The following is a 127,612-nucleotide window of genomic DNA, read 5'->3' on the forward strand; positions in this document are numbered from 1 at the left end:
CTGTGTTTGAGTTTCTGGGATGGTGAAACCAGTGTTGAGCTTTTAGAAACTGCAGTATCAAATATGCACTGCTGAGCTGTGTTGTCAGCCCAACTATGAGCCATTGCTATGGAAGACACAGTATGCCAAGAATTTTAGCTGCAGGTCTAGGCCTGCATGCCTGACAGTACTTTTGCCCTCAGTTTGTAAGGAGAGGTGGTGGTGTAGGAATAAGGGTAAGGGCCTTTTTAGCTAATAGTTTTAGAGGATAGTAGGGTGGAGTGAGGCAGTATTTGGTGGTAAGAGAGGCAGAGGCTGCGGTCCAGTTCACTCCCCCTCTTGGATGTAACATAGGATTTAGGGAAGGGGCATCTTCGTTATAGTAGCTAAGTAAAGCGTGGTAGGGGTATTTGGTGGAGTGTATGGGAGATATCCCCTCATCTTCTAACTTTTTTTCTCCTCTTCCTCTCTTTCTCCCTCAGACAGCAACTCTGCGCCCGTACCTCAACGCTGTGCGTGCCACGCTGCAGGCCGCCCTCTGTCTGGAGAACTTCTCCTCTCAGGTGGTGGAGCGCCACAACAAGCCAGAGGTGGAGGTCCGGTGAGTCCCTGTGTGTCTGTCTGTGTGCGGGATAGTGTGTGTTTTCGGGTATTTGACCTTGCACGTGCATGTTATCCCCCTCAGGAGCAGTAAAGAGTTGCTGCTGCAGCCAGTCATCATCAGTCGTAATGACAAGGAGAAGGTTCTTATCGAGGGCTCCATCAACTCAGTCCGAGTCAGCATCGCTGTCAAGCAGGTCAGTGAGACTACTTATTCCAACGTGTTTAACTTGTCCTTCGGTGCAGTTGACATGCTTGATTTAGGTGACTTTCATGCTTTATTCATATTTAGGGATCTTTTTCTCCGTCATTGTCGTTAACCTAACAGAAGTGCAGAGACGTAAGCTCAGCTGTACCCTTTTCCCCCCTGTTATGTGAGGATGATTGTTTGCTGGTTTGTCATAGACATGAAATGTATACTGTGATTAGTTGTTTTTTACTACCTGGTGTATGATTGCTGGCTTTTAGAGCTGTAGCCTCTGATTGGTGGGTGCTAAGTCTGACTGCTGTGTGATTTGCTGTGTCCCTGAAGGCAGATGAGATTGAGAAGATCCTGTGCCATAAGTTCATGCGCTTCATGATGATGAGAGCAGAGAACTTCTTCATCCTGAGGAGGAAACCAGTGGAGGTGAGAAATGAGAGGGACTGGTGGTGCAACCAACAGTTTGAGTTGAAATATTAGGATAATGTTTGTTCCCCTCTTAGAGAACTCAAGCGGTCATATTTTCACACTTTCAAATAAAATATTTACATAGAAAACAATTGGCAGTGCAAAGAGCAAAACGGCCTCAGTGTTTACTCATCATTCCCCTCCTTTATCTCTCCCCCTCTCCTTCATTTGTCCGCAGGGCTATGACATCAGTTTCCTCATCACCAACTTCCACACAGAGCAGATGTACAAGCACAAGCTGGTGGACTTCGTCATCCATTTCATGGAAGAGATCGACAAGGAGATCAGTGAGATGAAGCTGTCTGTCAATGCCAGGGCCCGTATCGTCGCTGAGGAGTTCCTCAAAAACGTGAGTCCTGTCTGTCTCTTTTACTTTCTGTCTTTTCACCTAGAAGTTTTCATTTGACCTGACATCTATGTTTTTGACTTACGCAGTTCTAAGAAAATTCCCAAACATTCCTTACGCTGATCACAACTGTCAACATGGTTTCTTGGAGGGTGCGCATCACAGGACAGAGAGAGAAGGGGCAAAAGTGTGACCAGTCAATCGCAGTCGGAAAAAGTAAAGACTCGTCAGACCAATGGGGTGTGGCCCTTCATTAAGGTATCCCTGTGCTCAAAAATATTGATGTTTGTACATAATGAATATTCACAGCCTCATTTAATTTCTGCTTTTAGAACAAAGCTTTAAAATCAGGGTGGGTCCTTAAAATGAAACCCTAATCAATATTAATGAGCACAGGGAAATTCTGATTATTATTATTTTTTTGATAATGTAAACAGTTTATTTTACTTTTTTTTGAAATATAAATATTATATGCACACCATTGTTTTGCTATGTTTTTGTTACAACAAACATTCAAACCTGAGGAAAAATGAATTGGTGCACTTGTTTCTTGTCTTAATACACACAGAGCAGACCCTATCATTGATGGAAATTATTATGATGATAATAATAGTGCTGGCAGTGATGATGAATAAACCCCTTTATTGTTTGTTTGCATTTTGGTGTGTTATTTACAGAAAAAAGACATTACACTACATTATTTTATTAATGAATCATTAACTATTTACATAGGGGGGAATTCCTACATGGGACTTAATTATTTTTACCGCATTCTGACTTTGAACTTAAGCATGGGGAAATGCATTTGCATGTGCCAGCCAGGTATTCGTTTGGGATGGAGATTGCAGAAATGGAGGTGTGTTTACAGATATGCTTATTCTGACTTTGACTTGAATTCCACCACCTTTATTTGCGAGGAACAATGAAGGTTGAGTAACCTGTCAGTTCCAAGTGGAAAAACATAACTTTTTTTTCTGACAAATAACACCATTCTCCCAGCCCTGTAATTTACAAATTGATAAGGGCTAGGTAAATGACTTAATCTGGATAAGGGGATTGGAAATGTAAATGACAATTATTTTAGATCCATTTGACCTTATCACTGGAGTTGTGAAACCAGTCATTTGGCAGCAAACTGAAGCGTATCACCTTTTCCACAGTGAAGTTAATGAAATGCTGTTCTTATAACTTGCAGGGATGTAATTGAGACCCAACCTATAGGCTTCTGAAGCCATGCACACATATATAGCGTCATTTCTGATTTCTAGAATGTTTTAATTAAACGCCTGGACTTTCCACCAGTGGAGGCTGCTGAGAGGAGGACAGCTCATAATAATGGCTGTAATGGAATGGTATCGAAGACAAACGTGGTTTTTAAAACGTAACTACAAATATTCAAATGTATTTAAGTTAATACCTGCAGTCCAGTGGAGGCTGCTGAGGGGAGGTCTGCTCATAATGTGTTTGATGATACCTTGCCATTTATTCTGTTCCAGCCATAACCACGTGCCCGTCCTCCCCAATTAAGGTGCCACCAACCTCCTGTGCTGCAGTCAATTTGTGCAATAGATTAGGAAATAAAGCAGATTGCGTTCATTTCACATTATTTAACGTTATGAAGCTTACCATAGTTCCCCAGAACAGTTGAGCCAGTCATGTGTGGTATTCAATTCACTACTAGATGTTTGCCATCAGATATAACGGCTGATGTGCTTTAGAAGTAAAAACATATAATCTGAGTTATCTTTACAGCTGCCATTTTGGCCCCTATAATTGTTTCCCTTCTCTGTGTACCAATACTTTTCCTTCAGAAAAGCGTGCATCACAACTTCATTCATTTGCACAATTTCTCTTCTTTAGGATTGTGTTGGCGGATCGCATCCAATCTAAGGTGCATGCACCGCCACCTACTGTACTGGAGTGTGAGGCTATTCACTGTCTACCAACATTTAGGCTCCCGAGATGCGAAGCGGTCTAAGGCACTGCATCTCAGTGTAAGAGGCGTCATTACAGACCCTGGTTAGATTCCAGGCTGTATCACAAATGGCCGTGATTGGGAGTCCCATAGGGGTTTGGCTGTCATTGTAAACTATTAGCCCTCTAAACCCCCCCCCCCCCCCCATTCCACGATTTTACCCTACCAACAGTCTGGGAGGACAGAACACTATGGCTCAACACCCCTGCAACTGTTCTGCAGTAAAACCTTGCAATCCCAAGTATTTCTCTGCCGCTGCCACCACAACCTCTATTTTATGTGACTTTCGATCGAGTTCTGGAGTACAATTAACAAACATAGCTATATGAATGCCAAGAAACCTACCTTACTGAAGCACATATTCTTCCCATCACTCTCTATTAGTCTCTGCCTACTCACAGGATCCCTCACACAATTTATATTGTTTACTTTTGCTTGTAAATGTCCACACTCACAGAAAATGACATTCGGTAGCTACTAGCTATGCTTGTATAACTGAGCTGTATTTGCCTTTCTTTGCAATTAGTCTATGTTCGTCTTCCTTCGTTAGCATTTAGCTAACAGCGTATGTGATTTCTCTATTATTTGTGCTAATTTTGTTAGGATTTTGGTAATAGAGGCCCAATGGTCTTTTTTTGCTTTGTGCTATGCTGGTAATACGGTAAATCTCAGGATGGCAGAAGAACAGTATGACAATCTGGATATCGCCCAAGCCTACCTGGCGCACTGGTGTCATCACATTTCCATGATTATTAGGGCAGATTTATAGGACTACTGTTCAACCCCTATTGTACTTACCTTCCAATAGTTCATGGATTGAACAATTGCATATGCCAACTTTCAGGATGAATCAAACCACTTTTTGATTCACCAATATATTTAGTGCGTAAAGGCTCTCCATACCTGTTTTTTTATTATTCATAAATACTTTCCTAACCCTAAATAATATATTCTAACGAGTCTGTCGAGAAATTTTTATTTAAGGCTACACCAAAGGTCTGGCTTTAGTTAAATGTAATGAAAACCCTATTGAATGAAAATGGCACAAGAAATTCTGTTGGCCAGCAAGTGGGAGGATTTTCAGCTATTTTAAATGTATTCAGCGTGCAAGGGAACCACGCCTGCAAAGCCCTTAAGGTAAGTCTGAATACCAACTACAGAGGAGTGCGTAGGAAAGGCATACATTTCCTAAGTATGAATCGGGGCCATTTTTAAGTTCAAGGTCAGAATACCCATAGAGAGAAAAATGCATAAAAAAAGTAATTAAGTTCCATTAACACACACTTAATTTGGCTCGGAATCGGCCCCTGTGTGTGAAAGCTCTCCAAACCTGTTTTTTTATGTAGGTAGATTCATAAATACCTTCCTTAGCCTAAATAATATACAGTGCATTCGGAAAATATTCAGACCCCTTCCCTATTTCCATATTTTGTTACGTTACAGCCTTAGTCTAAAATGGATAAAACATTTAAAACTCCTCATCAATCTATACACAATAACCCATAATGACAAAGCGAAAACAGTTTAATTGTTTTTTTTTATTTGAGCAAATGTATATATATATATATATATATGTGTAAAAACAGGAATACCTTATTTAAATAAGTATTCAGACCCTTTGCTATGAGACTTAAAATTGAGCTCAGGTGCATCCTGTTTCCATTGATCATCCTTGAGATTTTTCTACAACTTGATTGGACATGTGGTAAATTCATTTGATTGGACATGATTTGGAAAGGCACACACCTACAGTGGGGCAAAAAAGTATTTAGTCAGCCACCAATTGTGCAAGTGCTCCCACTTAAAACGATGAGAGAGGCCTGCGATAGGTAAGCAGCTTGGTTTGAAGAAATCAACTGTGGGAGCAATTATTAGGAAATGGAAGACATACAAGACCACTGATAATCTCCCTCGATCTGGGGCTCCACACAAGATCTCACCCCGTGGGGTCAAAATGATCACAAGAACGGTGGGCAAAAATCCCAGAACCACATGGGGGGAACTAGTGAATGACCTGCAAAGAGCTGGGACCAAAGTAACAAAGCCTACCATCAGTAACACACTACGCCGCCAGGGACTCAAATCCTGCAGTGCCAGACGTGTCCCCCTGCTTAAGCCAGTACATGTCCAGGCCCGTCTGAAGTTTGCTAGAGAGCATTTGGATGATCCAGAAGAAGATTGGGAGAATGTCATATGGTCAGATGAAACCAAAATAGAACTTTTTGGTAAAAACTTTTGGAGGACAACTTTTGGAAAACTTTTAGAGGACAAAGAATGCTGAGTTGCATTCAAAGAACACCATACCTACTGTGAAGCATGGGGGTGGAAACATCATGCTTTGGGGCTGTTTTTCTGCAAAGGTACCAGGACGACTGATCCGTGTAAAGGAAAGAATGAATGGGGCCATGTATCGTGAGATTTTGAGTGAAAACCTCCTTCCATCAGCAAGGGCATTGAAGATGAAACGTGGCTGGGTCTTTCAGCATGACAATGATCCCAAACACACCGCCCGGGCAACGAAGGAGTGGCTTCGTAAGAAGCATTTCAAGGTCCTGGAGTGGCCTAGCCAGTCTCCAGATCTCAACCCCATAGAAAATCTTTGGAGGGAGTTGAAAGTCCGTGTTGCCCAGCAACAGCCCCAAAACATCACTGCTCTAGAGGAGATCTGCATGGAAGAATGGGCCAAAATACCAGCAACAGTGTGTGAAAACCTTGTGAAGACTTACAGAAAATGTTTGACCCTTTGTTGTCATTGCCAACAAAGGGTATATAACAAAGTATATATATATATATATAACAAAGTATTGAGATAAACTTTTGTTATTGACCAAATACTTATTTTCCACAATAATTTGCAAATAAATTCAAAAGAAATCCTACAATGTGATTTTCTGGATTTTTTTTCTCATTTTGTCTGTCACGTGCCATGTGTCATAGTTGAAGTGTACCTATGATGAAAATTACAGGCCTCTCATCTTTTTAAGTGGGAGAACTTGCACAATTGGTGGCTGACTAAATACTTTTTTGCCCCACTGTATGCATCAGCCTACTAATTATACAAATATGCCCTATTATATATTTTTTTAAATATCAAATTTGCTAGCCTATAGGCCTACTTGTAACTGTGTAAGCTGCATGTGCTGCACCAGAATCGCATGTTCTCTTCTGCTTTGTTATGGTTTGAATGATGTGCGTAATTCCAGTCCATATAATACCGTATTAAACAGTACAGTACAGTAATACAGTTCACACTCAAAGATTAGCCTACTGGAGCTAGTCTAATCTATTGACCCAATGGGTTGTATTGTAACTATTTTATTATAGTGCAAGTATATTCATGACGTCATCTAAAAGGTGATTGGGCAAGTTGGTCCGTGTGCATCAGTCTCCTGTGTTATGTTACTTGTTCTTTCATTAAAGTCAACCAAAGTGATATTCACCTCTGGATTCTTTACATAAAGCATAACACTACACCGAAGAGAGCATATAGCTTGCTACATCTATGGGCTCTTCTGTTTTTCTGTCGTGCGTAATATGCAGTAGCCTATATCACATGAATTGGATAACGGCACAATCATGTGAGCCTTTTTGGGCTTGAGCTCACTAAATGTAGGGTTCATAAAATGTATTTAATATGGTTCGTCAGATTCAGGTAGCACCAGGTTATAATTTTCATGCTGATCAAAGCTACAATCAAATCCAGAAATATTGATATGCTTTATAATGCTTTTGAATGACACTTCCGGTTTTGTAGGGAAATACCGGGTTACCCGGGAGGAAAGGGATTTATTCTCGGGATGAAACATTTGTAAAATACCAGGAAAATATTCAACCCTAATGTGTAGCACTTGTTGTTTATCAAGCTAACAATCTATTCTCGGTAAAGTTATCTAGGTAGCTAGCTACATACATAGAAATAGGATAGACTGACAATATTCGTTTTTTTAATGACACAAACGTTAGCTTGATCTACTAAAAACAACAATGTTAGCTAGCTAATTAACATATTTCATGGCCAAGATGTTCAAATGTTCATAGATGACCAGCAGGGTCAAATAACAATAATCAGTGGTTGTAGAGGGTGCAAGAGGAGTAAATGTCAGTTGGCTTTTAGCCAATCATTCAGAGTATCTATACCATTCCTGCTGTCTAGAGAGTTGAGAGAGATAACTTAAATTCACACAGGACACCAGATAACACAGGAGAAATACTCCAGATATAACAGACTGACCCTAGCCCCCGGACACAAACTACTGCAGCATAAATACTGGAGGCTGAGACAGGAGGGGTCAGGAGACACTATGGCCCCGTCCGATGATACCCCCGGACGGGGCCAAACAGGCAGGATATAACCCCACCCATTTTGCCAAAGCACAGCCCCCACACCACTAGAGGGATATCTTCAACCACCAACTTACTAACCTGAGATAAGGTTGAGTATAGCCCACGAAGATCTCACCCACGGCACAAACCGTGGGGGAGGGGGGGCGCCAACCTGGACAGGAAGATCACATCAGACTCAACCCACTCAAGTGGCGCACCCCTCCTAGGGACGGCATGGAAGAGCACCAGTAAGCCAGTGACTCAGCCCCTGTAATAGGGTTAGAGGCAGAGAATCCCAGTGGAGAGAGGGGAACCGGCCAAGCAGAGACAGCAAGGGCAGCTCATTGCTCCAGTGCCTTTCCGTTCACCTTCACACTCCTGTGCCAGACTACACTCAATCATAGGACCTGCTGAAGAGATGAGTCTTCAAAAAAGACTTAAAGGTCGAGACCGAGTCTGCATCTCTCACATGGATAGGTAGACCATTCCAAAAAATGTAGCTCTATAGGAGAAAACCCTGCCTCCAGCTGTTCTAGGGACAGTAAGGAGGCCTGTGTCTTGTGACCGTAGTGTACTTGTAGGTATTTTTGCCGGAAAGTAGAGCATTGCAGTAGTCTAACCTAGAAGTGGGGAAAAGCATGGCTAAATGTTTCTGCATCTTTTTAGGACAGAACGTTTCTGATTTTTGCAATGTTACGTAGATGGAAAAAAGCTGTTCTTGAAACAGTCTTGATATGTTCATCAAAATTGAGATCAGGGTCCAGAGTAACGCAGAGGTCCTTCACAGTTTTATTTGAGACGACTGTACAACCATCAAGATGGTCAAATTCAACAGAAGATCTCTTTGTTTCTTGTGACCAAGAACTAGCATCTCTGTTTTGTCTGAGTTTAAAAGAAGAACATTTGCCACCATCCACTTCCTTATGTCTGAAACACAGGCTTCTAGGGAGGGCAATTTTGGGGCTTCACCATGTTTCATCAAAATGTACAGCTGTGTGTTGTCCGCATATCAGTGAAAGTTAACATTATGTTTTTGAATGACATCACCAAGAGGTAAAATATGTCACAGGAAGGCCATAAAGATCATCAAGGACAGCAACCACCCGAGCCACTGCCTGTTCACCCCGCTATCATCCAGAAGGCGAGGTCAGTACAGGTGCATCAAAGCTGGGACCGAGAGACTGAAAAACAGCTTCTATCTCAAGGCCATCAGACTGTTAAACAGCCACCACTAACATTGAGTGGCTGCTGCCAACACACTGACTCAACTCCAGCCACTTTAATAATGGGAATTGATGGGAAATGATGTAAAATATATCACTAGCCACTTTAAACAATGCTACCTAATATAATGTTCCCTACATTATTCATCTCATATGTATATGTATATACTGTACTCTATATCATCTACTGCATCCTTATGTAATACATGTATCACTAGCCACTTTAACTATGCCACTTTGTTTACATACTCATCTCATATGTATATACTGCACTCAATACCATCTACTGCATCTTGCCTATGCCGCTCTGTACCATCACTCATTCATATATCTTTATGTACATATTCTTTATCCCCTTACACTTGTGTCTATAAGGTAGTAGTTTTGGAATTGTTAGCTAGATTACTTGTTGGTTATTACTACATTGTCGGAACTAGAAGCACAAGCATTTCGCTACACTCGCACTAACATCTGCTAACCATGTGTATGTGACAAATAAAATTTGATTTTGATTTGATTTGAATATATATTCCTACACTTAAATTACCCTTGCCTAACGATTGCATCTGAAGCTGGGCTTGCAGCACAGCTATCCTCGCCCTAAGGCAATCGTTCTCCTGTATATTAAGAGTACAGTGCCTGCAATTAGAAGTCATCATGTTAATGTTACTACTTAGCTTTGGATGGTGAAGGTTCTGACAAACCACGTCCAGATAAAGCGTCCGGGGTGAAAAAGTTGAATGAAAAAAGTAGATGGAAAAAATACAAATATAAAACGGCAATTAAAAAGTCAAAAACGTAAAGTTGGCAGGTAGCAAAGTAAGGTTAGCAAAAAAACTCACAGCAGCACGTAAACAATTATTAGACACTATTCAATCATCTCTTGTTTTGGAGTAAGATGGATGTCTAAACCCACTAACCATTTATGTAGGTGTTCTTTGTATGATATGAAATAAAGTGTTGAGTATAGTGTATTTTTTAGTCATTGAACATTCCCTGTTTGTCTGATTTATTTGGTTGTCAACCTCATTTTGTCTGATATTGCACAGATTTGCGGCAGAAGCTGATGTCCTTGAAAGGGGATACTTAGTCAGTTGCACAACTGAATGCATTCAACTGAAATGTGTCTTCCGCATTTAACCCAATCCCTCTGAATGAGAGAGGTGTGGGGGCTTCCACAGCGCCCGGCCAACAGTTGTTGTTGGGGGTTAACTGCCTTGCTCAAGGGTAGAATGGCAGATTTTTCCACCTTGCCGGTTCCGGGAATCAAACTATCGACCTTTCGGTTACTGGCCCAACACTCTTTGTGCAGGTGTATGTATTCCTGTATGGCTGACCTAAGATGCATCCTATCTCCTCACCTGTACTGTATAGCAACTGTATTGGAGGATAAGGTACAAGGTCCCTTACCTTTGACCTTCTCCAAATGGTTTTGATAAGGAGGCGATGAGAGGAATCGAGGAAGGATGAATTGAGAAAGAGCCTAGCACTCACCCCTCTGCTACACTCACTGACCTCCTCTGCATCAACCTCAGCAGCCAGCAGAGCACTGTATGAACGGCGTCAATCTAGCACCCACAGAATTAATTTTGAGGGTATTTAATTCTGCTACATTGACTCAGATCACACAGTCGGCGGCTGAGTTCTACTGTCTGTGGTGAAAGGGGTGTGACTAGCAGAGGTGAGATGCAGGTGAGTTGTAGTAGCCACTGTGATGTGATGTCATCCACCTGAGACTTGAAGTTTCTCTGTTTATCATGAATGTATCTACAGTGAACAAAAATATAAATGCAACAATTTCAAAGACTTCAAAGAGTTACAGTTCATATAAGGAAATCAGTCAATTGAAATAAATGCATTAGGCCCTGGAGTTCACATGACTGGGAATACAGATATGCATTTGTTGGTCACAGATATCTTTTAAAGAAAGTAGGATAGCAGATCAACAAACCAGTCAGTATCTGGTGTGATCACCATTTGCTTCATGCAGCGCAACATCTCTTTCACATAGAGTTGATCAGGCTGTTGATTGTGGCCTGTGGAATGTTGTCCCACTCGTCTTCAATGGCTGTGCAAAGTTGCTAGAACTGGAACCAGCTGTCGTACACGTCGATTCAGACCATTCCAAACATGCTCAATGGGTGACATTCCAAACATGCTCAATGGGTGACATGTCTGGTGAGTAGGCAGGCCATGACAATGCGCGCCAACTGGGACATTTTCAGCTTCCAGGAATTGTGTACAGATCCTTGCGAGATGTTGCCGCGCATTGTCATGCTGAAACACAAGGTGATGGCGGCCGATGATTGCCACAACAATGGTCAGCAATTGTGTTCGTTGTCTGTAGCTTATGGCTGCCCATACCATAACCCGACTGCCGCCGTGGGGCACTCTGTTCACAATAATGACATCAGGAAACTGCTCGCCCACATGACATCATACACACTGTCTGCCATCTGCCCGGAACAGTTGAAACCGTGATTCATCCGTGAAGAGCACACTTCTCCATCGTGCCAGTGGCCATCGAAGGTGAGCAATTGCCCATTGATTTCGGTTACGACGCCAAACTGCAGTCAGGTTAAGACCCCGGTGAGGACAACGAGCATGCAGATAAACTTCCCTGAGACGGTTTCTGACAGTTTGTGCATAAATCCTTCAGATGTGCAAACCCACAATTTCAATCAGCTATCCGGGTGGCTGGTCGCAGATGATCCTGAAGGTGAAGGTCCTGGGCTGGCATGGTTACGGTTGTGAGGCCGGTTGGACATACTGCCAAATTCTCTAAAACGACATTGGAGGCGGCTTATGGTAGAGCAATAAACATGAAATTCTCTGGAAATTCCTGCAGGCAGCATGACAATTGCACACTCCCTCAAAACTTGAGACATCTGTGGCATTGCGTTGTGACAAAACTGCATATTTTAGAGTGGCCTTTTATTATCCTCTGCACAAAGTGTACTTGTGTAATGATCATGCCGTTTAATCAGCTTCTTGATATGCCACACCTGTCAGGTGGATTGGCAAAGGAGAAATACTCACTAACAGGGATGTAAACAAATTGGTGTACAGAATTGAGATTTTTTTTGTTGTTGTTGCATATTTAACATTTCTGTGATCTTTTATTTCAACTGTTCAGTATATACAGTGCCTTCAGAAAGTATTCAGACCCCTTGACATTTTGTTACATCTGAATACTTTCCGAAGGCACTGTAGAACTTGTTTGTTCAGTTTGTTTTGGTTAGATCACAAAATACTAACTTGTCATTTTGTAATGGAATTATGGTGTGCTGCAGTCCCAGATGTGGGGAACCTCTTGGATGTGCGTGCATATAAAATGTGTTATTGTTTTGACAGTTGAAGAAGTCTATAGAAATGTGGGTACAATTTTGTGGACAAACTACAAATCGCACGTTTTAAAACCTCTTACAGGTCGGACCCTTTTTCCCCCGCCTAAAATGACCCAAATCTAACTGCCTGTAACTCAGGACCTGACGCAAGGATATGCATATTCTTGATACTATTTGAAAGGAAACACTTTGAAGTTGTTGGAAATTAGAATTTAATATAGGAGAATATAACACATTAGATCTGGTAAAAGATAATACAAAACAAAAAAAACATACCTTTTCAAAAAAAAAAAGTTTGTTCCATCATCTTTGAAATGCAAGCAAAAGGCCATACATTAACATAGGAGCCTAGGTGTAATTTAGAATTTGTCCACAAGATGGCAGCAGGTGTGTGCAAAGTTTCAGACTGATCCAGTGAAGAATTACCTGACTACACAACATTTTGCATCAAGTCTGCCAGGAGTTTGCCCAAATTAGTCAATTTATACATTTAGAAGTACATAACTATAGAGAACATACAAAATGCTATGGTAATAATAGCTTCCCCACAGAAAAGACACATCTAGATGGCAGGGCGGGGTGGGTGTGGAGCCAGAGACAGAAGTGGGGTCAAACCGTAGAACTCAGCTCCAACATTTTTTTTCAAACAAAACTACATTACATTTTATCTCTTGGACCCTCAGGATGACAAATCAGAGCAAGATTATTGAATGTAAGTACATTATTTAGCCTCAGAGGTGAATGTATAAAACCAGTTGCTGTGCACTATCATCAAACAATAGCATGGTATTATAAATATAAAAAACTTTAACAAGGCACCCCTATTACAGTTTTTGACAGTTGCTTCCACATGGTTTCTGAAACTATGGCTCCTTTTCTCTAGACTCTACACATAAAACCCCAAAACACACACAACATGCAAAACGTCACATCTCTCAAAACAAACACTTAATTCCAAACAATTTGAACTCTTCTCAAAATTGTGTTTTTGCAACAAAACTATACACACAAACCATAAAATCCGCTCTTATACACACCAACTACACACAGATTTGAAAAATGTAAAAACACTACCATCTTGTGTATTTTGCATGTTCAATGTGCAGTGGAGTCCACGGCAGTTCATCATAGCACTCACACGTACATGTGCACAAATATATACAGTTATATATAAATGTTGTGGATCTTAATGTTTTTCCTCATAATCCTGGACTATCGGACCACCATTTTATTACGTTTGCAATTGCAACAAATAATCTGCTCAGACCCCAACCAAGGAACATCAAAAGTCGTGCTATAAATTCACAGACTATACAAAGATTCCTTGATGTCCTTCCAGATTCCCTCTGTCTACCCAAGGACGCCAGAGGACAAAAATCAGTTAACCACCTAACTGAGGAACTCAATTTAACCTTGCGCAATACCCTAGATGCAGTTGCACCCTAAAAACTAAAAACATTTCTCATAAGAAACTAGCTCCCTGGTACACAGAAAATACCCGAGCTCTGAAGCAAGCTTCCAGAAAATTGGAACGGAAATGGCGCCACACCAAACTGGAAGTCTTCCGACTAGCTTGGAAAGACAGTACTGTGCAGTACCGAAGAGCCCTTACTGCTGCTCGATCATCCTATTTTTCTAACTTAATTGAGGAAAATAAGAACAATCCGAAATTCCTTTTTGATACTGTCGCAAAGCTAACTAACAAGCAGCATTCCCCAAGAGAGGATGACTTTCACTTTAGCAGTGATAAATTCATGAACTTCTTTGAGGAAAAGATTATGATTATTAGAAAGCAAATTACGGACTCCTCTTTAAATCTGCGTATTCCTTCAAAGCTCAGTTGTCCTGAGTCTGCACAACTCTCCCAGGACCTAGGATCAAGAGAGACGCTCAAGTGTTTTAGTAATATATCTCTTGACACAATGATGAAAATAATCATGGCCTCTAAACCTTCAAGCTGCATACTGGACCCTATTCCAACTAAACTACTGAAAGAGCTGCTTCCTGTGCTTGGCCCTCCTATGTTGAACATAATAAACGGCTCTCTATCCACCGGATGTGTACCAAACTCACTAAAAGTGGCAGTAATAAAGCCTCTCTTGAAAAAGCCAAACCTTGATCCAGAAAATATAAAAAACTATCGGCCTATATCGAATCTTCCATTCCTCTCAAAAATGTTAGAAAAGGCTGTTGCGCAGCAACTTACTGCCTTCCTGAAGACAAACAATGTATACGAAATGCTTCAGTCTGGTTTTAGACCCCATCATAGCACTGAGACGGCACTTGTGAAGGTGGTAAATTACATTTTAATGGCATCGGACCGAGGCTCTGCATCTGTCCTCGTGCTCCTAGACCTTAGTGCTGCTTTTGATACCATCGATCACCACATTCTTTTGGAGAGATTGGAAACCCAAATTGGTCTACACGGACAAGTTCTGGCCTAGTTTAGATCTTATCTGTCGGAAAGATATCAGTTTGTCTCTGTGAATGGTTTGTCCTCTGACAAATCAACTGTAAATGTCGGTGTTCCTCAAGGTTCCGTTTTAGGACCACTATTGTTTTCACTATATATTTTACCTCTTGGGGATGTTATTCGAAAACATAATGTTAACTTTCACTGCTATGCGGATGACACACAGCTGTACATTTCAATGAAACATGGTGAAGCCCCAAAATTGCCCTTGCTAGAAGCATGTGTTTCAGACAAGGAAGTGGATGGCTGCAAACTTTCTACTTTTAAACTCGGACAAAACATAGATGCTTGTTCTAGGTCCCAAGAAACAAAGAGATCTTCTGTTGAATCTGACAATTAATCTTAATGGTTGTACAGTCGTCTCAAATAAAACTGTGAAGGACCTCGGCATTACTCTGGACCCTGATCTCTCGTTTGAAGAACATATCAAGACCATTTCAAGGACAGCTTTTTTCCATCTACGTAACATTGCAAAAATCAGAAACTTTCTGTCCAAAAATGATGCAGAAAAATTAATCCATGCTTTTGTCACTTCTAGATTAGACTACTGCAATGCTCTACTTTCCGGCTACCCGGATAAAGCACTAAATAAACTTCAGTTGGTGCTAAATACGGCTGCTAGAATCCTGACTAGAACCCAAAAATTTGATCATATTACTCCAGTGCTAGCCTCTCTACACTGGCTTCCTGTCAAAGCAAGGGCTGATTTCAAGGTTTTACTGCTAACCTACAAAGCATTACATGGGCTTGCTCCTACCTATCTCTCTGATTTGGTCCTGCCGTACATACCTACACGTACGCTACGGTCACAAGACGCAGGCCTCCTAATTGTCCCTAGAATTTCTAAGCAAACAGCTGGAGGCAGGGCTTTCTCCTATAGAGCTCAATTTTTATGGAACGGTCTGCCTACCCATGTCAGAGACGCAAACTCGGTCTCAACCTTTAAGTTACTGAAGACTCATCTCTTCAGTGGGTAATATGATTGAGTGTAGTCTGGCCCAGGAGTGGGAAGGTGAACGGAAAGGCTCTGGAGCAACGAACCGCCCTTGCTGTCTCTGCCTGGCCGGTTCCCCTCTTTCCACTGGGATTCTCTGCCTCTAACCCTATTACAGGGGCTGAGTCACTGGCTTACTGGGGCTCTCTCATGCCGTCCCTGGAAGGGGTGCGTCACCTGAGTGGGTTGATTCACTGATGTGGTCATCCTGTCTGGGTTGGCGCCTCCCCTTGGGTTGTGCCATGGCAGAGATCTTTGTGGGCTATACTCGAACCCTGTCTCAGGATGGTTAGTTGGTGGTTGAAGATATCCCTCTAGTGGTGTGGGGGCTGTGCTTTGGCAAAGTGGGTGGGGCTATATCCTTCCTGTTTGGCCCTGTCCTCGGATGGGTCCACAGTGTCTCCTGACCCCTCCTTTCTCAGCCTCCAGTATTTATGGTGCAGTAGTTTATGTGTCGGGGGGCTAGGGTCAGTTTGTTATATCTGGAGTACATCTCCTGTCCTATTCGGTGTCCTGTGTGAATCTAAGTGTGCGTTCTCTAATTCTCTCCTTCTCTCTTTCTTTCTCTCTCTCGGAGGACCTGAGCCCTAGGACCATGCCCCAGGATTACCTGACATGATGACTCCTTGCTGTCCCCAGTCCACCTGGCCGTGCTGCTGCTCCAGTTTCAACTGTTCTGCCTTATTATTATACGACCATGCTGGTCATTTATGAACATTTGAACATCTTGGCCATGTTCTGTTATAATCTCCACCCGGCACAGCCAGAAGAGGACTGGCCACCCCACATATGCTTTCTCTAATTCTCTTTTTTTCTCTCAGAGGACCTGAGCCCTAGGACCATGCCCCAGGACTACCTGACATGATGACTCCTTGCTGTCCCCAGTCCATCTGACCGTGCTGCTGCTCCAGTTTCAACTGTTCTGCCTTATTATTATACGACCATGCTGGTCATTTATGAACATTTGAAACATCTTGGCCATGTTCTGTTATAATCTCCACCCGGCACAGCCAGAAGAGGACTGGCCACCCCACATAGCCTGGTTCCTCTCTAGGTTTCTTCCTAGGTTTTGGCCTTTCTAGGGAGTTTTTCCTAGCCACCGTGCTTCTACACCTGCATTGCTTGCTGTTTGGGGTTTTAGGCTGGGTTTCTGTACAGCACTTTGAGATATCAGCTGATGTACGAAGGGCTATATAAATAAATTTGATTTGATGTATGAATATTCAGTATATATTTACGCTATAAACAGAAATGCAAGGGGGGAAAAATACAATTGATTTATTTCTCAAAACGTATTTTCATCCATATTTCAGGATGAACAGTAACAGACAAAACAAATACAGCACAAGATAAACAAATAGGCTTGTTACTATAAAGAAAAAAACAATTAGGGTGCATCCTGTCTCCTATTTGGGTCTGGCCACAGCACCTCATCAACATCACAAGCGATGTTCTCTCTGGCTAAACAGCGGGGGAAGTAGCGTCTGGAGTGGCGTATCCAGCCCTGGCATGCCCCCTCGTTTATGTCACCACAGGCCTCCTCTTTGTCCTCGTCCCCCTCTTACGCTCTCCAAAATTTGCCTCCATTGTTGTCCAAACCAAGAAAGCCAACCTGAAGTCTATTTATAGCGCTCAATCTCTGATTTCTAAGTGAAGAAATTAGCTATAAGTGTTTTCACTCGTGAGTCCTGGGTGTAGGTAATCGGCAAATGAGTGTGGAATTTTGAATGGCAGTGTTTTCCAAAGAAACACAGGATCTGTTAGTTTTGAAATATGTCTAATGTAGAGAACTGTGTTTAGTAAAAAGTGTTTTAAAATTGCAAACTGAGTGTAAAGCAGATAACGTACTTGCAGTTTTGCAGACTTGGTCTGAAGATTAGGTACATGAGTTTATGGTTTCACTGAGTGTGCCTCAAGTACCACTTTTAATGTGTAAGCGATTGTAAAAAAACAAACTAATTGCATTCCAGGTGACTACCACATGAAGCTGGTTGAGAGAATGCCAAGAGTATGCAAAGCTGTCAAGGCCAAGGGTGGCTACTTTAAAATTCAGTTGAAGCCGGCAGTTTACATACATACACCAGCTAATTTTCAGTTTCCCCCCTCTCCACTCGGACAAATTCCAGACCGTTCTAGTACGTGTTGCTTGAGAACATGCCCTTTGCTAAGAAGCTAGAATTATATATATTTTTTTACCATTTTAATTGAAAACAATCACAGTGAGGTACTTAATTGTTACGCAATTTGTTTTGATATTGAGATAAAAACAGCTGCTTTGGTCCTGTTTAAAAAACAGCTTTCTGTTTGAATGTTATGTATAATACAAATGATACATCTCAAGCCCAAAACATGGCAGCATCCTCTGAGGGGATAGCAAGCATTTTTGAAACCGTCTGTTTAAGATACAAGTTTGAGGTGGGGTTTTTGAAGTCTTTTTCTCACTTATGCTTTGGCCACAAATACAAGTATAGGATGAATCAAAAACACTATTTGGGTAGTGTTTTAAGTTAAGAGTTAAGATGTGCTATTAAAAGTGAGACTTTCACTGGACAGTTAAGGCCAAGGCTTGAGTAAGGACTCTATAAATATGGCTCTGACTATAACTACATGAAACACTTCAAAGAGACATTTCTTTTAGAAGGCTACAGCAAGAGATTTAACAAAAAATTCCATTTGGATGATGTAGATATTTACATTGAATGCATCATATTCTTGGCACGTTGACAAACAAGTCAAAATGAACAAACAAGACATGGTGAACCTGCGGAAAACGATAAACAACCAGTGAGCGATTTATTGACATTCACAGCATTACTGACACCTGATTATTATGGTGATCATTACTTGTGTTTACACAGATATTAGTAGTCATTTCAATTGATTTGTCATGACACTACAGATGCTAAACTACAGCAGCATTTTAGACATTGAGCAATAGAGCCAAACACATTCTAGATATAGCAGATCACTGATGCAACATGAAAAAAAAGTCAATCAGTTTAGATTTTAACTAGATGACGATGACCTTGATTGAAAAAAATAGATGTGCAAAACCACCTTTATGTCTGATTTTATACCAGACATATATATATTTAAAAAAATATTACCTACAATTTATGTCCCCACCTAGAGTCTGATTCCAAATATCACATCTTCTGCAGCGGGTAAACGCAATAGTTGGTTTAATAGGAAATTCACAAAATAAAAAAACTGCTTTAAAAAACAACTTGTTAACAGACAAATGGTTGGACAAAAACTAAAACACTAAGAACAAGGAGTATTACATTTAGCTTCCACAGGCTGGTAATTCTGATCTTTACCAAATGATTGGCAAAAGAGTTGATCTGATTGGTTAAAAGGCCAATTAGTGGACAAAGTTCAGAACTGGGCTGCCTGTGTAAAAGCAGCCAGTGTCAAGACACTTTACAATTTGATTAAAAGCCATATGTCATGTATATAAAAAAGGTTTCACATCAGATTGTTCATAATACACTCACTCACACACATACAAAACACACTCACAGGCACACATACCCCGATAGTGGGGTGAATCACCATTGAACTGGATTCCAGTTCTCCAGACGTTTAGACAGGCAGCCTAATTCTGATATTTTTTTCACAAAATTGTTTTTGATCAATCAGATCAGCTCTGAGAAATATCTGATATGATTGGTCAAAAGACCAATTTGTGGAAAAAAGATCAGGATTGGGATGCCTGTCTAAACACAGCCAATTTTGCACAGAAGGAAAGACACAGATCAGGTGAAGAACCAAGATTAAACAAGTATGTTTTTTTTAAAGAACCTTAAAAAGTGGAAATCAGCAGTAGCTAATTACATTTTTGGACTTATAAATGAATGATTGTTGAAGAATAAAATGTATAAATGCCTCCATCAGAACCCAAAATATAAGCTTTTACTCCAATGTTTGTAACCAAAGTAAATGTAAACAAACACTATATAGCCTCAAAACATGGTTAAAAGTCAATGTTGATATCATGGATGGTCATCCCAATTTCAGAATAGTTACATTTCTCCAGCCCATCCCTCAGCTTTTTACCGAAACCGGGGATCACTCTTCGTTATTGTTTCCTCTGCTGATTGCCACTTTAGATAGAAATATGTCAAATGAAAGATTCGGATGCACTATTTTCAAATCCCGCTGCAATGATTTTTTTTAAATAGCAATTTGCATTGATTTCTGATTGAGTAGATGAAGTAGCCTTGGTGAGTGATGGCACTTTGGAGTCTAGGGCCTAGATTCAATCAGATCAAGCATTAACCAGTGGTAGCAAACACCTGCATAGCTGGTGTTTAGGAGGTGCTGGAAGTGGAACTGCTTTAGAGCTGTCTAATCTGAGCGGCTGCTCGTGCGGTTATTGTCACCAAACCACACCCGTCCCACTCACATTAGAAGTACATAAAGAGAAAGTCAAGGCTATATAGAAATAATAACACTCAAATTGAACATCATTAACCTAAATAATGAGGATTCATATCAGCCTAATCGAGGTGTATATTACAACACATTCCCGTGTTTGAACTTGTAACAAGGCTGCATGGAATTATTACTAATGCGACTCGTCACATAAAATGGAAATGTCCGCAATAGGTATCACGCCGAGAGTCGCTTCCTGATTAGACAGCTCTAACGCCGTTACACCTACGACATTCCATGAATAAAAGCAATGAAACTGCTATGCAGTTGTCAGTTATCGCAGGTGAAGGAAGAACTGATTGAATCTAAACTTTTTGCGCCGTCACTCATCACTGGTGGGCGGGGACTGTGAACAGGGCTTCTTCCGGCATCCGTGAAATGTCTACATTCTGTACAATGAAAAGAGAGAGAAAGCAGTCAGTACTAGGACACATAAGGTTAGTTTAATTGAACCTTTTTCCTCTCTGTTTAGCTGTGTTCACATTGACAGTTTGAAGTGACTCAAATCCTACTTATTTGCATATCCGATTCGAAATCGGTACTTTTTCCTGCAGTCTGAACAGCCAAAAAGTACATAAGATCGGATACCTAGGTGGTTTGACGTCGGTTACAATTCGATTTCTGGCCATGCAACTTCTGTCTGAGCGGTCAAATCAGATTTATGCCCTCAAGTGGTTTATTATTAGTCATATTTATTTTTTTATTTTTTATTTAACTAGGCAAGTCCACTAAGAACACATTTTTATATATCTTGTTGCTTGTGTGTGGTAGCAAACTAGCTTCTTAATTGTGTACATAAAAATGAGCGAATGTGCTAGAAAGTTAAACAGCTACCTAGCTAGTTGAGTGCTGTGGCTAGCCAAAAAGGACTGGTTTTGAAAGTTGGATCATCTTATCTTGAGGCTTTAAAAGTGTTGTTACACTATGATTTTGAACATTCAAAGCAAACATCCATGGCAGGCATCGTTGTCACCGTAGCTACATAACGCCTCAGTGATAGGAAGCACGAGCACCACTACCAATCAGCCTACACACCAGTCATTACTATGACTACTGTAGCCTTGTCAGCAAATGAATGGTGTCTAAACACACAAATCCGATTTGGTAACGTGTAACTTGCTGTTTGGACAGTCAGTAGTCCAAAATGTATTTGAAAAACAAAAAAACGTATTTGAGCATTAAGGCCTGCAGTGTGATCTAGGCTTTTGAGAGTGCAAGCCCAGAAAGAGTGCTTCTGTCTGGGGTACCTACCTCTGGCCTGTCCCTATGGGTGTTCACAGCTTCCACATTCAACCAGACAGACTCTACTTTACATCCTACATGGACAGGATGGGAGACAAAACAAAACAAAACATGTTCCTTCGTCAGACCACTAGAGAGCAGCAGCAGTACACTGGGTCTAATACACAGATCAACACTACTAAGGTACATAAAATATAGGTGCAGTGTAAGGGACCCAGGTGTTCCAAATCAAATGGATAAATACATGTAATTGGAGTAAATATGCATGGAATATAAAAATAAATAATATTTATAAAAATATAAAACACTAAAGCACACAATGCCACGTTTTGTATCACAGCGTAATGATACAACTGTGTGGGGGGGGGGGGGGGGGGGACATACACAAAAATGCTATTTCAGAATGTGTGGGAAGGGGGGGGGGAGGGGGTCAGGTCCCCAGTGAAAGTTGCACCCCTGGAATAAAAACATCTCATTGAAACCACTATGCTGTGTTTATTAATACTTTCATGCAGTTATTGATAATAGTGTACTCACCATACGCCACAGGGGTCAGCTTCAATACAGTGTGCAAAGGGCACTTCAGGTAAGGCAGCTCCTCTGAAGAACAAAAACAGAACAATGTTGTAAAAGCCTAAATAGATTCAATTGAGTTGAGTTAGAGCTACTAAAATCATATACCAATGCTTATCTGATCATGACTGATGAACAGCACATGCAGAACACTCACTCTCCTATATGCTCAGTTTGTTATCGAATAGTAGGAATTAAACCGTAATACTGGGGTTTGTTGGGTATTTTAAGAGATATATGGTACCTGCACTCTTATCCAGGAAGTAAGCGAGCAGGCAGCGCATGACAGCCTGGTGACAGATGACCAGGACGTTCTCCTGCCTCTCCAGCTCCATGATGACTGGCTCCAACCGCTGCACCAGGTCCTCATAGGACTGAGGGGACAAGTAGAGGCCTGTTAACACACACACTTTGTCAGTCAGTGTTGGTGATGTGATGGACTCACCTCTCCTTTAGGGTAGCGGTAGCGGTATTTGTCCTGGTCTCTCAGTGAAAACTCCACAGGGAAATGTACCTGGATCTCCTCATACGTCATCTCTTCACACACACCCTAGGAGAGGGAAACAAAGTAAAACAAGCTGTTTAACAGCAGGGTTAGGATACATGGGAAGTGGGAACCAGCAATCCCATTGGCTGACTCAGAGCATAATCGTAGATACACTATGAAAGAATAAATACAAACAAAATACCAAGTCTAAACACATGCAACAAAAAACTAAAAGGTTGTTTAACAGCAGGCTTAGGAGACATCACATTGAAATTAAAAGGACACATTAAATTAATATTTTAGGCCAAAATTGCATACACACACAAGACTTACAGCATCAATCTCGTTGAGAGCCTTCCACTGCTCATAGGGGACAGCCACGGCCTCGGCTGTCTGAATGGTTCTCTTCATCTGACTGGTCCACACCTTCAGATTCTTAATGTTTTGCTCCTGGATAAACTTCCCCAGACACTTTGCAAACTGACCAACAGAAAAGGGAGAGAAAGATTGTTGCATATACATTTTTATTACGAAAAGACAGATGGCAAATCAACAAACCTCCTTGCCCCTGCCAGACAGGCCTGAGTCTCCTCCGATGCGTCCTTTGACATTGAGGTCACTCTCTCCATGGCGACACAGGTAGATGGAGCGTGGTGTGATGTGGATATTCATTAGGTAGTAGACAATGCGGCTCTGGATGTGGTCCAGCACCCTGTTCACCAGGTATCTCTGGCCCACGTCCATGATCTTAATGTAGGACAGATCCCTGGGGTGGGGGATGGAGTAGGAGTGACTATCAGATCTATTAGCAGTGTGAGGTTATGACTGCTGACCTTGTCCATGTGTATTCTGAGTATGTGTTTGCATTCTCACTTGTCCAGTATCTTGTCAAAACGTATTCTGAAACCACTAGTGTGTGTGTGCGCGTGCTCACCTGTCTAGAACCTCATCCAGTGGCTGGTAAGAGTTCTCGTAGCACTTGATTCTCTTCATGAAGTCCTCGATGACCTGCTCTGTATTACAGTCTATGTAGTCAGGACTACCCAGCTTCACTTGCTGCACAGACACATGAAATACAGACAGTAAGAGGAAATACAGACAGTAAGAAGAAATACATACAGTAAGAGGAAATACAGACAGTAAGAGGAAATACAGACAGTAAGAAGAAATACAGACAGTAAGAGGAAATACAGACAGTAAGAGGAAATACAGACAGTAAGAAGAAATACAGACAGTAAGAGGAAATACAGACAGTAAGAAGAAATACAGACAGTAAGAGGAAATACAGACAGTAAGAGGAAATACAGACAGTAAGAGGAAATACAGACAGTAAGAAGAAATACAGACAGTAAGAGGAAATACAGACAGTAAGAAGAAATACAGACAGTAAGAGGAAATGAATGGAGAGAAAAAGAGGAAAAACATCTTGCGTGTCTGAATGTTTGCCAGGGCATATAAACAGAAAGATAGTACAAATTATTCATCAGGAATATCAATTATTAAAGCAGAAGTCTTGAATTTTATGAGCAAGTAAGCTTAATAATGTCTGATCTTTTATACAACCAGTGACACACGAACAGTGCTGAAAGATAGCAGAGATGTCACGCACCACTATGTTCTCTGCAATGACATCAGGGTCTTCACACACAGACTCCACAAAGAACACCTGGGAGGTTGAAAATGAAGATTCAGTATAAAATACATTACAATGAAATATACTGTACACTATAAGAAAAGGTAGTGAAGCCAAAGAATAAACAATAACTACAGATACTAACGCCTGGCCCTGTGGTTCCATACCTTAAAGCCATTCTGCTCTGCAAACCTGGTGATGGTCCATCTCCTCTCCCTGGTGGTGTTAGTGGCATCAAACACCTGAGGTAAGAAACATCAACTCCAGTCAGTCACAACATCCTCATTGCATTCAGGTTAGGAGTCCCGGCAGCATCAAGCACATACATGAACATGTATAGGAGGTGCTGCACTTACCCAAACAAGTCTTGTAGACTGAAGAGCAATAGTGGGAACAAGGGTGCACACTCCAAAACACAAGTTATTCTCTGCATCGTAGGCTAGATTAATTACATACCTGTATATTGAATTTAACATTCAAGACAGCCCTGGCATTTGAATACATGTACCGAATGTACATAAATACATTCAGTAAAAGCAAGAAACCAAGCAAGAAATAACTATTGGCGTGTGCACCCTTTTCCCACTATTTAGCAACATCCTCATTCACACTGTGATCATGAACCAAACAAGTCACCGTGGGCCTGATCTGCTCTACTCACCGCCACCTGGCCTCCCTCCACAGTCAGGTACTGGCACACATCATTCAGCGCCGTCAGTGCACACTGCCTATGGGTGGACACGTACACAACAGAATCAGAAAGATGGCAAGAAACTACTTCAAGAGACAATGTAGGTACAGATCTATGATAATTAACTGAATTGAAACTTGGCTAAAATAAAGCAACTGGGTCAAAATGTATTTTGTGGATATTAATGTAAATAGATACTCCCCCCCCCATTCAACAATATCAGCCTAGTAGAGCCCAACAAAGAGCCTATTCCCTGTAACTTTGGCCTGTAATGAGGGATAAGTGAATAGAGTGTTGGGTTAGGCCTAACTTGTCCCATGCATTTCAATCCATCAGCCCTTCTCCAGCCTCACCTCCTGATCTTCAGCCCCTCTTCATTGTCTGGATGGAAAAACTCAAAAGACTTGTAGATCTTCACACACTCCCTCCTGTACTGACCCACGTTGAACTCTAAACAACACATAGATACTTTTAGTCAAGATGAACATGTTTATAGGGTAAACCCTATTCCCTGTGTGTATGTGTCTATGTGTGTGTGAGACCGAGAGAAAAAGCTTGACCTAGTACCTTTGGTTGGCACACCAATCCAGTTGAGATAGCGGGTCAGCTTCTTGGAGATGTAGGTCTTCCCTCTCGCTGGGAGGCCCACCGTCACAATGAGGGTGGGACAGTTGGTCATACATACTGAGAGAGAAAGAGGAGATACAGAAAAATAGGAAGAGAGAGACAGAAAGTTGAATGAACACAGACATTGTGAATATCAGTGGAAGGTACAGTCTATTGTTGAATCAAGTGGGACCTTGCCCTATTAACGCAGAAACGAATCGAACAACTCAAGACGTTAATTAATGCGTAGACTGGATGGAGTAGCTTTGGGTGATCATTTGAGTGAAGGTAAAGCAGACACAAACAGATACATGCATTCACAATGAGAATTGAAACCCCTAGCATATCTGAGCCAACTGAGGAACAATGAGAATGTAGAATGGAGAGAGGAGAAGTAGGCATGAATTGTGTTGTTGACAGAGGGAATCTAGGAATAAAAATAAATGAATAAATTGCTCCCATACCAGAGAGCAAGTCAAACAGACTATGGCTTTGCAAAGGCTGGTGAAGCTGTGAGACACATATTTGCAGATGTAATTATACCTGACGCTAAGAGGGGTCCACAGGCTGCACACAGGCATACTATCCGATGAGCCTAGAACAACCAACTTACAGTGATCAACTACAGAACAGCCTTATTGAAACCATCAACAAAAGTTCAAAAAGAGTGACACAGCATAAAATGCTGACCAACTGCTTGCTCCTAGTGCTGAGGGCAAAAAAAGCATCTAATGACGTACTTAGCATTTCCTACGAGTGGTCTGAGGCAGGCATTAGATTACGAGCTCCTACGAATGTTGAAACGATGAACCTAGCCTTAAGATGCTTTTGGTAAACCGGGTCTGGTTTGACAAAGTCATCCTGTGGCCCTCTTCTAAACAGAGGGAAAAGTAGGCAACTGTACTACAAACTCTGGCTGCTAACAGGCTATCCCTTCTCATTGGTAAACAAGCAATTGTAATCCCCTCCACTGGCCCTATGAAATCACACCAAGCCTGGCATGGTTCTGTGTTCTAGTATTTTTCCAATTACTGTGCCAAATATACAACGAGCCAAAGTGGGCACAACCACCTCTGAAATCTTCAGCGGTTGCACCTGAGAGAGAGAGAGTCGAGCTCAGCACAAGGGAGCATCTGGAATAGGTCAGAGGGAGAACAGTGTTGTTTTTAGTGTGAGAACACAGAACAAGTCAAACCTAAAATATTACAGATTCCAAGCAGTGGCTGACTGAACCCTTGGTTGACTCAGTGAAAAGTAGACAGAGTTCCACAGGAGGTGAGACAAACCAAGACTGCAGAGTAATCATCTGCTGCCTACCTACCACACAAATAACACTGCCCTCCACACAAACAAAATCTCTCTTCTGCAACACAGTTATGCAGCAGTATACCACCCTGAATCCCATTGCTGGCTTGCCTTTGAAGCTACGCTTGGTCAGTCCTTGGATGGGAGATCAGATGCTGCTGAAAGTGGTGTTGGAAGTCCTTTAGGGAGCACTCTTCCCTCTGATCAAAGGAGATCCCAATGCCCCAGGGTAGTGACAGGGACACTGCCCCACGTAAGTTGCCGTCTTTCGGATGGGACGTTAAACAGGTTTCCTGACTTCCTGTGGTCACTAAAGATCCCATGACACTTATAGGAAAAGTAGGGGTGTTAACCCAGGTGTCCTGGCTGAATTCCCAATCTGGCCCTCATACCATCATGGCCACCATCCCAGCTTCCAATTGGCTCATTCATCCCCTCTTCCCCCCTGTAACTCTACCCCAGGTCATGGCTGTAAAAGAGAATATGTTCTTAGTCAATTTACCAGGTAAAATAAAGTTGAATTAAAGAAATATGCCCTCTAAGGAAATGTTCTTCATAAAACTGTCTGGGGAAATCCCTGTTGGGACCCGAACCCACAGTGAAGGGACATATGGAAGTTCTGTAGTGAATCAGTAAGTTATCCCCAACTGTTTGTTTTGGACTTTTGAAGATGCCGCGCAACAATAACAGTGGCTCATATTGATCGTTTACCAGTCCCTTCTCAATGCTGCTGGGCCATAGACCGGTGGACCAAACAAACAAATACACAAACAGGCGCTCCTGTGCGGTCCTTTCCATAAGTTCAATGTCGCCTTCACGGTGCATATATTTGCTCAAATGATGTTTAGAGCGCGGCTGAACTCACAGAATTTGCCTGGGCTTTTCTGCTGCTCATTAAGAAAAACGAGATTTGCGTCTTGAAGTTGTCAGTTGTAACACTGACAAAGATGAGGACAGACAGTGGAGAGCAACCTGGACGTCTCGGCCAGCGGAGCCCTTGAGTGGATGTTAAACTGGATGTGGAATGAGCTAGACGGCACAGAGTTTTTAATACGCGTCCGGACACCATCTTGTAGAGCAAAGAGAGCGAGCAGTCTGTCGCAGCCAAGGGGAAGCTTTGGCTGAGTGGAGGACGCTGCTAACTTGTACAACACATTTCTTCTACTACAGCTCATCTCACAGGCTCTTTGTGCTAAATATACAAAGAGTACAAAACATTAGGATCACCTTCCTAATATTGAGTTGCCCTCAGAACAGCCTCAAATCATCGGGGTATGGAATCTACAAAGTGTTGACAGCATTTCAGCGAGTTGGCTGGATGTCCTTTGGGTGGTGGATCATTCTTGATCCACACAGGAAACGGTTGAGTGTGAAAAACCCAGCAGCGTTGCAGTTCTTGACACACTCAAACCAGTGCGGGTGGCACCTACTAGCATACCCAATTCAAAAGGCACTTACATTTTTGTCTTGCCCATTCACCCTTTGAATGGCACACATACACAATCCATGTCTAAATTGTCTCAAGGTTTAACAACCCTTCTTTAACCTGTCTACTCCCTTTCATATACACTGACTGAAGTGGATTTAACAAGTGACATCAAGAGATCATAGACTGCCCGGGTGAAAGCTATGTCATGGAAAGAGCAGTTTTGTATACTCACAGTGCATTGGTTCAATATCACCTTCTCACGATAAAAAGCCATCACAATTTTTCCATCCTTACTTTCTATGCTACAATACTGTATTGATTGTTGCTATTAAAAATGGACACTTCAGCTATTTATATTTTCCTGTTGAGAAACAATACCCCATGTATAAATCCAGCAATGTACAGTCGTGGCTAAAAGTTGAGAATGACACAAATATTAATTTCCACCAAGTTTGCTGCTTCAGTGTCTTTAGATATTTTTGTCAGATGTTACTATGGAATATTAATTATACTTCTCAAACATTTCATAAGTGTCAAAGGCTTTTATTGACAATTACATGAAGGTGATGCAAAGAGTCAATATTTGCAGTGTTGACCCTTCTTTTTCAAGACCTCTGCAATCTGCCCTGGCATGCTGTCAATTAACTCCTGGGCCACATCCTGACTGATGGCAGCCCATTCTTGCATAATCAATGCTTGGAGTTTGTCAGAATTTGTGGGTTTTTGTTTGTCCACCCGCCTCTTGAAGATTGACCACAAGTTCTCAATGGGATTAAGGTCTGGACCCAAAATATCAATGTTTTGTTCCCAGAGCTACTTAGTTATCACTTTTGCCTTATGGCAAGGTGCTCCATCATGCTGGAAAGGCATTGTTCGTCACCAAACTCTTCCTGGATGGTTGGGAGAAGTTGTTCTCGGAGGATGTGTTGGTACCATTCTTTATTCATGACTGTGTTCTTAGGCAAAATTGTGAGTGAGCCCACTCCCTTGGCTGAGAAGCAACCCCACACATGAATGGTCTTAGGATGCTTTACTGTTGGCATGACACATGACTGATATTAGCACTCACCTTGTCTTCTCCGGACAAGCGTTTTTCCAGATGCCCCAAAATGTCAGAAGGGGGATTCATCAGAGAAAATGACTTTACCCCAGTCCTCAGCAGTCCAATCCCTATACCTTTTGCAGAATATCAGTCTATCCCTGATGTTTTTCCTGGAGAGAAGTGGCTTCTTTGCTGCCCTTCTTGACACCAGGCCATCCTCCAAAAGTCTTCGCCTCACTGTGCGTGCAGATGCACTCACACCTGCCTGCTGCCATTGCTGAGCAAGCTCTGTACTGGTGGTGCCCTGATCCCGCAGCTGAATCAACTTTAGGAGACGTCCTGGCCCTTGCTGGACTTTCTTGGGTTCCCCAAAGCCTTCTTCACAACATTTAAACCTCTCTCCTTGAAGTTCATGATGATCCGATAAATGGTTGATTTAGGCGCAATCTTACTGGTAGCAATATCCTTGCCTGTGAAGCCCTTTTTGTGCAAAGCAATGATGACGGCACGTGTTTCCTTGCAGGTTACCATGGATGACAGAGGAAGAACAATGATTCCATTACTGAATTATTCTTTGTAAAAATATCAAACATTTAAATACCATTTTAAAAGGTAAAGTAAAAATCCAAACCAGTCATTGATTGCCGGCCCTAACGCCAAACCCTACGCTGGCAGTTATTGTTCTTTCCCCATGAGTCACTGTAGAAACAACATAGCCACTACCACTTCCTCAAAATAGTCAGAATTAATATAAGATAAATCAAGTAACCAAATGGACTTTTTTGCAGAGGTCTTAGTCACGCAACTTTATCTGGCTAAGGTGTTTGATGCTCTATTTCTCAAGTAAAGATGGACCATTTTTCATGGCCAAAGTCTAACTCCGCCTCTTTTTCAATTTTCAAACAGAAACGGAGGGTGCCTTTTGGTGGTTCTTCGAAGTGTCATTCTGGTCATACGCGCCAGAACCAACGTAGGTAGTTTGTTAACTAAGCTAGCCAGTAACTCCTCCAGTATGTGTTGACGTCATTTCACAGGATTTGTTGTTGGACAAAAGATGTAGAGAATCGGTAAGATATAGCAGTCTCAATTCTCACTTCAAATCAAAATCGCATTTGTCATGCACCAAATACAACAGTTCTAGACTACCGTGAAATGCTTGCTCACGAGCCCTTCCCAACAAGGCAGAGTTAAAAAATATGAATATAAATAAAAATAGTAACACGAGGAATACAATACACAAGAATTAAGCTACATACAGGGAGTACCAGTGCCAGACCAATGTGCAGGGGTAAGAGGTACTTGAGGTAGATGTACATAAGGCAGGGTAAAGTGACTAGACAACAGGATAGACATTAATAGAGTAAAAATAACTGAGTAGCAACAGTATATGATAAGTGTGTGTTGTGTTTTATGTAAGAGTGTCGGTGTGTGAATGAACACACACACACAACAGTTTGGGTGTCACTTAGAAATGTCCTTGTTTTTGAAAGAAAAGCTCATTTTTTGTCCATTAAAATAACATAAAATTGATAAGAAATACAGTGTAGTCAGTTAAAATGTTGTAAATGACTATTGTAGCTGGAAACAGCAGATTTTTTAAATGGAATATCTACATAGGCATACAGAGGCCCATTATCAGCAACCATCACTCCTGTGTTCGCTAATCCAAGTTTATAATTTTACAAAGCTAATTGACCATTAGAAAACCCTTTTGCAATTATGTTAGCACCGTTGAAAATGGTTGTGCTGATTAAAGAAGCAATGAAACTGGCCTTCTTTAGACTAGTTGAGTATCTGGAGCATCAGCATTTGTATCGGGTATCCTGGAAGGACATCGACCTCATCCCGTCAGTTGAGGATGCCTGGTCATTCTTTAAAAGTAACTTCCTCACCATTTTAGATAAGCATGCTCCGTTCAAAAAATGCAGAACTAAGAACAGATACAGCCCTTGGTTCACCCCAGACCTGACTGCCCTCGACCAGCACAACAACATCCTGTGGCGGACTGCAATAGCATCGAATAGTCCCCGTGATATGCAACTGTTCAGGGAAGTCCGGAACCAATACACGCAGTCAGTCAGGAAAGCGAAGGCCAGCTTCTTCAGGCAGAAGTTTGCATCCTGTAGCTCCAACTCCAAAAAGTTCTGGGACACCGTGAAGTCCATGGAGAACAAGAGCACCTCCTCCCAGCTGCCCACTGCACTGAGGCTAGGTAACACGGTCACCACTGATAAATCCATGATTATCGAAAACTTCAATAAGCATTTCTCAACGGCTGGCCATGCCTTCCGCCTGGCTACTTCAACCTCGGCCAACAGCTCCGCCCCCCCCCCCCGCAGCTCCTCGCCCAAGCCTCTCCAGGTTCTCCTTTAACCAAATCCAGATAGCAGATGTTCTGAAAGAGCTGCAAAACCTGGACCCGTACAAATCAGCTGGGCTTGACAATCTGGACCCTCTATTTCTGAAACTATCTGCCACCATTGTCGCAACCCCTATTACCAGCCTGTTCAACCTCTCTTTCATATCGTCTTGAGATCCCCAAGGATTGGAAAGCTGCCGCAGTCATCCCCCTCTTCAAAGGGGGAGACACCCTGGACCCAAACTGTTACAGACCTATATCCATCCTGCCCTGCCTATCTAAGGTCTTCGAAAGCCAAGTCAACAAACAGGTCACTGACCATCTCGAATCCCACCGCACCTTCTCCGCTGTGCAATCTGGTTTCCGAGCCGGTCACGGGTGCACCTCAGCCACACTCAAGGTACTCAACGATATCATAACCGCCATCGATAAAAGACAGTACTGTGCAGCCGTCTTCATCGACCTTGCCAAGGCTTTCGACTCTGTCAATCACCATATTCTTATCGGCAGACTCAGGAGCCTCGGTTTTTCGGATGACTGCCTTGCCTGGTTCACCAATTACTTTGCAGACAGAGTTCAGTGCGTCAAATCGGAGGGCATGCTGTCTGGTCCTCTGGCAGTCTCTATGGGGGTGCCACAGGGTTCAATTCTCGGGCCGACTCTTTTCTCTGTGTATATCAATGATGTTGCTCTTGCTGCGGGCGATTCCCTGATCCACCTCTACGCAGACGACACAATTCTATATACCTTCGGCCCGTCTTTGGACACTGTGCTATCTAACCTCCAAACAAGCTTCAATGCCATACAACACTCCTTCCGTGACCTCCAACTGCTCTTAAACGCTAGTAAAACCAAATGCATGCTTTTCAACCGGTCGCTGCCTGCACCCGCATGCCCGACTAGCATCACCGCCCTGGATGGTTCCGACCTAGAATATGTGGACGTCTATAAGTACCTAGGTGTCTGGCTAGACTGAAACTCTCCTTCCAGACTCATATCAAACATCTCCAATCGAAAATCAAATCAAGAGTCGGCTTTCTATTCCGCAACAAAGCCTCCTTCACTCACGCCGCCAAGCTTACCCTAGTAAAACTGACTATCCTACCGATCTTCGACTTTGGCGATGTCATCTACAAAATGGCTTCCAACACTCTACTCAGCAAACTGGATGCAGTCTATCACAGTGCCATCCGTTTCGTCACTAAAGCACCTTATACCACCCACCACTGCGACTTGTATGCTCTAGTCGGCTGGCCCTCGCTACATATTCGTCGCCAGACCCACTGGCTCCAGGTCATCTACAAGTCCATGCTAGGTAAAGCTCCGCCTTATCTCAGCTCACTGGTCACGATGGCAACACCCATCCGTAGCACGCGCTCCAGCAGGTGTATCTCACTGATCATCCCTAAAGCCAACACCTCATTTGGCCGCCTTTCGTTCCAGTACTCTGCTGCCTGTGACTGGAACGAATTGCAAAAATCGCTGAAGTTGGAGACTTTTATCTCCCTCACCTACTTCAAACATCAGCTATCTGAGCGGCTAACCGATCGCTGCAGCTGTACATAGTCTATTGGTAAATAGCCCACCTACCTCATCCCCATACTGTTTTTATTTATTTACTTTTCTGCTCTTTTGCACACCAATATCTCTACCTGTACATGACCATCTGATCATTCATCACTCCAGTGTTAATCTGCAAAATTGTAATTATTTGCCTACCTCCTCATGCCTTTTGCACACATTGTATATAGACTCCCCCTTTGGTTTCTACTGTGTTATTGACTTGTTAATTGTTTACTCCATGTGTAACTCTTTGTTGTCTGCTCACACTGCTATGCTTTATCTTGGCCAGGTCGCAGTTGCAAATGAGAACTTGTTCTCAACTAGCCTACCTGGTTAAATAAAGGTGAAATAAAAAAATAAAAAATAAAAAAAGGTTCAATTACAGGCTCAAAATGACCAGAAACAACAATCTTTCTTCTGAAACTCGTCAGTCTATTCTTGTTCTGAGAAATGAAGGCTATTCCACGAGAGAAATTGCCAAGAAACTGAAGATTTCATACAATGCTGTGTACTACTCCCTTCACAGAAAAGCGCAAACGGGCTCTAACCAGAATAGAAAGAAGAGTGGGAGGCCCCGGTGCACAACTGAGTGAGAGGACAAGTACATTAGTGTCTAGTTTGAGAAACAGATGCCTCAAGTCCTCAACTGGCAGCTTCATTAAACGGTACCCGCAAAACACCAGTCAACGTCAACAGTGAAGGGGTGACTCCGGGATGCTGGCCTTCTAGCAGAGTTACAAAGAAAAAGCCATACCTCAGACTGGCCAATAAAAAGAAAAGATTAAGATGGGCAAAAGAACACAGACACTGGACAGAGGAACTCTGTCTAGAAGGCCAGCATCCCATAGTTGCCTCTTACTGTTGAGACTGGTATTTTGCTGGTTTGCTGTATAACCCCCCCAAAAAAGTGTTAAACAAATCAAAAATATATTTCAGATTCTTCAAAGTAGCCACCCTTTGCCTTGATGACAGCTTTGCACATTCTCGGCATTCTCTCAAATAGCTTAATGAAGTAGTCACTTCGAATGCATTTCAATTAACAGGTGAGCCTTGTTAAAACTTCATTTGTGGAATTTCTTTCCTTCTTAATGCATTTGAGCCAATCAGTTGTGTTGTGACAAGGTAGGTGTGGTATACAGAAGACAGCCTATTTTGGTAAAAGACCAAGTCCATATTATGGCAAGAACCTCTCAAACAAGCAAAGACAAATGACAGTCCATCGTTATGTTAAGACAAGGTCAGTCAATATGGAAAATTTCAGTGCAGTCGCAAAAAACATCAAGCGCTATGATGAAACTGGCGCTCATGAGGACCGCCACAGGAAAGGAAGACCCAGAGTTACCTCTGCTGCAGAGTATAAGTTGATTAGAGTTACCAGCCTCAGATTGGAGCCCAAATAAATGCTTTACAGTGTTCAAGTAACAGACACATCTCAACATCAACTGTTCAGAGGAGACTGTGTGAAATCAGGCATTCATGGTTGGATTGCTGCAAGAAACCACTACTAAAAGGACACCAATAAGAAGAAGAGACTTTCTTGGGCCAAGAAACACAAGTATGGACATTTTTGGTTCTAACTGCTGTGTCTTTGTGAGACGCATAGTTGAATGGATGATCTCCGCATGTGTGTTTCCCACAGTGAAGCATGGAGGAGGTGTGATGGTGCTTTGCTGGTGACACCATCAGTGATTCATTTAGAATTCAAGGCACACTTAACCAGCATGGCTACCACAGCACTCTGCAGTTATACGCCATCCCATCTGGTTTGTGCTTAGTGGGACGATCATTTGTTTTTCAAAAGGACAATGATCCAACAGACCTCCAGGCTGTGTATTTGACCAAGAAGGAGCGTGATGAGTGCTGCATTAGATTACCTGGCCTCCACAATCACTCGACCTCAACCCAATTGAAATGGTTTGGGATGAGTTGGAGCGCAGAGTGAAGGAAAAGCAGCCAACAAGTGCGCAGCATAGGTGGAAACTCCTTCAAGACTGTTGGAAAAGCATTCCAGGTGAAGCTGGTTGAGACAATACCAAGTGTGCAAAGCTGTCATCAAGGCAAAGGGTGGCTACTTTAAAGAATCTAAAATCCAAAATATATTTTGATTTGTTTAACACTTTTTTTTGGTTGCTACATGATTCCATATGTGTTATCATAGTTTTCATGTCTTCACTATTATTTTACAATGTAGAAAATAGTAAAATAAAGAAAAACCCTTGAATGAGTAGATGTGCAAACTTTTGACTGGTACTGTAAATAAATCAGAGGCGCTGCGTAATGGGCAGGTTTGGCTCAGGTCCTGCTGCTATGAGTGGATAGAGTGTAATCGGCCATCAATCATGACAATTCGCCCTCGTAAATCATAGATGCACAGATGGATAGTCCGGCATCCCTGTGACACTAGCTAAACTGCTCTGAGACCCCCATCCGTGGGGGACTAGGCTACAGCCTAAACGCCTACCTACCCAAGATTCCCAACCAACGTGTCTCCAGTACATGTACTCTGTTAATTTGATTATGTTGACAGTTTGAGAAATTGCCTGAGCTGTGCTGAGAATTTCAAAAGAATGAATGCCAATGGTCTAATATTCTAGAACATTGCATACATACATGTTTGGTCTGAGTCCGCAGATACAGAGACGCTATAGTCTGGCATCCCATTGTGACATAGCTTCGTAGCGCTCTGAGACCACCATCCACGGGACTAACAGCCCTAATGCGCACCTAGCCAGAATTCCCAACCACTGCACTGCGTCCATTTGAACGTGTTTGACAGTTTTGATTGAGCCACGCAGATAATTCGAAAATCGAGATGTATGAAAGCCAATGGTCCAATATTGTAGAACACGCGTTTTGGACTTTAGTGGCACTTTAATGGGCAAGTGCATGATTGTAATCCAAACCAACCCTCATGTAAATTGTGACAACCTCAGTTACACACATCTCACAAAACTCTGTTTTGGAATAGACTGACTTTATGACCAAAGTTATCCTACTTACACGTTTTAGTCAATTTTGCCATTGGAATACGTGTTTGACTAATACCGATGCCACATATGCCATTTCCACTAGATATGTTGGTTTTAGCATTCAGTTTCCCTTTAAACATGTTTAGTTAAACAATAAAATAACCTTGTTTTACTCTACATCGGCATGGTTGGGTTGATCGGTTGTGCGATCACCGGCCAACGGGCGCGTTGTCATGTGCGTGTCATCTGCCTGGTCTAATTCAATTCTGAGCCCTTCCATACCCTTTCGATATCATAGGCCATTTCTCTAGCAATTCATATAGTCATAGCCTATGCGTAATTGCAATATTGGCATGAATAAACATTTGAAAATGGAAATACCCAAATAAAAATATTATATTAATTTAAGACGAAATCGAAATGATTCAATATTAGGCTAGTCCCTTGAAGAAAATCCTGACATTGTCATGCTGCGCAACGCCACTGTGTAGAACACCTGGGAATCTCGAACTTCGATGAAGTACAACATATCTACATTTGTTTAAAATATAAAGTATTTGGCCAAATCGAGCATACCCTTCCGCTGCGCCCATGCACTGTTGGCACAAGCCGGTGTTTCTCCAAGGCAACTTACCCCTTCTTTGTAAAATGTGTACAAAGAGCCCGTTTTTCCATGGCATCCATATTTTCTTCAGCGGGTTCTGAGTAAGCTCACGGGGTGATGTGGCCATTATATGGTATTCGTTGGAAGTCATCCTGGTCGCTGCACCTGTCCCGTTTTAAGCGACAGAAGCGATATTCTACTTAATGACAGCTAGTTTGAGCAACAGAGCTGCGAGGGAATGATATCATATTGGCTGAGGAACATAAAACCTATATCATTACCGTAATGTCACTACGCTGAGCGCATTAATTTGGTGTAGGCTACTTTTATTATCATTCAATAAAGTTGAGCAAAACGTTGTAATTTAGGCTATTTTCTGTTTATTTACGTTTCTATGAAGATGACCTGCCATTAACTCAGAGCATCTGTGTGTGAGGTCTGACTTTATTGTATGGGGCTTACTTGAAAAGGGATGCCAGTGTCAATGACTTCCCTGTTTTAGTCTACAGGCCCAGGCTTAAATGCAACATTAACATAATAACATGCCATGTTATATAGGAAGACCATTAATGCTCCAAATACTGTCAGAGTTAGGAGAAAATATACATAGCCCGTTTGATTTTTAAATGCTTCAAAATGCATTGTTCACGTTATAACAATATGGCTACTGCATGCTACAATTTAACAACCCAACTGTGCTTGTACCGTAATATCGTAGAACAGTGCCCCAAAAAGAGGGGCGCACTAAACTAAAGTAGGGGAAAGATAAGAAACGAGTCTTCCCCTTTTCGCATGCAACGCACATGGACAGAGAATGTTGATGTGAATTTAACCAATCACAGGTGAAAAGAGAAAATGCATCATCCAATGGTAAGGCCGACACATTGGTCAGGAGGGCGTGTTCACTGCATGGGATCTAACGATAAACAACACAACACATCATGCTAATTCATGGCATATAGTCACGTTAGTTAACAGCAGTCAGACAGCTACCTGGCCAAACGGGGTGATAAGCGGAAGTGTAAAGTAGCTAAGTAAAAATACTTTAAAGTACTACTTAAATCGTTTTTTGGGGTATCTGTACTTTACTTTAATTTGATTTAGGAATGTAGTGAAGTAAAAGTACGTGCTTCTTACTCCTTACATTTTCCCTGACACCTAAAAGTACTTGTTACATTTTAAATGCTTAGCAGGACAGGAAAATGGTTAAATTCTTGCACTTATCAAGAGAACATGCCTGCTCATCCCTACTGCCTCTGATCTGACAGACTCACCAAAGACAAATGCTTGTTTGTAAATGAGGTGTCAGTGTGCCCCTGGCTAGCAGTAACAATAGTGCCATCTGGTTTGTTTAATATAAGGAATTTGAAATGATTTATACTTTCACTTTTGATACTTAAGTATATTTTAGCAATTCAATTTGCTTTTGATACTTAAGTAAATGTAAAACTCCAGAGTGGCGCAGGGGTCTAAGGCACTGCATCTCAGTGCTAGAGGCATCACTACAGACATTGGTTCGATTCCAGGCTGTATCACAACCGGCTGTGATTGGGAGTCCCATAGGGCAGCGCACAACTGGCCCAGTGTCGTCCGGTTTAGGGTTTGGCCTGGGTAGCCGTCATTGTAAATAAAAATTTGTTATTAACTGACTTGTCTGGTTAAATAAAACTCAAATACTTTTAATCAAGTAGTATTTTACTGGGTGACTTTCACTTGAGTCATTTTTTTTATGAAGGTATCTTTTTCCACCACTGGTGATACGTTTCCCTACACAGAAAGTGTCATTGAAACAGAGTTGATTAAAAGTTAATTAAAATATGTTTATTATGCCACTAACAGTCAGTTTGAACTGTAGCAATAGGATAAACACAGCTTCTAACCAGTGTGTTGTTTTATTGTGCCTATATCGTAATATAATAGAACAGTACGCCCTCAACAGTGCATCTGACAACACATTGTGCTAAAAAGAGGGGCGCACTCGGCAAAATGAAGGGGAAAGATTAAGATAACGCACTAGTTTGAGAAAAATACGTCTTCCGCTGTTCACATGCAACGTACATGGACAGTGAATGTTCATGTGAATTTAACCAATCACAGGTGAAAACGGAAAATGCATCGTCCAATGATAGGGCTGACACATTGGTCGGGAGGGCGTGTTCACTGCATGGGGATTTGAAGATAAACGCAGTGGTCAAAGAGTGGGAGGTGTACAATTCATTCATGTTTAGCAATTGAACAAACTGTTCAGAACAAACTCCCTTCCTCTGCCTCAAAATAACCTGGATGAAAATAATCCAAGGTAAACATACCACACACAGTACATAACTGTATTTTGCAACAACACATCATACTGATTCATAGCATAGATTCACAGGTTAGTTACAGCAGTCTGACAGCTTTATCCACTATCTTCCTGGACAAACTGGGTGATTATGAGTTTCCCTAATCAGAAATTGTAATTGAATCAGAATCGATTAAAAGTGAATTAAAACACGTTTATTATGCCACTAACAGTCGGTCTGTGTTTTTAATTGTAGCAATAGGATAAAAAACTTAACCAATGTGTTGTTTTATTGGCCGAGCTGACAAAGTTCTTACTAATGGACAGAATATTGAATCATGTTGCAATATTGTAGCTACAGTTTTCCAAAATTGCCAGTACTCACTTTCAGAGTAGAGGGATCATAGCACCCCCTTGTGGCATTTCCTAGCGGAAAACTGTGGACTTTCTAAAAACACTGGGAGGGGCTGTGTACCCACTCAATCCCCCATTGACACCAAGTAACATAGTAATGGAGATAATACAATCATATCTATACACACACACACACACACACACACACACACACACACACACACACACACACACACACACACACACACACACAACCGGTCAAACGTTTTAGAACACCTACTCATTCAAGGGTTTTTATACGTTTACTATTATCTACATTGTAGAATAATAGTGAAGACATCAAAACTATGAAATAACACATATGGAATCATGTAGTAACCAAAAAAGTGTTAAACAAATCCAAATATATTTTATATTTAGCCACCCTTTTCTTTGATGACAGCTTTGCACACTCTTGTCATTCCCTCAACCAGCTTCATGAGGTTGTCACCTGGAATGCATAACAGGTGTGCCTTCTTAAAACTATATTTGTGGAATATCTTTCCTTAATGTGTTTGAGTCAGTTGTGTTGTGACAAGAACAGCTCAAATAAGCAAAGAGAAACTACAGACCATCATTACTCTAAGAAATTAAGGTCAATCAATACGGAACATTTCAAGAACTTTCAAAGTTTCTTCATGTGCAGTCGCAAAAACCATCAAGCGCTATGATGAAACTGGCTCTCATGAGGACTGCCACAGGAATGGAAGACCCAGAGTTACCTCTGCTGCAGAGGATAAGTTCATTAGAGTTACCAGCCTCAGATAAATGCTTCACAGAGTTCAAGTAACAGACACATCTCAACATCAACTGTTCAGAGGAGACTGTAATAGGCCTTCATGGTCGAATTGCTTGCAAAGAAACCACTACTAAAAGGACACCAATAATAAGAAGACACTTGCTTTGGACAAGAAACACGAGCAATGGACATTAGACCGGTGGAAATTTGTCCCTTGGTCTGATGAGTCCAACTTTGAGATTTTTGGTTCCAACTGCCATGTCTTTGTGAGACGCAGTGTAAGTGAACAGATGATCGCCGCATATATATATATATTTAACACCGTAAAGCATGTGGGGGGGGGGGGGGGGGGCTTTGCTGGTGACAGTCTGATCTATTTAGAATTCAAGACACACTTAACCAGCATGGCTACCACAGCATTCTGCAGCGATACACCATCCCATCTGGTTTGGGCTTAGTGGGACTATCATTTATTTTTCAACAGGACAATGACCCAACACACCTCCAGGCTGTGTAAGGGCTATTTTACCAAGATGGAGGGTGATGGAGTTCTGCATCAAATGACCTGGCCTTCACAATCCCCCGACCTCAACCAAATTGAGATGGTTTGGGATAAGTCAGACCGTAGAGTTAAGGAAAAGCAGCCAGCTAGTACTCAGCATATGTGGGAACTCCTTCAAGCCTGTTGGAAAAGCATTCCAGGTGCAGCTGGTTGTGAGAATGCCAAGAGTGTGCAAAGCTGTCATCGTGGCAAATGGTGGCTAAAATATATTTTGTTTAACCCTTTGATTTCTACATGATTCCATATGTTTTATTTCATAGTTTTGATGTCTTCACTATTATTCCACAATGTAGAAAATAGTAAAATTAAAGAAAAACCCTTACAGCCGTATTCTAAAATTTATGAAAGTTTTTTCCCTTCAAATCAACACACAATACTCCATAATGACAAAGCAAAAACAGGTTTTTAGAAATGTATATAACCCCTCCCCCCTGGAAATATCACACTTACATAACTATTCATACCCTTTACTCAGTACTTTGTTGAAGCACCTTTGGCAGCGATTACAGCCACAAATCTTCTTGGGTATGACGCTACAAGCTTGACACACCTGAATTTGGGGAGTTTTTCCCATTCTTCGCTGTAGATCTTCTCAAGCTCAGTCAAGTTGGATGGGGAGCGTCGCTGCACAGCTATTTTCAGGTCTCTCCAGAGATGTTTGGTCAGGTTGAAGTCCGGGCTCTGGCTGGGCCACTCAAGGACATTCAGAGACTTGTCCTGAAGCCACTCCTGCGTTGTCTTGGCTGTGTGCTTAGGGTCATTGTCCTGTTGGAAGGTGAACCTTCGCCCCTGTCTGAGGCCCTTAGGGCTCTGGAGCAGATTTTCATCAAGGATCTCTGTACTCCATTTATCTTTCCCTCGATCCTGACTAGTTTCCTAGTCCCTGCCAGTGAAAAACATTCCCACAGCATGATGCTGCCACCACGCTGCCAGGTTTCCTCCAGACGTGACGCTTGGCATTCAAGCCAAAGAGTTCAATCTTGGTTTCTTCAAACCAGAGAATCTTGTTTCTCATGGTCGGAGAATCCTTTAAGTGCATTTTGGCAAACTCCAAGCAGGCTGTCATGTGCCTTTTACTGAGGAGTGGCTTCCATCTGGCCACTCTACCATAAAGGCCTGATTGGTGGAGTGCTGCAGAGATGGTTATCCTTCTGGAAGGTTCTCCCATCTCCACAGAGGAACTCTGGAGGAACTCTGACTTTACCACAGGTGGACTCCAATTAAGTTGTAGAAACATCAACGGGTGATCAATGGAAACAGAATGCACCTGAGCTCAATTTAGAGTCTCACAGTAAAGGATCTGAATACCGTAATTTCCGGACTATAAGCCGCTACTTTATTCCCAATTTATGGATTTTTCCCGCTTTCACAAGATTCATGCCAAAAAACTTAGCACCGTCACATAATGTGACGTAAACCGAGCGCGCTCAAACTTCCCATCATTCTGATTACGGTAGTCATTTTGTCACCCTCATCATGGCAAAGACACGGAGAAATGCATATGATGCAGCATTCAAGTTGAAGGAGATCGATCTGGCTGTTGGAAAAGGAAATAGAGCTGCTGACAGCGTGGAGCATTGTCAAAAAAATCCACTATCATCAATGGGTTTCGAAAGGCTGGACTGCTGCGTGTTGAAGAGGGCAGCGATCCAACATCGGATGAAGCAATTCTGAGGCTATTCAACTCCGACACCGAAGGAGATGACTTCAGTGGTTTCAGTGCACAGGAGGAGGAAGATAGTGACCAATGACTTTCTTGGTAGGCTACTGTTTACTGCTATTTAAAAAAATTGTTACAAGCCGTGTTTCGTTTAAAAGCCAATTTATTTTTGTTACAAGCCGTGTTTCGTTTAAAAGCTGTGTAAAGTTAATTTATTTCAATGTACCGGTAGGCACCTGCGGCTTATAGACATGTGCGGCTTATTTATGTACAAAATACACTTAAAAAAAAATAAAAAAAATCGGTGGGTGCGGTTTATATTCAGGTGTGCTTAATAGTCCAGAAATGACGGTACTTACATAAATACGTACATTTTTAAAAATAAATTAGCAAACATTTCCAAAAACCTGTTTTTGCTTTGTCATTATGGGGTATTGTGTGTAGATTGATTAAATAAATAGAAATTATCAGCAATTTTAAAATAAGAGAAGGGGTCTGAATACTTTCCAAATGCACCGTACTCTAATAGACCTGCAGTAATCTGCTGCATCCAATGTCATTCAGAATAGGGATAGAACAGAGTCTCTTCATATTACTTTAACAAGTCCTAGGCACCTGGTTTTATAATATAATGTGTGTTGAAGAACGATAGTTTTTGAAACATTTTATTTTAACCTTTATTTAACTAGGCAAGTCAGTTAAGAACAAATTCTTATTTTCAATGACGGCCTAGGAACAGTGGGTTAACTGCCTTGTTCAGAGACAGAATGTCTGATTTTTACCTTGTCAGCTCGGGGATTCAATCTTGCAACCTTTTGGTTACAAGTCCATCGCTCTAACCACTAGGCTACCAGCCTCCCCAGTTACAGGAGTTGTAACTCCAGTTCTATGGGTGGAGCAGAGCCCCCGCTGCCTAGGCAGCAAATAGCATGAGAGAAAATTATGCACACACCTGCAGCCAATAGGAGTACAGGTGTCCCTATATAAAGGGGACTTTTCCCCTCAATCAGCCTTCCAAAAACTTATCTTCAGCGAGACTGAGGGTCGGCAGGGCCTTAAGTCCTATGGGGCTCCGCTCCACTCATAGAACTGGAGTTACAACTCCGGTAACTATCGTTCTATATTGTGGTGCTCCGCTTCATAGGGGAGCTCTGCTCCTAGTGGTTTATGTCGGAGCGAAACGGTCCAAAATGTACTCCCTGCCGAGCCTAACACTTCCCACTTAAAGAAAGGTTGGGCCCAACAATGGCAGCAACAGTAACACACTGTGAAAACAGACTGCGTCATAATGTACTGCGTCCTCGGTCTAATCCACCCTACGCAGTCTAAAAGGCATAGCCAATGACTAGTGGGCAGACAAACAGAATATGAGTCATACTAATCTGTACCACCAGATAGATGAGCTCAAAACTGTCAATACTAAAGATTGGTCTAATAGTACTGTAACACCAGTTACAGAAACTATTTCCCCTAATCCTTCCGCCCAAACACAGTCATAGACTTGTGAGCAGGATATAATACATGACTCTACTGTGCCACACCCCCAGCCAGGAGTCATGTCATGTAGTCATTCTAATAGGAAAAAGCAGACCTGATGGAAACCCTGTCCATTCGTTCTGCTTTTCCCACCTTAATTCTAGCCTTCACCTCAGCAAAGCTGAGTAGAGGCTGAACCAACTTAGAAGACATACTCACTGATTTCTCAGTGTAACCCACCACACTCAATCCATAGGCAAAGCCAATGATTCATAGCGCAGATAATAGAATATGGACTAGACATTCCCTACTGTACTGACAAAGTCAAACAGAGGTCATGTCGCACATGTCTCTCTTTGCCAAAAAGAACGGACCTAATGGGAACCCAGCCCAATAGTCCCGCATCTTTTCGGCCACACTGAGTACAGAACGAGCTAAAGAGTTAGTCGACATGTCCAACAGGTAGAATCAGATAAAAGGAGACAGTGACGACCACGACACCGCTGCACAAATATCCTCTACCCCAGTTCCTCTGAAAAGGGCCGTAGACGCCACTACTCCACGAGTGGAGTGGGCTCTTACGCCTTGAGGTATTGGTCGCCCTGCTGCCTCATAAGCCGTCTCAATGCCTTCACAAAGCCAATGACACAGTCAATGTGAAAGTGGTCTACCCAGTGTACTAGCACCGTGACACACAAACAGCTCAGGCGATGACCAAATCATCGGCGTGTTATGTGCAGCGCACGGCAAGGCGCGCACCGGGCACAAGCGTGAAGTCTCTCCTCCACCGAACTTTCCCAATTCACAGCGAATGTGTGAGATGAATTACTGTGTGTCGTGTGTGCCATTACCAGCTCTGCTGATGGGGCCAGAACCACTAGGTTGTCTATGTAGGCTAATAGCCTTCTCCCTTGACGACGCAATGGTTACAATGCCGCCTCTATGCATTTGGAAAAGGTGCGAGGTGCCAGGGCGTACCCAAATGGCATCATCGCATACTCGTACGCCACCCCTTGAAAAGGCGAAACGCAGAAACCTGTGATGCCGATGTATCGGCACATGAAAGTATGCGTCCTTAATGTCTATGCTTATAAACTCAGCAAAAAAATAAACATCCTCTCACTGTCAACTGCATTTATTTTCAGCAAACGTGTAAATATTTGTATGAACATAAGATTCAACAACTGAGACAAACTGAACAAGTTCCACAGACATGTGACTAACAGAAATGTAATAATGTGTCCCTGAACAAAGGGGGGGGGGGGGTCAAAAGTAACAGTCAGTATCTGGTGTGGCCACCAGCTGCATTAAGTACTGCAGTACATCTCCTCCTCATGGACTGCACCAGATTTGCCAGTTCTTGCTGTGAGATGTTACCCCAATCTCCACCACAGCAACCGGCAAGTTCTCAGATATTTCTGGGGGAATGGCCCGAGCCCTCACCCTTCGATCCAACCCAACAGGTCCCAGATGTGCTCAATGGGATTGAGATTCGGGCTCTTCGCTGGCTATGAACACTGACATTCCTGTCTTGCAGAAAATCACACACAGAACGAGCAGTAAGGCTGGTGGCATTGTCATGGTGGAGTGTCATGTCAGGATGAGCCTGCAGGAAGGGTACCACATGAGGGAGGAGGATGTCTTTCCTGTAACGCACTGCATTGAAATTGCCTGCAATGACAACAAGCTCAGTCCGATGATGCTGTGACACACCGCCCCAGACCATGACGGACCCTCCACCTCCAAATCGATCCCGCACCAGAGTACAGGCCTTGGTGTAACGCTCATTCCTTCGACGATAAATGTGAATCCAACCATCAACCCTGGTGAGACAAAACCGTGACTCGTCAGTGAAGAGCACTTTTTGCCAGTCCTGTCTGGTCCAGCGACGGTGGGTTTGTGCCCATAGGCTACGTTGTTGCCGGTGATGTCTGGTGAGGACCTGCCTTACAACAGACCTACAAGCCCTCAGTCCAGCCTCTCTCAGCCTATTGCGGACAGTCTGAGCACTGATGGAGGGATTGTGCATTCTTGGTGTAACTCGGGCAGTTGTTGTTGCCATCCTGTACCTGTCCTGCAGGTGTGATGTTCGGATGTACTGATCCTGTGCAGGTGTTGTTACACATGGTCTGCCACTGCGAGGACAATCAGCTCACAACGTCCTTCTGTGTGTGCTCAACTACGCACTCATAGTGGGCTGTGCTACACGCAGAGTGGTGAGAGGAAGAAAGATAGAGAGAGAAGGAACTTGAGCGGTCTCAGGTTTTCTATGGAAGAGCTTCTCATTTGACAAAGTCAAATGGAACACACTCTTAATTAAACTTCTTGACGCTACCCATCCCTTAAGAGGGATAATTGTCATCAGCAACCGCTGAATAACATAGCGCCTCAGTCAAATAATATTACAAAAAATATTCATATTCATGAAATCACAAGTGCAATATTGCAAAACACAGCTTAGCTTTTTGTTAATCTACCTGTCGTCTCAGATTTTGAAATTATGCTTTACAGCAAAAGCAATCCAAGCGTTTGTGTAAATTTATTGATCGCATGACAAAACATTAAGTACACTTAGCATCAGGTAGCTTGGTCACAAAAATCAGAAAAGCAATCAAATTAATCGTTTCCCTTTGATGATCTTCGGATGTTTTCACTCACGAGACTCCCAGTTACACAACAAATGTTCCTTTTGTTCCATAAAGATTATTTTTATATCCAAAATACCTCCGTTTGTTTGGTGCATTATGTTCATAAATCCACAGGCAAGAGCGGTCACGACAACGCAGACAAATTCCAAATAATATCCGTAATGTCCACAGAAACATGTCAAACGTTTTTTATAATCAATGCTCAGGTTGTTTTAAAAATATATAATCGATAATATATCAACCGCAAATGTCTTTCACAGTAGGAGAGGGAAAAACAATAGCTGTCCAAATTCTGTTGCGCGAGCAAAACTCAAAACTTGACACGATGTTATCGTTCTGGCTAATTGTTCAAAATAAAAGCCTGAAACTGTCTGAAGACTGTTGACACCTTGAGGAAGCAATATGAAAAATAATCTGGTTGATATCCCTTTAAAATGGAGCAATGGGAGGCTATGGAACATGTAGTTTTCAAAATAGAGGCCACTTCCTGGTTCAATTTTTTTTCTCAGGGTTTCGCCTGCAATATCAGTTCTGTTATACTCAGACAATATTTTGACCGTTTTGGAATCTTTATAGAGTTTTCTGTCCTAATCTGTCAATTATGTGCATATTCTAGCATCTGGTCCTGAGAAATAGGCCGTTTACTTTGGGAACATTATTTTTCCAAACATAAAAATAGTGCTCCCTAGCTTCAAGAGGTTAACAAAAGGACACAAATGGCTCCTCCATCCCTTTGCAGGGGTGGGGAATGAACAGTGGGCGCTGTCACAAGAAGTGCTGTGCTCTCTTCCGTCTTCTCCCCTTCGTCCCGTCATGGTCGTCGTCTCTTCTGACTGCCTCTCAGCTACCAGGGCGACGAAATTAAAACCTCTCGTTGGTTGAGCCGCTGTCTTCTCTGGTGCTGCTTGAGGGGCAGGGCCCGCTCTTGGTACACCAGGTGCAGCTGCTTGGCGGGCTCTCCGTCTGGCCGTAGACCCAGGTCTACTGCAGACGGTGGAGCGAGGGGGTGCCTTTGAAGCTGCTCTAGACCCTCCTGCAAGTGGCAGGTGTCTAGACAGCTGCTTCTTCTCCTCCTCCTCAAGCATCCAGAAATGCACCCCCGCATCTTCGACGGTGGTTCCGATGAGACCGCAGTCAGAGATGGAGGCATTCAATAGGGCGGTTTCGTTGGTCTCCTTCATAGCCATCAAAGACTGCCAGCGGTTGTGCCACGACCACCGAAGTGGCCGTGGACCTCCCCGCACATACCGCCCACACCGGTGTGAGATGGAGGATGGAGCCGGAAATCGTTGACGCTTCCTCCATCTCCTCTCTTGACAGCTCAGTCCTACCCATGGTAAGACAGAATAGAGAGGCTGCCAACAGGGCAATATTATTAGCTGCTGCTACAGCTTGTACACTTAGAGCGAAGGACTTCTCTACCAGCTGTGCTGTGAGCCGGTCCTTGGTCGTAGGTAGTGTGGGAACCTGGGACGAGGTACGCAGCTAGTGCATCCTGAGTCTAGGGATCTCAAGGTCGTTTCCCGTCCACTCTGATGAATGGGGTGTACGCCTTCACCGGCGCTCTGGCCATTAAAGGCATCTCCCATGCACCCTACACATATTTAGTGATCGAGGGCATGTTCGGTGCCAAAGGCACAGCCGCCAGTCTTGATCTGGAGAAAGGGCCGCCCACCATCATATCCACTTCCGGAACGGAGGTAATGGAGGGCAGTGTAATCTCCAGACAACTCGCGGCCCGCTCAATGTGCCTTGTGAAATCAGAGCGCAGAGAGGCCGTTGCGTAGGAGGGGGCTGCTGAAAATTCAGAGCCCGTCTCTTCCTCGCACAAGGTTGTGAAATTCCCCTCACTCTCCCAAGGGGGGTGAGGTGTTTTTATCATCGGTGGGTAGATTCGGTTTTTCAGGAGAAAAACCCAGACACTTCCCAATATCCTTGTCATCTCCAGAGGTGCCGTCGTCGTCTAGAGGGGTATCCACCCTGAAAAATGCCCATCGCTGCTTCCTCTCCTGAAAGGCCGCCATAGAGGAGCAGCAACACTGAGCTCTTAAAAGAGCCTTTGGCAGTGGAAAAGGCATGCTCACCTTTCGGTTACAAGTCCAACACTCTAACCACTAGGCTACCTTCCGCCCCTCATGAAGGACGACATCGAGAACAGGATATCGACGGTGGGTTCGTCCTGAGATTTCTCCTCTTCTGGGCTTCTTCAGACCAGTCCTGTCGCTGAAGATGATGGGAGGCTGATTGAGGGGAAGTGTCCCCTTATATAGGGACACCTGTTCTACTATTGGCTGCAGGTGTGTGCATATTTTCACTCAGGCTATTCGCTGCCTAGGCAGCGGCACAAACCACTATGGGGCGGAGCTCCACGATATAGAACAGCACAGATGCAACATTTGGTAACAAGATGACGTTCATATCTCCCCAAAACTCTTAAAAATCAGTACAGTACAATACTGGACTCTGCTCTAGTGAGCTTTACTGTACTCTGTACTGAACTGAACTCTGCTGTACTGTACTGTGCTGTGCTGTACTTATAGCCGTCTATAATTGGTTCAGATTTGGTCCGGTCCAAATCTGAACCAATCATAGAAGTCTATGTTTGGACCAAATCAAGGCCAGTCTGGAACAAAAAAACGACATCTGTGGATGTTGAAATCAAGGCTAGGGCGAAATGTAATGTAATCTATTTCTCATCGCCTATGGATGTCCGCTTTTGGTTGGTGCTCAGTGGGTGAGGATGCTGGTTTTTATTTTATTTTTTATATATTTTTTTCACCTTTATTTAACCAGGTAGGCTAGTTGAGAACAAGTTCTCATTTGCAACTGCGACCTGGCCAAGATAAAGCATAGCAGTGTGAGCAGACAACAAAGAGTTACACATGGAGTAAACAATTAACAAGTCAATAACACAGTAGAAAACAAAGGGGGAGTCTATATACAATGTGTGCAAAGCAAAATGTTTTCAAAGAGATATGTGGAGAAAATATGTAAAAAAACGAAAAAGAAACGATAAATACAGGGACACGACAGGACAGGACGACTTACTGCTACGCCATCTTGGATCTGTGACAGTGAATGGAAAGAGAGGGGGCTCATGGGTAGTTGTCAGTTAAATTGTGAAGATGGGGAAGAGAGGGAGGGGTTGTCCAGACTGGTTTCACACTCTTTCTATGACCACCAGATGACAGAATGAGAAAGAAAACATGATGAGTTGACCATAACAGTATGCCAGTGGAAGGGAAAACAGTAGCAGGTGACAACTTGTGGTTTGTGCCTACTATGATTTCCTATTGTAGCCAATCGCAGTCATTCTGTTAGTGATTTCTCAGTCCTTCCGTTACCGATTTGGTTATAGAATTATGGTTTTTAAATCACTTAATAAATCAAAATTGTTTTCAGTAAAAACAAGTGATAGGTCTACCTTTTATTGTTACTTCTGTGAACTTTCATTATCACCCCTCCTCATGAGGGAGAGATATTAGAAAATATCTTAAAAGATGTGGGTTTTTGGTAACAAAATGACAAGGCACTAGGCAATATTTCTTAAACTTACAAAACAAATCAAATTAATAGAACGGAAAATCTTTTCCGCTAAACTACATTTAAATATTAGTAGTTGGCAGGGGTCTATTTCAATATTATTGTGTTTATGTATTTCTAATACCTTGGACCACGTTTCCTGGTCTAAAGGTTGATTCCTCTTCCAAGCCTTTATGCACTCCTGGTCAAAAGGGGCGTTCCATCATGCTGACAAGCTCTTTGACCTCACAATACTTTCATCATTAACAATATTGTATTGACAACATATTGGATGAAAACTTGACAAATAAAGGGGTTGCTGAGGGTAATTATCTATAATTGGGCTATTAACTCACTAACTAGAAAATAATATGAACAAATGTGCACACTTGGCAACATGAGGCTTTGGTCTCAAAACAAGTGTATCTTCTCGAGATCACTGAAGCCTGTCATTGCAATAGAATTCTCCAATGCGCTCTGCTTAAAAGAAAATCACAGACCGATTATTGCATAGTTATATTTGTTATGGTATGTTGCATTGATTCAAACAATTCTCACAGTAGAAGAAACCATTGATAGTGTAAATTAACGGGTCAAACTTGAGTAAAGGTCAAACTTGAGTACCAGCACAGGCTGATATTTCTTCTACACGGCAGTCCTGGACGAGCTGTGCACCCGCGCAACTTAGAGGGAACATTGGGTATGACGCTAAATTACTTGTTTATTGTTCTAATTATGTTGGTAACCAGTAAATAATAGCAATAAGGCACCTCAGGTGTTTGGGGTATATGGCCAATATACCACAGCTAAGGGCTGTATCCAGGCACTCCATATTGGCAATATACCACAACCCCCTCGAGCCTTTTTGCTTAAATATAACCATTATCTAGTTCTACAGGGCTTAGACAGCTGCCTTCATGGCTTAAACTCCTCATTATTATTTATCTTGTTCTACAGTATACAGAGCTGGCCAATGTGGTATTTTGGCCCAATGCTTTCCAATGAATGAGTCCAGTGGTCATGTGATGTCCGCAATAGACCACCATGCTGTATGGGAGGAGTGGTTTGTTTGCCGCCTAACTCTGGTATCTACACAGTCTTGTGCCATTGACCTTTTTCTTCATATATCCATTTAAAAAAAAAAAATTTAAAGGTCCAATGCAGCTGTTTTTATCTCAATATCAAATCATTTCTGGGTAACAATGAAGTACTTTACTGTGAATGTTTTCAATTAGAAATGGCCAAAATGGGCCTCCCGGGTGGCGCAGTGGTCTAAGGCACTGCATCGCAGTGTTTCTTTCCTCCGACACATGGTTTCCGGGCTGGATGTGCGTTGTGTCAAGAAGCAGTGCAGCTAGGTTGTGTTTCGAAGGACGCATGGCTCTTGACCTTCACCTCTCCCGAGTCCCTACGGGAGTTGCAGCGATGAGACAAGACTGACAAGACTGTTTTTTTGCCAAAATGAAACAAATAAAAATAGCTTCTTAGTCAAGAGCAGTATCTCAAGCAAGAAATTAGCTAGGCTCCCGAGTGGCGCAGCGGTCTAAGGTACTGGAGGCATCACTACAGACCTGAGTTCGAATCCGGGCTGTGACCAGGAAACCCATGATGCGGCGCACAATTGGCCCAGCGTCGGCAGAGTTTGGCCGGCCGGGATTTTCTTGTCCATTTGCACTCTAGCGACTCCTTGTGGTGGGCCGGGCGCCTGCAAGCTGACATCGGTTGCCAGCTGGACGGTGTTTCCTCAGACACATTGGGGCGGCTGGCATCCGGGTTAAGCGAGTAGTATGTCAAGAAGCAGTGCGGCTTGGCAGGGTTGTGTTTCGGAGGACACATTGCTCTCAACCGTCGCCTCTCCAGAGTCCGTAGGGGAGTTGCAGCGATGGGACAAGACTAACTACCAATTGGATATCATGAAATTGGGGAGATAAAAGGGTAAAAGTACATCAACAAACATAATTTAGCTAGGACTGTCTGGGAGTGGGAGAGGAAAACTGAAAATGAGCTGTTATTGGCAGAGAGGTTTAGAACTCTTTCTTATTGGTCTTTTAACTAATTTACCGCATGGTGATGTCACCATGTAAGGCCAAAACTCCCTACCAATTGTCTTTCTGGGCTGGACATCAGTTAAACTGCAATACCAAAGCTGTCCTCTGGGTACAGTCAAAAGTGTGCTACTACCAGAGTTGCCAAACCAGACAGATCAAAAGGTAATTCGGGAATAATCACATACCAGGCCTAATGTAGGAGAGAAACAGTCACATGCAGGAACCAGGACGCGATTATCTAATTTTAGCAACAAAGTCAAAAAATAATCTGTGATGATCAAGGGAACTCTGTATTTATCATGCACAGTGGCCTGCATCAACACAGACAGCAATGGAAAGTTACTACAGTTCAAGCTTTTAGAAATGATCCAGCCACCCCACAGACAGAACAGACACCGCCTTTAAAGCCCTTCCTGGTCCTTGTGAAATATCAGTGACTTATTACTCTGTTACAACAACAACCACCACATCAACTCTCCTCCAGCTACAATGGGATCAGGGGATGGGCTGACAGTGCAACGACAATTTATGGCGGGAGATACTAGCATAAATCAGGCTTCAATTCATTGCAATGGTTGGTTCTACGCCCCACTTTGACACAGCTCTGCAGTAGGATCAGGAGTATTTCCTGGGCCCTAACAAGAAAACACAGCTCTGCTTTGCGAGCCTTAACACAAACATGTACAAACAATGGCATCAGCCTCTCTCTGACCTAACTAATATTGTTTCATGGTGGTGCACACCCTGTAATCAGTTAAATCAACGGAGCAGTCCACAGAATTACTTCATGGTCCGTCTATCATTCGACTAGTATCAACGATAGGCCTATTTCATTTTCTATTTCATCAATGACAAAGGCTTATAGCATAATATGTTGTGTTTGTAATAAAACACATTCAATGCAAGCCCCCTCTGGCATTTGTCCTATGTTCATATTGTAGTGTAGGATATGGCTTTTAGGAAGCCAAGACATTCTCATCTGGATGGACCTACAGACAAACATGGATTCATGAACATGAGAATGCACACAGGCAACATAGGAGAGAGTGGAGTAAGTTGAGACACACCTTGTTTCTAGGAAACAATACACAAAATGAATCATGTGAGCAAATATTTAGGAAGATAATCATTTCATGGAGTCTTTGAAGGAATAAACCACATGGAAAAAGTGGTAAGCAAGTTAAGTCCAGCAAACTGATTTTCACTAAATCAAATTCAGTTTGTGTTATAGGTTTTATGATGTCTGTATCTAAACCAAAGTAGATTGTTTTACACATCAGTTGGGGTGTTTATAAGCTACAATATGAGGTCCTAAACCTAGCATGAAAGTACACCCTTGTAGCTCTGTGGGACAATATTATAGTTTTATTTATAGTCAAAATGTTTGCCTTGGGGTAAATTGAGCCAATTGCCACCATACAAATTATGTTAACATTTTGTCCGTTTCATGCATAATATGCATAGTATTTTTGGCAATACGTCATGTATATGAACTGTATATGAAGATAGTGCAGCCAAGAAAGTGAGCAAAAGTCAATTTGAGCAGTAGCAAGGGATGAATAAAGACTGAATGACACTGAAGAGGTACATTGACAAAAAATAAAATGAACATGTATCTGTGCGAAAGAGAGGCTATGAGAGAGTAGCAGAGGAACATGAGGTCTTATCTGATGACAGAGTCTGAGCTTGCTAAACATCAAGAATCTCGTGGACCAGTTTTATGGGTTTAGTAGTCTCAAATGCAGAGAACTTGCCTACGAATTGGCACATCGAAACAACATCACTGTCCCAGACAACTGGTCAAGAAATGGAAGGGTAAGTTATTGTGATAACTCTGCATTTAGATATATTCAGACTGATACAGTGGATGTGAAATTTTACAGTATATCAACTGCAAACCCACTGTATATTTGTATATCCACTGCTCATCCTCTTACAACTAGGTAGAGTTGTATGTATGTATGTAAGTAAACTTTGTTTAAACTCTAGCTGTCCGTCTCTAAATGTTGTTTGTTACTAGCAGCACCATATTGCCAGGTAAAGTTCTGGTTTGTGCAAATGATCTTGGCAAAAGGTGATTTTGATATTTAACAGAGAGATCTACAGTAACAGTCAAAAGTTTGGACACCTACTTATTTAAGGGTTTTTCTTTATTCTTACTATTTTCTACATTGTAGAATAACAGTGAAGACATCAAAACTATTAAATAACATGTATGGAATCATGTAGTAACCAAAAGGTGTTCAATCAAAATATATTTTATATTTGAGATTATTCAAAGTAGCCACCATTTGCCTTAATGATAGCTTTGCACACATCTGGCGCACTCAACCAGCTTCACCTGGAATGGTTTTACAAAACTGTTGTTTACATGAATTCTGATTATTTCCAGGGATACACAACATCCTAAAATATATTTAGAGATCTTTCCCTTGACATAGTGATGCTGAATGTAAAAAATTTCTCAACTTATCCCACTCTCCCCTAGACGGATGAACATGCACACAGACACACAGTAGCACACACAGATAAATCTCTCCCTGGAGCCTTTAATGGCATTGAGAGCGTGGGGTTGAACTTTCACACAGAGAGGCAGAGGAGAGATATAGGCAGCATAGAGGGAGGCAGATGGAGAGGCAGCGTAGATAGAGTGAGGGAGAGAGAGAGAGAGGCAGAGAGAGCAGAAGGTGTGAGAAAAAAAAGGTACTTTTGAGGATTTATTAGGCAGAGAATGAAGATAAGTGTGGAAGTAGAAGGGCCAATATGGCCTGGGCCCTAGAATTCTCCAGGGGGGAGCTTTTAGCAGGACACAATGTTTAGGAAAGTTCCAACAGAAATACTCTATGTAGCCTAATGTAAAACAAACAAGGAACCATGTTGGCTGTATTCATGGCATTTCTATCTGCAACGTTACAACAAAGTTTAGAAACTAAACGTGGCCCACTTCAGGTCAAGTGATCAGGTCAAATAAAATAAAATTGTCACATGATTCGTAAACAACTGGTGTAGACTAACAGTGACATGCTTACTTATGGGCCCCTCGAAAAAAATGCAGAGAGAAAAATAGAAAGATATTGACACAGGGAATAAATACACAATGAGTAATAACTTGGCTATATACACGGAGCACCAGTACCGAGTTGATGTGCATGGGTACAATGTTATTGAGGTAGATATGTACATATGGGTAAGGGTAAAGTCAGTTGGCAACAGGATAGATAAAAAGCAGTAGCAGCATCGTATGTGATGAGTAAAAAGAGTTACTGCAAAGGGGAGGTCAATGCAGATGGTTTGGGTAGGTATTTAGCAATCTTATGGCTTGAAGCTGTTCAGGCTCCTGTTGTACTACCCTCTGCAGTGCCTTGCAGTCGGATGCCAAGCAGTTGCCTAACCAAGCGGTGATGCCGCCAGTCAAGATGCTCTCAATAGTGCAGCTGAAGAACTTATTGAGGATCTGTGGGCCCATGCCAAATCTGTTCAGCCTCTTTAGGGGAAGAGACATTGTCGTGCCATTTTCACAACAGTGTTGGTGTGTGTGCCCCATGTCAATTCCTTAATGATGTGGACACCAAGGAACTTGAAGCTCTCGATCCGCTCCTCTAAAGCCCTGTCGATGTGGATAGGGGTGTGCTTGGCCCTCCGTTTCCTGTAGTCAGTTAATTTTTTTTGTTGTTGTTGATATTGATGTAAAGGTTTTTATCCTGGCACCACACTGCCAAGTCACTGACCTCCTCCCTATAGGCGGTCTCATCGCCATTGATCATGCCTACCACCGTCGTGTCAACTTTAGCAAACTTAATGATGGTGCTCGAGTCGTGCTCGGCCACGCAGTCATGGGTGAACATGGAGTAGAGGGGACTTAGCACGCACCCCTGAGGGGCTTCCATGTTGAGGGTCAGTGTGTGTGTTGTAGCCTACCCTCACCAGCTGGGGGCGGCCCGTCAAGATCCAGTTGCAGAGGGAGGAGTTCAGCCCCAGGGTCCTAAGCTTAGTGATGAGTTTGGAATGTACTATGGTGTTGAACGCTGAGCTGTAGTCAATGAACAACATTCTCACATACAGTGCCTTCGGAAAGTATTCAGACATCTTTACTTTTTCCATATACGTTACAGCCTTATTTTAAAATTGATTAAATAAATAAAAATCTAGTCTATACACAATACCCGATAAAGACTAAGTAAAAACAGGTTTTTAGGAATGTTGGCAAAAATAAAAAACAGATACCTTATTTACATAAGTATTCAGACCCTTTGCTATAAGACTCAAAATTGAACTCAGGTTCATCCTGTTTCCATTGATCATCCTTGAGATGTTTCTACAACTTGATTGGTTGTAGAAACATGGTCCAGGTTGTCTGGGATGATGGTTTTGATGTGAGCCATGACCAGCCTTTCAAAGCATTTCATGGCTACACAGCAAATTGGTCAGTGTTACCGAGTGTTGATTTTTCAGTGTAACATTTCTAATGTCGATTCAGGGTTTAAATGAACACTCAGTGGTGTAAAAGTACCGCAATGTTGTCGTTAATAATAACCACTGTTGTGTGTGAGAATGATTGTGTCAGTTGTACTCTCCACAGAGTATAATACTCCCTTCAAAACCACACCCATCATTATCATATTTCCCAGCATGCTCTACTGAAGTTAGTTTTTGGGGGATTGTTTTTAATATCTGTGTTTTCGCATGTACATTGATTGATTGATTAATCTCATGCTACACAAGCATACATAACAGAATGATTTCTAAACTAATCCAATCAGCTAGTTACATTTATTGCACCTGTTACTGAAATGTGTGATCCAGTTTAAATGGTTTAGGTAGTCTCCTTGATCAATGTCAGTCATTCTGAATGTAGGTTGCTGATGAAAAGTTCCAACAGTTGGATGTCCTAACTCTGGATGTATTCCAATTAGAATTACACAGCGCTTGGCAAACAAAAAATGTGCCCTACAGGCCTGATGTGGCCTGTAAACCATGATGTTCCTAGCACCACTGTGTCAAGGTAAAACTCATCCATCAAAGTAAGTGATAACATATGTATTGTCATATGTATTGTCAAACAGTTTTATTTTAATGATAACATTCGTTTACAGTAGGAACTCACTTGGTGAATTGCACAGGACTAAAAAAGAACAAATGTAACAATCATGTCACTGTCACTAACACATACAGTCATGGGTGGAAACTCTACAATTCACTTGAAAAGGCAAGGGACACTGGGAAATTATATTGGGGGTGTGGCTTGATGGGGACAGTGTGTGGAAGTGTGGTACCAGTTTAAGTGGTCTATGGTTATGTAAATTAAAATGAAAAAAGACCACTACTAGTGCTGAAGTATATAACTTGCTTATATAACAGCATGTGACAATAACGATTTAGAAATACTATTGTAATGTCCATAACCTAACACCTAACATCTTGTCAAGCGATAAGGACCTTTATGTGTTGGTTCAAAATACTATATGAGGTGTTATTACATAACACCGTTGGTGCAAACTATACACACTTCCTGAAGTTAAAAATACTATACAAATCAAATGTATTTATATAGCCCTTCGTACATCAGCTGATATCTCAAAGTGCTGTACAGAAAACCCAGCCTAAAACCCCAAAAAGCAAGCAATGCAGGTGTAGAAGCACGGTGGCTAGGAAAAACTCCCTAGAAAGGCCAAAACCTAGGAAGAAACGTAGAGAGGAACCAGGCTATGTGGGGTGGCCAGTCCTCTTCTGGCTGGTTGTTATTGCATACAAGTTGTTATTGCATAACACCATTGGTGTAAACTATATACACTTCCTAAAGTTAAAAATACTATACAAGGTGTTATTGCACAACACCATTGGCGTAAACTATATACACTTCCTAGTAGTGATGTTACAGTTGATACTGGAGCTCCAAGGCATGCGCTGAAATCACTAAGAGGCTAACTTCAAAGCAGTGTGCCGATGCGTGTCACTTTATCAGAGGTACGTCATCAATGACATCCAAAGCTTTGTTTGATCACATGCCTTTTCAAACTGTGTGTTACAAAATGCGAGATCCCACTGATTTTGCAGAGGTTCCAATGCTTTCTTCAATTCCAAGCTGCTTTCAAACACCGACCTCTACTAGACACCATACTTACAAATCTAGTTAGGATTTTCTATGAAGTTTTACCTGACGGGTAGTTTAGCAGGTAGTGTGTGGAACTATGGAACATTCAGGGACGCGAGGGTGAATTATGTGAAACCACACTTTCTGCACTGTTGTTCAAATAATTAGCTTTATTTAGTATAAACTTCTGTTTTAAGCATCCTAAATAATGCCATAGATTCAGTAAAAAAATAAAAATAGTAGGCAAAAAAGGGAATTGTGATCGAATCAACAAAATATTAGCCACTTTCAACGCAACATACCGAAACAAAACTAACTATGCAAGACTTCTTATGCAAAACTAACTATGCAAGAGATTTTGTTGTAGGCAGAATGCATCAGAGTAGGATTCTATTGCATTGACATGCAGGACTCAGCCATACTCTACACAGACCGGCGCGGCATAACCAAGATGTGCTTGTTTTGAGATCAAAGCGAGAGCTGCATGTAGCATGTGTGCACATTTGTTAATATTTTTTTTTTTACCTTTATTTAACCAGGTAGGCAAGTTGAGAACAAGTTCTCATTTACAATTGCGACCTGGCCAAGATAAAGCAAAGCAGTTCGACAGATAAAACGACACAGAGTTACACATGGAGTAAAAACAAACATACAGTCAATAATGCAGTATAAACAAGTCTATATACAATGTGAGCAAATGAGGTGAGAAGGGAGGTAAAGGCAAAAAAGGCCATGATGGCAAAGTAAATACAATATAGCAAGTAAAATACTATATATATACTATATAATAATATCTTTTGATAGTTAGTGAGTTGTTAGCCCAGTTATAGATCATTTGTAGTCAGCAATGGGGGAGTGATTGCTTCCTACAAGAGCACAAAACCTGTACATTTCTAGACATCTTTGAAAAGCTAGTCAGGTAAAAAGTGTATTTTTTTGTCTTAAAAGGGGCAGTGTTGCATTTTGATACAGGCTTGAATAGCTAAGTAGCCAATAGGCAGGGGTTGGATAATGTCTGATTCTCTGTAATAATTGTATGGGAATAAAAATGCATTTTATTTTGTAAAGTGTTTTTTTGTTGTTGCATCAAACAACATTTTCAGTCACCTCATTGTCTGAATGAGTGGATAAACAGGTTAATTTCAAGCCCTGCATGTTTTTTTCAGAAGTCAAGGAATTTAAGCATACATTGATCACCACACATTAGCTGCTATTGTCGGCTGAATGATAGAACATCTATTTCCATGTTAAAATGTTATGGGATGCATTTTATCCATTGTTTTTTATTGCAGGCCACTCTGGTAGGCCTACATTATGATCAAATGGCCACAGTAGCCTACTTGACCAGTGTCTGAAACTGTAACTTAAAGAGGGTTCACAGTAAACATGCTGGAAGTTGAAAAGAATTTTCACAATGTTCAGGTTTGCACTCACTAAACCTGAAGTTTGCTCAGTACCGGAAAAAAACGAGGGAACATTGCTGTTAAGGTGTAACCCCATCAGCACTAAGCAGTGTTCATTTAACACTCATTATCATGGACCTGTATAGACAGTGGCCCAGTGTTAAATTTAACACTGTCAGGATTGATTTAACACTGGAGAATTTGCTATGTGCAGCTGTGAGTGATAGCGATAGTCATTTAGTCAAGTTACCTTGGGGTTCTTGGGCACAGGGACTAAGGTGGTCTGCTTGAAACATGCAGACATTCCAGACATGGTCAGGGAGAAGTTGAAAAAGTCAGTCACATGGTCCAGCCTGACTTGGATCAATACTGAAGAATAGAAGGTGGTGATGATGATGCTCCTGCTGCTAATGTCCTCATTAGAAGCATTCAGGTTCCATATAGATGCGGTAAAGAGGTCAAGTCGAACTAGACCAAAACAATGGAATTGCCATGGAAACACGTGGGAGAAAGGGCCGCGGGGGAAAGATCCCAAGGCTCCTCTTGCCCCCCAGCAAAATGTGCCTACATTTCATTGTTTATGTGTATTTCACACTATGTTGAGATAAAAATCTGAGTATAATGCTTGTATGGATGTCAACCCCAACACATGTTCATGTCATTGTTACCAATAAACTGCATTACAGTTAAAAATTACTGACCAGCTTATATGAACGGGAGTTAGCATTTAGCAGTCACTTCTTCTCAACCTGAAAAGGGACAACTTCTACATGTTATGTAGTGAAAAACAGCCAACTATATCTAAATCAAACTTAAATAACAACGTTCTGCACCTGTTACAATACATAAAACATGGCGGATTTGACAAAAATCCACTTTGTTAGATCAGATTTGTTGAATGTGCGCCAATCTGGTTAATGGAAGGTCTGAGCTTGTTTTGATGCCAGAACAGGGGTCTTGCATAATAGTGCAGTGTCATAATGACTGAGTCATGGGATAACATACAGCATCAGCTGTTTAAATATGGAGATAGAAATGGTATACTGTGTAGTCAGACAACAGCAGAAGAAAGTTTACCTATTCAACTGCCAACATTGTAATGCTTTTTACCATTGTTGGACACTCAGTGAAAACCAGCTTGTGCACTCACACTCCAGCCTACATACAGCATGTGTCCAGTCTGAAATTGATGGTCATGTTCATGCTGCGCCCTTGATATGGGACAACAAATTGATTGTTCATAGAGAAATAGCCAAGCCTTCTGGAAGCGAAATCTGACAGTCCCACATATGGAAGAAACAGACCTTATATGGCTCTTCTAACAGTGTCAGTAAATTAAACTGAGTCTGTAGCTGTATAAGTATTAACAAAGAATGCTGTTTTCTCTCATGCCACAGACAGACTACAGTTCACCAAGGCTTTCAGAATCCCACAGAACAGAAGTCAGTCCATTATTGGGATACACGTAGCCTAAAGGAGCCTAATGTTACTCCTTATAGTCCAAGGACCGTACGCGTTCTGTTGAGTGGCCAATTGGCTCTGACAGCCAAAACAACCAAAAACTCCATCTAAACGTGAATTGATTCTCAATTGCGTTACCGTTATAGAAACATAAAGCCCTTATCACATCAAAATTATTTCACGAATACAAAATACACACTTAGTGTACACTGTTTTAAGAGGTTTTACAGTTGCAGCCGACAATATATTTTTTATAACAACACGTTTGTGGCCGTCTTCTATTTGCACACAGTTCTTCGGAGAAACAGATGGCTAATTAGCACAGGTAGCTACGCCTCTGTTTTACACAAGTAAGTGCTGTAACATGGGAATATGGCTGTGTGGGAACCCTAGCCCTAATAAGTAAGTGCTGTAACATGGGAATATGGCTGTGTGGGAACCCTAGCCCTAATAAGGTGTAGTAATTTAACCCTTTTTTAATGATTATTTCTCAATGACTGGAAATATACATTCCATTTGTTTCCAAAACCGGGCTCTTAACAAAACTCTCCCTGCCAGAAGATACTATCGTCAAGGCATCTACGAATGGGTTAGGCTATGTGCAGTACTCAGCAATTAAATGCTTGCATCTGACAGGAGGTTTATGGTGACACATGGTTCAATATATAGGCCTAAGAATCATAGCATTCTATGACAAGGATTGGGCTTTAAAATACAAAGCCACATGTAAATACCATTTTAAAGAACTTAGATTAGATAATACGTTCCCAAGGGTAAAGCCTCCCCTACATAAACACTATTATGGTACACATTCACACACCCCACTTCTCCAGTCCTGCAGATGTCAGTTCAGGGCTTAGCAAACTAAACCACTCCATGGTGAAGGACAGGGCGGCGCACAATTAGCCCAGCGTCGTTAGTGTTTGGCCGGGGTAGGCCGTCTTGTAAATAATAATTTGTTCTAAACCGACTTGCCTAGTTAAATAAAGGTAATATATATATATATTAATATATATATTTAGAAAACGGAGTGGCGCAGAGACCAAGTTTTGTGTAATCTAGCTCCAACCACATCGGTTCGACAAGGTCAATATTTTAAAAAAATGTTTAAATGAAACGCCTACCTTGTACCGATGTTTGTCCTCTGTAGTTGTGTGGCTTTCTTTGCTAAAATCCATACTTTTCAATAAACGTTAATCAAATACAACCACTGACTGTTTCCTTGTTGAGATTCAATCGGCACATGCACATTTGCGCTGAGCAAACACTCAGAGGTTGTATTTGTTCACAAAAAAAATATGGATTTCAGCAAACAAAGAAAAGCATGCAACATAGGCACAAGGTAGGTGTTTCATCATTTCCATGTTTCGTTAATATTGAACTTGGCCGAATCGATGTAGTAGGAGCTAGATTTAATGTAGCATGATTCTCTTCTCCACTGTTGGTGGAGTCATCAGAAACTTCCATATTCAGGGCACTGCGTGATATGCTATTTGTGGATCAAATATGCGCAATGTATTTAATTTCCCAAAACATTGCCTCTCACATAGCATGTATTGCACAATATTTAAACGCATATTTAATCATGAAATAGACTAGCAAGATACATTTTGACTAACAGCTGTCATCACCACGATTCCACTAATAAAAACGCTACATGTACTAACATTGACTAACCAACCAATAGTCACTGACAGTTGACGGTTCACTAGCTAGACAGATTGCGATGCTACTTAGAGGGGCACTATGAACAGCGGTATTTGCGAACGCTGACAATATTCGTCTGTTGCTTCTAAAAAAGAAAATCGGTTGACATCGCTTTATTATTATTTGAAGAGTCGATATGGTTCTGTTGTTGTATGTAGACCTAGCCTACATGACAACCTTGTTTACTTCCTCTGCCGCGCGCTAGCTAGCCGACGCACTAGGCAGTATGTCCTCGTTGAAACTCCCTCATCGCATCCATCATGAAATTATACATGTTACAACTCCATATGTGTTGAAACCCTACCTGTCCAGTCTTGCGTGGCTCGTGGTGGGCAGGAACCCCTCATAGTCCACGTTTGAAGGAGAGCTGCTCGTTGCCAGCGTTGTTTCGTTGTGTGCGTCTCTCCGCGGTGCTTGATGGCAATGAATGGAGTCACGTTTGGAGAGGCATGCAAGTCCTGTCCAACAGGACGGAGAGGATTTCAGACAGCGCAGATGCGCTACAACAGGCACGGGGTTATGTGAGCACTAGGTAAATTGAGTTTTTCACTAGCAGTAATGACTAATCTTTGAAAATACATTTTTTTTTTTTTTTTTAATATGGTTGGGTTCACATTAATCAAAAGATGACAGCCTATGTGGCAATAAGATCAGGGGTCACCACTTGTGTTGTGTTGAGTTGTGATGAGGTCAGCAAGAATGAGAACGTTCATAAACTCATAACATCTCTCTCTTTCTCACACACATTCACACAATTCATAGGACATTTTGTCATAGTTCAATGGAAAGGATTTCACATATTTAATTTCTTAGAAAGGGCTTGATTGTGCATTGCAATCTTCAATAAAATATCAGTACTTCCACAATACATCTTAGAAAGAATAATGATGCAAACTTTTTTCAAAAGCAGAATTCATTAAAAAGAAGAGAACGCTTGTGAAAGCAAGATATTTCTCCTCTCAGCTGGGATCTCTACAGCTGCACCCACTGCAAGAATCCAGCTCTGCAGAGAGGGCAGACATAATGATGAGTTGCAGAACATGACTGACCTGACAAAACCAGTGGCGATTTTAGCATGTAAATCTTGGTGGGGCAAACTCCCTCAATTTTGGGGGGGATGCATGCCAGCAAAGTCACAACACTAAACAATATATTAATTGCACTATAGCGGTGAGAAACAGTGCCCACAAACTGTTAGGGCCTACATAAAACTGTCCCAACAGCAGAGTCCCAACACCTTACCACCGCTACACCTGGCTATCAGCAGAGCCTTGTCTGGCAGCGAATCAGTTCATTCAGCCTCATTTACTGCCATTTAAAAAAAACAGCTGATATGGCTGACCTGCGTAAACAAACAAACAATTTTTTTTACAGCTTTTTTTCTCCCCAATTTCATGATATCCAATTGGTAATTACAGTCTTGTCCCATCACTGCAACTCCCGTAAAAGAGCCATGCGTCCTCCAAAACACGACCCTGCCAACCCACACTGCTTCTTGACACACTGCTCGCTTAACCCGGATGTGTCGGAGGAAACGCCATACAACTGGCAACCATGTCAGCATGCCCACGGCCCGCCACAAGAGTCACTAGAGCAGAGCGCGATGGGACAAGGACATCCGGCCGGCCAAATCCTCCCCTAACCTGGACTACACTGGGCTAATTGTGCGCTCATTTACAATGAGGGCTTACCCCGGCCAAACCCAGACAACGCTGGGTCAATTGTGCGCCGCCCTATGGGACTCCCAATCACTGCCAGATGTGATACAGCCTGGATTCGTACCAGGGACTGTAGTGACGCCTCTTGCACTGAGATGCAGTGCCTTAGACATCTGCGCCGCTCGGGAGCCCAAAATAAGAGGCAATCCGTAAGTTCAATTAAGACATTAATGAATGAGCTAGTACGGACGTAGTCAATATAACTTTGTTCGGCACTTATGAAATGTACAGCGACAGAATTCAGGTCATGGGCCATTCTTACAGTATTCTCCCTGTACACCAAGTCAGAACCAAAGGATTAGTAAAGGGAGCATATAAGCAGACCATGAAAGCTCTTACAAAGGCTGCATGTGCACCACCAAGTCAGAACAGTAGGCAAAATTATGAAGGGAAAAGGGACCAAATTATTAGGTTGAGGCACATGGGCTACTAAAAGCTTACTACACAACATACTTAGTATTACTTTCTTAGCTATAGTATACATATCTCCTGGCATATTAGATCATTTATGCAGCAGCATACAATACATTTTTTGGACCTTGTGCTGTGCTCACTTGAACTGGAAGGTGGTGCGGCAGTCCTTCCTCTGCAAATTTTGTCATCAAAGTCTGGCATTCTCTGGATTTATGGTGCTTTTGAGATAGCTGGGAACTCATTAAAAAATACGGTTGAATCATGATGTCAGTGATCTTCAGGTCGGAGCTCTAGAAAAAGGCCTGAGTTCCTGACTTGCAATTCCGAGTTGGATGACCGTTCAAAACGTATTTTCCCAGTTGGAGCTAGTTTTTTTCCCAGAGAAACCAGTTGTTTTGAACTCACTGAAGTCTGAGATTTCTCATTTCCCAGTTGATTCGAGCGCAGCAGACATCATGCTGTATTAACGGCATGGTCAATGTTGTAATGTTTGTCCTTTTAAGCTTGGAAAAGAGACCCTTAAACCCAGACTTGGACCACACACCCACTCCACTGAATAGCAGGCTAGTGATTGCTTTGCAATGCTTGCAGTTAGCCTCTGATTCCTTGCAAACCCCTCATTGTTGATTTCCGACTAGTGTAAGGTTTATGTCCAATGGCCGAAGAGCACCGATGCGTTTTACCTATAATTTCTCTTCATGTGGCACGGATTGAAAATAATTGTCCAGTATATTGTTGACTTGATTCATGATGATGACTGCTAGCTTAGATTTTGAAAGTATGATGTTGACATGATCAGTCCAATCAAAGCTACTGATATGTGATTTGACGTCATTTTATCTGGCCAATGACCTTGAGCCTTCTTGGATGGGCACTTCTAATGTAACTCTATAGCAGCACCCAAGGGGCTTGAATTTGAGCTCTACTCGTAGATTTTTGCGGTGACGTGTCCCCATGAGTGAGCCAATCACGGCGCAACTAGAGAACATTACCAACCCCTAAGCTCTATATTTTCCGCTGGTTGCCCCACCATCACAGAAAGCACAGAGCCAGGCTGAAACACCTGCATTTTGGAGGCGCTTTACTCAAGAAAGCAAAAAAGAGACCAAGTTTGTTTGTAGCTTTATTAACTCAATTATTATTTTACATTGTTTGCAAACATGTGTGACATGTATTAATGCCAAAATAACATGAAAAACAGGCAACAAAAAGCTTAACAGGTGGGGCTCTGCCCTGAATGACAGGTCACCACTGCGTCACAGACTGTGGATGAGATGAGATAGAGAGAGATACAGATCAGTTCAGACTACAGCAGAAGGTGAGCCCACCTATCATACGTGCACACAGACACCATTGTACTAACCACACATCAAATTCACCATGTATTGGAAATTGTCTACAACTGTCATTGACATGCCACAGTCATATTCTCTCACTGATCGAAAGCTCTTTCTGATCATCTCAGTGCCCCTCTAGGAGGAGGGTGTGTCTGTCCTTCATATCCTCCTCGTTTAGCCCCGCCTTCCTGAGCAGCTTCCTCAGAGCAGGGTCCAGCTCACTAGACTGCACACAGATGAGGATGTTACAATACAATAACATTGATAACTGTGATATAACAGACATATAAATGTGATCATAATGCAGTATCATAATGTTAATGGTTGTGTTAAAACAATAATGTTGCAGGTGCTGTACTCACACTGAGGCCTTGCTCTGGGCCCACTCCCACCTGGGACTACCGTCTGGATAAGAGACAAGATTAAATCAGTCAGACAGCCATTTATATTTTCTTCCATTCTAATGCAGCATCATAAAATGTATCTAATAATGAATTATCTGGGTCTGTCTGAGCTCCAGTGTGCTGATGTTGGCCTATATATTTCTCGTTCTGACACATCTGGAGATGGAGTGCTGATCCCAGATCTGCTCTGTTCCTGTTCACACAAACAGTCCACACTGTCAGTACGGTTCAGCTGAGTCTGCCCACTAGCTCTGTTTGAGAAAGAGAGGGAGAGGAAGAGAGACAGCAAGAGATAAAGAGTAAAATAAAGTGTTATGGGGAGAAAATGAGAAAGAGTGACGTGAGACAGCGAGATCGGGGAAGAGGAGACGAGGGGAGAAAGAGAAGAGGACTGGCCTGCCTGAAGCTGAGAGAACTAATTATATTGTAAATGTGATGTGACGTGTGTGTGTGTGTGTGTGTGTGTGTGTGTGTGTGTGTGTGTGTGTGTGTGTGTGTGTGTGTGTGTGTGTGTGTGTGTGTGTGTGTAGGATTGTGTTTGATAAGGGGTGAACTTGGAGCATGTCACTTACATTTGCAGGGAAGGTGTGGCAGTAGGGGCAGATGCAGAGTAACAAAATGGAACATACAGTTCCTGTTCCCATAGCAACTCAGCTCTCTGGTATATTAAAGGAGAAAGAGATTAGAGAATTAAGTGTGGTTAAAATGAGTCATCAGTAATTTACAAAAGAAAAACATCCACACCCTTTACAACAAAGCCTATTGTTTTTTAAGGAACATGCAAGCTCATGGTGACTGGTAAGACATAAGAAGACTATGTTACGTTCCCCAGTTTCTGTGTTGTTGTGGGTTTGTATGTATGTGTGTGTGTATTTCAGGAAATGGAATCTTGTATTCTTCAAGCAGCTGATTGGTCGGCCCCATCGATGATTGGCGCTCTGAACCCTCCCTCTAGTCAGGGGAAACAACTTTCTTCAATTACCAACTCCTTCTACAGCTGGATAAAAGCCAGTGATCCTTGGTCAGGAGGAGAGAGCTTCTTTGATGTCCTGTGTTGGTTGTTAGTCTGTGAAAGTTTTGTTGAAGTATTTTGTAGCTGCTTCTCCTGTATGTGTAGGCCAATAGGGCTTAGTGTTTTTGATTATTGAAATTGTTCACTTCCAGTTAGTAATTATTCTGTTTTATTTGTTCCTGGGGGGGGGGGGGGGGGGGGGGGAATGCACCTTTGGAGTGTTTAGGCAAGAGGCCTGCGGGCATACATAAACTGTAGTATTTACTGTCTGCACACTAGGCAAGACCTGGGCGGACCACCCCCTGTATTTTGGTTAGCTCGCCAGGAGGTGCTAAAAGATTAGATAAGTAGTGGGTAGGTAGGAGAGGGGACTATTTAACTTTTACTTTATTTTCTTTAGTTCTGTCCAGCCCCTTTTCCCCACATTTCTGTGTTAGGAATAATAAATTCACTGTAAATGGTCATTTTTTTCTGTCTCTGTTGTCCTTCCCCTGCACCTACGATCACATACCTTTTTCACTCCACGGGGAGTTGAGTTGTAGCAGGGTGTTGCGTTCCCTCTGCCCAGGGGGCGTACGTAACATAATGGGGGGCTCATCCGGGATTATTAAATCCACAGGATTGATTTAGAAATTAGGAAAATGGCTATATAAACCGACAAGGAGGTGAGGATCTGACAACTCCACAACCTACCCATCATCAAGCCTACTTTGAAGTGAGTAAAAATATTGCATTAGTCCTTCCATTTCGGAAGTTGATCCTTATTTCTCTGCGTTTGAGCATGTGGCCGCTGCGCTGCATTGGCCACTCAAGGTTTGGCCGCTCCTGTTGCAATCTAAATTGTCTGGAAAAGCCCAGGAAGTAATAGCCGCTTTCTCCCTGGAAGACAAGTTTACACTATACGATATAGTTAAAACAACCGTGTTGCGGGCTTATGAGTTGGTGCCTGAAGCTTAAAGGCAGCGCTTCAGGAACCACAAACCCTCTCACCGTACTTTTGTTGAGTTTGCTAGGGACAAAAAGTATGTTCAATCGCTGGTGTTCGGCCCGTTACGCTAACACCTTTGATATTCGGAAGTTGATGCTGTTGGAGGATTTTAAAAGCAACCTGCCTGAGAGTAGTAATTCATTGAAATGAACAGAAAGTGGCGACATTGGCCCAGGCAGCAGTGTTGGCAGATGAGTACGCTGGTGTGCCTCATTTTGAAAGCCTAACATCTTCAGTGCCTCGTTCGTTTTTTTTTTTTTTACTTCTACAACGACCCTAGCCTTCGCATGATTTCACCAAAAGGGTCACGTGATTGCGGACTGCCCAGTTTTGCCAAATAAACCGAAACAATCCCTGTCACCATCCCCTAAATTAAAAAGCGTGGGTTTTAGTACCGTCTTTGGCTCGTCCGTTGAACCGAGTTACTGATTCAGCATTTGGGAAACCGGATCCTATCTATGCTCTGTTTTATATCTGCTGGTTGTTTCCATACCTGTACCATTACACTGGGTCCACTTAGTGTCAGACTTGGTATCAGGACGTTTCCATGTTGGTGTAGTGTCAACACTGCCTGTAAAAGGAGTCCCATTGCTACTAGGGAACAATATCGCTGGTGGTAACGTAACTCCTGTGTTAGAAGTAGTAGACAACCCATAAATCAAAACTGCAGATGATAAATTGGTTCAAGCATTTCCCCATGTTTTTCCTGCTTGTGTTAACGAGGGCACAATCTCGCAAGCTGGGAGATGTGGTGATTGTGTAGTTCCATTTTTGAGAATGTTGAGGTAGCAGACAATGCATCGTATTCCTTCTGCAAGGCTGACGGTTTTTACCCCCGTAAAAACAACTAAGGCATGGGAAAGCAAAATCACGCCCCAATTACGTTACATTCTTTTGTCTGTCACCCCCGAGAAGGTGATTGAATGTCAAAAGGGAGACACCAGTCTTTGCAAGTGTTTTGCTTCGGTAATTTCCATTGAGGAAGCTAAAACTAGGGAGACCGCCTACTTTATGGAAGCAGGAGTTTTGATGTGTAAATGGGCAGCTCATAACAGTCAGTAACTGGAGTGAAGTGGTTCAAGTGGTTGTTCCTACACCGTTCTGACAGCAGGGGCTGTCACTCGTCCATGACCAGGTGTGGTCCAGACATTTGGAGATCACGAAGTCCTTCATAATTTTTTTTCTGGCCAGGTTTGAAGTCTGACATTGTCCAATTTTGTAAAACATGTCATGTATGTCAACTCACTGGGAAAGCGACTCAAACAGTTTCTTGTGCGCAGCTCTGCCCGATTCCTGTTGGGGGGGAACCGTTTGAATGATTGATAATTGATTGTGTAGGTCTGTTGCCAAAAACTAGGTCAGGTAACCAGTTCTAACTAACGATGTGCTGTGCTACTCGATACCCAGAGGCTATCCCTCTCCATACTATAACGGCTAAGACTGTGGTTAAGGCACTAGCGAAGTTCTTCTCTATGTTTTGACTCCCTAAAGTAATCCAAACTGATCAGGGAACAAAATGTATGTCAAAACTGTTCTCAAATGTGTTAGACTGTATTTCCCATCAGGTCTCCAGTCCGAATCATCCGGAGAGTCAAGGGGCCCTTGAATGCTGGCATCAGACGCTTAAGGCGACTCTACGCAAGTATTGCATGGATACCAATACCGATTGGGATGGGGGTGGGTGCCCTTTGTCTTATTTGCTATCAGGGAAACAATACAAGAGTCATTATGCTTCAGCCCTGCTGACCTTGTGTTTGAACACACCCCATGGGGTCCGCTAAAAGGATATGCTCCTTCAAAACTATCTCCTACACCCAGTAGCGCCCCTAAAAATGTGTTGGATTATGTCAGAAAAGATGCGGGAGAGACTGAGCGCCGCATGTGCGTTGGCACAAAAGTCTCTCTCTTTGTCTCAAACACATGAAATTACATGACAAAGAGGCTGTTGGCCGTTCTTTTGCACAAGGGGATCCAGTTTTGGTTTTGGTTCCCATCCCTGGCTCATCTGTCAGAACGTATTTAAAAAAAAATGGTTTTTACATTTTATTATTATACCCCATTTTCTCCACAAATTCATGGTATCCAATTGTTAGTAGTTACTATCTTGTCTCATCTCTACAACTCCTGTACGGGCTCGGGAGAGACGAAGGTCGAAAGCCATGCGTCCTCCGAAACACAGCCCAACCAAGCCGCACTGCTTAACACAGCCGCGCATCCAACCCGGAAGCCAGCCGCAAAAATGTGTCGGAGGAAACACAGTGCACCTGGCGACCTGGTTAGCGTGCACTGCGCCCGGCCCGCCACAGGAGTTGCTAGTACGCGATGAGACAAGGATATCTCTACCGGCCAAACCCGGACGATTCTATGCCAATTGTGCGTCGCCCCATGGACCTCCCGATCGCGGCCGGCTGCGACAGAGCCTGGGCGCGAACCCATAGTCTCTGGTGGCACAGAGATGCTGTACCCTAGACCACTGCGCCACCTGGGAAGCCCTTTGGCCATATCTTGTGGAAAAGAAACTCTGTGACACCAATTATGTGATAAAAACCCTGGTTCGTAGGCGTTCTTCAGGTGTGTGTCATGTTAACATGCTGAAAGCATATTATATGCGTGACTCTCCAGACAGCTCCTCGGGTAAGCTGGTCCAGCCCGCCATCTCCATGCTGAAAAAGTTACCCTCTCAAATTGAACATTTGGATAATGTCCTATTAATAAATAGTTCTCAATGTGTTTCAGGACGTTCCAAGTCACACGTCCATCTTGGAACATGACGTGGATGTGGGGAACACTGCTCGTATACGTCAGCAACCATACCGGGTTAACGCTAAGAAAAGGGATGTAATGAAAAGTGAGGTAGCTTATTTATTACAGAATGAAATGGCAAAACCCAGTAACAGCTCTTGGAGTTCCCTGTGTATCCTCCTTCCTAAGCCTGACGGTAAGTCCTGCTTATGTACGGACTATGTACGGACTATCGTCGCATAAATGCCATTACAAACGGCTGAAGGTACCACGTTCATCTGTACAAACAATAGTACGCAAGTATAAACACCATGGGACCAAGCAGCCGTCATACCACTCAGGAAGGAGACTCGTTCTGTCTCCTAGAGATGAACGTACTTCGGAAAAGTGCAACTCAATCCCAGAACAACAGCGAAGGACCTTGTTATGATGCTGGAGGAAACAGGTACAAAAGTATCTATAGCCACAGGAAAAACTAGTCCTATATCGAGGCCGCTTAGCAAGGAAGAAGCCACTGCTCCAAAACCGCCATAAAGCCAGACTATGGTTTGCAACTGCACATTGGGACAAAGATCATACTTTTTGGAGAAATGTCCTCTGGTCTGATGAGACAAAAATAGAACAGTTTGGCCATAATGACCATTATGTTTGGAGGAAAAAGGCGGAGGCTTGCAAGCTTAAGAACACCATCCCAACCATGAAGCACGGGACTGGCAGCATCATGTAGTGGGGGTGCTTTGCTGCAGGAGGGGCTGGTGCACTTCACAAAATAGATCAAATCAAATCAAATCAAATTTATTTATATAGCCCTTCGTACATCAGCTGATATCTCAAAGTGCTGTACAGAAACCCAGCCTAAAACCCCAAACAGCAAGCAATGCAGGTGTAGAAGCATCATAGGGTAGGAAAATTTATGTGGATATATTGAAGCAACATCTCAAGACATCCGTCAGGAAGTTAAAGCTTGGACGCAAATGGGTTTTCCAAATGGACAATGACCCCAAGCATACTTCCAAAGTTGTGGCAGAATGGCTTAAGGACAACAAAGTCAAGATATTGGAGTGGCCATCACAAAGCCCTGACCTCAATCCTATAGAAAATTTGTGGGCAGAACTGAAAAAGTGTGTGTGAGCAAGGAGGCCTACAAACCTGACTCGGTTACACCAGCTCTGTCAGAAGGAATGGACCAAAATTCACCCAACTTATTGTGGGAAGCTGGTGGAAGGCTACCCAAAACATTTGACCCAAGTTAAACAATTTAAAGGCAATGCTACCAAATACAAATTGAGTGTATGTAAACTTCTGACCCACTGGGAATGTGATGAAAGAAATACAAGCTGAAATAAATAATTCTCTCTACTATTATTCTGACATTTCACATTCTTAAAATAAAGTGGTGATCCTAACTGACCTAAAACAGGGAATTTTTACTCTGATTAAATGTCAGGAATTCTGATACTGAGTTTAAATGTGTTTGGTTAAGGTGTATGTAAACTTCCGACTTCAACTGTGTATATATTTTATTTTTTACTGCCGCAGCAGTAAGTTGTTGGCTGTAGTAGCCCTCAATCAATTGGAATACCAGGTTCACATGTTTGCCTTCAAGTTTACTATTTTTTTCAAAAACATAATCTATGGATTTATTTAGGTTTGCTTAAGACAAACTTATACTAAATAAATTATTTCAACGGTGAAAAAAGTGTGGTTTCAAAACAAAGTGTCTTCTATGTCTCCCATGCCCTCACGTCCCTGAATGTTCCCTACTCAACCTAATGAAACATTTGCTACAAAATCCTAACTAGATTTGTAATTAGTGTCCAGTGAAGGTCATGTTTGAAAGCAGCTTGGAATCTAAGAAAGCACCGGAACTACGGTGATTTAGTGGGATTTTGCAATACATGGTTTGAAAAAGCATGTGATCAAACAAAGCTTTGGCCGTCATTGTTTACGTACTTCTGATACATGAATCGGTACACTGCTTCGAAGTAAGCTGCTTAGCAATTTCGAAGCATGCGTCAGAGCTCCAGTATCAAACGTAACGTCACTTTTATTTAGGATAATACCATATGTATTTCATAAGGCCTTATTTTGAGGGCCCAGTTTTCCCTAATACAGGGGCCTGAAACTCATACACATCCCTTTGAACCAAAACCATGCCCATCATATTTCCCAGCATGCTGTATTGCAGGTTTATTTTTAGAATTGTTTTAATAGCTATGTTTGTGCATTTACATTGATTAATCTTATGCTACACAAAGATAAATACAATTTTTCTAAACTAATCTAATCAATTAGTTAGATCGCTGGAAGAATGTTCAGGCCTCGCTGTTGCTCAATGACTGACAAAACATTTGAAACCCTGATGTTCATCAAATGCAATTGCTGTCTTAAATGATTAACCAAGATCTAAAATGATCGTTAAAGAACCATAGGCTATGACGGTGATGTAAAGAGTGATGTAATGCATGATGTAAAAAAATTCTGGAAACTTAACAGTCTGTTTAGCTTGATATTTGTATTACTTTCATTCTTTTGATTGATAAATGTTAATGTTCATCATGTAAAAAAAAACTTAAATCATTAAGTATTTAATTCTAGGCTATTAAGATTCCTATCTGAAAGCCCTCCAAACCATGTGCTAATTATATTTAGACTAAACTAACTTCTAGTTTTTGGTTCTTCATCAAATAAATGTTTAAATTTTTTTTAAAACTTGCATTCAAATATTTGTTTTTCTGAGACCTGTATTTGAATATCAAAGGAAATAGTTACCTTTTAATTGATTCTCTATGTTTGACTACTTCAAGTATTTGAAAAGTTGGTCATTTCAAATAAACGACAAAATACAACAGTTTCTCTCTCACTTAAACAGTCACGCATACACATACAGAAATGTGCATGAGGAAGGGGAGGTACTGTACTCCATGTGAGACCACACCTTCATACATGACACATTCAGACCCAAACAACAAAGCAATACAAACTTCCTTAGAAACAAACATTTATTTCATGAAAATAATAGCAGTAAATAAACATGACATCTACAAAACAAAAGCAATTATATTATAGATCAGTCTGATTAACTGAGCTGGAAACTCGTATGTGCTGGTGACAGAACAAGTAAAGGACAGAGAAGAGCCTTATCTTTCTGATTACTGCCAACAGAGGGCAAATTGCTGCCATCTCAATCTTGGTGTGGTCCAATTAAACACTTATTTTGACCAATAACGAGAATAGTTTTCCTGACCACAAGATCTGATTAATTCCCGAAACAACTCGTGATCAGGACCCTGGTGAATATTGGTCCAAATAATGTCCTTAATATAACACTCCCTCTCCCTTCCCTCAAACTCTCACTGGCTGTTACAAACCATTGCTCCGACTACTCCTTCACCCCCTCCTCCCCCACCACCTCCCCCTCCTCCCCCCTCTCCCTCAGCCTGCCCAGCACCAGGTCTATTGCGTCTCTTATTGAGCAGCGGATTGTTGGACGTGTCCAGGTCTTTGATCTTCACCTGGTCATAGTCTACACGCATGGTGGCCAGGGCACTGGTCATCTCTTCCTGTAGGCAGACAGTACAGATACAGTGCTTTCAGAAATTATGCATACCCTTTGACTTATTCCACATTTTGTGTTACAGCCTGAATTCAAATTAAATATTTTTTTCACCCTTCCACACACAATACCAGATAATAACAAAGTGAAAACATGTTTTTAGAAATCTTTGCAAATTTATTGAAAGTTAAATACAGATATCTAATTTACTGTACATAAGTATTCACATCTCTGAGTCAATACATGTTAGAATCACCTTTGGCAACGATTACAGCTTTAAGAGGTTTGAATACCTGGATTGTACAATATTTGCACATTCTTTTAAAAATTCTTCAAGCTCTGTCAAGTTGGTTGTTGATCATTGCTAGACAGCCATTTTCAAGCCGATTTAAGTCCACTGTAACTAGGCCACTCAGGAACATTCAATGTCGTCTTGGTAAGCAACTCCAGTGTATATTTGGCCTTGTGTTTTAGGTTATTGTCCTGTTGTAAGATGAATTTGTCTCCCAGCAGACTGACCCAGGTTTTCCTCTAGGATTTAGCCTGTGCTTTGCTCCGTTTTCATTTATTTTCATCCTAAAAAAACTCCCTAGTCCTTTGCCGATGACAAGCATACCCATACCATGATGCAGTCAACCTCATGCTTGAAAATATGAAGAGTGGTAATCAGTGATGTGTTGTGTTGGATTTGCTCCAAACATAAAACGTTGTATTCAGAACATAAAGTTAATTTCTTTGCCACATTTGTTGCAGTTTTACTTTCGTGCCTTATTCCAAACCGGATGCATGTTTTGGAATATTTGTACAGGCTTTCTTTTCACTCTGTCATTTAGGTTAGTATTATGGAGTAACTACAATGTTGTTGAGACATCCTAAGTTTTCTATCACAGCCATAAAACTCCGCCAGACTCTCTGGCAACTGAGTTAGGAAGGATGCCTCTCTTTGTAGTGACTGGGTGTATTGATACACCATCCAAAGTTTAATTCATAAATTCACCATGCTCGAAGGGATATTCATTGTTAGTTTTTTTTACCCATCTACCAATAGGTGACCTTATTTGCGAGATATTGGAAAACCACTCTGGTCTTTGTGGTTAAATCTGTGTTTAAAATTCACTGCTCGACTGAGGGACATTACAATTATCTGTATGTGTGGAGTACAGAGACGAGTCATTCTAAAACCATGTTAAACACTATTATTGCACACAGAGTGAGTCCATGCAACTTGTTTTGTGACTTGTTTATTCCTGAACATATTTAGGCTTGCCATAAAGGCTTGAGTAGTTATTGACCAAAGACATTTCGGCTTTTCATTTTAAATTAATTTGTAAAAATGTATAAAAACATTAAATCCACTTTGAAATTAGGAGGTATTGTGTGTGTATGCAGTGACACAAAATCGAAATGTAACCCATTTAAAATTCAGTTTAACACAAAATGTGGAAAAAGTCAAGGGGTGTGAATACTTTCTGAAGGTGCAGTGTGGGTCTTGTAAATATAGTGTTTACCACCCCCTAATGGCTTCTTAGTTTTAGATTAAATTGGCCCATTGATATGCAGTTTTTCTTATTACCACAGTGTCCGTATTTTACAGTTCTCTAGTCTCACCTTGACATCGTCCCACAGTTCTCTGTCCTCTGTCAGAACACGGGACGTGTGCAGAGGAGTCGGAGGGACCACCATCGACTGCTGTAATGTCAACAAACACACACACACACACACACAGTGTAAATGAGTCATATTATCCACAGCACTCAGACATGCAGTAGTAATACTCACATTGATCCAAGGGTGGTTCATGAAGTGCCCGATGGTCATCCTCTCGTTAGGGTCTGTCTTCAGCAGCTGGTTGATCAGCTGTTTGGCTACAGAGGTAAAGGTCATAGGTCAACAAGCATAGTAAATAAAACATGATCAGGTAAACTAGTCAAGATGCTTATCAAAGGACCTACAAATCACAACCGTAGAAAAATCTGTCAAATATTTGGAACTTAGCAGAACATAGTTTGTCTTGCAGTGAAGCATCTCCCTCTACTATAGACCACCCCCAGTTTTCTGTCTCTAGTCTGACCTTCCTCAGACACCTCCGCCCACTCAGGGTTGGGGAACTTGTACTGGCCCATCCTGATCCTCTGTTTCATCCCTGGAGAGATGGCCTGGCCAGTGTTAGAGTAGAACGGAGGGAACCCACATAGCCTGGGGACACAGCACACTCTTCAACATGAGAATAGAGCAACTACAGCTACTGTATGCACTCCAACTGGACACTCATTGAACAGTCATTCATACTATATACAAGGAGGGAGAGAAGGAGAGGGGGAAAGCAAGTGGACCATGAGAAGCTTAGTGTTAAAAGAGGTAGTAGAGAGAAATGAGGGTGTAAATGAGGCCTAGGGGTGAACAGTAGGGGGAGTGAGAGTGAATGAGAGGCCTGTGACTTGATTCTCACACACAAACAGACACACTTACAGACACACTCACTGACACACTTATAGCACACAGACACACTAGGTACTCACAGGATGTACATGATCACGCCCAGAGACCACATGTCACACGACTTGTCATACTTCTCTGGACCAAGCACCTCGGGGGCTGATAGACAGACATTGAGACAGAGACCAAGAGACAACCAGTCAGGCAGACAGACAGGGACAATATGATGGGTAAAAGTCAACCATAATACTTTATAGCCTAAACACCATTCACATCCGGATAGTATACTACACCACTACTGGTGTAACAGACCCAACACTCACCAACATAGTAGGGGGTGTAACAGACCCAACACTCACCAACATAGTAGGGGGTGTAACAGGGTGTCTGGAGGGAGTTGTGGAGGGTGGTCTCCTTGGCAAAGCCAAAGTCAGTTAGTTTCAGAACGCAATTGGTCTCCTTGGTGGTGTACAGCAGATTTTCAGGCTGTTGCGTGTGTGTGTGTGTGTGTGGAGGGAGGGAGGGAGGTGTAAAAAAGAAAGCAATAAGTACATCACTAAAACCACCAGCGGTAAATACATGCCTGTCAGCGAGTGTCAGGTGAAAAATCAAATGATGTAAATGTGTGTCTAGGAGTAGAGTCTCACCTTGACATCTCTGTGAGCTATGTCCATGTGGTGGAGGTACTCGATGGCCGTGCCTATGTCCCTCATGATCTCCGCAGCCTCTGATTAAAAGCCATGACATATGAATCTGATTAACAAAATGCGCACAGCTATAGGGTCACTGTAAATAATTGAGCACTGTAAATAATACAACACAGTTCCCCATCATAATTCACCTCTCTCTGTGAACGCCTGGTCCCCTCTGGCCTGAATGTGACTGAACAGCTCCCCTCCTTCCATACTGAGCCAGGAACAACAACAAGAGAGACAGATCAGAGCTTCTCAACAAGAGAACAAAGCCATCAATTAAACAAGAACAGCATTGTCCCTTAGTAATTACCAGGCAATTACTGAGCCCAATCAACTAATTCTAAGCATAATGACCAAGAAAGAGAACTGGGACATATTTGATGTTTATGTAAACTTTCATTTGGCCAGGAGTTTTTCCTGACCACGTGACCTAACCAGGAAACATTCCTGGCCCTACTCATTAGTTACGGTTTTAAAGTCTGGCATGCTAGAAAATCTAAGAGGATTCATTACACAAATGCATTCTGGTCTATGTAGTCTCTATGGTCCTCACCACTCCATGATGATAAGCAGGCATTTCTTCCCCTGGTGCATGTTCTCATAAAGGCTGAGGATGTGAACGATGTATGGGCCCCCCGACACTCTCCAATGCAGCTCTACCTCCCGCCGCGCCTTAGGACAATCATACAGAATCTGCCCCCACAGAGAAGAAGGATGGGTATAGAAACAGAGACGAAGAGAGAGAACAATGGGCATGTTTAGGAAGCACATTTACTATGACTAGGTATGATGATGGATGCAGCATGCATCTGTAGTGGAACGTATGAATCTATGCAACATGTACAGTATCAGTCAAAATTTTGGACACACCTACTCATTCCAGGGTTTTTCTAAATTTTTTAGTATTTTCTACATTATAGAATAATAGTGAAGACGTCAAAACTATGAAATAACATATATGGAATCATGTAGTATCCAAAAAAGTGTCAAACAAATCAAAATATCTTGCTGTGACAAGGTAGGGTTGGTATACAGAAGATAGCTATTTGGTAAAGACCAAGTCTATATTATGGCAAGAACAGCTAAAATAAGAAAAGAGAAACAACAGTCCATCATTACCTTAAGACATGAAGGCCAGTGAATACGGAACATTTCAAGAACTTTAAACATTTCTTCAAGTGCAGTTACAAAAACCATCAAGCGCTATGATGAAACTGGGTCTCATGAGGACCGCCAGAGGAAAGGAAGACCCAGATTTACCTTTGCTGCAGAGGATAAGGTCATTAGAGTTATCAGCCTCAGATTGCAGCCCAACTAAATGATTCAGAGTTCAAGTTACAGACAACTGTTCAGAGGAGACTGCGTGAATCAGGCCGTCATGGTCGAATTGCTGCAAAGAAACCACTACTAAAGGACACCAATATGAAGAAGAGACTTGCTTGGGACAAGAAACACGAGCAATGGACATTGGACCGGTGGAAATCTGTCATTTGGTCTGATGAGTCCAAATTTGAGATTTTTGGTTCCAACAGTCGTGTCTTTGTGAGGACACAGAGTAGGTGAACGGATGATCTCCACATGTGGTTCCCACCGTGAAGCATGGAGGAGGGGGTGTGATGGTGTGGGGGTGCTTTGCTGGTGGCACTGTCAGTGATTTATTCAGAATTCAAGGCACACTTAACCAGCAAGGCTACCACAGTATTCTGCAGCGATACGCCATCCCATCTGGTTTGCGCTTAGTGGGACTATCATTTGTTTCTCAACAGGACAATGACCCAACACACCTCCCAGGCTGTGTAAGAACTAGTTGACCAAGACGGAGAGTGATGGAGTACTGCATTAGATGACCTGGCCTCCACAATCCCCCGACCTCAACCCAATTGAGATGGTTTGGGATGAGTTGGACTGCAGTGTGAAGGAAAAGCAGCCAACAAGTTCTCAGCATATTTGGGAACTCCTTCAATACTATTGGAATAGCATTGCTCATGAAGCTGGTTGAGAGAATGCCAAGAGTGTGCAAAACTGTCATCAAGGCAGAGGGTGGCTACTTTGAAGAATCTCAAAAATAAAATAAATGTTGATTTGCTTAACACTTTTTTGGTTACTACATGATTCCATATGTTATTTCATAATTTTGATATCTTCACTATTATTCTATAATGTAGAAAATAGTTTTAAAAAATAAAGAAACCCTGGAATAAGTAGGTGTGTCCAAATGTTTTGACTGGTACTCTCTATCCTGTGTGAGTGTGTTTTTGAGTGCATGTGTCCATGTTGTCTATAACCAATCACAGGTCTTGGAGGAATTGATCAAGGGTATAATAACAGCCTTAATCAGGTTAAAATCCCTGAATCTTAGTCCCACATCTCTCTCTCACCTCTCTTTGATACTTTCTCTCTCTCACACACACACACACACACACACACACACACACACACACACACACACACACACACACACACACACACACACACACACACACACACACACACACACACACACACACAGTCTCTTCATATTCTCATGTAAGTGAATCTATCATTACAAATAAAATCTGGACCTTTCATTCATATTAATTTGCTTGTCAGGACGATTCCCTCTAGAGCTTTTAAAATGAATGCTGCCTTTTATTAGTGCATTCAAAATCTGCCTTCAAAGTGTACCAGTAATAACAACCTTGCAATGTGATTGGATGTAAGGGTGGGAGGGATCCCCAGACACCACAGCCAGATAAACTAGCTTATCTTCTGTCTGTGACAGGATGCAGTGCATGGTGGGACAGGGAGGAGAGGGCAGGTTGAGATTAAACTGTTTATAGAGGAGTAACCTAATACTCTGCTGAAAACATTGTCCACAAATACTTGAAGAGCACACTTATGAAAGAATGTATACACTTGTGCCAGTACAACTGATCATACTCAACACATTTCATTGATCTATCTTTAGTCTACCTGGACAAAAAGAATAGGGACCTATTTTGGAGGTTGAGACTGTTCCATTGAAAACATATCCATAGGCTTTCTGTTATTGTTTTCTCAAGAATACTTCTGGTGACCCATTATTCAGGTTTTGAATTTGCATAACCTGTTGACCTAGCACTGTTTCCAAGTTGCTCACTATTCCAGTGGTTGAACTTCAAAGAACAGAAGAAAAACATTCCCCTCTGGGCACAGATGTCAATTCAATGTCTATTCTGCATTGGTTCAACGTCATTTCATTAAAATGACGTGGAAACAACGTTGATTTAACCAGTGTGTACCCAGTGGGTGACCACAGATCCCCCTAAGTCAAGAAAGGATAGATAGAACTTAGAGCACATGCCAAGGCATAACTTAAGGAAATGGATGGGGAACATCTGGTCCAGGTGGGTTGCATTCTGTGCAGGCTTTTGTTCCAGCCCAGCACGAACACACACCAGATTTGAGTTGAATCAGGTATGTGAGAGCTCGGTTGGAACAAAAGCCTGCACACCAGAGTAGATCCTCTCTAGATGGAACATAGAATCAGTCCAGACAGAGCATGTCATTGTCCATACAACATGACAATGACTACTGGCACTAACAACCTACCCTCTACGTAAGACACGGTCCCACACAGTACATCACTGTCTCTTCCCAGACTCATCCACTGTCTGTCTGGACAGGAGTAGTCGAGTTAGCTTAAAGCGCTGCACTGTTACCGCTGGTGGCTCCTCTCCAAACCCGGCTCACAGAGAGACAATTATCTATTGGTGATATTAGTGCTTAAGTGGACCTCTTTACAAGAGGAACAGGCACCAGTCAAAGAAACACACTCTCTCTCTGACTCTCTATATCCTCTTGTTTGTTGATACAGTAAATGTAGCAGAGGGAAGAAGTGGGACAGAATGTGACAACCTCTGTAACCTCTGCACACCAGATGCATGCTGTATACTGTAACCATGCCAAAATATGTCAATATGTCAATCAGTTTTTAGCATTATAATTGTGGATATATGTCCTCCTTCATACAACACCCCACATCAGACAAATTAAGTAATTCCAAATAAAGGAGTGATCCCATTGGGGAAAGTGAGCTGGACAACTGAATGCCAAAATGTGCGAGGGGCTGCCTTAATCAACATCCATGTCATCGGTGCCCAGGGAGCAGCTGTTGCAGGGGGGTTGGTTAACTGCTTTGCTCATGGGCAGAACGGCAGATTATTTGATCCAGCAACCTTTTGGTTACTATCCCAATGCTCTTAACTGCTAGGCTACCTGTCGCCCCTGGTATCAAACCGCAAAGAAGGATGAGAGATCTGTCTAGGAAGCGACTGTCTAAGATGGAGGAGTAGTGAATAATTGATGACTATTCTCCCTCTTATTGTCACTATTGTAAATACATCCTCAAGTTCCCTTTAATTTACATCAGAGGATAAGAAAAGAAAGCAAGCAAGACCTCAAATACTTGGTGCCACTTGGGTCTGGTGACTGATGGTCTCTCTCGCTCTCTTGCTCAAATTAAATTCAAGGTGCTTTATTGGCATGTGAAACATATTTTTACATTAACAAAGCAAGTGAAATGGATCACACACACACACACACACACACACACACACACACACACACACACACACACACACACACACACACACTACCTTGAGGGCACACTTCTCCCCTGTCTTCTTGCAGTAGCATTCCATCACCTTCCCACTGATACCCAGTCCTAGTACTTGAGTTGTTATTTTGTAGTCCTCTGTGACTGCATTGCGTTTGAACTCCAGTTTTGACTGGGCAGGCAGTTGGAAGAGTGTGGGGTCGCTAAGGGTGTCCCTGCCTGGGATGTGTAGAATGCTTCCACTCGGCGTCCCCTGGAGCTGAGGCTCGGATTGGTTGGCTGACTGCCTCTCTTCTCCGTTACCATTGTGTTGCATGATGTGTTTCTTGCGGTTCAATCCCACCCCCCTGCTCTCCACGGAAACAGACAGAGAGAGAGAGAGATGCAGTGGTGTCCCCTCCCCGTCCAATGTCCAGCAGCAGCCTCACGTTCCCTTTCTCCCCCCAGCTCCGAGACGAAATGGCAATTTTTCAGATTCCTTTCTCGATTTTACTTTCAATTATGAAGCAAAAATAGGCGAATTATTCCACAGTAGGCTTATTTCTTTCGAGGAATAGCTACCCTATAATAATATTGGCACATTGACCGAATAAGACGTTTTTGCATTGCATATCTAGAATAGTTAGTTATATGAAGCATTTTGAACTTCACTCTAAAAGAACATTCTAATTTGTGGTATAGTTAAATCTATTATGCTAAATTTGAGTTTGTATTAAAATAAATGGAACACAGGTAACGTTAAATGTGCAACAGCAAATACATTTGTACCTGATGTCCAGTTTAGTTGGAATTGACCAAAATGCGCATTACATTTCCTGTCAAATCAGCGGCCAAATTTTAAAAAAGATAACAGTCCTCGGTCCAGTTCCCTATCCTCTAAGTTATTATTCTTTCCGTTATTTTCCTCTCCGTTATTTTCCTCTCCTCTCCTGTGCCCTTATCTGGGGCTACACAAAACTCTTCAACTCCCCTTACGTCAGCGCAGCACGGCTCAAGTTTATTCACACGGCCCTCAACTCTTAAAGGAGCCGCCACACGCAAAGACGGGCGGCCAGTAGGGCATCCCACTGTGCACAAACATAAATTCATTGCCCATTTTAACTAGGCAAGTCAGTTAAGAACAAATTCTATTGACGCTGGGCCAATTGTGCACCACCCTATGGGACTCCCAATCACAGCCAGTTGTGACGCAGCCTGGAATTTAACAGGGTATGTAGCGACACCTCTAGCACTGAGATGCAGTGCCTTAGACCACTAAACCACTCGGGAGCCCTATTCCACATTGGTTCAAAGTACTTTTGAAACAGCGTTGATTTCAACCAGTGTGTAGGATGTGGCATAGACTTTTGTTTTAACAAAAAATTGAATAGGACTAAAAATGCTGGTCAGTCACAGAAGTAGTCTTTGTGGTATTAGACATTGTAACTGCATGTCATAACCCACGACATTATGTACTGCTTTATCTTCAGGACATTCTTGAGAGACGTTCATTAAAAACTACTCATCTAAAAAGATACACCTCTGACTGGACATTTACTGTATATTACATGGTGTCAGAAAATCGTGAGAGGCACACATCTCACAGCACATTCTCCAGTGTTATATCAACACTGAAAGAGTGGGACCATATACACACTGGAACCAGTGTTAAATTAATACACTGCTTAGTGTTAAACCTTATTCAGATATTTCCAAAGAGTGCCTTGCCTTTCGAGTGAATTGCAGAGTTACCAGAAATATTCTGTGCAATGGACTTATCAATAAATATATTAAAGTTATACAGTGCCTTGCGAAAGTATTCGGCCCCCTTGAACTTTGCGACCTTTTGCCACATTTCAGGCTTCAAACATAAAGATATAAAACTGTATTTTTTTGTGAAGAATCAACAAGTGGGACACAATCATGAAGTGGAACGACATTTATTGGATATTTCAAACTTTTTTAACAAATCAAAAACTGAAAAATTGGGCGTTGCAAAATTATTCAGCCCCTTTACTTTCAGTGCAGCAAACTCTCTCCAGAAGTTCAGTGAGGATCTCTGAATGATCCAATGTTGACCTAAATGACTAATGATGATAAATACAATCCACCTGTGTGTAATCAAGTCTCCGTATAAATGCACCTGCACTGTGATAGTCTCAGAGGTCCGTTAAAAGCGCAGAGAGCATCATGAAGAACAAGGAACACACCAGGCAGGTCCGAGATACTGTTGTGAAGAAGTTTAAAGCCGGATTTGGATACAAAAGGATTTCCCAAGCTTTAAACATCCCAAGGAGCACTGTGCAAGCGATAATATCGAAATGGAAGGATTATCAGACCACTGCAAATCTACAAAGACCTGGCCGTCCCTATAAACTTTCAGCTCATACAAGGAGAAGACTGATCAGAGATGCAGCCAAGAGGCCCATGATCACTCTAGATGAACTGCAGAGATCTACAGCTGAGGTGGGAGACTCTGTCCATAGGACAACAATCAGTCGTATACTGCACAAATCTGGCCTTTATGGAAGAGTGGCAAGAAGAAAGCCATTTCTTAAAGATATCCATAAAAAGTGTTGTTTAAAGTTTGCCACAAGCCACCTGGGAGACACACCAAACATGTGGAAGAAGGTGCTCTGGTCAGAATTTTTGGCAACAATGCAAAACGTTATGTTTGGCGTAAAAGCAACACAGCTCATCACCCTGAACACAACATCCCCACTGTCAAACATGGTGGTGGCAGCATCATGGTTTGGGCCTGCTTTTCTTCAGCAGGGACAGGGAAGATGGTTCAAATTGATGGGAAGATGGATGGAGCCAAATACAGGACCATTCTGGAAGAAAACCTGATGGAGTCTGCAAAAGACCTGAGACTGGGATGGAGATTTGTCTTCCAACAAGACAATGATCCAAAACATAAAGCAAAATCTACAATGGAATGGTTCAAAAATAAACATATCCAGGTGTTAGAATGGCCAAGTCAAAGTCCAGACCTGAATCCAATCGAGGATCTGTGGAAAGAACTGAAAACTGCTGTTGACAAATGCTCTCCATCCAACCTCACTGAGCTCGAGCTGTTTTGCAAGGAGGAATGGGAAAAAAATTCAGTCTCTCGATGTGCAAAACTGATAGAGACATACCCCAAGCGACTTACAGCTGTAATCGCAGCAAAAGGTGGCGCTACAAAGTATTAACTTAAGGGGGCTGAATAATTTTGCACACCCAATTTTTCAGTTTTTGATTTGTTAAAAAAGTTTGAAATATCCGATAAATGTCATTCCACTTCATGATTGTGTCCCACTTGTTGATTCTTCACAAAAAAATACAGTTTTATATCTTTATGTTTGAAGCCTGAAATGTGGCAAAAGGTCGCAAAGTTCAAGGGGGCCGAATACTTTCGCACGGCACTGTAACTTGAAAGGCCGCTCAGCAAGGAAGAAGCTACTGCTCCAAAACCACCATTAAAAAAGCCAGACTACGGTTTGCAACTGCACATGTGGACAAAGATCATACGTTTTGGAGAAATGTCCTCTGGTCTGATGAAACAAAAATAGAACTGTTTGGCCATAATGACCATAGTATTGTTTGGAGGAAAAAGGGGGAGGCTTGCAAGCCGAAGATAACCATCCTAACCGTGAAGCATGGGGGTGGCAGCATCATGTTGTAGGGGGTTCTTTGCTGCAGGAGGGACTGGGGCACTTCACAAAATAGATGGCTTCATACGGGAGGAAAATTAGTGGGATATATTGAAGCAACATCTTAAGACAATTTATGGGCAGAACTGAAAAAGTGTGTGCGAGCAAGGAGGCCTACACACCTGACTCGGTTACACCAGCTCTGTCAGGAGGAATGGGCCAACATTCACCCAACTTATTATGGGAAGCTTGTGGAAGTTAAAAAATGTAAAGGCAATGCTACCAAATACTAATTGAGTGTATGTTAAATTCTGACCCACTGGAATGTGATGAAAGAAATATTAGCTGAAATAAATCATTCTCTCTACTATTATTCTGACATTTCACATTCTTAAAAAAAGTGGTGATCCTAACTGACCTAAGACAGGGAATTTTTACTCTGATTAAATGTCAGGAACTGTGAAAAATGGAGTTTAAATGTATTTGGTTAAGGTGTATATAAACTACCGACTTCAACTGTATGTCAATTTTATTTATACATCTCCCTTTTGACATTTGTCTTAGTAGTGTCAACTTTTAATTAATTGGGCTAGCGTCGCAAGAGTCCCCACTATAAATCTTTCGGGCATACTTTGACTTATTAGGTGTGCTTGCAAAAAAAGCCACATACAAACATGATCTCTTTCTTGCATTCTTGAGTAAGGTATCTCCAAAATGCAGGTGTTTCAGCCAAGCTCAATGCTTTCTATGGTGGTAGGGCAGCCAGCGGAATATATGGAGTGTAGGGGTTGGTAAGGTTCTCTAGTTGCGCCGTGATTGGCTCAGTGTTCTGTCACTCATGGGGACACTACGTCGCCACAAAATCTATAAGCCCCCCTCCCCGCTTCTCATTCACCCAAATCCAGAGAGCTGATGTTCTGAAAGAGCTGCAAACTCTGGATCACTACAAATCAGCTGGGCTAGACAATCTAGACCCTCTCTTCCTAAAATTATCCGCCACCGTTGTTTGAACCCCTATTACTAGTCTGTTCAACCTCTCTTTCGTATCATCTGAGATTCCTAAAAATTGGAAAGCAGCCACGGTCAAGAGAGAGAAGAGGAGACATCTTAGACCCAAACTGTTACAGACCTAAACCCGTCCTGCACTGCCTTTCTAAAGTCTTCAAAAGCCAAGTGAACAAACAGATGACCGACCATTTCGAATCCCACCGTACCTTCTGCGCTATGCAATCTGGTTTCCGAGCTGGTCACGGGTGCACCTCAGCCACGCTCAAGTTCCTAAACGATATCATAACCGCCATCGATAAAAGACAGTACTGTGCAGCCGTCTTCATCGACCTGGCCAAGGCTTTCGACTCTGTCAAACTCCGACTCTCTTCTCTGTATACATCAATGATGTTGCTCTTGCTGCTGGTGATTCTCTGATACACCTCTACGCAGACGACACCATTCTGTATACTTCAGGCCCCTCTTTGGACACTGTGTTAACTAACCTCCAGGAGAGCTTCAATGCCATACAACTCTCCTTCCGTGGCCTCCAACTGCTCTTAAACGCAAGTAAAACTAAATGCATGCTATTCAACCGATCACTGCCCGCACCTGCTCGCCCGTCCAGCATTACTACGCTGGACGGCTCTGACAACTACAAATACCTAGGTGTCTGGTTAGACTGTGAACTCTCCTTCGTAAAAATAGACATACCCTCGGTAAACTGACCATCCTACCTATCCTCGACCTCTGATGTCATCTATAAAATAGCATCCAACACTCTACTCAACAAACTGGATGCAGTCTATCACAGTGCCATCCGTTTTGTCACCAAAGCCCCATACACTACCCACCATTGCGACCTGTACGCTCTCGTACACGACAGAGGAGCCTCTTAAAGAAGAAGAAGTTACAGGTCTGTGATAGCCAGAAATCTTGCCAGAAATCTTGCTTGTTTGTAGGTGACCAAATACTTATTTTCCACCAGAATTTGCAAATAAATTCATTAAAACTCCTACAATGTGATTGTCTGGATTTTTTTTCTAATTTTGTCTGTCATAGTTGAAGTGTACCTATGATGAAAATTATAGGCCTCATCTTTTTAAGTAGGAGAACTTGCACAATTGGTGGCTGACTAAATACTTTTTTGCCCCACTGTACCTCTGAGAGAAAATACACAGAGGCAGAACTCCACTCTTTCCTAGAGGGAATCTCGCTAGCTAAACTATCAGAGACCGTCCAAGATCTCAACTCCCCCTTCACTCCTGAGGAGATCCTGGAGGCAATTACCTCCATGCCACCTAATAAGTCCCCAGGCCCAGATGGATTCCCCAGAGAGTTCTACAAAGCTTTTTGGCCCCAGCTAAGCCCTATCTTCATGCCAATGCTGGAGGATTTTTGCAAAAAGGCACAAGACAAGGGTGCTTGCTGTCCCCCCTGCTCTACTTGTTGGGGGCGGAGCCTCTGGCAGAGCTGATAAGGAGCAATCCAAGTATTATAAGTGTTTCTGCAGGTGGCCTGCAGCACAAGATTTCGCTTTACGCGGATGATGTCTTGCTCTACATATCTCCAACCCTGAGAAATCCCTCCCTCTCATTTTAGACACAATTGCTCAGTATGTCAAGTTTTCAGGTTATACGATCAATTTGAACAAATCCACTGTCTGCCCTCCCCCCTATTACACTCACCAGCTCTATGAAGACACTATGTCCTTTCCAATGGAAAACACAGGGCTTTCAATACCTCGGGATCTTCATAACACCAGATCTGAATAGCCTTTTCAAGGAAAATGATCTTCCACTCCTGGATCGAATCAAGAACGATCTCCAAACCTGGATCTCCCTCCCAATTAGCTTAGTAGGAAGAATTAATGTAATCCGTATGAACGTCCTCCCTAGACTGAACTATTTATTTCAGATGCTCCCATGCTCTCCCCCAGTTTCCTTTTTCAAAACAACTAACCAAAGCATCACCAAATTGATATGGGGCAATAAAAAACCTAGGATCAAGTTTTCCACTCAATCGAAACCTGAATCTAAGGGTGGTCTTGCCCTTCAATTGTACTACTGGTCTGCCCAAATCCGCAACATGCTAACATGGATCACAAACAGACAAGAGTCTACGTGGATTCAGATAGAAGCCCAATCCTGTGGTTCATTGACCTTAAGCTCAATTATATTCATTAATAACTTTAGTGAAGTGGGCAACATAGCCAAGCACCCTACTAGCGTGGAGGGACTGTAAGAAATACCTGGGCATTTCCTCCCAAATATGTTCTCACTCGCCTATAGTAGGCAACCCAGACTTGCCAAAAGCCCTGAGGGATGCCAACTTTAATCTTTGGCATACTCTAGGAATCAGGACCTTTTCAGACCTATTTAATCAGAAAACCACTACACTGAAATCCTTTCAATAGCTCTGCAGTGAATTCAATGTGCCAAGATCCCATTTTTCAAAAATATCTTCAAATTAGACATGCAATTTCCTCATTTACCTCCAAGAGGAGGTTTAGAACTCAGTTGAATGAAGTTGAAACCCTTCTTGTCACAGCACAATCCCATTAAAGGCAAAATATCTTACAACTATAGACTCCTTTCTGAGAAAGGAGGCTCCTCCTTTACTCCTTTGAAAATAATTTGGGAAAAGGACTTAGGTCTGACTATCAGTGATGAGTTATGGGCGGAGGTTTGCAACAGGGTATACTACACCTCTACTAATGTAAAAATGAAAGAATCTAATTACACATTTTATTACACTCCTTTGAGACTCCATAGAATGAAAACAGATATGCCTCCTAACTGTAAAAGATGTAAAAAAAAATTGTTTAAATCCATGTTAGTATTCATATTTTTTATGACATCTTTTATATTTGTTTTTCATGCATGTTATTTTGTTTATGGACATCTTGTACTCAGAATAGAATTCCTAACATTTCAAATGTCTAACTGAACTGTGTGGTCTTTGTATTTTCTTTGTTTTATATAGAAAACAGAGCCACTACTGTTTATGCGTTTCACTTTTTACTTACTGTACTCAGTTTTTTTTATGCACTTTACTAACATATTTATTTCACTTGATTGTGATTTAGACCGAACTTTACGGTTACTTTTTCCATCCTACATGATCCTATTTTAAAATGTAAGTTTTGACAGAATAAACAACCACAAATTAGTTTATGTCCTGTGCTGTTTACTTCCATCAGGCTACACATTTTGGTACCAGGAGTGGGATTCTGAAGTGCATAATTACGGTAGTGGTGAAGAGTGATACAGGGAGAGAGACATCTGACGAGGGACGGTGCCAGGGGATCTGAGAATGGGCAGTGAGGCCTACTTTGGGTTTCTGTGTAACTTCAGTAACCAGACTGCCGGGATCCAGAGGACTATGTGAACAAGCGTAGATCATCGCAGATGTCCATCTGCCATCATCTTCATCCATTCAGCAACTTTCAGAGACTGTTTCTACTCTATAGTATATCCTTGAACTGTTCGAGTACAAACATTTCACAATGTCAAGAACAGTAGGTGATGGTGATGCCGCCCCTGGTGGTGAGGGTAACCATGTAGTTGACTTACAGTCACAGATTGCAGAGCTAAATAGGAAACATGACGAAGCAATGGCAACTATTGCCGCTCTGGGTAATGGGTCCACAAGGTCATGTGTGTATGTACCTAGAGAGAGTAAGATCCAGCCTTTTAGTAGTGATGTCTCTAAAGATGGTCAGTCAGTTGACGAGTTCATTGAGGAGGTTGAACATGTAAATCGAGCCAGAGATCAGAGTACTGGTGATAAAATAGATTTCATACTGTCTCTGTTGAGGGGGTCAGCCTTAGAGGAAGTGTGGTTATGCATGGGTAGGGAGTCAAAGCAGCCCAGTGACCTGTTCTCGTATCTAAGGGGGGCTTATACAGAGAAGCCCAAGTGCATCGCATCTGTTACACACATTCTATGGCCGCCACTCTCGCAGATACTTAGCGTCTCGTTCTTGTTTCAGTACAAAACTATTCCCAAGGATAAAGTTGATCAAACTGTCAGAATTTCAGTGCATGGAGGGCATCATAGATCCTGCTCTCAAGAGAGAGCTGCGGAAGTTAGTCAGGAAGAGGCATCAGTCTACTCTGTTTGATGTACGTGAGGAAGCCATCACCTGGTCACTGGAGGACCAGCCCTGTAACACTAATGTTGTCAAGAGTAGGAAAGTGGTGTGACAAGACAGGGAGGGATTCTCAGTGTTCTGCCATTGATGTACAGGAGAAACCAGCTGTCTCTTTGGAAGATGTTCTTAAAGTGGTGGCCGAGCAGGGTAAAGCCATTGGGGAACTAACAATTGCAGTCCGGGGTCTTGCACTAAACAAGGAGAAGACTGGTAATGACACAGGTGTGAAACTCCAAACCGAAGTTTACTGATGACGGTCAGCCCATTTGCTTCAAGTGTAAAGGTGTGGGACACATTGTTAAGCAGTGCACAAAGAAGAGCATGTCAGTAAAATAGTCCACTACCACACAAGCTCCTGGTGTGCAGGAAACCTACCATCCTTGGTTGTCAAGAACTGGGTAATTTGGGGCAAATCTGTAGGCCTACCCAAACGTACTTGTTGTCGTGGTGGGAGGTTGCTGCAAACTGTTTGCTGGATACTGGAAGCCACGTCATCACTATCACGGAGTCATTCTTCAGATAACACTTATTAGGGCAAGATGAAGACATGCTTTCTACAACAGGATTGCTTAAGATAACTGCAGCTAACGGGTTGGACATCCCTTACCTAGGTTACCTTGAGTTAGACGTAGAGACCATGGGGCCACCGTAATTGGGTGTGACTTCCTGATAGTCAAAGAGCCTCGGCAGTCACAGACTACAGTACCAGGTCTCCTTGGAATGAACATCATCAGCAGATGCAGACAACTCTCATGCTACGTTTGACACAAATCTATCTAGGTGGAGAGTTGGATTCTGATTGGAGAGAAGCCTTTGAGCAAGTACATACTGTAAATGTGATTTCATTCAGCTGTGTGTGTGGCTGGTAGGGATACTGTAAATGTACCTGTGTTTTCCCGTAGACACAGTCTATGCAAGTGGACTTAAAACTCTTTCGGGAGACAGCACCAGGATGCTGTTTGGAGCCAAATAAAATACCATTGCCAAGTGGTCTCGTGGTCATTCCCACACTTGTGGAGTCAGAGTCATTTGTTTCCAGTTCAACAAAATGTCTCTCAGGAGGATGTGTGGTTGAACCCCAGGACCCGACTTGGCATTCTGACTCAGCTTGAGTGTGTTCACAGTGATACATGTGAGGTGACTGTTGACAGAAAAGATGGTCAGACATCTGACGGTGACATTCATTTGATACTGGACAGCCTACACATTGGTGGGACAAAGGAAGAACAAGCCGGCTAGCTGCTTTTTTGGACAGTTTCTCAGATGTGTTTGCTTTCTAGGATGAGGACCTGGGTTACACTGATGAAGTCAAGCATAGATTTATTTGGTCAATGACAGACCAGTAACACAGCCCTACCGCCGCATTTGTACTACGCAGTGTAAAGAGGTTAAGGAGCACATAACCAAGCTTCTGAAGAAGGGTGTCACCCAGGCGAGTTCTAGCTCATACGCTTCCCCTTTGGTCTTTGTCCATAAGATTGATGGGAGTCTTCATCAATGTGTTGACTATAGGCGACTGAACGCAAAAAACAGACGTGACGCATTTCTTTTGCCTCGCATCGATAAAAGTTTTGATGCCCTTCATGGTGCAAAGTTTGTTTTTGACCTCTGATCTTGCAAGTGGTTATCATCAGGTTGCAGTGCAAGTGACAGACACATGACTGCATTTACAACTTATTTTGGCTTATGGGAGTATCTTAGGTGGGTTTGTAATGGTCCCTCGATGTTTCAACCACTCATGCAAGTTACTATGAGTGACCTAGTCTTTCAGATACTGTTAGTATACTTGGATGACATACTCGTGTTCTCTCAGATATTCAAGGACCACTTGGAGAGACTTGAGACAGTTTTGGAGCGACTGAAAGATACAGGGTTGAAAGTGAAGCTTGAGAAGTGGCATTTCCTCCAGCAAGAAGTAGGTTTCCTTGGGCATCAGATTTCAGCAGAGGGAATTGGGACAGACCCAGAGAAGATCACCTCTGTAAAACCGTGGCAAGTCCCCAGTACACTCAAAGATCTGAGGTCGTTTCTTGGCTTTTGTAGCTCCTACAGGAGGTTAATTGAGGGTTTTTCCAAACTAGCTGGCCCTCTCCATGACCTAGTCAATGCTTTCCTCATAAAAGACAGTCCTGAAAAAGCAAAACAGCTGCTTTCGAGCTGTTGAAAGAGAAACTTACCACTGGTCCTGTGTTAGGTTATGCTGATTTTACTCATACTTTCATTGTAGAGACATATTCAAGTGGCCTAGGATTAGGTGCTGTTCTCTACCAGCAGCAAGGAGATAGGAAGAGAGTAATAGCATACTCCAGCAGGAGGCTCAGCAATGCTGAAAAGAATGACTGGAACTACAGTTGTTTCAGAGACATTTCTAGGGGCTCTTTTGGGCTCTAAGTTCACTGTGATAACAGACAGCCTTTCTACAGCCAAGTTAGGTGCCATTGAGCAAAGATGGATGGCTCAGTTAGCAGTGTTTGACTGAGGTCAAGTACCACCCGGGATGCTGCAATGCAGCTGCAGATGCCCTCTCTAGGCAGCCGTTTGCATGGTAATGATGATGCCGAGTATGATGATTGTGTGGCCATTTGCAATGTCATTCGACAGGGGACAGCTATGGAACCAGACTTACTGACAGCAAGAGCCAAGTGTAGTAAGATCAGACAGATTTGTGCCTCAGAAGCTGATAGTGAGTCTCAGGGTAACACACCAACACTTCCTGGTTACTCTAAAGTATGAGTTACGCAAGTTTCAGGACACAGAGCCTACACTCAGCGGGTTCAGAAAGTTTTGGGACAGACAGATAAACCCTACTCACAAGGAGAGGTCAGGATTAACTAAGCCAGTTATGTCCATGCTGAAGTAGTGGCATTGAGTAAAAGAGGTTGTTGTACCGTGTGATTGAGGACGCCCATGTAGGTGAATGTCACCAGCTACTGTTGCCAGCTTGCTTGAAAGAACCAGTACTTGAAAGTGTACATGATTGCATGGGACACCAAGGGATAGAACGCACACAGAACCTCCTGAGACAGAGATGGGAGTTGGGATGTATGAAGATGTTTAAGCAGTGGGTGAATGCCAGAGATGTATTCTGTCAAAAAAGCCACAGCCCCCAAAACATGCACCAATGAAACCCTTCCTAGCTCAAGTTGTGGACTTCACCATCCTTGAATTTGCATCTGATGGCCATGAGAATGTGTTGGTGGTAATGAATGTTTTCACTAAGTTCACACAGGCGTTCCCTACTCGTGACCAGAAAGCAGATACTACAGTCAAGGTCCTTTTCAAGGAGTGGTTCATGAAGTATGGTGTCCCTGAGAGATTGCACTCTGACCAGGGAAAATCTTTGAGTGAAGTCATCGCCGAGTTGTGTAAGCTTTATGGAGTCAAGAAAACCTGCATGACCCCCCCCCCCCATCACCCTATGGGGAACGCTCAGTGCGAGAGGTTTAATAGAATGCTCCATGATCTCCAGGGCACACTGCCTCCAGAAAAAAAGCTGTTGGCCTGAGCAGTTACCAGAGTTGGTGGATGCCTACAATGTGACGCCCCATTCCACCACTGGGTACTCGCCGTACTACCAGCTTTTTGTGGTCCAACCACACCTTCCTGTTGATGCTTTTTTAGGTCAAGAGCAGGTGCTCGACAAGAAATACGACTGGCTGGTTGTTCACCAGGAGCGTTTGAACAGCAGAAAGTTGAACTACACAAAGACAAAGTGTACCATCCACCCATTGATGTAGGCCAACTGGTTTACTTACGCCACGAACAAGATTCAGGAAGCTTGGGGTCCTACTATGTACAGAATGATCGAGGTACAGGGTACTTACTACAAATGCGGTCAAGCCGTTAAAGCAGGGGTGTGCAATTCCAGTCCTCGAGGGCCTGATTGGTGTCACAGTTTTGCCCCAGCCAACACACCTGACTCCAATAATCACCTAATCATGATCTTCAGTTTAGAATGCAATTAGATTAATCAGATGTGTTTGCTAGGGATGGAGGAAATCAGGCCTTCAAGGACTTGCCCACCCCTGCATTAGAGGTAGGGCCTGTAAAAAGGTTTCACAGAGTTCATCTAAGGCCATGTGTGAGAGACCATCCTGTCCCTGCTCCTAGGTGAGAGAAGAACAGTGCGCTAGTAACCCCCATCGCCTCATGTTAAGTATTTGCTAGAGCCTTCTGCTCCTGAGTTTTTAGTGTTAGAGGAAATCTCCTATCCAAAGGTAACTCGAGAGGAAAACACAGAACCTATGCGTGACGCTGATAGTGACAGTTATTTTTCTGGTAGAGAGGAACATGAAGATGTTACTGAGGAACAACATGTTTCTGAGCCAGATCATGCAGATGATTCTGTGAATGAACCAGAGGTTGAAGTGCCCGTTCCTGCTCCCCGCAGAAGTACCAGAGCAAACGCTGGGGTACACTCAAACTCATAATACCTTCTTAAACCAGCTTGTAATAATGCAGTTTCACTCAGTCCAGCAGTGTTGTCGCAGGTTATAACCAGTCTAGGTACTGTATTCTTCAGAGAAGCTGTAAGAGAAGTTAGAAACATCGAGGATGTTGACTTTATAGCAGGGGAGAATGTAGCCAGGTGGTAAAAGCACGTAGCTGTATTAATTTATATCCACTAGATGGCAATGTCCTTTTAAGAGACCCATAAATAATGTGTGCAAGCAGTTATGGTATTGCGCATGTGCAGTGTATAAGAGTGAGAGCAAGCAATCACACTGGGGAGCTGTTGAAAACCATTGTGGGTCCAACGTTAATTTAGATGGGTAAATAATACTTTTGATCTTACTCTTGTATCTGAATAAATCATATTTTGCATCAGTTGCAGTGTATAAGAGTTTGTTTTGTAATATTTATGCCATATGGTCTTGTTAGCCTGTTTTTATTTTTAGATTGACATGAGGGTGTTAGCTTCTTGCTAGCTGAATACCAGTGCTCCACACTTTGGAGTTGATAACATGATTTGAAGCGTGGGTAATTATCAGAATTACATTTTATTTAATGTAAAGTTTCAGGGTGTTTTCTTTTGTTTCATTTTTAAATTGTAACTTACATGGTGATATGTTATTTCCCCCTGTGCTATATGGGTTAGTTTAGGACCTAAAGTTCCATGTGGGATTAGGGTGTGTTTGTAAATATTCATATTTTTTGTTTTAATGAAAGATATCATTTTATTTATGGACATCTTGAACTCAGACATTTGAAATGTTAGAAAGTATATTCTGTGAACATTGTGGTCTTTGTATTATTATTATTTTGATCGCAGAGCCACTACCGTTTATACATTTCACTTTGTACTTACTGTACTCAGATTGTTTTCATGCACTTTACGAACAGATTTATTTCACTTGATTGTGATTTAGACGGAACTTTACGGCGACTTCACCTTGCGGCGACTACATTATCCTGTTTGAATTTTAAGCTTCAACAGAATAAACAACCCCAAATTAGTTTGACCTGTGCTGGCTTTACTTTCGCCAGGCTACATCTACCTTATGCTATTTTTAGTACTAACTCAAATGACATTTTATATTACATTGATATTAATTACTGCCTTCTTGGGTTTAGAGTTTGAAGAAAGGCATTTCACTGTACTTGTGCACGTGACATTAAAACTTGAAACCATGAAATGTATTGTACCCATTACTGAAAGGGTTGTTCCGGTTTAGATCCTCTCAAGCTGTGTCAGGTTGGTGGTGGGGAGGCACACTTATATCTTAGTCTGCCCAACCCCAACCCTGTCATTCTGAATGCAGGTTGAGAGTGATAAAATTCCAAATGTCGGATAGCCACACTCTGGCTGGATTCCAATAGGAATTACACATCACTTTGCAAGCCAGCACAATGTGATTTGCAGGCCTGATGTGGCCTGAAAACCTTTAGTTTTATGCCACTTTAGTATGTACACTCTTCCAGAAAAAGGTTCAGATTTGTTCCTAAAGAGGTACAAACACCTTTAGTTATAATTCATTTTTTGTATTTTACAAAATGTATAACAGGTTAAAAATGTTCATCAGTTTAAATGGAAAGTAAATTCAATACATCGTTAAGATAATATTCAAAATAATTAAAACAATAAGTAATCAATCCAATGTAGGCTAATCAAAAAGGCAATTCATAAAAACAAAAAAGGAATCTAGTGGAGTGGTTGATGGTGTATGTGTGTCTGTGTTGGGCTGGCAGTTGCTGGATGGAGGTGGCAGTTGTGGTTGGTCGGTGCAGTTTCCAGGGTTGGTTCTGGTGTTGGGGCTGGGACCGGGAAAACCTGGGTTGTTGCTGGGTTCGGGATTGGAAGCCGGGCACTGGGCAAAAAGGGTCCATATCAGGACATATGACATGTTTTTGATATTCTAGAGAATACAGACCATTTCCAATGCATATTTTGAATTTGTGGATATGCACCATATCCTGACAAATACTGGACTCAGACAAATTCTGAATCCAGATGTCTTTTTATACATATTGTTCCTATGGCCAGATATGGAATCATTCAATATCCTGAGATATTGTCCATTCCACATGTTATGTTTTTCTAAAAATGGATCAAACAAATAAAACATCCTCAGCAATCTACACACAATACCCCATAATGACAAAGCAAAAACATGTTTTTAGAAATGTTGGCAAATTTATAAAAATGAAATCAAATACCTTATTTACATAAGTATTCAGACCGTTTGCTATGAGACTCAACATTGAGCTCAGGTTCATCCTGTTTCCATTGATCATCCTTGAGATGTTTCTACAACTTGATTGGAGTCCATCTGTTGTGAATTCAATTGATTGGACATGTTTTGGAAAGGCACACACCTGTCTATATAAGGTCCCACAGTTGACAGTGCATCTCAGAGCAAAAACCAAGCCATGAGGTCGAAGCAATTGCTCTTGGAGCTCCGAAGTCTGGAACCACCAAGACTCTTCCTAGAGCTGGCCATTCGGCCAAACTGAGCAATCGGGGAAGAAGGGCCTTGGTCAGGGATGTAACCGAGAACCTGATGGTCACGCTGACAGAGCTCCAGAATTCCTCTGTGGAGATGGGAGAACCTTCCAGAAGGACAACCATCTCTGCAGCACTCCACCAATCAGGCCTTTATGGTAGAGTGGCCAGACGGAAGGCATTCCTCAGGAAAAGGCACATGACTGCCTGCTTGGAGTTTGCCAAAAAGCACCTAAAAAGACTCTCAGATCATGAGAAGCAAGATTCTCTGGTCTGACGAAACCAAGATTGAACTCTTTGGCCTGAATCCCAAGCGTCACGTTTGGAGGGAACCTGGCACCATCCCTACGGTGAAGCATGGTGGTGGCAGCATCATGCTGTGGGGATGTTTTTCAGTGGCAGGGATTGGGAGACTAGTCAGGATCAAGGGGAAGATGAACGGCGCAAAGTAGAGAGCTCAGGACCTCAGACTGGGGCGAAGGTTCACCTTCCAACAGGACAACAAACCTAAGGACACAACCAAGACAACGTAGGAGGGGCTTCGGGACAAGCCAGCCAGAGCCCGGACTTGAACCCGATCAAACATCTCTGGAGAGACCTGAAAATAGCTGTGCAGAAACGCTCCCCACAACCAACCTGACATAGCTTGAGAGGATCTGCAGAAAATGAGAGAAATTCCACAAATACAGGTGTGCCAAGCTTGTAGCGTCACACCTGAGAAGACTCGAGGCTGTAATCTCTGCTGAAGGTGCTTCAACAAAGTACTGAGTAAAATGTCTGAAAACTTATGTAAATTTTATACTTCAGTTTTTTTATGCATTTCTAAAAATGACTAAACCTGTTTTTGCTTTATCAATATGGGATATTGTGTGTAGATTGATGAGGGGAAAAAATGATTAATCCATTTTAGAATAAGGCTGTAACGTAACAAAATGTGGAAAAAGTCAAGGGGTCTGAATACTTTCTGAATGACATGCTATTCTAGGTGACATGCTATTCTTTCTCTTCAAGTTGACAAATACTGATTGTATAAATCGCATATCTGTATTTTCTCAGCACATTCATATATAGTAAGCCATGTTGATTCCAGATATGCTTCTCTTGGCTGAGGTCCATATAAGGATCTTGATATGCTGAGAATCAGGATGATATGATGCATTTGAGTTTTCAGACAAACATGAAATCCATATTTTTCTTCCATGCCCCAATCATTTTTGGATTCCCTCCAGATATCATATGGCTGGATATTGACTTACACCACAGAAAATGTCATTCTTGTTGCTACGCTACTTTTGTGTGGGGTTTTAACATTAACATTACCATTATCATTTTTATATTAAACTATAATTAAATTATAGCCAGTCTGAAAGAATGAAATGGATTTATTGTTTGTCAAATTGAGCATGTCGTCAACTCAAATAGATAGAGAAAATAATAAAATATGCAAGTCCATATCTATCTATATGAAAATATTTTCTCTATATGATGATAAATACTGTCAGTAGGCTTACATAGTATATTTTCTCTGCACATACAATGCATATGCTCTTGACTGAGGTCCATATCAAGATCTTGATACGTTAAATAAGGACAATTTCTGATGCTTATGAGTTGACGACATGCTCAATAATTTGACAAACAATAAATCCATATCATTCTTTCAGACTCTAGCTATAATTTGCACGACAATGTGACTGTATGCCATAAAGCAGTATGACAGTCTTGAGAGATCGTCATTAAAAACTACTCACCTAAAAGGATACTGCTCTGACTGGACATTCACTTTATATTATAGTCTTTATTAGCTTCAAAGACAAAATAATCTCAATTAAAAATAGCCTCGTGAAATGAAGAGGAGACCCTTGGATAAGACTGTAACCATAATCTAACAGCAAAAAGTATTTGAACTCCCACGTGAAAGTACAATATTGTATCTGGAGCATGGAGTAAAGTGCTCTACAGGGTGTAGGCCTTGTGTCCATCTATGTCTCCAGAGGTGAAGTAGCCCTTGTCGTTGACAGGCCAGCTGCCGGGGCTTGGGGCGGGAGAGCGGATGATGTGCTCAAAGAGGACCCCCTCGGGAGACAGGCCCACTCTGGGCAGGTAGAGTCTCACATGGTTGTCCTGACCAGTCCAGAACGCGTTAGGGTCGGCTCTACGGCTGGACGGCTCCCTCATGTTGCTGCTCCAAACAAACAGAACATACACACTATATAATGCATAATGCGACTTGATAATGTGACTTGCAGGCCTGATGTGGCCTGTAAACCAGGAGATTCCTAACACCACTAAGCCCTCAAAAAATGCCTTATGATATATGGAATATATTGTCAAAAATAATTTACTTTTAAAGGCTAATAAGGCTGGTGGAACCGTTCATAGAGAGTTCAAGGAAGAACCTTTAGATGATAAAATGATTCTCAGTAAAACCCTTCATAGACGATTCTAGGAAGAACCTTTAGATGATAAAATGGTTTTTGGTAGAACCATATACAGGGGGTTCTTTGAAGAACCCTACATAGAGGGTTCTAGATAGAACCCTCTGCAAAGGGTTCTACCCAGCACAAAAAAAGGGTTACCCTGTGGGGACAAACCGAAGAACGCTGTATGGTTCTACTTAGCACCTTTTTTTCTAAGAGTGTGGCTGCTTGCTATAATAACACTTATGTCACTTCCTCCTCACCTGGTCATGTGGGTGTACTCCTCCCTGGTCAGCCAGCACTCTGTCTTGTGTCTGACCTCAGCTCGACCTGTGGACAGGGTCATCATCTTGGGTCCCCGACGTACAGACCTATGGGAGGGGTACAAAGGCCTGGGAGAGAAGGCAGAAAACACCACAGGGAATGTCAGAGCTGTAGACTTCTCCCTCACTGTCAGAACTGCATGTGGTATAAAACAAACTTAAATCACTATTCTCTGCTTGATTTGACTATCACTGTGTGGTCAATTTGATCATCTATCTGCGGTTGATGACATAAATACTCACGTATCCTTGCAGACTTTGTGTAGAGTGGCCTCTTCCTCCAGGCCATGCTCCTCTTCCTCCTTCTCCTCGCCCCCCCGCGGGGTACTGCTGCTGTAACCGATCCAGGTCCTCAGACGGCCCCCACACCCCGGCATGGGATTGGTTCCTGCCTGCCTCAGCAAGACACTCTCTGGACCCTTTAGGACATGGTCCCCTGGATGCAGCAGAACTGAGGAGGAGCAGGACACACACACCTATAGTCAAGGTGCTTTAAAGTGCTATTAATCAGTAATGAAGGGTACTTGTCACATAAGGTCATGTGATTAGAATAGAAAAGGTGTCAACATCATCTGAAATTGTTTTTGTATGTAAAGTCAAAGGGATATATGTTTGTGCTTTACCTAATGCCTGCCTCAAGGTATTTGGGGTGCTGTGGGTGCTGCAGCACCCCCTGATAAATATAAATAATTTTGCCAAAATTAGGCAATAAAAAAATTAATTTCCCCCAAAATTATATTACTCCTGCCTGAACAGACATAAATTAAGTAATTCAAATTACTACACCACAGAGCATCATTTATCTACAGAGGATCAATAGCTTCTAAAAAAAATAGCTGTGGATTAAGTTTTATCACAAACACAGTCGGGAAGGCTGCAATTAGGGCAGCATGCGCGGCAAATATAGAACAGCTTGTTGCATTGTGGCCATAGATACAGGATAATCCATAGAAGGATTTTGGAACCTCTAATCCTGGCACTTTGACTGTTAAACTCATGGCTACACTTGGACCATTCTTGATGGACCATTCTTGACACCAGAGGAGGCTGGTGTGAGGAGCTATAGGAGGATGGGCTCAATGTAATGGCTGGAATGGAATCAATGGAACTTTATCAAACAAATCAAACATATGGAAACCACGTTTGACTCTGGTCCATTCATTCCATTCAGCCATTACAATGAGCCTGGCACCAACTACCATACCCGGTTCAAAGGCACTTAAATCTTTTGTCTGGGATATTGGCCAAATGAGCCACATTTACATTCCTTAAAAACAGCCTATAACAAATTACAAAAACACTATTCCTTGTGTTTCCATGTGTAGCATATGCAAAACTTTATAGCCTATTGTTATATTGTTTTTACTTTCCGAAAACAAATAATTGTCCACCTCACGGTTCAGCTGTCAGAGATTTGAGCAATAAATGCATCAGGGCATTGCATGCATAGGCCTGTATAGCTAATTTCCCCCCCAACATCGGACACCCCCTAACTTCGGACACTCTAGCGGTTGGATGACTAAATCACCTCGAGCTCAACATTTAAATGGACTGCTATGCTTAGGTGTCTACTGTATGATATTCATATTTACAAAATGAATATAAAGGAAGAGAACCCAGCTTAGGCCTAGCCCCAGAGAGAGATATGCCAGCTGCATGCTACGACACCAACATGCATTTCTTTATCCTTGTCAGATGGGCTACTGTGTCTGCTATACAGATATAGGCGTACAGAAGGAGATTCATTCGTACATTTTCAATCAATCTTTTTTTATAAAGACAAGCATTATATTGTTAGATTGTAGGAGTAACTCTGGTAGGCCTAAACATTATTTGTCACCTCAAGTTCAACTGTCGGAGTCAGTTGGAAAGCGGGTGTGCTCTACCTTCATATCATAGGCTGCAGTATACGCTAATAGCCCCACCACACAGTCACAAAAGTTCCTCAAATTTATTAGGGTAATATCAAAAGTCAGTCAAGCCATTGTTTATCGGTAAAATACGAGAAGGATATGAAATCGCGGCAAACACAACATTACAGTTGGAACTTAATTTGCCCAAAGAAAATGGGTCAACAGAATGAAGCAAAACACTTGGAACTGTTTTAACCTTCACATAAGTTTTGAACAGGCTATATTGCAGCAATTACCAAGAAAGGCTAGTGCCTAACTTACCCAACAAATGACAGCAATAGACTATTTATATGTATTTAACAAAAGGCCTACTTATACAGTACCTATCTTATAATAAATACTGAGCACATAATTAAAATACACTTAGGTTGGAGTCATTAAAACTCATTTTTCAACCACTCCACAAATTTCTTGTGAATTACAAACTATAGTTTTGGCAAGTCGTTTAGGACATCTAGGACATCTTGTGCATGACACAAGTCATTTTTCCAACAATTGTTTACAGACAGATTATTTAATTTAGAATTCACTGTATCACAATTCCAGTGGGTCAGAAGTTTACATACACTAAGTTGACTGTACCTTTAAACAGCTTGGAAAATTCCAGAAAATTATGTCATGACTTAAGAAGCTTCTGATAGGCTAATTGGCATTATTTGAGTCAATTGGAGGTGTACCTGTGGATGTATTTCAAGGCCTACCTTCAAACTGCGTGCCTCTTTGCTTGACATCATGGGAAAATCAAAAGAAACCTCCACAAGTTTGGTTCATCCTTGGGAGCAATTTCCAAATGCCTGAAGATACCCCCTTAATCTGTACAAACAATAGTAAGCAAGTATAAACACCATGGGACCACACAGCCATCATACCGCTCAGGATGGTGATGTGTTCTGTCTCCTAGAGATGAACGCACTTTGGTGCGAAAAGTGCAAATCAATCCCAGAACAACAGCAAAGGACCTTGTGAAGATGCTGGAGGAAACTGGTACAAAGTTATATCCACAGTAAAACGAGTCCTATAGCGACATAACCTGAAAGGCCGCTCAGCAAGGAAGAAGCCACTGCTCCAAAAACGGCATAAAAAAAAACAGACTACGGTTTGCGACTGCACACGGGGAAAGATATTACTTTTTGGAGAAATGTCCTCTGGTCTGATGAAACAAACTGTTTAGCCATAATGACCACTGTTATGTTTGTAGGAAAAAGGGGGAGGCTTGCAAGCCGAAGAACACCATCCCAACCGTGCAGTACGGGGGTGGCAGCATCATGTTGTGGGGGAGGGACTGGTGCACTTCACAAAATAGATGGCATCATGAGGTAGGAAAATTGTGTGGATATATTGAAGCAACATCTCAAGACATCAGTCAGGAAGTTAAAGCTTGGTCGCAAATAGGTCTTCCAAATGGACAATGACGCAAAGGACAACAAAGTCAAGATATTGGAGTGGCCATCACAAAGCCCTGACCTCAATCCTATAGAAAATTTGTGGGCAGAACTGAAAAAGCGTGTGCGAGCAAGGAGGCCTACAAACCTGACTCAGTTACACCAGCTCTGTTTCTGTGGGAAACTTGTGGAAGGCTTCCCGAAACGTTTGACCCAGGTTAAACAATTTAAAGGCAATGCTACCAAATACTAATTGAGAGTATGTAAACTTCTGACCCACTGGGAATGTGATGAAAGAAATAAAAGCGGAAATAAACAATTCTCTACTTTTATTCTGACATTTCACATTCTTAAAATAAAGTGGTGATCCTAATGGACCTAAGACATGGAATTTTTAATATAATTAAATGTCAGGAATTGTGAAAAACTGAGTTTAAATGTATTTGGCTAAGGTGTATGTAAACTTCCGACTTCAATAAAATAATAATGAAACAAAGTATTATTTTGGCCATTTTGTGCTAATGTCTATCATGTAAATGACGTAGAATTGCATGGTCCATTTGTTTCCCAGACCCTGCTAAAAAATGTTAACCCAAGTGTGTAAATCCTAAAAACGTATGCCACCATGCAATTATCAAGGTGTCCACCCCCATCCAGCACACCCAACTAAACCTCCTGTGCTAGTGTACTGTGTTTGTCATATTTGCTGTATGTGTGTTTTTCTATGGGTCTCACCTCTCTCCAGTGTGGCCTGGTTGACTGTGACCCCCTGTGTGTGACACTGGTCCAGTGAGTCCAGGTACTCCCCCAGACTCTGCCTCCTGAACTTGTCCAACGCTCGGGCCGTGTCTCCTCCCAGAGAGGAGGGGTGGGAGTGGGCGTCCTGGGTGGTGTTCCCTGTACACACTGTCCTCATGATGGCCAGCACCTCCTCATCCTGCATGTCCTCCTACAGACCAGGTTAGAGTCAGAGAGTGAGAAACATAGCCAATGGCCATAATGCTCTGTTTACCTTTATTTATTTAATTTAACTAGGCAAGTCGGTTAAGAACATTTTTTTTTTTTCAACGACAGCCTAGGAACGACAGCCTAGGAACGACAGCCTAGGAACGACAGCCTAGGAACGACAGCCTAGGAACGACAGCCTAGGAACGACAGCCTAGGAACGACAGCCTAGGAACGACAGCCTAGGAACGACAGCCTAGGAACGACAGCCTAGGAACGACAGCCTAGGAACGACAGCCTAGGAACGACAGCCTAGGAACGACAGCCTAGGAACGACAGCCTAGGAACGACAGCCTAGGAACGACAGCCTAGGAACGACAGCCTAGGAACTGCCTTGTTCAGAGGCAGAACGACAGATTTGTACCTTGTCAGCTCGGGGATTTGAACTTGCAACCTTTCGGTTACTACTCCAACGATCTAACCACTAGGCTACGCTGCCGCCCCGGCCCAACTGTAGTGACAGTTGTCTCTGGACAGGAGGTGTCCTGCCTGTAGGATTTGATTGTGTTGGTCCTGCCCTCACCTTGTTCCTGTTGCGGCGGTGCTGCTGGATAAGGGCCTGCTCCTGCTGCTCCTCTAGAGACAGGGGAGTCTGCAGGCACAGCTCAGGACTGGGGAGGGGCAGGAGCTGGGCACCATGCCTCCCCGACCCACGCTTAAGACCACGGCTCCACACTGGCCTCCGTGCTGAGAGGAGAAGAGGGGATAGGAGGGAGGAGAGGAGACAAGGCAATGGGAGGTCTTTCTAGCACTGCATTTGTATCCATTTAATCACATCATACAACTTAACAATGCTACACAATGCTGATTGGGTGATGAGCTGAGAGGATCATGTCTCCATCTTTACTAACCTGGGATGCTTGGAGACCGCTGCTCCCTGCACCTCACTCTCTCTATTTCCCTGTTGCATCCTTTCTCCAGCTCTAGCTCTCCTCTCTCTGTCAGGCCCCTGCGGCCCCAGCTGGTACTCTCCTCCTTCTCCCTCTCTAGGCTCCAGGCCTTGATGCCCTCCGCCAAGTCCTTCACTGTCACTGTGTCCCCTTCCATGCAGCTAAGAGTGGACACCAGGTCATCCAGATGCTCTGGCACCACAGGGAGGCCCTCCTGATGGAGATGCATCAATATCAATAAACACACATATAGGCCTACACTCACATGGATTGCCATGTCATTATATTATTTATAGGATCACTACCTTCTCAAACACAGCTCGGAGGTCATTCCGACTTATGCGTCCCGTGCCATGTTTGTCAAGCCTCTTGGCCAGTTCAGAGGGTCGGAGCTTGTGAGTGCGGAGGTACCTCCTTACCTCCTTTACCTCGTGCAGTTGGGACCGCGCTGCGCGTGTGCGAGGCACATTAGCCCGCCGAGAAGGACGGGTCGGGCTGGCACGTGTTCTGGCCTGGAGAAGGGACAGAGAAAGGTGATTAAGACAAGTAACATAATGGGGTCTATGAGCCATGTAGGCATCACTCATTGATGATTCCCCAGTGAACATATAGTTCGGTACAGTAGAATACAGCAGTAGATTACAGTGATGTACAGTAGAGGACAGCAGAGCACAGTAAAGTACAGTGTAAAGAACTATATTGTACTGAACTGTATTCTACTCTACCATAGTGAACTAAACTCTGATTGCTCTACTGTAGTGTGCTGTATGGTGCTGTACAAACTTGTAAATAAAATCACATTTTATTTGTCACATACGCCAAATACAACCTTAACGTGAAATGCTTACTTACAAGCCCTTAACCAACAATGCAGCTCAATAAATAGTGAATAAATTATTTACTAAAGTTAAAAAATAAAATAAAAAGTAACACAATAAAATAACAATATATACAAGGGGTACCATTACCGAGTCAATGTGCGGGGGTACAGGTTAGTCATGGTAATTTGTACATGTACTGTAGGTAGGGGTAAAGTGACTATGCATAGATAATAAACAGCGAGCGAGTAGCAGTGTAAAAACAAAGGAGGACAAAGGAGGGGGGTGGTTGTCAATGTAGATTGTCCGAGTAGGCACTTGATTAATTGTTTAGCAGTCTTATGGCTTGGCAGTAGAAGATGTTAAGGAGCCTTTTGGACCTAGACTTGACCGTGCGGTAGCAGAGAGAACAGTCTATGACTTGGGTGACTGGAGTCTATGACAATTTTTTGGGCCTTCCTCTGACATCGCCTAATATATACAGTAGGTCCTGGATGGAAGGAAGCTTGGCCCCAGTGGTGCGCCTTACGGTCAGATGCCCAGCAGTTGCCATACCAGGCGGTGATTGAACCGGTCAGGATGCTCTCGATGGTGCAGCTGTACAACTCTTTGAGGATCTGGGGACCCATGCCAAATCTTTTCTCCTGGGGGGAAAAAGGTGTTGTCGTGCCCTCTTCACGACTGTCTTGGTGTGTTTGAACCATGATAGTTTGTTAGTGATGTGGACACCAAGGGACTAGAAACTCTCAACCCGCTCCACTACAGCCCCGTCGATGTTAATGGTGGCCTGTTCGGCCCTCCTTTTCCTGTAGTCCAGATCAGCTCCTTTGTCTTGCTCACGTTGAAGGAGAGGTTGTTGTTCTGGCATCACACTGCCAGGTCTCTGACCTACTCCCTATATGCTGTCTCATTGTTGTCGGTGATCCGGCCTACCGCTGTTGTGTCATCAGCAAACTTAATGATGGTGTTGGAGTCGTGCTTGGCCATGTAGTCGTGGGTGAACAGGGAGCACAGGAGGGGACTAAGCATGCACCGCTGAGGGGCCCCAGTGTTGAGGATCAGCATGGCAAATGTGTTGTTGCCTACCCTTACCACCTGGGGTGGCCGTCAGGAAGTCCAGGATCCAGTTGCAGAGGGAGGTGTTAGGTCCCAGGATCCTTAGCTTAGTGATGAGCTTTGTGGGCACTATGATGATGAACGCTGAGCTGTAGTCAATGAACAGCATTCTCACATAGGTGTTGCTTTTGTCCATGTGGGGAAAAGTCCATGTGGAGTGCAATTGAGATTGCGTCATCTGTGGATCTGTTGGGCCGGTATGTGAATTGGAGTGGGTCTAGGGTTTCCGGGATGATGGTGTTGATGTGAGTCATGACCAGCCTTTCAAAGCACTTCATGGCTACCGACGTGAGTGCTACGGGGCAGTAGTTATTTAGCCAGGTTACCTTCGCTTTCTTGGGCACAGGGACCATGCTGGTCTGCTTGAAACACGTAGGTATTACAGACTCGGTCAGGGAGAGGTTGAACACAAAGGCTTCTGTCCTGCTGATGCACGGAAAACCCAGCCAGCTCTATATTATCCATATAGTCGTTCAGCCACGACTCGGCGAAACATAAAATACTACAGTTTTTAATGTCCCGTTGGTAGGATAATCTCGAACGGACATCATCAAGTTTATTTTCCAGTGATTGCACGTTGGCCAATAGAACAGATGGTAGAGGCGGGTTACCCACTCGCCAATGAATTCTCACAAGGCACCCCAATCTCCACCCCCTGTATTTCCATCTTTTCTTCACGCGAATGACAGGAATTTGGGCCTGGTCTCGGGGAACCAAAACATCTTCTGCATCAAACTCATAAAAAAACAAAACACTGTCTAGTTCGAGGTGAGTAATCGTTGTTCTGATATCCAGAAGCTATTTCCGGTCATAAGAGACGGTAGCAGCCACATTATATATATATATATATAAAATAATTTATAAATATTGCGAAAAAACTAACAAATAGCACAGTTGGTTAGGAGCAGTTAAAACGGAAGCCACCCCCTCCGGCGCCATTATACATCATTAAACTTAACTCCATTAACACGTAGATGTCTATGATTGGTTCAGATTTGGTCCGGTCAGAAAAAAATAAATGTGGTCTTGTCTGGGTGCCGATGTCATTATAATAATACCCTGCATGCTTTGCAAGTCTTTATTTTTTACATTAAGGTCTTTTAGCAGATGCTCTTAGAGTACTTACCGCCAGTGCATTCAATTAAGGCAGATAAACAACCACATATCACAGTCGTAGCAAGACTGTAAAATAGTTATTGTTATTGTAGTTTGTTGTTCTTTTGTTGGTCTGAAAACTTGCCACTTCTAATGCTTTTTGAAAAACAGATAATAGGAGGAATAATAAATATTCCATAATGCAATCTTCAGTTGGCTCCAATTAGAATAAAACATTATGTGATAATGCTTTCTATATATAAGTGAACGAAAGTATAGTTGAAATTTGGCCATAGAAACAAACAAAAAAACATTTTAAAGGTCTATTCGACTTTAATTTAGAACCGAAAATGAACCTGATTTCAACGCATGGAAATGTCTAGAATACATTTTTTTCAACATAATTTTGCTCGCTGGGGTTACCTTAAGAGCCTCAGGGGGTGTCAAAGTAAAACCCAGGACAGGTGAGGGAGTTCTCCGCTTCTTTTTCTCTCTTTCCACAACCAACATCTCCAGCTCGGTCACCGTCGGCTTGCTGTTAACCCACTTCGACAAGTCTCCGAGACTATCGAACTGTCGACGAAATGACCTCCTTTGGTTAACCCAGTCTTGGTGCTTCGCGTCATTAACTTCCAAAGGCATCACTGTCATTGGAGCACCACTGACTCTATCCCCTGTTCCCGACACCATGGCCGCCACTGACCCATATCGGCATTTTGTCAGCACTTGGCTTTCAGGCTTCGGCGTGCAAACCGGCCGTTTGGGCATCGGTGGCGCGATGAAAACCCTGTCCCGTGTTTTAGCGGGACCGAACACTCTGCTTGCCATTTTGTAGAAATATGTCTGCAATAAATCTCTCTTTTTAATTCGCGCCAGTTGTTCCTCTATCTCCAAATCATCAATTTTTGGGTGCTGCGATTATAGACCTAGTCAAATGAAACAGTTTTGGATTAATATTGTATCTAATGTACTCCTATTGTAAATTGATAGGTAGCGACACCAGTTCTGTTTTCAGCATTCGACCTGTCATGGCCGTCTACTCTTGGGGAGTAGCGCTGGTTCTTGATCCACTCGTGCGTGTTTACGCATGGTAACCATGGAACCTTTTGTTGCTTTTGCAGGGGCCACTCCATACTGTAGATGCGGTAAAGATTTCAACTGACCTCGACCAACAATCGAATTGCCATGGAAACGCGCGGTGGTCAAAGTAATGTGCTCCGAGATTTTTGGAGTCGACCCCGAATCTGACTCCTGTTGTTGGAGTCAAAAGGAGTCGACTCCTGTGGTTGGAATCGAAGACTCCGAAAACAAGCTGAAATTGATGCGCACACATTTACACACCACCTCATCATTGCGGAGTCCTACTAGACTACATGTGGGTTCAAGAGGACTGGCATGAGCATTATGCTGCCTATTTGGTCATCAACTAGAAGGTGATGTGTTGGAACTAGAATATTTCAGTGATATTTCTGCTGTATGCAGCCTTGACGATCACATGGGATGATGCGGGGTGGCTGGCTGTTGATGTCCTAGGTCAGGGCTCTCCAACCTTGTTCCTGGAGAGCTACCTTCCTATACATTTTCACTCGAGTTGTAACTAGCTAATTAATGAATCAAGTGCGCTAGATTAAAATTGATGTGAACCCACAGGATGGTAGTTCTCCAATAACAGGGTTGGAATGCTCTGTCCTAGGCAATAGATCGCAAAGCAGGGCATCCCCGCTAAACCTCGTGAAAATGCAAAGTTCACTTTCTCATCCATAAATGCATCTCAAGTGCAAATATGGTTCAGCAGCTCAAATCAGCCGGATGGGGTGCATTGTTATTAGGAAGGTCAACCATGGATCGCTAGAATAATGATTATGATCACACTTGATCAATTTAAATATTATGAGAACATCTATACATTTGGCAGTCAAGCACGAGTTATCAGTATAGCCCATGACGTTGAAATATCTTCATGCCTACAATAAAACCCTCCAGGCTTCTGTCGTAAAAGTAAATTATATTTTAAAACGTTTAGGAATTACAAGGGGCAGTTTGGAAAAAAAAATGTCGTGTGTGAATTGTCCTCTGGAATAACGCACATGCTTGGATAATAATGACAAACCCAACATCTCTAGCAATACCGGTCCGAATAGGGCTATACCATGGTAAAGAATAGGTTTATCAGCATAGTGCCCCGCGGTTCAATAAATAAGCTATAGGCACAATATTTTTTATTGCACATTTAGGGCTAATTAAACTGATGCATTTGGCGATGTTTAATTTCAATTAACTGGCACAATGAAGAATATCTTAGCCATACACATTGATATCCTAATATATACTTTAATATACTTTTGGTGAATTAACAAGGCATTGCTCTTAAATTACAGATTTGACGAATATCCACTTTGTTAGATCAGATTTGTTCAATGTGTGCCAAAGATGGAGCTGAAGAACATGGCTGACGTTTTACATTCTCCCAACCAATTGTGCTATTTTTTTTTTCTTGCATTTTTAAAGTCAAACACAGATTGCCCATCTTGCCCACTTGACACATCAAATTATCCCAAGAAACATTCCTGAATAAAGCCCTGATCATCCACATACCTGATGATAACTGACAACTGCAAGCAGACTGGTGGCACCCAGAGCAGTGGGGTTATTTTTAGGGCCTGTAGTTTTTGCTTATATGTTAACCTAACTAGGAAAACTCTGGACCCTATAAGGTATGACAGTGATTAACCAGTTGTAAAAATGTTTGATATGCGCTATGATGGGACCAGTTTTCCTGTATCATGTCAAGCGAAAAAGCACTGAGTTTGAAGGTTGGCCTCGAAATACATCCACAGGTACACCTCCATTTGATGTCAATTTGATGTCAATTAGCCTATCAGAAGCTTCTAAAGCTTCTAAAGCCATGACATCATTTTCTGGAATTTTCCAAGCTGTTTAAAGGCACAGTCAATTTAGTGTATGTAAACTTCTGACTCACTGGAATTGTGATACAGTGAATTATTAGTGGAATAATCTGTCTGTAAACACTTTTTGGAAAAATGACTTGTGTCATGCACAAAGTAGATGTCCTAACTGACTTGCCAAAACTATAGTTTGTTAAAAATAAATTTGTGGAGTGGTTGAAAAATTAGTTTGAATCACTCCAACCTAAATGAATGTAAACGTCTGACTTCAACTGTATATGCTCCCTACTTTTGTTTTGCCATTTAGCTGAACGATCAATGTTCTACTTGTCACTGTACCCACCTTTTCCCAACTTTCGACCAAGGCTCAGACTTTCCAGAAAGCAGGTAAGGCCAGCAATACAGGCAGCTTGATGAAATGCTCCCTGTTAACCAGCTATACATTTGATACCAGTTGGTATTGAACACCCTGAACTTTTCATCCTTCTTCATGAAACTGATCTCAGGCAGAGGTTGACTCTCGCTTTTAATTCATACCTTTTCCGTGTACCCCAGAGAATGAAAAGGGTTCTTCAACAAAAAGTCCACAACATTTTCGGCAGCGTTGGCTATTCTACCATCCTGGCGGAGAAAACTGCACACTCCGCCTGGTAGCTAGCTAGCAAGGCACATTTAAATCAATTGCACTAACGGGACTCAAAAATAATGTTCTAAAACCAAGAAAACAATTCATAATATACCTCCTCCGTCTCCTAGAATTTGAAAAAAATAATTTGAATAATGCTCAACTATCACTTTTCACTCTTAATCTCTATCCAACAATGTCACCAAGTTTCTCAACATATACAACCCCTATAATACTCTGTGGCAAAATCCCAATACAACTCACTAGGTTCATTCTCTGATCCTAATTAAATGATTGGATGGACATGTCAGTTCTTACTGCAAAAGGGTTGATTGGTTGGAGGACATCCCCCAGGAAGTAGTCATATTTACCATGTACTGTATGTCTATGGAAGGGGCTGAGGCCTACAAGCCTCTATGGTTTTGTATTGATGTCAATGTAGCCAGAGTGGGACGGAAGCTCCTCCAGCTACACCATGGTGCTACCCCAGACAGTGCAGTTGAAGTTACTGTAGACCTTCATTGCAAAACAGTGTATTTTAATCAATTATTTGGTGACATATGAATATATTTAATATAGTTTTATCTAAAAATGATAAAAACAGTGAAAAATTAAAAAAGTTATTTTCATAAAATTTTCCTCTGAGGAGCCTCCACTGGAACAAAACTATCTCTATCCTCTACCTTATTATGTGTGTTCAGGTATGTTGGCCGCACCCACTAATTGGCCACACCTGATCATAAAGAGAACTTGTTTCCTTTAAAATGGGGTCTGTTTGAACAGACTACAACAAACAGCTTTGTATGAGTAAAAAAAAAAAACATGGCATGCTAGCTCCATTGTGGTGGTGCAGTGGACTAAGTCCATGGATAGATAACAGAAGATCATATGTTCAAATCTCATTGACATTGTCCCACAATAAATACGTTAATTTCTATGTGTCCTATCTGTGTTTGAAGTTCAAAATAGTTAAGCCAAATTAAGTTGGAAGTGTAATTAACAGTCTTATTGGAACATGTCCTCAGAATGTTATTTATTTACCTTCAAGGAAAACTTTCAGGGAACCATAGTAAAACGTTCTCAGAACCTCCCTGCAACCTAAAGAAAAACTATCTTCCCAGAAGAGGCAAAATTTTCACTTCCATTGTCAGAACTTAAAAAAAAAAACATTACGTTTTAACGGTCAGGAAAGGTATGGCTTCGTTCCCAAAACCAATGGGAAACCAAAAATGTATTTTTTTATTTCACCTTTATTTAACCAGGTAGGCCAGTTGAGAACAAGTTCTCATTTACAACTGCGACCTGGCCAAGATAAAGCAAAGCAGTGCGACACAAACAACACAGAGTTACACAAGGAATAAACAAGCGTACAGTCAATAGCGCAATAGAAAAAAAGATAGTCTATATACAGTGTGTGCAAATGGCGTGAGGAGGTAGGCAATAAATAGACCATAGTAGCGAAGTAATTGCAATTTAGCAGATTAACACTGGAGTGATAAATGAGCAGATGATGATGTGCAAGTAGAGATACTGGTGTGTAAAAGAGCTGAAAAGTAAATAAAAACAATATGGGGATGAGGTAGGTAGATTGGGTGGGCTATTTACAGATCGACAATGTACAGCTGCAGCGATCGGTCAGCTGCTCAGATAGCTGATGTTTAAAGTTAGTGAGGGAAATATAAGTCTCCAGCTTCAGTGATTTTTGCAATTTGTTCCAGTCACTGGCAGCAGAGAACTGGAAGGAAAAGCGGCCAAAAGAGGTGTTTGCTTTGGGGTGACCAGTGAAATATACCTGCTGGAGCGCATGCTACGGGTGGGTGTTGTTATCGTGACCAGTGAGCTGAGATAAGGCGGAGCTTTACCTAGCATAGACTTATAGATGACCTGGAGTCAGTGGGTCTGGCGACGAATATGTAGCGAGGGCCAGCCGACTAGAGCATACAGGTCTCAGTGGTGGGTGGTATAAGGGGCTTTGGTAACAAAACGGATGGTACTGTGATAGACTGCATCCAGTTTGCTGAGTAGAGTATTGAAAGCTATTTTGTAGATGACATCGCCGAAGTGGAGGATCAGTAGGATAAGTCAGTTTTACGAGGGTAAGTTTGGCGGCGTGAGTGAAGGAGGCTTTGTTGCTAAATAGAAAGCTGATTCTAGATTTGATTTTGGATTGGAGATATTTAATATGAGTTTGGAAGGAGAGTTTACAGTCTAGCCAGACACCGAGGTATGTTCCCACAACTTCCAAGGAACCAAATGTGCTAGCTGGGTTATTAATAGGTTCTGTGGCATGTAGCCTAGTGGTTAAAGCGTTGGACTAGTAACCGAAAGGTTGCAAGATCGAATCCCCAAACTGACAAGGTAAAAATCTGTCTTTCTGCCCCAGAACAAGGCCCACTGTTCCTAGGCCATCATTGAAAATAAGAATTTGTTCTTAACTGACTTGCCTAGTTAATTAAAGTTTAAAAAAAAGAAGAATATTACATGCACCCTTTTAACTTATCCTGTTGTAATATTTCTAAGAACAGTATCTAACAATCTCAAAGACAGCTTCCCTGTCTACGTTCCACCATCCCCCCTCTCTCACCGCTTTAGAGACATCCCAGTTGAGCATGAGACTGGCTCTCTTCGCTGCCTCCTCTGTCCCATCCAGTAGACCAAACCCTCCGTTCATCACCTCACTCCTGGAGAGAGACTTGAGACAGAAAACATAGTCTGACTGAGTGGAGGAGGGGACATGACTGGGACTCTAAACTATAGTTACGTGCTCACAGAACAAACACATTTCAAGGTTGTCCATGAGCAAGATTGGTTATCTGATGCACAATGTCTCATAATTATCTCATAGGCTTTTGTGTGCTATCCCTCTTTCTTCCATTTCTCTTTCCCATCCCCTGTTTGAAGGGTCAGACTCAGGTCTTACCAGCCGACCCCTCCACCATTGTGCAGGGACACTCACGTAGACCCCCATATCTATCAGGGGTCAAGACAGGCACTCTTTGACATACCTGAGTTCACCCAAAGTCAATGGTTTCTAGCCATCTACACTAACATAGTGGCTAATATAATGATGACAATGTCAAAATAATGTCTGTCCAAGTGATAAGTGTGCTGAAGTGTACCTGCACAGAAGGCAGAGCCGTTATACACGTTGGAGGTATCTTTGAAGGGACTGTGTTTCACTGACGTCATGGTGACCACAGGAGACTGGACAGAAAAAAGTCATCATCATTCCTACAGGTTTACCTACCCACTGGAGACTCCAACCGAAGCATATATCCTCATAATATAACTCGTACAAGCACCCATAATATAGAGATATTGGTAAGGCTGATTGGGCTCTTACCAAAACTCTCCCATCAGCAATAGCTTGATTGATGGCCAAGGCAATACACACACGGCCTTTCTGGTCTGAGTAGAGGATTCTGGCTCAGTCACGTTGGCACTGATCTCCTCCAGGACAGTGGTGGCGATGTCATCAGTCACAGGGGTCACCGGAGGTGCAGATCCAGTGCAACGGTTCGAGAAGGGATGGGTCAAGGGTTATGGCCACAAGTTTAATCTGATCAGAATAAAAAACTGGGCCCTAGTCATCAGGAGCTATATCTGTCTTGAGCTATCCCCTCACCCTATCACTTACCCCATGATGTTTTGGACGTAGGACGAGTAGTGGAACTCAGTCACTCCACCTCCCTCCTTCTCTACCTCCGCTCCTGAAGAAAAGGAGAGGAACACCAACCTAGAGGTTATCAAACTGGAGAGGACTCTGCTGAGACCAACGTTTAGAGAGAAACCCCCTCAACCTTAACCGTAGCCAGACCAGGGGTCTCCAACTCATTCATGGTCTTTTTTGTTCTTCATATCCATGTAGACTTAGCCCCACACCAGTGTGTCGCCAGTGTTTTATGTAAATGTAAACTCTGGTGTAATTGTATTTCCATTAGAAGTGTAACACTAAATCAATTCAAATATTATTTGTCACATACTTTGAAAAATAATTGTGTAGACTAACAGTGACATGATTACTTACGGCCCCTTCCCAACAATGACCCCCACACAGCCAGCGATGACAGCAGTCTTGGCCTGTGCCCCCCCTCATGCCCCCCCAGCTCTGACGTCACAAAAACCCAGCCCCTCAGTTCATCAGACCTGCATTCAGCACTGTCAGCTACAGAGGTAGGGAGAGAGAGAGAGAGAGAGAGAGGGGAAGGGAGAAGAAAGAGAAACAGGTAAATTGTTTAATTCAGGATTTTGGCAATGAAGTCCATTAAACTACTTCTCCAGTGTCAGATCAACTCATGGATACCATTTTTATATCTCTGCAAGGAAGTTAGATGTAGTTTTGTGAGCCAATGCTGATTAGCATTACCACAATGGCTGGAAGTCCATGGTGTCTACTAGCATGCTAGCAGTTACCATAGACTTACAGTCATTCCGCTAACGCTAGTTATCAATTGCGCTAACGCCAGTTAGCAACTTCCTTCAAACTGCACGCAGAGACAAAAATATTATATCCACGAGTTCATCTACCTCTGAGGAAGTAGATAAAGGGCTCCATTGCCAAAATCCCAGTCTCCCTTTAAGACAATTTCAATGTGAGTTTACAAAGGGGCTAGTGCCCTCTACTGTTGACTGTTAGGACTAATCATGGTGCCATGGGCTATTCCAAATCAAAATGGGAAAACCTAGATGGTAACGGAAAAACAGCATCTAATTGAAATGCTGTAGAGTAGGGAGGATAGACGGAGGGAGGGATGTGTGGTTACCATGCCATTGGTGACAATGATACTGTATATAGCAATGAATGTGTTTCCACACAGTGCAAGTCAAATTCCACACACATTATTGCACACAGATATCTGCATACTGTAATACCATCATACTCACGTGCTCTGTCCTTACCTGGGCCCAGTTACAGAAAACCTGTCCATTCCCCACATAGGTAACCAGCTCCTGGGGAAACTGGAGAGCAGAGCAGGGGAAGATGATAAAGCAACAATAGACAGAGTGATTTAGGTGGATTAATACATTGTTTTAGTTAAATCAGAAATGAGAAGTGAACTGTTGTATGCCATGTACAGTATGTGAGAGTGGTGGTTACCTGGGCAACTGCAGGGTCCAGGTTATTCATGATGATGAGCATGATGGAGGCAGATTGGCGTGTACGACAGGGATACTGATCTATAGGGTAGGCCCTGAGGACACACACACACACACACAGATCAAGGGGTAGGACCTTATCATGGAATCGAGAGAGAGATTACTACAGGTGGGGAGTGGTGTTTTAGACATTAATAAGTACCTAATGTGTATTAGGGGGCAGAAGCAGTACATGTAGATGTGTCCATGTGCCTGAGCTCCCGGGCAAACTCAGAAGCGCAGGTCACTCCTCAGGGCCAGCTAGAGAGGAGGACGAAAGGAGGGGGTGAGACAGGAGGTCAGAATGTGGCGTGATTGTTTTGAAATAACTCAAGGACATGAACCCTCTTTTTCTTTTGCATCCTCTCTTTTGCTAACTTTCTGGTCCTTTGTGTTTTGATCCCCCTCTCTAGCCATGAAAGCACTCATTCGTATCTCTCTTAATCGTTGACAGTGTCCTTTTCTCCCAGTTCTGGCAAACGGTAGTGAAGCTGATTGAAGGTTCTGAGGGGGTGAACCAACACTGTCTCCTACCCTAAAGCCAAAAAAATGCCATTGTGCTGAGCATTACATAATGTGAACCGTGCGTCAACACATCATTGACTCTCAATAGATTGGATCAAATGAATCACATGCACTGTGTGTTATTATGTTCAGTGTCCCCAATTTTCTCCAACAATAATTGGAATCAACCCACAAGCTGTGGTGCGTCTGTAATCTTCTCTCATCCTTTTTCAATTTCAAGATTCACTCTCACTGAGGAATACAAGGATGGGCATGATTTGACACCTAAACTGACAATTCTCAATTCTCAGTTTGACACATACAACAACACAGAGTTACACATGGAGTAAAACAAACAAACATACAGTCAATAATACAGTAGAAAAATAAGTCTATATACGATGTGAGCAAATGAGGTGAGATAAGGGAGGTAAAGGCAAAAAAAGGCCATGGTGGCGAAGTAAATACAATATAGCAAGTAAAACACTGGAATGGTAGATTTGCGGTGAAAGAATGTGCGAAGTAGAAATAGAAATAATGGGGTGCAAAGGAGCTAAATAAATAAATACAGTAGGGGAAGAGGTAGTTGTTTGGGCTAAATTATAGATGAGCTATGTACAGGTGTAGTTATCTGTGAACTGCTCTGACAGATGGTGCTTAAAGCTAGTGAGGGAGATAAGTGTTTCCAGTTTCAGAGTTTTTTGTAGTTCGTTCCAGTCATTGGCAGCAGAGAACTGGGAGGAGAGGCGGACAAAGGAAGAATTGGTTTTGGGGGTGACCAGAGAGATATACCTGCTGGAGCGTGTGCTAGAGGTGGGTGCTGCTATGGTGACCAGCGAGCTGAGATAAGGGGGGACTTTACCTAGCAGGGTCTTGTAGATGACCTGGAGCCAGTGGGTTTGGCGACGAGTATGAAGCGAGGGCCAGCCAACTAGAGCGTACAGGTCGCAGTGTTGGGTAGTATATGGGGCTTTGGTGACAAAACGGATGGAACTGTGATAGACTGCATCCAATTTATTGAGTAGGTTATTGGAGGCTATTTTGTAAATGACATCACCGAAGTCGAGGATCGGTAGGATGGTCAGTTTTACAAGGGTATGTTTGGCAGCATGAGTGAAGGATGTTTTTTTGCGAAATAGGAAGCCGATTCTAGATTTAACTTTGGATTGGAGATGTTTGATGTGAGTCTGGAAGGAGAGTTTACAGTCTAACCAGACACCTAGGTATTTGTAGTTCTCTTTTACCTAGGTTAAAACACATTCTCTTTTACCTTGTCAGTTCTGGGATTCGATCCAGCAACCTTTCGGTTACTGGCACAACACTCTAACCACTATGCTACCTGCCACCCCCCTTAATCAGGAAAATACAATGGAAGCATCTCTAATAATGACTATATATTAACCAGAAATAGGTTGATTGAGAATTCATAAGGGTGGGAGGCAATTGTGTCTGGGATGCAAATAACTTTAAAAAATAAATAAAAATGATTCATTCAACCACCCCCCCAAAAATGTAATGGTCAAATGTTTTCATGTACATATGCTCAGAACTGACAGGTTTCTTTCTGTAAAAGTAGACAGTTCACAGTCACACACTGCTGATACAGAACTCATGGTTCAAATATAGATTGTGTTTAGATGACTGTGACTCGTGCCTATGTACATTTTTGCCATTCTAGGTTCGTTGTCATGTAATGCTGTGACCTGGTTCTGAAGTAGTGTTCCCTACACAATGAAGTTATTGTGAGATTGGTTTAAGTAACAACTATGGATCTCAGAACTAGGCACTCAGATGCAGGTTTTGTTACATTACATTTTTGAACTGTGACATCTCTTTGCTGTATGGTTTCCATATTATTTTAGAGTAGGATTGGGAAAATCAAACTTCAACAAAGTATCTTGTAACTGTCTAAGAGCGCCAACTCACCTTAACTCTAACAGCAACCACATACTGCTGTTCACAATAGATACAAGGGTTAATTTCAAATGTCTCACAACAATTTAAACATCATTTATTATAATATCATTATTCACTTCAGATCAAGCTGATTCAGTCACATTTATTTCAAAAGCACTGGAGACACACCTCAGTCAGAATTAACAACAACTCACAGCTCAACTATGTCAATCAGTGGCGGTCGTTGCCGTTTAAGATGAGGGAGGACAATCATTTTCTTTACGAGCATGGCCTTATTTCTATTACAGCATAGTGGATGACTGTCATTCATATTACATTCACCCAGCTCAATATAACATTGATAGGTTTAGGCTAATACATGATACTCAAATTTTCCCTATACCCATCATGAGTTTGCTACAATCTAGCCTATGAATTAAAGTTTACAATGTAGGTGCACAGGTTGAGAGAAATTTGAGTAATCAAGGTGACAGACATTGACACATTCAATACCGCCTTGCACACTCTTGCCTGCAACTAGCTGATCTAGGTTGTAATCATTAGTCTAACAGTTGCAAACAAGAGTTTCTATTAGAGAAATTCAGGTATGTTTATCCCCGTTTAGCTCAGTTTGCTTCCGTTTAAGAAACGTTTTTCAACAGAATCGGCAGAATGAAAACACCTCTGATCACACGCAAACACAGTTCACTTTTATAGCAGCCACATACAAACAGCATGATAGCATTGATCATTGTATAAATCCTTCTTGTGTCTACTCGCTCTCCTCCTCTCACCTTTTCTCTTCGCTTGTGGACTTCAGTGCACAACATATCAGCTGTCTGTGACCAGGCTAAAAAAGTCAAGAGAAATGCACAAGAATTTTGCTACACTCGCATTAACATCTGCTAACCGTGTGTATGTGACAAATAAAATTTGATTTGATTTGAAAACCTTTCCGAGCCAAACCTTCATATCATTACCGCTAAACGCTACACACAGCCTACATCGTTGTCACCATATTAACGTCATAGTCAACATACTGTAGCTACTACAACTAACACTTTAGTAAACAATCATTCACTACAGTGTACAGTCAGAAGCAAGCAGTTTAGAAGTTACACCGGTAGGCCCCGGTGGCAATAAATGAATAAAACCAAAAGTTTACCTTGACTTGGAAGAGTTCCAGTGTTGGATAGCCATAGCCAGCTGTTTATGACAGGTGTTTGAGTAGGCTGAACTAGTTAGCTGTATTCTAGCTAAGTAAGTGAAAGTGAACAAACAATACTGTCCAGTGTTTGTTTCCTGGCAATACTCACATTTTCCTGTTGGATTCTTTCCTATCACATGTAAGGTCTTATTCAACTGGCTGTGTCCCACCCTTAATCTTGTAAATATAGCCTCCTCTCTTCTGTTCCTTCCTGCCGATCTCACCTCCCCAACTTTCCTCTGTACTTTAAAAAAATGCCTACCCTTAGTATCTCTATTCCACTGCTCCTGCCATTTCTCCACCATCACTGTCCATATCATGCTTTTTGCCTCTGCCTTACTCATTGAAACTACCACATCAATATCCCCACTATTTAGTGCTTGTTTAGCCAGTACATCAACTGCCTCATTCCCCTCCACTCCCACATGAGCTGGGACCCATGTAAATATGATCTGTATACCCATTTGTTTACTCCTGCCATGGGTTTGTAGCACCTCATAAAGCAGGTCTTGTCTGCTGCGTGATATAAAGGACTGGAGACTCCTTAGCACTGCATATGAATCAGAGCAAAAGACTACTCTTTCTGGCTTAACTTCCTCCACCCACTGCAAGGCCAACAGTATGGCCATCATCTCCGCTGTATATACAGCCATATGATCTGTAATACGTTTCCTGACTGACACCCCACATTCCTGCACTACAAATGCTGACCCAGTACGTCCTGTCCTTGGATCTTTTGAACCATCTGTGTAAATGGCAAAATCCTGATACACAGTATCAAGACTTTTCTTAAACAAATCAGATGGATCAACACCCTCCCTATCTTTCTGTAGTCTCTCCAACACTTCTAGAACTACTACTGGAGATGGGAGGAGCCATGGTGGATTCACAGGAATGGCTACCGTTGGACTAAACTCCCTTCCATACAGTCCCATCTCCTTTGTCTGGTTATTACCCACACAAAGCTCGTGTTCTGTCTTTGCTCATGTTCCCAGCATGCCTCTAAAATCCCTTTTGCAGGATGAGATACCCCATGTCCCTGTAGGTTGACCTGATAATTAATTGCCAGCTGCTGTCTCCTAATCTGCAATGGCATTTCCCCTATCTTCACCTGTAGTGCAGCCACTGGAGACGTCCAAAATGCCCCACTAAATATTCTTGAGTCCTTGTCCCTGTATGACATCTAGTCTTTCCAATGATGTCCGGGCTGCCGAACCATACGCTATACTTCCATAGTCTATTACAGATTGGATCAATGCAACATATATGGTCTTCAATGAGGCACACCTAGCCCCCCACTCCTTCCCTGTCCGACAGCGCATCACATTTAGTATCTTCTTACACTTCCCACCACTCTCTCAATGTGTTCTGCCCAGGTCATTCTAGTATCAAAGTATACCCCAAGAAACCTGAAGGCCCTCACCCTCTCCAAGTCTCTCCCATATAACCTCAAGCATACCTCATCTCCCACCTTCCTCCTGGTAAAGAACACTGTCTGAGTTTTCTCTGCAGAGAACCTGAATCGCCACATTAATGCCCACCACTCTACCTCATCAATTGCTTTCTGTACCTTTCTGACTATGTATGGAACATTTCTTCCTCTCTTCCATAAGGCCCCATCATCTGCAAATAACGACCTCCCAAAATCCAGCTGTACCTGAGAGTAAACATCATTGATCATGATTGAGAACAACAGAAGACTAATCACACTCCCCTGTGGTTTACCATTATGCACCATGTAGCTTCCTGAGAGAGACTTCCCCACCCTCACCTGGATAGACCTTCCAAGCAGGATATCCTTTATCCAGTTGTATGTTCTCCCTCCTACCCTCATAATATCAAGCTTGATTAACAACCCCTCCTTCCACATCTTATGCCTTCTCCACATCAAAACATACAGCTACAACAGTCTCCTTGTTCACCTGAGCCTACCTGACCCCTGCTTCTAAGCTGATCACTGGGCACATTGTTCCCCTACTCTTCCTGAATCCACTCTGATCTGGCGATACTAACCCCCTGCTCTCCGGGAAGTAAGTTAGCCTCTCCGTTATCATACGCTCCATAATCTTACATACATGTGATGTTAAGGCTATTGGCCGATAGCTTGTTGGCCTCGCTGGGTCCTTCCCTGGCTTCCGAATTGGTACTACTACTGCCTCCTTCCAACTGCCTGGTAGTTTGCCCTCCTCCCACACTCTGTTGTACAACCCCAATACCTTATCCAGTGCCTCATCACCTCATCTTTCCCAGGTGAAGTTAACCCAGCCTTACCTATTGCCCTTTTCACCTCTGACATGATAAATTGTACAAATTTGCCGATCTATGCACTTGGACAAACGCTTTGTCCATTATCTCTGCCTTCTTCTCATCTGTTACTGCCACATCCTTCCCACTCGTCAACACTGGATAATCCCACTCCCTTCTGACCCCACTCATCCTCTTAATCATCCCCCACACTTCTCCCACTGGTGTCGCCCTTCCAATGGTGCCACAGAACCAACGCCAACATGACCTCTTTGCCTGACGGACCAGAGCCTGGGCCTGCTTATACTGAATCAGATGTTGGATGTTATGTATCCTTTTCAGTACTCTAAATGCCCTGTTTCTACTCCTCACCAATGCCCCACACTCCTCTGTCCACCACGGGACTGCTTTCCTCCTCCTCCCTTAACGCTTAGGTATCGCCTCAGTAGCTGCCCCCACCAACACTGTTCTCACCCAGTTATTCATAGTATCCACTTCCCTTCTCATATCCACCTGAGCCATCACCTACTCACTTAACTGCTGAAACTGATCCCACTTTGCCCTTTCAAACACCCACCTGCCTACTCCATCCACTGACACCTCCTCCTCCCTCCGGCCTACTGTGCATAATTTGGTGTAATGATCACTCCCTACTGTCGACTCCTCCCATACCTCCAACTCACAGATTCCTGCCATCGCACTAGATACCAGAGTGAGGTCCAATGCAGACTCTTAACCTGTAACTACATCAATCCTGGTCCCCCGGCCATCATTGAGGCACACCAGATCTTTAATTTCTATCAGATTTACCATCACTTGGCCATTTCCATCCACCCCCGTCTGACACAGATTATAGTAGTGTACTACCACTATCATCTCTCCTCTCAACCACACCTCCACCACCACATATTCCTGTATCTTTGCCTAGCATTGTGTAGAGAAGTCCTTGCTTTATGAAGGTGGCACATCCCCCCTTCCCCCTACACCTCTGTCCCTACGGACCACTACATATCCCTGTATTATAAACTCCACATTTGGTTTGAGCCATGTTTCTTGCACACAAATCACATCAGGCTTAGTTGGCATATCCACAATGAATTGCTTGAACTCCTGCCCATTAGCCAACAGGTTCGAGCATTCCATTGTAGTACTACCACCATAACTGAGATCCAGTAATACATGGCTCCACCCTCAGCTGATTGAGGTCATCTTGAACCTCTTCTCTGTTTTAGACTTTACTTCAGCAGTGCTGTTGATAAGCTTTCTCTTATCTATGTATACCATATATACCATATATATGTATACCTGCCCCATAATCCCCGATCTAGATGCTCCTACCCATCTCTCTCTTGAACATGTATCTCTCTGGACCTGGACTACCCTCACTGCTTCCGCATATGACACCCTTCTCCATTTTCACTTGTTGCACCTCCACTGCCTGCTTCATTTCCTCACACCCACTATATGCCACACTATGAGCACCCCCACAGCTGCAGCACTTTGGTTTTACACCCTCCCCACATTTCCCATACTCATGCTCCCCTCCACACCTGGCACATCTCACATGCTCCTCCTCACCTCCATGCTCCCCTCCACACCTGGCACATCTCACATGCTCCTCCTCACCTCCATGCTCCCCTCCACACCTGGCACATCTCACATGCTCCTCACCTCCATGCTCCCCTCTACACCTGGCACATCTCACATGCTCCTCCTCACCTCCATGCTCCCCTCCACACCTGGCACATCTCACATGCTCCTCCTCACCTCCATGCTTCCCTTGCATCTTATCTTGCCCTTCCCCGGAACCTTCTACCTCCTCTCTGCTGCTAGCATTAGAAACTATGTTGCTCTCCTCAAACTTGCTTTTCTGCCTCCTCTCTGCCTCTATAGACCTCTCGCTCCCCTTCAAACCCCTAGTCCCTTTCTCTCCCGCTTTCTTTTACTCTTTCTTACTCCCTCTTTTATTTTTACCACTATGCTCCATACTTGCTTCACTTTCTTCTCCATCACTATCTCCTACCATCTCTAACCCAGTCACAGCACAGCTGTGCCGAACCGCCGCCACATCGCGTATTGTTTGATTGTTTGTTTTTCCACTATTTCTAACTGTTCACACAACGTCCCTTCGTCCTCACCACCGCCCTCTCCTCACGCCCTCGTTCTTCACGACTGTAGAAAGACTTCACTTCCCCCGTTACAAAATCCTACTCCAAGGTGTTGTTTATTAGCCCCAACCCTCTGGGTGGACAACATGTCAGTTCATGCTGCAAGAGCTCTGATAGGTTGGAGGACATCTGTGTTGTCATAATTACTGTGTATGTCTATGGAAAGGGGGTGAGAACCACAAGCCTCCAACGTTTTGTTGAAGTCAATGTACCCAGAGGTGGGGGGAAAATAGCTGTCCTTCGGTTACACCATGGTGCTACCCTACAAAGTGCTGTTAAGGCTACTGTAGACCTTCATTGCAAACCTGTGTGTTTTAATTAATTATTTGGTGATGTGAATATATTTAGTATAGTTTTTTTCTAAAAAGTATTACTTTTTTAATGTTTCACAATTTAAAAAAAAAATGAAATTCAGGATGGTCCTCCCCTTCCTCCTCTGAGGAGCCTCCACTGATGGGATATAAACTGAATCAAACAAAAGCAAGAGTCGTCCATCTCTGGGGTTCAATAGCAGAAGTTACCAATAGGCCACTAAGACTGTCCTGTATTTGACAGTGCCTTCAGAAAGTATTCATACCTCTTGACTTATTGCACATTTTGTTGTGTTACAGCCTGAATTCAAAATAGATTATAAATATTTATTTCACCCATCTACACACAATACCCAGTAATGACATAGTGGAAAATGTTTTTAGAAATGTTTGCACATCTATTGAAAATTAAATAAAAAAATGTCATTTACATAAGCATTCAACCCCGATTTAATACTTTGTAGAAGCACCATTGGCAGTGATTACAGCTTTGAGTCTTTCTGGGTAAGCCTCTAAGAGCTTTCCACACCTGGATTGTGCAACATTTGTCAATTTGTTATTTAAAAAACTCTTCAAGCTCTGTCAAATTGGTTGTGGATCATTGCTAGACAACCATTTTCAGGTCTTGCCGTAGATCTTCAAGTATTCTGAACAATAATATAAATGCAATATAAGGAAATCAGTCAATTGAAATACATTAATTAGGCCCTAATCTATGGATTTCACATGACTGGGAATACAGATATGCATCTGTTGGTCACATATACCTTAAAAAAGGTAGGGGTGTGGATCAGAAACCAGTCAGTATCTGGTGTGACCACCATAAGCTTCATGCAGCGCGACACATATCCTTCGGATTGAGTTTATCAGACTGTTGATTGTGACCTGTGGAATGTTGTCCCACTCCTGCGAAGTTACTGGATATTGGCGGGAACTCGAACAAGCTGTCATAGACGTCCCATCCCAAACGTGCTCAATGGGTGACATGTCTGGTGATTAGGACCATGCCTCAGGACTACCTGGCATGATGACTCCTTGCTGTCCCCAGTCCACCTGGCCGTGCTGCTGCTCCAGTTTCAATTGTTCTGCCTGCGGCTATGGAACCCTGACCTGTTCACCAGATGTGCTACCTGTCCCAGACCTGCTGTTTTCAACTCTCTAGAGACAGCAGGAGCGGTAAAGATACTCTTAATGATCGGCTATGAAAAGCCAAC

At 42.5% G+C, this 127,612-nt stretch overlaps 4 protein-coding genes and 1 long non-coding RNA gene across 10 annotated transcripts in view; 1 reads left to right on the forward strand and 4 right to left on the reverse strand.

Annotated features, from left to right (window-relative positions):
- arpc4 (actin related protein 2/3 complex, subunit 4) overlaps window positions 1-2,245 on the forward strand; it is a 5,385-nt gene extending 3,140 nt beyond the window's left edge. The window contains exons 3-7 of one of the 2 annotated variants that reach the window (XM_020489403.2): window positions 462-580; window positions 665-776; window positions 1,112-1,207; window positions 1,428-1,598; window positions 1,685-2,245. In XM_020489403.2, the coding sequence (XP_020344992.1) occupies window positions 462-580; window positions 665-776; window positions 1,112-1,207; window positions 1,428-1,598; window positions 1,685-1,690 (504 nt within the window). In that variant the 3' untranslated portion in view covers window positions 1,691-2,245. Of the gene's footprint in view, window positions 1-461; window positions 581-664; window positions 1,208-1,427; window positions 1,599-1,684 lie in introns of both variants that reach the window. The other variant, XM_031822517.1, reaches the window with a different exon arrangement.
- A 16,443-nt stretch (window positions 2,246-18,688) lies between these two features.
- On the reverse strand, window positions 18,689-63,347 carry LOC109895573 (6-phosphofructo-2-kinase/fructose-2,6-bisphosphatase 4-like). Of its 2 annotated transcripts, none has more exons than XM_020489371.2 (14): window positions 63,166-63,347; window positions 25,561-25,677; window positions 25,347-25,443; window positions 24,964-25,030; window positions 24,470-24,544; window positions 24,279-24,335; window positions 23,604-23,725; window positions 23,228-23,435; window positions 23,003-23,149; window positions 22,628-22,732; window positions 22,427-22,556; window positions 22,147-22,209; window positions 21,619-21,683; window positions 18,689-20,756 (listed from the first exon to the last, which is right to left on the reverse strand). In XM_020489371.2, exons 1-14 carry the CDS (start codon window positions 63,206-63,208, stop codon window positions 20,697-20,699), a joined length of 1,356 nt encoding a protein of 451 aa, XP_020344960.1. In that variant the 5' UTR covers window positions 63,209-63,347; the 3' UTR covers window positions 18,689-20,696. The 2 variants fall into 2 exon arrangements, with proteins under 2 accessions (XP_020344960.1, XP_020344952.1); XM_020489363.2 differs by lacking the exon at window positions 63,166-63,347 and adding an exon at window positions 36,901-37,149.
- A 2,773-nt stretch (window positions 63,348-66,120) lies between these two features.
- Window positions 66,121-67,643, reverse strand: LOC109904150 (uncharacterized). Its single transcript, XR_002257133.2, has 3 exons — window positions 67,307-67,643; window positions 66,693-66,985; window positions 66,121-66,556 (listed from the first exon to the last, which is right to left on the reverse strand). It is a non-coding gene; the product is annotated as an uncharacterized LOC109904150 (long non-coding RNA).
- Window positions 67,644-74,460: 6,817 nt separating this feature from the next.
- On the reverse strand, window positions 74,461-83,711 carry LOC109895564 (MAP kinase-activated protein kinase 2). Of its 2 annotated transcripts, XM_031822535.1 has the most exons (10): window positions 82,780-83,711; window positions 78,717-78,856; window positions 78,310-78,374; window positions 78,116-78,195; window positions 77,828-77,954; window positions 77,552-77,627; window positions 77,104-77,228; window positions 76,812-76,897; window positions 76,641-76,721; window positions 74,461-75,039 (listed from the first exon to the last, which is right to left on the reverse strand). In XM_031822535.1, the coding sequence occupies exons 1-10, from the start codon at window positions 83,053-83,055 to the stop codon at window positions 74,830-74,832; spliced, it is 1,266 nt and encodes a 421-aa protein (XP_031678395.1). In that variant the 5' UTR covers window positions 83,056-83,711; the 3' UTR covers window positions 74,461-74,829. The 2 variants fall into 2 exon arrangements, with proteins under 2 accessions (XP_031678395.1, XP_031678392.1); XM_031822532.1 differs by having other exon boundaries at window positions 76,641-76,897; window positions 82,780-83,694.
- Window positions 83,712-100,217: 16,506 nt separating this feature from the next.
- Window positions 100,218-115,615, reverse strand: efcab12 (EF-hand calcium binding domain 12). Of its 3 annotated transcripts, none has more exons than XM_031822546.1 (8): window positions 115,517-115,615; window positions 106,678-106,884; window positions 106,334-106,586; window positions 106,006-106,169; window positions 105,213-105,426; window positions 101,426-101,633; window positions 101,123-101,251; window positions 100,218-100,621 (listed from the first exon to the last, which is right to left on the reverse strand). In XM_031822546.1, the coding sequence occupies exons 1-8, from the start codon at window positions 115,601-115,603 to the stop codon at window positions 100,396-100,398; spliced, it is 1,488 nt and encodes a 495-aa protein (XP_031678406.1). In that variant the 5' UTR covers window positions 115,604-115,615; the 3' UTR covers window positions 100,218-100,395. The 3 variants fall into 3 exon arrangements, with proteins under 3 accessions (XP_031678406.1, XP_020356833.1, XP_020356668.1); XM_020501244.2 differs by lacking the exon at window positions 115,517-115,615 and adding an exon at window positions 109,825-110,684 and having other exon boundaries at window positions 106,792-106,884; XM_020501079.2 differs by lacking the exon at window positions 115,517-115,615 and adding an exon at window positions 109,825-110,682.
- Between the last annotated feature and the right edge of the window lie 11,997 nt (window positions 115,616-127,612).

The sequence above is a fragment of the Oncorhynchus kisutch genome, linkage group LG1, assembly GCF_002021735.2.
Source record: "Oncorhynchus kisutch isolate 150728-3 linkage group LG1, Okis_V2, whole genome shotgun sequence".
Classification (NCBI taxonomy): Eukaryota; Metazoa; Chordata; class Actinopteri; order Salmoniformes; family Salmonidae; genus Oncorhynchus; species Oncorhynchus kisutch.

Coding starts and splice junctions, on each gene's coding strand:
- LOC109895573 (XM_020489363.2), bottom strand. CDS start 37,021: ATGACTTCCAACGAATACCATATAATGGCCACATCACCCCGTGAGCTT. Junction 24,336..24,469: donor CAGAGCAGAATGGCTTTAAG/GTATGGAACCAC, acceptor TCAACCTCCCAG/GTGTTCTTTGTGGAGTCTGT. Junction 20,757..21,618: donor CCCATAGGGACAGGCCAGAG/GTAGGTACCCCA, acceptor TTCATTGTACAG/AATGTAGACATTTCACGGAT.
- LOC109895564 (XM_031822532.1), bottom strand. CDS start 83,055: ATGCAACACAATGGTAACGGAGAAGAGAGGCAGTCAGCCAACCAATCC. Junction 78,857..82,779: donor GGGAGAAGTGTGCCCTCAAG/GTAGTGTGTGTG, acceptor CTGTGGGGGCAG/ATTCTGTATGATTGTCCTAA. Junction 76,898..77,103: donor GGCGGAGGTGTCTGAGGAAG/GTCAGACTAGAG, acceptor TTACCTCTGTAG/CCAAACAGCTGATCAACCAG.
- efcab12 (XM_020501079.2), bottom strand. CDS start 110,229: ATGGCAAGCAGAGTGTTCGGTCCCGCTAAAACACGGGACAGGGTTTTC. Junction 105,427..106,005: donor ACCGCCGCAACAGGAACAAG/GTGAGGGCAGGA, acceptor CCTGGTCTGTAG/GAGGACATGCAGGATGAGGA. Junction 101,252..101,425: donor CACAAAGTCTGCAAGGATAC/GTGAGTATTTAT, acceptor CTTCTCTCCCAG/GCCTTTGTACCCCTCCCATA.